Source organism: Miniopterus natalensis, chromosome 7 (assembly GCF_054644295.1).
Source record: "Miniopterus natalensis isolate mMinNat1 chromosome 7, mMinNat1.hap1, whole genome shotgun sequence".
Classification (NCBI taxonomy): Eukaryota; Metazoa; Chordata; class Mammalia; order Chiroptera; family Miniopteridae; genus Miniopterus; species Miniopterus natalensis.
This window is the reverse complement of record NC_142087.1, coordinates 40,988,378-41,122,624: the sequence shown is the minus strand read 5'-3', so window position 1 is coordinate 41,122,624 and position 134,247 is coordinate 40,988,378. Positions and strand designations below refer to the sequence as shown.

At 42.2% G+C, this 134,247-nt stretch overlaps 2 protein-coding genes across 2 annotated transcripts; one reads left to right on the top strand and one right to left on the bottom strand.

Annotated features, from left to right (window-relative positions):
- Window positions 1-12,945: 12,945 nt before the first annotated feature.
- Window positions 12,946-55,127, top strand: EMILIN2 (elastin microfibril interfacer 2). The gene is made up of 8 exons (XM_087818977.1): window positions 12,946-13,079; window positions 13,583-13,705; window positions 34,227-34,417; window positions 38,374-40,290; window positions 48,828-49,241; window positions 50,556-50,588; window positions 51,296-51,424; window positions 53,918-55,127. Exons 1-8 carry the CDS (start codon window positions 12,946-12,948, stop codon window positions 54,253-54,255), a joined length of 3,279 nt encoding a protein of 1,092 aa, XP_087675103.1. The 3' UTR covers window positions 54,256-55,127.
- A 4,402-nt stretch (window positions 55,128-59,529) lies between these two features.
- On the bottom strand, window positions 59,530-128,691 carry LPIN2 (lipin 2). The gene is made up of 20 exons (XM_087818979.1): window positions 128,611-128,691; window positions 88,557-88,757; window positions 84,839-84,934; window positions 82,043-82,344; window positions 80,023-80,130; window positions 79,217-79,340; window positions 77,521-77,863; window positions 74,741-74,840; window positions 70,794-70,981; window positions 68,875-68,968; window positions 68,311-68,380; window positions 67,468-67,557; window positions 66,666-66,748; window positions 65,309-65,453; window positions 64,262-64,410; window positions 63,666-63,752; window positions 62,616-62,768; window positions 61,847-61,961; window positions 61,044-61,147; window positions 59,530-60,709 (listed from the first exon to the last, which is right to left on the bottom strand). Exons 2-20 carry the CDS (start codon window positions 88,746-88,748, stop codon window positions 60,565-60,567), a joined length of 2,688 nt encoding a protein of 895 aa, XP_087675105.1. The 5' UTR covers window positions 88,749-88,757; window positions 128,611-128,691; the 3' UTR covers window positions 59,530-60,564.
- Window positions 128,692-134,247: the final 5,556 nt, after the last annotated feature.

Genomic DNA, 134,247 nt, shown 5'->3' with positions numbered 1-134,247 from the left:
TCTCATATCTGATAGCATCAAAAAGAATAAAATACTTAGGAATAAATTTAAAGAAGTACAATACTTCTACTCTAAAAATTACAAAACGTTGAAAGAAACCAAAGATCAAAATAAGTGGGGAAATCTCATTCATGGTTTGGAAGACTTGACATTTGTAAAGACGTCAATACTCTTCAGTCTACAGATTCAATACAGTCCCTATCAGAATCCAGCTGACTTCTTTGTCTGAAGTAAGTGATTCTACAGTTCATGTGGAATTACAAGCGATACAGAATAGCTGAAACAATACTGGAATAGCTGAAACAATACTGGAAAAGAAAAACAAAGGAGGACTCACACTTCAGTTTCACAACTTACTAGAAAGCAATGGTAAGGCAATGTGATACTGGCACAAAGGCATATCAATGAATAGAAGAGAATTGTGAGTTCAGAAATAAATCCATGCTTCTGTGGTCAGTTGATTTTCAACAAGGGTCTCAGGACCAACCAAAGGGGAAACTAGACTTTTTGATAAATGATGTGGAGACAACTGTTTAGTCACATACAAAAGTATTAAGTTGGACCAGTTACCTCACACCATCTACAAAAATAAACTCAAAATGGACCAAAGGCCTAAATATAAGAACAAAAATTATAAACTCCTAGAAGAACACATAGGGGTAAATCTTAATGATCTTGGATATGACACCAAAAGCAAGAGCAACAAATGAAATGAGACAAATTGGACTATCAAAAGTAGACACATTTTTTGCCTCAAAAGATAGTATCAAAATGAAGTGACAACTAACAGAATGAGAGAAAATATTTACAAATCATATATCTGATAAGGGACTTGACTGTAGAATATATAAAGAACCCTTCCAACTCACGAATAACAATTCAAATCAAGCCCAGGTGGTGTGGCTCAGTGGTTGAGTGTGGACCTATGGACCAGGAGGTCATGGTTTGATTCCCAGTCAGGGCACATGCCTGAGTTTTGAGCTCGATTCCCAGTAGGGGGTGTGCAGGAGGCAGCTGATCAATGACTCATCATTGATGTTTCCATCTCTCCCTCTCTCTGAAATCAATAAAAACATTTTAAAAACAAAACAAAAAACACCTTTTTAGAAAAAATTCAAATCAAGACAGTATGTTATTGGCATAAACACAGAGCTATAAATCAACGGAACAAAATAGGCTAGAAATAAACCCACACAAATATGGTTAATTAGTTTATGACATAGACACCAATAATATTCAATGGGGAAAAGACTGTTCAATAAATGGTACTGGGAAAACTGGACAACCACTTGGAAGAGAAACTGGACAATTATCTTACACAACACACAAAAATAACTCAAATGCATTAACAACTTGAACCTAAGACCTGAAATCATAAAACTAGAAAACACAAACTTGGTGTTGATTTCATCGGTCTTGGTGATGATTGGTTGGATCTGCCTCCAAAATCAAAGGCTACAAAGCTAAATGAACAAGTGGGACTACATCAAGCTAAAGCTTCTGCCTGGCAGAGGATAACATCAACCAGCAAAGGATAACATCAACAATATGAAAAGACTGGGTACCAAGTGGGAGGAAATATTTGCAAATCATATATTTGATAAGGGGTTAGTACTCAAAATATATAAATAAATCATGATTCAATAGAAATAAAGAGAAAAAGAAAGTATCTGATTTAAAAATGGGCAGAGCCCTGGTTGGTGTCACTCAGTGGTTAGAGTTGGCCTGTGCACTGAAGGGTTGAGGGTTTGATTCCCAGGCAAGGGCATGTATCTGGGTTGCAGGTTCAATCCCTAGCCCCAGTCAGGGCCCATGCAGGAGGCAACAGATCAATGTCTCTCTCACATCCATCTTTCTCCCTCTCCCTCCCTCCCTCCCTCCCTCCCTCCCTCCCTCCCTCCTATATATATATAAATATATATATATGTGTGTGTGTGTGTGTATGTATATATATACATGTGTGTGTGTGTGTGTGTGTGTATATATATGTAATCCTCCCCTCAGGTGAGGATTAACCAAAAATAATGGGCAGAGCCTTTTTTTCCTTAAAGCCTCAGAGGTCTGCTAGCCCCAGGCATGTGACAGCTGGCCTCAGTATGTGCTGTGCTTTTTGCTGTGTGGTCCCAGGCTCAGCACTGGCACCAAATTGGAATCTGCATTAACCTGGTGAACACCACTTGCTCTACCCTGGTAACTTCCTTAGACCCTGTCTCACCCAACCCAAGGCTCACTCTGGCTGAGCCTTATGAGGAGCCAGTAGGCAACAGCAGGCCTCAGGGTGCCCTATACCTTTTGCAGAGCTGCCTCAGACTCAGTATTGGTATGACTGGCCTCAGTTCACAGTGTGGCCTCTTCCACACACCTCCAGGTCCAGCACAGGGAGCTACCAAACATGGATTGCTTTGTAACTCCTACCAGGTAGCCCCGGGCTGGTCACAGGTAGCTGCTGACCTTGGCCTGCACTGAAGTTCCTCCCAAGAGGCCCCAGAACCAACACACCTGGTTGCCAGCTTCAGACCACAAGAGAGCAGCACCCAATTAGCACCATGGGCAGCCATTCCAAAGTGTGGTCTCACCAGGCACCAGAGCCTGCTGGGGAGATTACTGCTCCATGGGGTCAGTCCCACAGGGCAGCTCATACTCTGGTCCTGGCCAGTCCTCAGAGCCAGTCAGCATGAGGGTCAGTCCCATGCCAACAGCAGTCAAGGCTCAACTGCAACGATAGGGCTCACGCAACCCACACAAGGGATACTCCTGGAGCACCTGGCTCAGGCGATCAGAGAGGCTGCACAGCTGGGCCCCACAGGGCACCTTCTATATAAGGCTATCCTGCCAAGACTGGGTACATAGCAGATCTACCTAATACATAGAAACAAAAACAGGCAGCCAAAATGAGGAGACAGAGAAACATGTCTCAAATGAAAAAACAGGAGAAAACTCCAGAAAAAGAACTAAATGAAATGGAGACAAGCAATGGGTCAGAGTTTAAAACACTGGTTATAAGGATGCTTGAGGAATTTAGTGGGTGCTTCAACAAAAAGGTAGTAAGCATGAAAAAGAACATTGAAACCATAAAAAAGAGCCAGTCAGAAGTGAAGACTATAATAACTAAAATGAAGAACACACGAGAAGGAATCAGCAGCAGATTAGATGAAGTAGAACATAGAATCAGCATTTTGGAAGATGGTAGCAGAAAACACCCACTCAGAACAGGAGAAAGAAAAAAATGTTAGTTTAAGGGACACTGGGACAAAAACGTAAAAAACTTACATCGTAGGTGTACCAGAAGGCGAGAGAGAGCAAGGGATTGAGAACCTACTTGAAGAAATAATGACTGAAAACTTCCCTAACCTGGCAAAGGAGAATAAACCCAAAAAGGCCCACACCAAGATGCATCATAATTAAAATGGCAAAGGTTAAAGACAGAATCCTAAGAACAGCAAGAAAGCTCTGGCTGGGTGGCTCAGTTGGTTGGAGTGTCGTCCCGTACACCAAAAAGGTTGCAGGTTTGATTCCTGGTTAGGGCACATACCTAGGTTCAGTCCCCAATTGAGGTGAGTACCGGAGGCAACCATTTGATGTTTCTCTCTCACATCTCTCCCTCCCTCCCTCCCCCCCCCCCCCCCCGATCAATTAAAAATATTCTTGGGTAAGAATTTTAAAATAAATAAATTTAAAATCTAATCCAAAAAAAAAATTTTTAAATCAAATAGTCCTCAAAAAAGAAGCAGAAAATCTAATTTTTTTATTGATCTGAATAACTAATAGGGGGAAATGAAGAGGAAAAATTCTGAGCAATAAGAGAAGGGATAAGGTGGTTTAATGACATTTTGGTCAGGAATCCTGAGGTCATAAAGGCCATTCCCTGCTCTCAGAGCCAAGCCCTGCCCACATGATTGGTTTTCTAACTCTGAATAACACTCAGAAAATGATTTGAGCCTCAGTATGAGTAAAGAATGGAATCAGGCTTATAGAGCTTTCTAGACACATACAAATGCATCATAATTTCACTAAAATGTTATTTTTGTGTTTCAAAGCAGTACCCAAAACTTTTTTCAGGAGGGGATAAGGGGTACAGATCCACATTTTGCCAAGAATTCTGTTTTTAAAATTAATATTTAGAAAGAGGAAGGGGGGGGAGAGAGAGAGAGAGAGAGAGAAACATCGATTTATTGTTCCACTTATGCATTCATTGGTTGATTCTTATATGTACCCTGACCAGGGATTGAACCCGAAACCTTGGTGTATATCAGGATGATGCTCTAACAAACTGAGCTACCTGGCCAGGGCAAGAATGCTTTTAAAGGATTCTTTCTTATTGTGAAATATATATTATTTGTGTTAATAATATATATAAAATATGAAACAACCATTTAATAACTAAATAACTTCAAGGTCAAGAGCAAGAATAAGGTCCTAGAGGCACCCATGTTTCCTTCAGATCTCTCACCCCTCCTTCTCCTCTGGAAGTGACCACTATCCTGCCTTATTTCTCTCTTGCCTGTCTTTCCGTTTTACCACCTAGTATACATCCCTAAAGAGCATAGTTTAGTTTTGGCATTTCTAAACTTACATAAATTTAGAAATCATACTTTAACCGAATAGCCTCCCCTAACTCCTCACACTTAACATGCTTGTAAGATTCATCCAGGTTTATGTGTATATCTGTAGTTCATTCATGTTCATTGTGATATAGGATTCTATTGTGTGAATGTGCCACAATTTATCCACTTTATGAGCATGTATTTGCCTGTTAGAAACAATGCTGCTGATACATTGTAACAGAGGTCTCCCAGGGCACATGTGCAAAGTCTTCTCTAGGTTCTCCATCTAGGGGTGTGATTGATGGGTTTTAGGGTGACTGTGTAAATGAAAAAAATGAAGCAGAACTCCTTTCCAAAGCCGTTGTGCCAATTTAAATCTGGTAGTGTGTACTAGTATGTATTTATCATAGATATTAATTAGTCTGCGCTTTCATGAGGTTGAGCTTTTTTTTATTATTTGCCATTGAACTTTCTTCTTTTGTGGAGTGCAGATTCCAGTCTTTTGTCCTTTTTTCTATTGGATTGTCTTTTTCTTGTTGATTTATTATTGATTCATTAAGTCCCTCTATCAATTCTTTATCAGCTCCATGTTAGGAATATGTGAGAGGGCCTGGAGGAGGGAAAGCTTCAGAGAATGAATGAGGACTGCCACGGTCTGCAGGGTGGAGCTGAAGTTCCCCAGGCATGAAGAAAGTTCCACACACAGGAACAGTTTATGCAAAGATTTTATTTGCTTAAGGGCCTTCAATCAGACATAACTGGAAAAAGATGAAAAGAGGCAAGAACCCTTTTCCCCCCTCAGCCCTCCCCAGGCAAATTAGATTTGTGTCTGGGTTTCACATTCTTAGTTTTACAGACTCGTTTTGATGTGGATGACTCTGCTTTGCGCGCTTCTGCAGGTGGGCCTTGGGTCTGCCCTGCGCCTTTGAAGACGCACCTCGGATGAAGTGCAGGCATCTCTAGGCAAGGGGGGCAAACTGGAGGAAACCATCCTCCGACAAAAATTGTTTTCATTGTCCAGACTTGCTCCCTTTCAAATTTTGAAGTACCTTAAAGAAGCATTTCAGTCCCCAACCTAATGAGATTATTCGTAATGAATTTATCCTTCAGAAGACATAATTTATTTTTACTACCCTGGCAATCATTTAGAAACAGCAGTTCAAAGCTTAAAATGGATTTTCCTTTTATTTATTATCTCTACAGTTGACAGATCTTTCTGGCTAAGCAGTGATTTGGCAATGGTTGGTTCTTAATTCCAGCTTTTAAAAGTAAAATTAAGGAAAAGTGTAATTCTAAGGCAACATACGTTTGAGACCTTATTTGGCCCCTCATTACCTCATCCCTGAGAGTGGGAAGCACTGGCTGGAGAGCGCATGCTTTGGCCTAGGGAGAGGGTGGCTCTTATTTTGTTCCCTGAGTGGGGTGGGGAAGGGCTGAAATAGTCATTTCTTGGCTGGTGGGTCAGGTGGGAGGGCCTCTCTAATACGGATCCGTTTACAAGCAAGAAAGAGAAACAAGCCTCTGGAGGTTGGCCTCACCGGTTACAGTGACTATGATGTGAGCAGAGCTGATAAAGGCCCAAGGAAAACTTAATGGAGGTTTTAGATTTATTCAAGTTGTTCGCATTTGTTAAAAGATAAAGCTGAACTATACTCTTCTGTTCAAAGTTTGAGCTTTCTATTTGTTTCCAAGTTAGCACCCCCTTATCCCAGTTCTCATCCAAATTTAATGCCACTTTTCCACCTACATATTAGGTATGTTAACTTGGCCAACTGTCTTGTAAAAGTCAGATACCTTTCCGCTTTCTTTCACTCCTTTAACCAATGTTATTAAACAACTAATAAGTGCCAGGCACTGTGCCAGGTGTAGGGCGAAAGTGTGAATATGGTGGATAAGAAATAGTTTGTCTTCAGAAGACCTGCCCTGAAGACTGACCCATGGTGTTGGAGGCCAGAGTCGATGTGGCTTTCGGAAAGGATTGCTGATTGGAAGGAGCCAAGGGGGCCCTGGGGTGCAGGTCATGACTTGCTTCCTGATCTGGGTGCTGGTTATGGATTTCATGTTGTGAAAATTCATTCACATGTCACTCATGATTTATGCACTTCTTTGTAAGAATGCTGTATGTTGATAAAATTTACATTAGAAAACCATAATCTACAAACATTTATTTTTTAAAAACTTTTGTGAAATTGGAATCCCTATACTAAAGGGAAAGGTTGTTTTAGGATTGAAACATATTGGAGCTGAGTTCTGGTGCATGTTTTTCTAATGTTCTTCCTATTTCTCCCAGGAGGCCTGGCACCCCCCCCCCCCCAACCATTTGGAAAGCATAACCTCAGGATAGTCAGGGAATAAAATATCCTGTTTTTATATTTTAAAAGTTAGGGAAAACATGTAAGAGTGTAATAGAAAACAAAGGTACTTTCCTCCTTGAGCCCTCAACAGTCTCTGAATGTGAAACTCTTGTCTCACCTGCGTTTTCCATTAGTCAAAAGATATTAGCAACTTGTATCTGCCCATGGCTTGTTATCTATGTTGTCTTTTAACCAATAACTGTTCAAAGATGTCAATGGGGCTGAGATGGTGAGCCGCAGCTGAACATGTCCTTCCCTGCTCTGCGCTATTTAAATATGCTATGACCAGGCCAGAGCATTTATATATTATGTGACACCGTGGTGCTGTGTTCTTTCCTAGCTCCTCAGGATGCATTTAAGAGTGATTAAGTCTGGCCCTGGCCATCGTCTGTGCACCAAATGTAGCTGGTTTAATTCCCCGGTTCAATTCCCTGTCAGGGCACGTACCCAGGTTGCATATTCGATCCCCAGTATCGCATCAATGTTCCTCTCTCTCTCTCTCTCTCTCTCTCTCTCCCCCCACCTCAAAAACAATAAAAACATTTTTAAAAAGTGACTAAGTTTGAGAAGACTGAGCCAAGGAAATCTCATGCAAATATCCTGCTTCATTGACAAGTTTCCAGTGCTTAATGAACTTTTTTTTTTTTAATAATATAAACTTCAAAACATTACTAAAATACATGAGGCAATAGCAGAACAGGAGAACTTTCCTTGAGTAAAGTTATGACTTATAGCAGCTCAAATCTTTCTCATTTTCTGATTTTATTATTTCCGTTGACATTTATTAGTCTTTTAGCCTTTATAAATACTAAGTTTGTGTTACACAAACACAGTGTGGCTTTCAGTTCATTTTAGGTCTCTTAGAGTGACCATATAATTTATTGTCCAAACCCAGGGCACTTTTGAAGATGAAAGGAGACACTAAAAATAATTAGCAGTGTTAACTGATTCACAACAGGAGTAACCTAGGACTGGCCCGGGCAAATCAGGATATCTGGTCACTCTACCTATCTTCAGATAAGGGGAAAAAACCAAAACAAAAACAAACTAGTTTGTTTTTTTCCACCAGCCTATACTGTCCCCTTTAACCGTGAAATGCCCCGCACCCTTCCCCGTGTTCATTACTCCTCAGTTCTGCCTGGTCCTCTGCCTCACCTACCTCCTGGGTCCTTCTGACACCGCACACTTTAGCTAATCTACCAGCCAGCCCCTGCCTCTGTTTATTAAAAACATACAATGTACAGGTCACAGTGGCAATCACTTCCTCTCCTGCAATCACATTCATTTTTCCTATCAGCTGATTTTAAGCAAAACAAAACAAGAATAAAAACACTTCTCCACTGCCTTTCCCAATTAATATTCAACTTTTCTGAATGCCTCACTCTCTGTATCTTCATCATCACTGAGGTGCACTGTTTTTACAATGCTATATTCTTTCTTTTGACTTTATTTTATTGTTGACACTATTACAGATGTCCCCATTTCCCCCCTTTGCCCGCCTGGCCCGCCCCCCTTCCCTCCGGCCATCGCCACACCATCGTCTGTGTCTGTGGGTCATGCCTGTATGTCCTTTGGCCAATCCCTTCACCATCTCTCATCCAGTGCCTGCCCTGACAGCTGTCAGTCTGTTTCATGTACAACGCTATATTCTATTTATTAAATGTAACTTTGTACATGTTCTGAAGTCATTTCAAACATGTCTGTCTTGCTTCCCCGTCATTTAAGGCAATAAAGAGCTGAATCTGTTTTTCCCTGGCTTCCATGTTGCCTGGCATAGCGTTCAATGTGCGAAGCTTCCTCACTGTGCTTCCCGACTGTGCAAATCTTTGGATGGCCATGAAACATCAAGAACTACTTCTTATCCCCTCAAATATAACATTCTCTTATTGTTCCCGGACTTAAGTTGAAATACAGTTGGTTCTCATTATTTACAGACTGTATTTGTGAACTAGTTATTTGTAACTCCAAAGGCAATCCTGTAGCCCTTTCATGGTCATTTTGTGGACTTGTGCAGAGAGGTGAGAAACCCGACTCGCCCAATGCACAAGTTCCCAGCTGAGGTCCGGCAACGCGAGGCTCTGCCGTCTTGTTTCAGCTCCCATACTACAAACAAGTGTCCTTTTCATAATAAATATAGTGCCACTTTTTTTGGGGGGGGGGCATTTTTGTGCTTTTTGTGGGTCATTTCACTGTTTAAAATGGCCTTCAGACATAGTGCTGAAGTGTGAAGTGCTGGCTAGTGCTGCTAAGCACAAGAAGGCTTATGGAGAAAATATATCTGTTAGCTAAGACATGAGTTACAGTGGGATTAGCCGTGAGTTCAATGTTAGTGAATCAATAATATACATTAAATAAGGTGTCTTTAATAGGCACACAGATAAAACAGGATTATGTGTTGATTGGTTGACAAAAACATTGTGACTGGAGGTTTGAAGGAACCTGCCCTGTATTTCCCCTAGAAGCAATATGTAGTATTCACTAATTCAGTGTTTGTAGCAACGTTATAGAACGTACTGCGCTAAATAATGAGAATCGACTGTATTCAAGTACTGAAACCATTGTTTAGAACTGCACACCCTGAAATCCTGGAGACAGTTAATTTGCTCATGAATGCCGTTCTAATGAGTATGGACCAAGATTGTGCTAAAATTGAATAACTCATAATCAGCAAACTCATTCTGGAAACATTTTGCTGATTCCAGAACAATCAACTCTCATTCCATAAACACATGATGAGCTACAACATAGTTTGATGTGGCTCATAATAATGAAGACCTTGTGGCCTAAGCCATTATAGGTCTCTTGGAAAGAAACAAACAAATATTCTAAAAGCCTGGGTTTTTTGTCAATTATTTCTTATAATGAAAAAAATGTGTTCAAAACCATACCATAAATGTGACAGCAATAAACTCTCAAAGGTAATATTTGGCTTAGAGTTAGATATAGGGAACATTCTTAGAACAAAGGAACTTCTGGAAGAAACATCCCTTATTCCATTAAGGGATATGGAATCAGTAACTAATTTCACCTTTTTGAGGAAGAAGATGTTTGTGATTGAATTACCCAATGATCTGCATTTATTTTTGTGGAGTTAATACTCCTGAACAATGAGTTGAGCTATGTGTTTTCTCTTGGGGAGCAGGAGGAAGAAAACTGGGCTAGAAAACATCCACCGCACCAGAGCGCCAAACCACAGAACCCCTCACTGTTACCTTGTTCCCTGAATACCATCTCCGTGTGCCGTAAATGTTAATTAACTATCCTCCACCACTAACATAAAAGAAGTATGTGTTTCTCCATCTTATTTTTTATCCAGTCCCAGAGACCTTCCCGCTTTGCTTTCTCACCCGCCTTAATCTACTGCCGATGGGTTTCACGTAGCCCTCCTTACGCCTGCTCCTTTGATTGTAACGTGTAAAATGAACTGCAGAACTGCCATTCTCCAGAGCATTTTCTCAATTCATTGAGATTTTGCTTCTCAGTAATTATCATCAGTTTGACTCAAATAAACTCATAAAAATTCTCTACAGGTTTGGACATTTCTTACATCGATAAAGCAAAGATGAGGAGAGAGAGGGTGGGACACCCAGGCAAGTCTTATGATGCTTGAGCACATCCTAGATGCAAAATCGGTTCATCTTGATCAAACGTCTTGTGCCCACATGCCCGAGCATGGTGATGGGGAAACGTACCCGCCTGCTGTCTCTGTAACGATCACCTTCCCTTCCAGCTGGGTGTCCTGGGGCCCAGCAGGCCCCCTGCCTCATGAGAAGTACCCCCAAGTGCAGAGCCCGCTGAGCATCTTTTATCATGACCAGCAGTGAGGGAACGGCTGTTAGGAGTAGTTCTCCCTTATGGGCCACGCAATCAAGAGTGTAAGTCACAAAGGGGCACTTTTTGTTTAAAAGCAGAAGAAATTTGTTCAGATTGTTATAGGAAACTGAGTTTTCAAGTGCTTAAGGTAGTTGGCGGCTTATAAAAGAATTTACACTTCTAGCATTCTGCCAGTTAAGTCCACGCTATTGCTTCTGGCTGGGACCAGGTGACCTGCCCAAATGAGTCTGTTTCCTAACGTGCTTAAGCTCCTGTCCTCAGGGAGCTCCCGGAGGGCTCTCTGGTCCCGGAGTTTGATGTGTCCCTTCCTCTGGCTGGAGGAGAGGAAGGGAAGAAAGTCTCTTGGAGTCTTGGCCTCAAGTCTTCCTGAGAGCCAAGAGTCTTCTTCCATCTCCCCAGAGCAGCCCCACACCAGGTCCACACGGGATTGTGTCTAGGGAAACACATGTGACAGGTAGTATCTCACTTAACTGACTGCCCATCAGGAACTTTATATCCTTCGTTGCACAGGGGTGTCTGGAAGCTCTGTAAACACAGAGCCCGTGCCAGTTTGGGCAAATCCTCAGCATTTTTGCCCAATGCCCAGCATGGAACAGATGCTCAGAATAAAAATGTACTTACTGATAGGTGCCATTTATGGCTGTTTAAACATAGCGATGAGGTCATCTCAATGAGAGGTTGGTCCTCAAATTCTGGGACTAGACTGTAGCTTCTTAGCATAACTTTGAGTCAATGGAAAAAAATAGATTTGGCTTGATCAATTCAACCTCGCTCTCAAGTTTGAGAATTACCTGTATGGAAGGGAAGCTGTGATTGTTAGCTGTTAGTGTTAGATGTACACACACCTGTGTGTTTCCTCCATCCCCCCCCCCTCCCGTCACTCTCCTTCATTTCTGGGCTGTTTCTTCCCTATGGCATGTTGTGACCAAAAATGGTGTTAGGATGGGGAGGGCAGTGAAGTCACAGAGAAAGAGACAGACGGGTTATGCAGGGCGGCAGCGTCTCATTCCTTGTCGTTACTTTCCCCTCAGGGTGGCTCTTTGGAAGGCTGGGGTGACCTCGGTCCATTACTGGCATGACCTGCCATTTGGAGAGGTCACAGACAGACTGTGTCCTTACGTGGTATAATTTTCTGCTTGGATCTTGCAAAGTTTCTACTTAGGGAACTTTCTTTCATTTGCAAATCAAAAGGCTCAACATCCCCCATCAAAGCATCTTCAAAATGAAGCAGCCCAGGGCCTTCCTTTAGCGGAGCGGGGAGCGCAGCGCAGCCTCGTTACTGCCACGTGGCAGCGCGGGCCGGGTGCCGCTGGCTCACCTGTTATCCCTGAGCCTCTGCGAACCGCCTGACGCCCGTGCGCCTCAGGTGCGCCAGGAAAACTCAATGCAAGGACACAGCCGTCTGCGCTGGACTTGATTCCAAGGCGCAGAGGGAGCCCCGGCGGCAGCAGGCTGGGCGCCCGCGGCCGGTCAGTGCTGCGCTTCGGAAGCTTTGGGGAAGCGGCGGGGCCGCGGCCGCCTCTGTCCCCGGCTGCCCCGCGCGTGGACTTGGAAACTGGTCAGTGGACGGATCAGGCGGAGCTGGGCGGAGAAACGGCAGAGGCCCCGCTCAGGGCCCCCCCACTCCCCTAAACCCGAAGGTGGGGGACGGCCGCGCCTTGCCAGGGGAGGAAACCCGAGTCGCGCCTGATGGAGGACTGATAAAGATGTCCCTCCTTCACCCCGGGGCGCCGGCACCCAAGCTCGACGTGAGGACCGCGACGCGCCGGCTGGGCCGCCTCCCGAGGGCCGGGGCGCCTGCGGGAAGGTGGGAGGCGGCGTGGCCGGGCCGCTGGGCAGAGACCAAAGGAATGAGTAATTGGAAGTCCTGTCGCGGAGACCCCGCTCCCCTGCGCTGTGGCCCTTTCACCCCCGCCCCCCGCCGAGAGGCGCGGCGGCTGGAGACGCGGAGTCGAGGCGGAGGGAGAGTCACGTTTCGGAGAGGGAAGTGAAATAGAGGGCGGCACCGGGGGGACCCGTGCGTCACCGAGGGGCCGAGGAGACGCGGCCCGCGGCGCGGAAAAGGAGAAGTGGCCGCGGGAAGCGGGCGGGGCGGCGCGCGCTGGGGGCGCCGCGAAGCGCCCGAGCCGCCTCCTCCCTCCGGCCGCGCCCCGCCGCCCGCACCCGCGCGCTCGCCGCGACCCGCCGCGCTCCGATCCCGCCCCGCGCGCAGAATGTGGCCTCGGACGCGGCCCCGGCCGCGAGCGTCCTGGCGCTGGGCGCTGGCCCTGCTGGCCCTGGGCGGCGCGGGACTGTGCCAAGCCGGCCCGCAGCCCGTGCACCCCGCGCGGCCCGGTGCCAGGAACAAGTAAGTGCGGGGCCCCTCTTCTCGCCTTCTCTTCTTCCCACAGCCCTGGGTCCCCGCCTTCACCCCCGCGGCCGGGCCCCGAAGCTGCCCTGCCGGAGGTGATGAGCCGCAGCCGGGGGTCCCCTCGGGCGGCCCCTGGAGGGCGCCTCCTCCGGGCTGGCCGCGCGCTCCACGGTCCGCGGGGTCCCAGTGACCTGGCCCGCGCCTGAGCAGTTCTGCCCCCCGGGCGGGGGCGCGGTGGGGTCCCGCGGGCAGAGCGGGCAGAACACTCCTCCCAGGGGTTCCTGGAGTCCCTGGGGCCGGGGTGCTTTTCCCTGTACCCGCGGGCTCTCCAAGGGCGCACCCGCGCACCTTCGGGACCTGGGCTTTGGTGCGCCCCCGCCCTCGCGGGGGCCGTGCCCTCGCTGGCCCGGCTCCCTCGGCGGCAGTGTCAGCTCGTCCCGTCCCCCGGCCTCCCGGGGCTGACACCGTGCCCTTCTCCCTCCCTCCCTCCGTCACCCCAGGAACTGGTGCGCCTACATCGTGAACAAGAACGTGAGCTGCTCGGTGCTGGAGGGAAGCGAGAGTTTCATCCAGGCTCAGTACAACTGCGCCTGGAGCCAGAGGCCCTGCCCGTCGGCGCTGGTGTGAGTCCCGGGCGGAGCCGCGGGGCGGGGCGGGGTCCGAGCGCTGGGCGGCGGGGGCCGGGGGTAAATCTCTCCCAGAGCCGGGGAGAGCTCCGCCGCCCCGAAGTGAGCGCGCCGAGCGGGTCCCGGGGCGCCGGGCGTTCAGGGGGCGCGGGTTGCCTGGGTGAGCGCTGAGGGTGCGCACGACTTGCTCGTGACACCGGGGCACAGGAGGGGTGAACAGAGCCCGCACCCCACTTATCTCTCTGTCTCTTTGTCTCTCTCTGTGTCTGTCTCTGTCTCTCTCTCTCTCCCATTTTATTGCTAACATAAGGCAGCTGGACCTAATTAGATCCATATTGTGTGTTCTGGGGCACACAGAAATTTCAGAATGTATACTGCTAAAAATGTGTAAATGTAGGCTTAGCCGAGTGTCCCAAAACAGACGAGTTTCATTCAAATGTCCCCGTGAAACGGACCCCTCTCTTCCAGTGTTGTAGATCTCTCAAGTCCCAGGAACAACTTGCTTCAAATTGTGTCTTGTTGTTATTGAAGTTAGATTTGGGGATTGGCTAAGAGGTTGTCATGAGAGAATTGTTAAAGACAAGGGGAAGAATTAATCATCTTTTTGCTTATCAAGATTTCACCATCTTTAAAAAAAAAAAAAAAGACAGCTAAAGAGGAAGCAATGCGGTAGAGTACAGATTCCGTTAGGTACACCACTCATTCGGTGTCATCCGGCGAGTGTTTTTGTTTCTGTGTAAGTCAGATATCAGAGGATGAGCCCATGTGAATAAATGGCTGTTGGGAACACATGTGATGGGTGAAGGTAATTGTTTTCCCCTAAGAATAAGTTGTTTGTCTTAGAGCACAGTTGTCATTACAGCAAAGAATAATAGCCAGTAGGCGGGCTTGTCTTTGGCAGAGCAAAGGGACAGACTGAAACTTGTACTCCAAGGAAACCTCATTCCAGAGGACAGATGAACCCTCAGACGGGTGAGGTGCAAGTGGTCCCTAAATCACCCCCGTGGGCTGCTGGGGGAACTGCCAACAGGAAAGGGAGTAATTCCTCTCAGGTGAACAACTTAGAAGAGAGCCCACCTTTGAATGCAGAGAAACAGGCTGAAGCAGGTCGCTGGCTGTCACATTAAGTTGGGCAGATTGTCAGAGGGGTGTGGTACTTATGCTGTCTGCATCTCTAGTGGGTAAGATGCAGACCCACAGCCTGTTGTTAGCAGTCGGTGAATTCAGAACCAAATGAGAGTTTTACATTGTGGTAGACACATGAAGTATTCAATGCAATTTGAATTGATTTCTATAAAATTAAATTTGTTAATCAGGAATATTTCATTCATCTTACATAAAAATAGAATTTTGTGGTTTGTTATAACCTTAATATTTACTTGTGACAACTCAGAAATAAATAAATTTTCCATTTGGGGAGGTAATGCTTTTAATTTAATGATTTTTAAAAAAAAAAAATTCTTATTTTAGTGCTTGGAAAATCCAGTGGCAATTTAATTGTTGTATTTGACCAAAAATCAGTGAAACAAATTTCCTCTCTTCGTTGAGGGGGTGGGGGGTGAATCACGTCCAGATCAGCAGGTTAATGAAAGGCAGTTGGAGCATGTTTTTGCCATTCAATGGGAAGGACAACAAAAATTGCTATGAAAATGACAGATGTTTCTATTTTATTAAACAAGACCTAAATAAGTGACCTCGGTATTTTTCTTCAGTAATAACCAGGTAAACAATTCAAGTATGTTTTTACATTTCAAGTGCTGCATTGAAAGTGAAATTTTAAAAATAAAAACATACTGTTTTAGCTGATCAGGCTGAAAATCTTGAAATTAAGCAGCTAATTCAGTCTTGTTCTTTTTCTTTGTTTCGTTAGAGACGGGAAAAGAATGGTTTACCTTATTTTTCAACTACTAAATGTTTCCTAAATTTTGAGGATTAGTAGATGAATGTGAAGACAAAAAGAGAAACTTGCTTTTATACTTAAAAGAGAAAGAATGGCTGTTTGACATGGAATTTTCTAGGTTTTCTGATGAGTCCAGGAGCCTAGTAACTTCTCTCAATCCACAGGTACTGTTAGGTGAGGCCTTCATTATTTGAGCCGTATGCCCTGAGCCTGTGGAAGTGAAGATTCCTGAGGGCTACTTTCTGGATGGTGTCAGAAGCACAGATGTGCCTTGTTTCATTGTATTTCACAGGGGTTGCGTTTTTTACAAACTAAGGGCAAGACCTTCCACCAGCAAAAAGATTATGTCTCGCTTTATTGCATTGCTCGATTTATTACTGTGGTCTGGAACCCAACCCACTGTCTCCAAGGTTTGCCTTCGTAGGACTGGAGGTTGGCCGAGATCTGGAGCTAGAAATGCTCAAGTTTAGCACCTGGTAACAGTTGAGAGGCTGGGAGTGGCAGGTGTGAGCCAGCGAGGCCTTGATCCAGTTGGAGCAGGCCTGGGTTGTTCAGGGCAGTGGGGGGAAAGGAGGAAGAGAGGCCAGGTCGGGGGAGTGAGCAAAGCCAAGATTTTGGAGGAGGAAACTACATCTTAGAGACCCCAGGAGGAGAGGCCCAGGAGGCTGAGGGGTCCAGAGGGCCAGAGATATTAGGTAGCAGGAAGATTGGCTTATGTAGAAAGAGGGAGTTTCAGGTCAGTTTCAGGGGTCCAGGCATTGTGGCTCCTGTGAGATTAGGGGAGGACATGAGGAGACCTTGTTATCCAAGAATCAAATGTGTTTCAAAGGCTTTGGTGGAGAAGGGAGTTGATAGCTGGCAAGCGGGTAAAGAATTATAAAGAGAGAACTCTGCATGCTTCAGGAGAGAAGTGAGGAAGCCAAAGGGAGAGACTGAATATGTTCCGACATGGAGGTGGGAACTGGCTAGGAGACAAGGGGTTTGATGGGCAAGTTCACACAAATAAGAGGAAAACATCTGTGGATGACCCCATCGTTGGCGTGAAGCCTCCACGGGCATTTCCAGAAAGTTCAGACAATGCTCCGTTTGCATGTATGAAGAGCCTTACATCCCAGATTGCAAATTTCATAGCGATATGTGAAACTAGGAGCAGAGGGGGGTTTTTATATGATATGTGGGCATTTTGAGCAATTATTTTTCTGAAACTGTAAAGAACCTTCTGAGTGTCAGGCACTGTTAGGACTTTTCATGCTATATATTAAATTCTTGCAACAACCCTTCAGGATGAATTATCTCCATTTACCAACGAGGAAACAGGAGATGTTCCCTGACTTGCCTGTGGTCACATGATAGTAGGTGGCTGAGCTGCCCCCAAACCCAGGGCTGCTGGCCTTGGGGACTGGCCTCGTTTTAGTGTGTGCCTTCAGTAGACTGCGCAGTACTCAACTATAAAGAACATTTACACCCTCTTTCATGCAAGGCAGTTCCCACATAAAAGTGACTGAGAACTGTTTGGAAGGCTTAATACAGTATCCCAGGCCTGACTTGGTGAGAAAATCTCTCTGGGGTGCATCACTGTAACATGATGAGCCCCCTCTTCATTGCCTTCCATCTTTACAGCCACCCCTGACAGGGCTGTAATCCCCATTTTGCAGGAGGGCATGTAGTTAGAAAGCAGAGCCTGGGTTCAAGTCTAGGTCTGTTATTTCCAAGCCTTAGGCTCTTCCCACTGCACATTCCCGCAGTCCCTTGCTGTCTAAACCCCACCCTAGGACGAGCACCCCAAGGATGTGTGTGTGTGACGCAGGCTTGCCCAGCGCTGCGATGCTGGCACCTCTGGTGAATGGGAGGGGAGGAGGTAAGGGCCTGAAGCTTCTTAGAGCCCCTCTACGTGGGTTGGTGGTGTTTGGATGTACCAGTGGTAGAAACAGCGCTATCTTTCTTCTCCTTCTTGGATTAGGCATTGTTTCCTTTCATGCATCATTCATGCCTCATGGCAGTAATTCTGGAGAGTTACATAACCTCCCACTCAGCTTGCGGTGGTCCAGGCGGCTGATGCTAGTATTGGAGACGTTTGGGGGCGTCCTGTGTGCGGAGCAGCTGCTTTGCTGTTGGATCTGAGGATCCAGATGTAAGGCAGGATTATTCCCCTGTACTCACTTCCCTTCCAACTCAAGGCTGAGGCTCTGCCTGTCTCGCTGCAGTTTCCTGCTCTCTGACACCACAAACTGACTAGGGCTTATCAGCATCTACCCAAACCCGCCCCCACCCCCGTCTTGGGTGTGTTGCATCTTAGTGAAATTTTTCCTCTGAGCTCTTTTAGGACAAAATATCAGTCGGGGGAGGGATCGGGATGAGGCCAGCTGAAGAAACCTGTGCTGCTGTGATAACACAGACTGAGAAGTTGGGGATTTGCAGCAGGTGTGGGTTCTAAATGCTGAGTTTCCAGAACTCCTGTAATCCTCTGATTCCAATGGGAGCAGATGGTCATTCAGTTGGAAGAAAAGTTGTCGGTTAAGGAGTAATCTCAGCCAGGAAAAGCTTTAAAAACACACACACACACAAACAAACCTAAGAACACTTAAGACTTGGGAAAAATATAAGGGCTTACGTTTTCTAGAGACAATGCTATGTTTTCTGCATTTCTAGGAACAATTCCAAACGAGCCTCTTGTGTGTATAGCTTTGGGGTATTTTTTTCCCTTCAGCTTTTAAACAAACAGCTTGCGGTCAAGGGAAACTTGAATGAATTGCAGAGGCTTGAGGGAGCGTGGGAGAACACTTGCGAGCACGTACACAGAGGCACCCAGGCCCCAGAGCCTGGCGCTGCCGCCGGTGAGGCTCCCTCCTTGGGTTTCCCACCCTTATCTGCCTTTCGGGGCTGTGTCTTGTGAGCTCCCCTAGAACCCTCAGACATTCCTTTCAAGCTCCTTTGACCTTTTGCTCTCGTCCCTTCCCAGGTTCCCAGTAGATAAGATGTAGAACCCTTCCTTCGTGTTTTCAGGACTCTTCCATGTGCATTGCTTTATTTTTTTTCTCATTGTAAGCTCGGTCAGAAGATTAGACAGGGCAGAGACTGGGGTCTTGGAAAAAGGACTTTTATGCTTATGGGCTGCCTTTTCTACCTTATCTTGGAGAAAATTTAATGGGATTCAAACAGAGGTTATGGTCTTACGAAAAACAGTGTGCCTCTTGTTAAACTCTGCTGAAGTCCCATTAACTGGTCTTTCTCCGTGATCTATTCTACCATGTTGGCACTTGGTGAATGAATTAAAATTCTGAGGTGGGCAGCAAAGTCGAGGGGAGTGGGGACAGGCATCCCCTGAGTTAGTCCCCCGAGGCTGGCTGGTGGGGCCGACATGTTCCGAAGAGGAGGTGAAAGACTTGGCTTCTGGCCTGAGCTCCACCACCACGGAGCTGTGTGACTTCAGACAAGTCCCTGAACTTCTCTGAGGCACAGTTTTCTCATCTCTGTATCACAGAGAGGCACCATAGCTGACAGAACTTTGAAAAAGCGCCCTATCACACTCTTGTAAGGCACACTTGGCAGGACTGTCTAATGAATATGCCTGTTCTCATTGATTGTTTGGAGCGGTGTTACCTCTCAGGTGGCCTTATCTTTCAGGGCTTTGCATTTGAAGTTAATGCTTTCTGATATGTTAGAGACAGGCTGGAGGGCTAAAGAATGAAATAAATTCAGCGAACTAAGATAATTACGAAACTGAAATGACTAAAATCGACTTTTCAACACGAAGTTAAACTCTCAGAGACTGCTTTGGAAGCAGAGCCAGCGGTGGAGTCTGCAGGGTGGCGTAGGTGACTCCGGCCACCGCGGGCGTTGATGGCTGGCCCGCAGGCGTTCGAGTGCTTGTGGCAGGTCAGTAGGAAGGTGAGCTGTGTGTTCCCCGCTGTCCTGAGTGGTGGGGAACTGGGCTGAGCCCAGGCCACCTTTCACCCAGACGCTCACACAGCCTCCGCTTACCTTCAGGACAGATGCTGTTCCTCATGTTGGAAATAGGAAGATGTCACTCACTGGTGGTTACCGAGTGTGTATAGGGCGGTAGGCACTGCCTACGGCAGTTAGTTTTCTAGAACCTGAAACTGACAGACTGTGCCAGTGTTCAGATTACTTCCAGACTGTCGCCCAAATGTTTTGATTTATTGTTGGTTACAAGAATTTTTTACTACCAAGAATTACTACCAGGAATTAACTGCTCCTGTCCTTAATGAAGCAGTCTTTCTGGACTTAAAAATAACAATGAACCGATTGATAAAATGATGCGAGTGTGACTTCTCCTTACGAAGGCTCGTTTTCCTGGAAGGGTCAGGACAGCAACGTAATAGTTTTCATCGTGGGAGTCGTTCACATTGGAGGAGGAATGATGAACTGATTAAAATGAAACTCACCAGTAAATCATCTTCTTTCCTTCCTGTTTTAAAGTGGTGATGGGTGTTGAAAAAAGTGGGGAGGGTTCAAACCAACCCAATTCCTGCTTTGAAAATGCTGCAGAAGCAAACTTTTCTGGGTGTGTCAGGGCCCAGCTGTACTTTTTTTCCCTCACCTAAGGAAATATTAGATGATTAGGGAATATGCCTAAAAGTTATTCTGTGCAGTGTCAGCCTTTCAGGACAGTGTATTTGACTGCGCATATGGTTCAAATAAATTTGGTTAAGAGACAGATGGTTTAGGTGAAGGCTTCTCAAACTGGTCATTTTGATTAAAGGAAATTTGCTGTGAGGCATCTCAGTTTTTTTCTAACCTTTGCCTTCTTCATATCTGTTTGTGATTGTGCAGCATCGGCTGAGTGTGTGGGTGTAATTAGGTGATCTTTTACAGAGACTTGCTCATAATCCACTATCAAACAAGGTACCAGAAATTTCCCTCTTGCTTCAGGTTTCCAGCATCTCAACAGGGAGGCTGTTAAAGGATCATGACATAAGGGCCTATAATTTTTCTAAAGCGTAGCGGTGAAAATGCCTCTTGTTTCTCTGCCGAGGCTTTTCCACAGATCTTGAAAACGTAGCCCAAAAGCTGTGGCAGTGATTGCGACAGAACTCAGGGAGGGGTGAGTTTCACAATCCAGTCCTTCACAGGGAGATCTTTTCACCATTAAAGCGTTTCTCTGGCTCAGTCCATTTCAACCCAAGAGCTCTCACATGCTGGTGGAATGAGGGCCTCGGGTGGGGAGGTATAGTCTGGCCTTTCTGGGGATCCTGAATGTTCCAGAATCTCCAGTCTGTCCTGCTGTCCTGACAGTGCTCAGGCCTGGTCTGTGTGTCAGGTGGCCCATGCTGGAGAGCCTTCAGCTGCTTTCGGCTGGGGCAGCAACTTTCCAGGACAACACCAGGTCAGGGCCCCAGCTTGGTCGTGATAAATGATGTGCCCTTTTCCCGTCCCAACATTTTGCATCATCTTCTGGCCACTCTCGAGATATTTGGGGGTCATTGTGTTTATCAATGTAAAAAACAACTGGAAAGATATAACACAGATTCCCTGCTTACCAACGGTGCAGGAGGGGAAGCAGAAATACCTTTTATGGCTTGTTTCCTGAACCAAACAGCAAGGCATCCTCTACACCTTATCAGAAGTGTCACTGGGAAAATAGCAATCCCAATGAGGGGACCATCTGATTTTCAATATGCTAATTTATGTCTTTGATGCTTTGTGTTATTTTACACAAAATGGCAATTTGAAGGTGGTTATTTAAAAAAATCCTGTTTTGACTGTCTTTCTTTAATCATTAATCCATACCTTTAAAAGTACAAAAATAAATCTAAGTCTGAGTTCCCAATAGATGAAACAATTGGTTGTGTGTCTGAAGAGTAATCCAATACATAAAAAACAAACCAATTTCAGTTAAATTCTCCTTTTGAAACCCTGAAAAAGACTCAATGATGCTGGATTTGGTTTCTACTTAACAGAGGTATATTTTGGATAGTCCAGACAGGACTGTCTAGCACTTCACTTTCACGGTCCTGAAGAGTTTTAAAACACCCCAATGCAAAAATAGTTGTATTTTTAAAAATAGCTTTATTGAGATACAATTTAGATAAGCTGCAATGTAGATAAATTGACACCACATGAAATCCACACCACAAGTGAGATATTGAACATTTCCATCACCCAAATTTTCCTCATTCTCATTGGTAACCCTCCCCTCCAGTTTCTCCCCACACCCCCTCCCCAGGCTGCTGTGCATCCATCATTGTAGATGAGTCTGCAATTTCTGAAGCTGTATGGAGAGTTGCACAGTACGTACTGTTTTTATGTTAGGCTTTTTTCGTTCAGCATAATTGCTTTGAGGTACATCCATTTTGTACTATGTCTCAATAGTCGATCAGTTCTTATTGCTGACTAGTATTCCTTTGTGTGCATGCACCACAATTTCTATAGAGTAGTTTTGCAGCTGAGGACTGGTGACATACAGAGTGTAGAAAATCATTTATAATGATAGTAAGGTTACTTACCTGATTTTTCTGAAGTCCAATTGAGATGGTAAACACATAACAAATGTAGAACATTAGATAAAGCCATAATGGAGTAAAAAAAATACATTTCACATTTATAGTCCTGGGAAATGTTGGATTAAAGTTACATATTAGGATAAGCCATTTTGAACTGGCAGAAAGCTCAGTAGGGTTAAAGAAGACTTATTTTTTTTAAGTCTGTTGGTTACTCAGTTTCATTAAACAAATATTTTTGTGCAGGGCCTATGCCTGGCACTAGCAAGGAGCCCAACCTCTCTCTTGCCCTCCAGAAGTTCATGTCCTGTAGGTGAAATGAGACACAAACAAATCATTACAAAATAAAAGGTAGAAATGAGAATTGCTATAAGAGAAGCAAAAATAGCAGCGGATGTTCAGAGGTGGAAGAAATTGTTTGCAGACAAGAGAAATGTGAGAACTTGTTTGTGAGGGTGACGTATTAGTAGGGCTTTGAAGGAAGGTTCTAGAGGAATACTTGCAGATGTGAGAGGATGCCAGCATAAGACAAGAAAGAACATGAGTGAGGGCCTGAAGGTGGGAAGTGAAGGGATGTCCACAAGTAAATCCAGGTGTTGGCACTGCCGATTTCTTCCGAGGGCTGTGAGGGAAGGATCTGTACCAGCCCCTCTCCTTGGTGTGTGGATGGCCTGCTTTGCCCTCTCTTTACAATGTCTTCCCTCTATATGGGTCTCTCTCTAAATTTCCTATTTGTATCAGGATACTACTCATCCTGGATTTACAGCCCATCCTAACCACCTCATTTTAACTTGATTACCTCTGTAAAGACCCCATTTCCAAATAAGGTCACATTCTGAGGCACTGGGGGTGAGGATCCCAACATGTCTATTTGAGCCCAGATACAGTTCAACCCAGAACAACTATGGTTGGGAGTCTGGGCTTTATCGTTCAGACCAAGGGGAGTCATGGGGGGTTTTTGATCTGGGACACCGGCAGAGGTACGCTTCCAGATGTTGATCTGGGAATGCATGAAAAATGGATTTGAGAGGGGAGAGAACAGAGTGCGCCCGAGGGGGGGGGGGGCCCTGTTGGGAGATGGGCCACAGTCCATGCCAGACCCGAGGTGGGTGCGACGGGAGAAGCAGACTTGGCTGCGGAGAAGGTAACACGCAGTGACCCAGCTTGGATGGCTGGGCGACTGCCTCCGCGCTTCATGCGTGATTAGCACTGTGTGGGTTTTGTGGGCATGTGAAGCTCTGTCACTGAGCAGTCTGTGTAGGCTGTTGTCAAGAGTATTGATAAAAAGGGCCACACATAGCAAAGGAAGGCAAATTACTAGTTCATGAACCGTCATTTGGAGATCATGGCCGGATTGCTTTTGCCCATGGGACAATCAGGACCTCGTTGTTCATCACCTTTGGTGATCAGGAATGAACTGTCATCTTTCTTGAAGGCAATTGAGTCCATTATTATAGAAGGAACCCATATGTTTAGTCTTACTGCAAATTTTTTACTTATGGCGTCTGTATATATATACACACACATACTGTTTATAAACTGCATTTATATAAACTTTCACAGTTTTCACAGCTATTGTCTAATTTTATTCTTTCACTCTCTGGGAGGTAGCAGGGGGCAAATATTATAAATCCAAATTTATATTTGAGGAAACTGAGGATTAGAGAAGTTTTCAGGTCTTGTTTGACCTAACTGGTCTTTGACTGAGTTGAGACTTTAATGGTGACTCTTGTTATGGAAAATAGAATTAGATGTTATTCCCTGTATGTTCTCCATATAATTGTTCCATGTTGGATACTGGTGGCTGGAGGAAAGCCATAGTGTGGTGCCTGGTACCACGTGGTAGGCACCCAAAGGGTGTTTGCTGAATGAATGAATGAAAGAGAGAGCATGTGGGTTGTTTATTTTTTTATCAAGGCTATGTTTTTTTAAAGAACAGTTTAAGGTTCACAGCAAAATTGAGGGGAAGGTGAAGAGAGTTCCCATCCACTCCCTCTAGACATGCACAGCCTCCCCCATTATCAGCATCCTCCACCAGAGTGGTACATTTGTCACAACTGATGAACCTACATTGACGCATCATTATCACCCAAAGTCCATAGTTTATATTAGAGTTTATTTTGTCTCCCTTCCCATTGTTAGGACTCATGTGGCTGAATTTGGTTTTCAGTCATGGAGACCATAAATTTAAACAATTGCCCATGGCTTGTGATTTCAGAATGGAAATTGTGACATACATATATAGTCTTTGGAAATAATTGTTAATAATGAATGAAAACACAGCAGCTTGCAGCTCAAATAAGGACATGGGATATGGCAGATTCCAATTAAATCAACCAAAGTAATGGTATAAATTATAATTCAGATTTCTGAACTGGCCATCTTGGTGTGACTTTTACAAGTGTGCATTGATTCTCTACGATGTGGAAGAGCTTTATTTTATGAGAGTTCACGTTCTGCAACTATGAAGAATGGTTTGATGTTATTTGGAGGAGAAGGTGACCAGAGAGAGAACTGCATTTTGAAAAAGTTAGATACTAGAAATATAAGAAATTATTTTAAAGATTAATTTGGGGGCTTCTTTGAAAATACCATGCTTGCTTGCATATTTTATTTGCAAAAATTGATTGAAGGCAATTTTGGTGAAGCCTTTGGGTAGTGGGCCAACTTAGGATCCAGCTTATTAGGAGAAGAACCACGCCTTACACCACAGATTTAATTGTTTTATTTACTTAAAGAAAACAAAATAATACATTTTTCTTTGAAAACACACACACACACATAATTTTAAAGAAATGGAAAGCAAGCCACGTATTTTCAATTTAACGGATGTCTGTTGGTCCCTTCTTCATCCAGTGTCTACATATTTGTCTCCCCTCCGATTATATAATTTAGTAACAAGTTTGTCCTTTATTCAAGGGAAAATGACTCATTTAAGGGAAAAGAAGTATAGTGCTTCACAAGCAATGGAGCAGTTTTTCTGAGGGATCTTGGGCACGTTTGACCTTAAACAAATAGAGGGCCAGCAAAATAGGTTAATTCGGGAACAGTATAGAATGGCAATTTTGGGACGTGTGTAAAGACAGCCACCAGCAGGTCCAGAGAAACAGAGGAGAGGTACACTCTTTTATAGACATGGGAGGGGCCATTGTAAACCAAGGGTTCATTGGAGGAAACTGAGATCTAGAAGTATAGTGACTTTTCATTGGCTGAGTTATGCAGTCTCCCACTGGCTGAACTGTTACTGGGCCTAGGAGGAAGCTTTTCTTCCTCCTATTGAGTTCATAAGTAGTTCACTGTCAGAGAGGTAAGGCACATTTCTTCGTGTTGGGGTCAATAGTGACACCTGTGTAAGTGTCCTCTCTTCTAGTCTCCTCACTCCATTTTATTTATTTTTTAAGATGCAGTTTCTGTTTATTTTCACAGGCAAGAGTGAGTTTTATAGAGCATTAGAATAGGCATCACTGAAACAGGGCATGATTGGCTCTGGTTGAATATCTTACCTTATTTAGAAAGATCAAGGAACAATGAAATAGGTATATAGCCCAGAGTTGGCTTGGCATTTGGGGATTGGCTGGCGGGAGATACTGTGTTTCTGGTCAAGTTGAACATTTATATGAACATGAAAGTTTGGTTTGCTGATGTGGCACCCTGGGCAGGAGCAGCTCCATCTGGGTCTAGAAATTCCTTTCAACACCTCTCAATTTACAGGAACTGTGGATGTCCAAAAGCTTCCCTCTAACCTGGGGCAATTCCCCAGACTTACTGTCCCATAGCCCTTGCATACCTGGGTTCTGTGGTGATTCTCTTAAAACCACAGGGGGTTGGCCAAGGTAGAGAATGCCATACCCTCAAGTTCCCTAAGAGAAATCCAGTCCCACAAGTCTGCATGAGCAGTGAGGACTGTATTGAAGATTGTTAGCGATATAGACAGCTTTAAGGACATCTCGGGTGTCACCAACCTTGAAAGTCCATTGGCCTCCACAAGTTTTATTGGAGGAAAGTTTCTCTTCCTTGGCCTACTGCAATATTACCAACTCCCATTTAAAAGCAAATAAGCAAAATTCTTATTTTTGTCTTGCTGAATAGCCCCCTCCCCCACTCCCTACTTGTCCACACCTTAAGGTCTTGGGGTAGGGTGGGTTGTGGCAGCAGCTTTCAAAGAAAAAGTATGCGCCTCCTAAGCAGAGTGCAGGCGAATGAAATGTCTCCACATCATTGTGTTAAGTGTGGATTTAAAAACCATTAATACTGGGTTAACCTGGATAATGTGAGAAATGTGAAACTACGTTACAGCGTTTTGGTCCTTTCCCCCCACTGTGGTCATAAATTACAAAAGAAATATAAGTGTTCCTGTGTTTTCAATTCCCAGATCTTTTTTTAAACTGAGAATGAATTGGCCCAAAGGAAGAAAATGTTTTTAGATCTGCAGAGAAACTCATACTGTCTCATGATTTTCTAAGCTTCTAAGTGACTTCCACCAAGTCACAGGTGTGGACTGTGTAAGAGTTTGCCAGCATCCATAGACTTTCCTCAAAGGTCTGAAATAAATACAGATGGGATGTCATAGCCAATTCCTTTTTAATATCAAAAAGCAATACGAAGAACAATAGATGGGTAGCTGCAGGTTGAAGAGAGGCTGGAGGATATGGAATTGAGGAAGAAGAGAAGCAGAGGCTGACTGAGAGCCTTGAGAGAGAGGGGTGGATGTTGCAAACCAAAATCAAGAGAGACACAGGAAAAAGGATTTCGAAATTATTGTGACTTTGCAGGAGAATTTGAGAAAACAATTTTTCCACTTAAAAAAAGAGAAATAATATTCAAAATAGAGTTAGTTTGTGGCTCTGAAAAGAAAGGTTTGGATCCCCATATCATGGAGAGTCATATTTGAGGTGAGCATCGTGCGGAAGGCTGAGGCCAGCAGACTTTCTCATGGCCCGCACTGTGGGAACAGAGTATGAGAATAGGGCAGTGACGAGGAGGAGAGCCTTCTGTGACTCTGACTCCAGGAATGAAGGACCATGACAGAAGTTGGAGAAATGGAATAGCATAGAATTTATTTGGGGGAAACGGCCTACAGCAGCCATGGCCCTTCCCAAAAGAATTCTTCAAGAGAATGTGGTCCCTCATCAATCTGGATTATTCAACTCTCCAGAAAGTCATCACAGTTAGCTGGGGCCCTGGGGGATGCCCCACACTCGCTGGCACTCCTCCCTACTGTCAGAGCATAGACTTGAGTCTTGTCATGTATTTCCCAAAGTGAGGAAGTTGAAACTAAGAATGTGGACTCATTGGAACTCATGAATAAGCTGTATTTCATGGTCTGGACACACCCTGCTCTTGGAGATGATGTCATTTTTAGCAATGCAATTTTGTCAGATGGTCCTGATTGCTCTTATAGTAAATGTAAGTATAACAACTTCACTCTTTATGCAGCCGAGTTGGACTGAGCCTCACAGCTGAGCCACTGTGGGTTTTTTTAATCACCTTTCTTTGGAATTGTAGAATTACTCTGTCCTCAGGGTTAAGGGGAGGGGTGATACACTGTGGGAAATTCTGGAGGAAAATTTCTACTTATTCTGAGAAGTAAAGAGAATTTTATGTTTTGAAATCTAACTTGCCACACTCTAAGTACATAAGGAAATGAATCCGGAGGAAACAGAAAAATAAGCAGCTTACAATTGTGGTTTCTCCAGCAAATCTCTCCTTTGTACTGGGTAACAGTCTCCTATGCGTACATTTTCATTTTAAACACATTGCTTTGGTGTAGGATCTGTTATTTTAAAAATGTGTACAAAGCTCTATTGTAATCTGATTTTAAATCAGGGCTCATCAATCTGACTTTTAGATTCACTAGATACATTTTGTATTTCAGAAATATATTTGCCCAAGCATTCTGGCTTTTAAAACTTAGGTGGATTTTCCTAAAAAGTCAAGAAAAATATTTTACATTTTTTTCATGTTATTAACTTCTCTATTCAGAGGTCTAATTAAAAATGTGTAATGTAGCAGAAAACATAAGACAAAAATTCTGATTTTTGTGTTTGGTGTGCTTTAACCTGGAAGAAGGCCCTTTGGTTCCTACACTTGATCTCCTTGGGGAGACTTTTTCAGACTGTGGAAGTTTGCATTGGAAAGGTCCACATGACTCAGTCACCTCCTCAGATTGCAGAAATTGTCTTTGTGGATGATTCAAATGGTCCATTTTTTCTTATCAGTAGGACATGGTGGGTTCAAATGGCAAGTTCTCTTCTGCTGGTGCAGAGCTTCTCTTCCATCAACACAGTTCTGAAATCACTTCTAATTTTAAACTTTATAGCCTCTACTGCCCGACTGCATTTACTTTTGGCAAACAGTTACTTTGTTAAAAAAATCATGTATTTATTCATTGATTGATAGAAAAACAAACAAAAAGAACAGGGAAAACACCCATCTGTCACATGTTGTTCCTAGAAAATCAGTCCAGTGTTTTGTCAATTCTAAATTGGAACATGGAGACCAAACTTTTTAGAAGTAAATTACCATATTGAAAGGAAGGACATTTTGACACATGCTACAACACGGATCAACCTTGAGGATGGAGGAGGGGATCAGGATATGCCATCCTATATTGATTTTTTTGAGCTGAAGGCATTGAGAAATGGCAGACAAAAAGAACTCTCTGCCCTCCTCCTTTCTGCCTAAAAAGCAGTGTATAAATTTCCCATCACTCTTGTACCAGAATGAGGAGAGCAACCTTGTCACAGAAGACAAAGAGCTGGCACTGGCATGAGTCTGCATAAACAAATTTACTGAAACAGCCCTTATCTTGTTAGTTCCCCCCATATATTTCCTAGTGACCTCCCATATCACCCCTTGAAGCCCAAAGCCCCTTTCCTTCGTCTAATCACATCTCTACAATTTATCACCCATTGTTAAAATGGTACAGAAGCCCTGAGTCTAACCACTTCTTTGGATTTTTCACTTTTCTGTGAAGCCCCTGTGCACGTAAAATTATTAACATCAGTAAAATTTGTGTGTCTTTTTTCTTATTAGTCTGTCTTTTGTCAGTTTAATTCATAGGCCCCAGAACAAAACTAAGAGGATAGAGGAAAAATTTTTTCCTTCCCCACAAGGACATTATGCTAAGTGAAATAAGCCAGTCACAAAAAAGACAAATACTCTATGAATCTACTTATATGAGGTATTTAGAGTGGTCAAATTAATACAGACAGAAAGTAGAATGGTGGTTGCCAGGGGCTGGGGGAGGGGTAATGGAAGTTAGTGTTTAGTGGGTACAGACTTTTAGTTGGGATGATAACGTTCTGGAGATGGATGTGGGTGACAGTTGCACAACAATGTGAAAGTACTTAAAGCAACTGTACTCTTAAAAAATGGTTAAGTGGCAACTTTAATGTGCTGTGTATTTTACCACAGTTTTTAAAAATTGAATTACTGTGGCTAGCGTGAACTGCTGCTCTGTGGAAAACTTGGAGTAACAGCTGAATGCCAGATAACCATGCCTGCCCTGGCGAGCACTCTGAAACTCGATCAAATGACTTCTCACCTTTACGTGCTAATTTTCATTGTGCCAGGGAGGTGGTTGGTTCTCCAGGCCCAGGGTGCTGCCCACCAGAGAGAGGGAAGCACCTTTTCCTTCTGGCTTCCTTTTCCATCCTCTCAGTCCCATTCCAGGCAATACTGTGCAGAACCACATGTGCAAAATGAAGCAAGATGAGTTGGCTCCAGATTTTTTGGGGCAAGCCAGTGACAGGAAGAAGGAGAAGAGTTTACTAGAAAGTCTGTTCTTGGGAGAAACCCCAGTCAAATGAGTGTCCCCAATGGGGCCCTGGGCTTTCAATTTGTGCAGTTTTAGTGGCTGGCGTTAAAATGAAATTCAGGTAAATACTAAGTACAAGGCAGAGATTCTTACCTTGTGGAACAGCTGTCTAGATGATCCTCTGCCAATGATGTGTGGTTACTTTTCAGAGAAATGTTCTGCCAATGATTCTAGGATGTGGGAGGAGATAGATAATGGGTGGATGTGAGATAGAAACCCGGAGATGTACAGATAGACGTGTGCCCGTTAGAGTTCCTCTGACAATCTTGTGACTCTCTAGGATAGTCCTGTCAATGAAACTTTCTGCAGTGATGGAGATGTACTAGCCGCTGACCACGTGAAGTGTGGCTAGTGTGACTGAGGAACTAAATGTTTAATTCTATTTAATTTTAATTAGTTTAAATGTAAATAGCCACACATGGTTAATGGCTAGTTATTGGACAGCCCAGCTCTAGATCACCTGGTGTGTGATTCTTACCCAATTCATCATGACATGAGACCCTGAAGCTTGGTTTGGTTTTGGGAAGACTGAGGAATTCATGTCTGCTTAGGGTTAGACCTGAGGATAATTCTGGAATTTTTAATTAGGACATTGGACTCCCCAAAACCTTGTCAAAAGTAGACCTACTATCATTAATTAATTATTTGATTAATTATTAATTGAATAATGTTTATTGAGCACCTACTATAGGATAGACACTGTTTTTAAAGGGGTTCTTGTAGAGAACAAAGCCCACAGGTATTCTTGCCCTTATGGGGCTTAGGGTCTGCAGGAAAGTCAGACATTGAACACGCAAACTCAAGTGTGAACTGAAGCATGTCCAGGAAGAGGTCTCACCTCACATCAGTAGGAGGAGTCATTGTGGTGCAGAGGTCAGATGAAGGCATGGTCATTTTGTCACATTCTGTTTTAACAGGGACACTTCCAGTCCTGTGGTCCCTGATTCAATCTTTTCAGTTCTTTTCTTGCTACTTTCCTTCTCGTTACAGTTTCCTTGGGCTGGGCTGGTGCCTTTAACCCAGAGGCTGAAGTTGTAAAAATGGCAAACCTTTGTTTCACCCCAAAAAGAGTTTCAGAGGGAGAAGAGAGTTGGGGACAGTGGGCATGGCTGAGGCAGGGATCTGGGGCAGGCACAGGCCACAGGTCATTGCCACAGTCCCCAGGGTCCCCCAGGATGCCGAGGCAGCTGGGGACAGTGCTTCCCAAGGCACCTGAGACTGGGATGGTGGCCAAGGCTACAGCCTGAGTCAGCCCTCCAGCTCTCCCAGTACCTCCTGACTGTCCCCGTGGCTGTCAGCTCCTCGGTTGGTGCCCCCAGGCTGGGTCCAGCTGGTTGGCTGATTCCGTAAATGTTCACTGAGCATCTTTGTGTGCTCACAGTCCAGGGGCCCCTGCTAACACTTGGGCTGCTTTTGCTTTAGTCACTCCCCTGCTGGTCATCCAGCCCTGGCTGCCTTAGAGGGCGGAGGTGTTCCCTAGGTCTGGGGCTGCTTCTCAACTCTGGCTGTGCTTGACAATGACTTAGGGAGTTTTTGAAAGTTACAGAGACCTGGGTGCCCCTGCCCCCAAGCCAATTAAAATGAGAACTTGAGGGGTAAGGCCCAGGCTTTTTGGTAAGGCTCCCTGGCCAGAGTATTGTCCTGCAGTGCTCCAGCTGATTGGGGTAGGGAGCTTGGAAATCCGATCGGTTCTCCCCCATCCTCTGTGCAACCTCCCAGCTGGCTGCTGTGGAAGCAGGAACCCCGTTTCTGTGAAGAAGATCCCAGTATGGCTGTGGGGATGGACAGCCCCTACCTCCTTCCCTCACAGCCCCACACTGAGGCCTGAGGACCTAAGGCCACCGCTGGGGTCCATGTTGTCCTGCCCTGAGAAGTGGGAGTGGGAGCTTTCCCACGGTTAGAGGTGGCTGCCTGATCATTTCCAGCTGTCACTGGGAAGGCCAGACCCGAAGACTGTTAGAGATGCTGTCAACCTCGACTGCATTGCCTGAAATGGAAACCCTGCCTCCACCACTGAGGGGAGGGCGTGTGAGGGTGGAGAGGAAGGTGGGAGCTCCAGGGAGCTTTTCTAAGTTATGAACTGGCTCCAAAGTAATACTGACTTCACAGAAAAGAATGAAGTGTGTTGGAAAAGCCAAAACTTCCTTACACCCGGCTCAGCACTGAGGGGTTAAGGCCCCCGGCTGGGGTGAGAGGTCGTACCCCTTCCCAGGGCACCCAAGCCTCCTGTTCTGCTCTCCTGTTCTGCTCAGCCTCACCCAAGAGGCTTTAACATGGGCTGTCATCTCCTGGCACATTAACAGAACGCAGAGCAAGCACATTTTCACATTCAATCTTAAATGCTCAGAGGAACCAAGTTTTTCTGAGATTACACATTTTTCTAGCATTATGCTGTACTCGAGCGTGCAAAACAAGGACGTGGAATTTTTCTTTTTATATAGTTTCTAGGACCACACAGGATTGTTTTGGTAGGTGGGTGGGAGGGCCAGGGGCTCATGTGTACCTGGACCAAACTAGGCACTCAGGTGAATGTTTGCTGAGTGGGGACAGGGGCTACCTTCTTTAGACATCTCTGGGTGGGTGCAGCCGTTCTGAATTTAGGGCAAGTGTCAGAGAGACTCACAGCTTCTACGTGCCAGGAGACTGCGGGGTGCAGAGGAGAACGCGGGTTTCAAGCCCAGCCCTGGCTGCCTAACCATCGGAGCTTGGACAAGTCACTTAGCCTCTCTGAGCCTCTGTTTGCTCAGCGTGAAAAGGGGAAAATCTGAATTGTGGGGACGTGATGGGGGTGTGGTGGGAATGAGAACGAAGAGCCTAGAAGGGAGGCCTTGCCCCCTCCTTACCCCTCACTCCTTGAGCAGCCCTTTTCTGTTTATTGGGCTTTCTCTTCAGTTTTTCTTGAAAGAGGCTTCCTCCCGACCTTCTCAAAATCTGCACACCAGGCCCCACCCCAGACCAATTAAATCAGCACCTCTGAAGGTGAGACCCAGGCATCGGTAGTTTTTCACAGTTCCCTGGTGACTCTCATGGCCACGGTGAGAACCGAGGCCCTAAAACACCAGCTGAAGCAGGGACAGTGAAAGGGGAGGGACCCTAGCCCTGGGGCAGCGCTGTCAGCAGGGCCCTCTTGGAATTCTGCAAGGACACCTGGCCCGGCCTGGCCTGGCGGGGGAGTGGACCCTTGCATTGGAGGTTTGGGTGACATGGTTTGGGCTCTCCTGGAAGACGCTGAAGTCCATTACCTGGAGGAGTCTATAATTCTCTCTGGAGCATAACTGAACAGCACCCGCCGCCAGGCTGGCGCCCGAGGTGGGGTCGCTTGGCTGGCACGAGGGCCGCAGGCCACCTGGCAGCTGGTCGACACGAACCCCACCCCTGAGCAGCACACAGCAACCCCTGGGGAATGATACAAAGACTCTTTCTTTCTGGGAATTGGCCCTAAAAAGGCGACCAGCTGCTAGTGCTGGTGTTCAAGACAAAGAGAACCGGATGAGGTTCGAGAGTCATGGTTCGGAGCCAGAAATAGAAGTTGGGGTAAATTAAGGAGCCGCTTACATCTGAGCTGTGAGCTGGGCCCTGGGGGTGCTGCAGCCCTGGGGCCGTCCCTCGGAGCCCGGTGGCTGCTGGACGGCTACTGTCCGGCCTAGGCCCAGGCCTCCTGGGTCTGGAGACTTTACAACTTCTCACAAGGGCCCGTGTGATGCTCAAATGCATCAGGGGACATGCACTTTTAAAGGGGACTTTTTAATGGTTCTACCTGCTTCCTTTTGTCTCTCATTAGCTGTATCGGTCAAGGCATCTTTTTAAAAAATCTGAACACAAATAGCATGAGATGCTGTCTCCGAAGGCTCGTGGCCCCCCACCTTCGTTAGTATCAGGGAGAGAAGGCGCTGAGATAACCTGGATACTATGGGAGACAAGGGTGCCAGGGACGCTTCTTTAAAATAAAACAAATGACCCTGAGTTACACTGAAAAATTGTCCACAAAGCAGCAAACTCTGGAACTGAAGTTTGTTGGTGAAACAGAAGGTCAGTTTGTGAAAAATGGCCACATCCAGCGGGAACCGCGGGGCCAAGTTTTTCTGTGTTGTGTGTTTCCCCGCCTTCAGTGGGAGGGCAGCTGGGTGCTGGTGGGGTGCTATGGAACCTAAGAGGCGGAGGAAGGAGGCCAAAGGACTTGGGCCGGACCCCAGGGGTCACTGCTGGATTAAGAAGACCTGGAGAAAGCGGGCGGGGCACTGAGTGACCCGGGCCCTCTTCATCCGAGTCTAACTCTGCAGGGACAGAGTGCTTGTGACAGCAGCCGGTAAAGAGAGATGCCACCCTTTTCCGCCGCAGGTACCGTGTGAACTTCAGACCCAGATATGTCACCAGGTACAAGATGGTGACGCAGCTGGAATGGAGGTGCTGCCCCGGCTTCAGAGGGGCAGACTGCCAGGAGGGTCCCAGGGACCCCGTGAAGACGCCGCGTCCTACGCCCGCTCGGCCCCCGCCCGCGCGGCCTCGCAACAGCTTCAAGAAGCCCACAGGTAACTGGCATTTCCGGCGCTGCTGTGGTCTGCGCCGCTGGGCTGTCCGGGGGCTTCAGAGGGCAGGTGTCTGCCTGTGGTGGGCGCAGGTGGCACCCACATCTATTTGCAGAAGCAGCAGCAGTTGGAAGACGGACTTTTTGCAAGTAAATGGCTTCTTAGGGCCAACTTGCCGTGGGAGCCGAGGCCTTAGAGATCAGGGCAGGAGATGCTGAGAGTTTCAGGCTTGGAGAGCCTGAGGCGGACGTGAGGGGAGATTCAAAAGCAGTGGGGCTTTGTTTTTACTTTGCTTTCATCTACAAGCTCCCACAAACCCGAATTTAAAGGCGTTAAAATAGTTTTTTAAAAAAATAGGTAAATAGAATCATTCTCATTCTGTCTCGGGTGAGATGTGTGCAAAGCTAAGCCCCACATTGCAAGCCTCCAGTGAGGTTGTTCCTCAATTTGTTTTTGAATTTTTTGAAGTGAAGTAGCAGAAACTCAATGAATTGATAAGAAAGAAATGATCATTTTCACCAAAGTACACCTTTGCTTTTATTTTTATTTTTCTTACCCAAAGATATACAGAGAGGAAGAGGGGCAGAGAGAGAGAGACATCGATCGGTTGCCTCCCGTATGCACCCTGACTGGGAATCGAACCCGCAACCTTTCAGTGTACAGAATGACGCTCCAGCCAACTGAGCCACACCAGCCAGGGCAAACACAGGACAATATTTAAGTACAAATATTCTCACCACTAAGTGATAACTACCATTAACATTTTGTTATAAAACACTACTCTCTTTCCCGTGTTGGCATACGCATTGTTGTGAAAGAAAAATCCGTCCATCCCACGAATATTTATTGAGCTTCTGCTTCTACACTAGGCAGCTGGGAAATGGGAGAAACAAGGCAGACACAGTCCCTGACCTCATCAAAGGCAAACATTAGACAAGTAATTACAATAAGTCATGATAGGTACTATGATGGGCACAAGTGATCTTGGATCATAGTAGTTTATTTCTGTTCAGTTTAATTTCAGAAAAGTTTAAGCATACATGTAGCTTAATGAGTCGAATGGCTTTATAAGGACTGTTAGGAGAAGCACTTTCCCTTCCCAGGGGTAATTACTTTAAATGCTTCAGGTCCCTTTTGTGATTTACTTTTCTATCTATTGACTTCTCATATGGAAGGTGAGGATGTGACTGCCTTTCATTTATTTGCCAACACACTGCTCCTGTGCCCCCGTCTTTTCCATCTAGTTATACCATGTTTTTATTTACTCAGTGTAGTAACTATGTAGAGAGTGTTTGCAGCAGCCGTGTGCTATGAATCTGTTGCATGTCCTACGCAGCTTTTTTATTTCTGTGGTGTTAATAATGATCTTATAGTTTTCTTTGCTTGGTTTTCTATGTTTTTATTCCTATTTCAACCCAAACTCTCCTCTGGTTATCTAAATGTGCTCTCATTATATTCAATACATCAGTTTTATCTTCCTTAAGAAACGTCTCCTGGAACCCTCTTGCTGGCCCACGTGGACTGTTCACAGCTGCTGCCCTGGGGTCTTAACTGGCCCCTTTCCTGTCGATTCCATGTTTCCTGTACCCCCCGTTTGCTCCTTAATTCATTCCCTTGCTTTGGTGGAGCACACCTTCTGGTAGTTCCATGAGAAAACTGCACGAGAGAGAAACTTTTTGATATTTTATAATTTAAAAATATTTTTACTCTAGTTTCAGAATTCTAGGTTGGAAATAATTTTTCTTTAGGTTTGAAAGTATTTTTCAATTTTCTCCTAGCTTCCACTACAGCTGTTAAAAAGTCCAAAACCATTCTAATTCCCATTTTTTTTATGTGTGACTTGGCTGTTTTTGGTGTGTGTTCATTTTATGGGATTTCAAAAGGGAATGAAAGGAAATGCTTATCCTCAATCCACTGTTATTATTAAGAACATACTATTTTTGGAACTTATCTTTTAACTTAACCTATAATGAACAACCTTTTATGTCATTAAATATTCTACAATATCATGTAATGGCTTCAGAGAGTGTGATTATTTGAACACAATCCCCTACTGATGGTCACTTAGGCTGTCTGCAAGTTTTTATTATTATAGGTAATATTTGAAAAAACATTTTTTCCTGTAAAATCTTTAGATTCCTCCCTGGTTACTAGAATAAATTTCTAGAACTGTGAAATTACAGGGTCAAAAGGATCCTGAGCATTTGGATACACATTCCCAAATTATCCTTCCAGAGAGTTGTAGCAGTTCCCACAGTCACCAGCAGGATATGAAAGAAGCATTTTCCTACATCCTGATCATCTCCGGTCTCCTGCCCTTTGTTTTCATTTCCTTTGCTCAGAATAGCATTTCATTTGTATGTGATTCAATAACTTGTTTTCTTCTTCTAGTGTTTTGAGATAAAATATGTTTTTCAGCATGAAAATATGGTGTTCTTTACAGTTCTCCACTTGGGAGTTTGACCATCTGGACTCCAGTCTTGGTTTTACCACTAAAATGATTTTAATAAATAATAGTTGTTGTTATGATGTGCAAAAGTTTAGAGGAGGTAAAAAACAATGAACAGCCCTAGCCGGTTTTGCTCAGTGGTTAGAGCGTCAGCCTGCGGACTGAAGGGTCCCGAGTTCGATTCTGGTCAAGGGCACGTACCACGGTTTCAGGCTTGATCCCCGGCCCTGGTCAGGGCGCGTGAGGGAGGCAACCGGTCGATGTGTCTCTCTCACATCGATGTCTCTGTCTGTCTCTGTCTCTCTCTCTCTCTGTCTCTCTCTCTCTGGCCCCCCTTCCACTCTCTCTGAAAAGCAATGGAAAAATATCCTCGGGTTGGTGAGGATTAAAAAAATAAACAAAAAACCCCAAAGAAACACAATGACCATTAAACTCAAATATCTACAACATTCTAAATTTGTTTCTAGTGTTTTCAGCGCTCGCTAACCCATTGATTTCATTGTAACCTGTTGTGCGCTGGCCTGTTCTCACTGTGCGTGCAGGCTTGTCGATGCTAAGCCTTTCCTGTATTCCTTGTATCCTGCTCTGCATTCAAGGACATGGCTTGCTTCTTAGTCTCCTATTGCCTCAGGTTTTAATCATCTCCTTTTAGTTTAATTTATCTTTCTCTATATCTATCAGTTTATTTCTACTTTATGACTCATCACAATCATCTTTATAATATTTTTTCTCTCTCTTGGACTATTTCCTTGGAGTTATATTTCTCAAAGTAGGATTATCAAAAATTCAAAGTTTATGTTCTTTGACTTAGTGAACCTTCCTACATATGGCCGTATGGCTCCATTACTGGGAGATGCCAAGAGAATCAGTTGCTTGATCTCTCTTGCTTTTAGTTTTTCCAACTGCATAACAGCGCTGAACGGTGGCTCTGAGACTCCTTTAGCATAGGGATGCTAATAAAAAGAAGAGAACATTTAGGAGTTACATGGAGGGTAACTTGCTGCTTGAAATGATATCATACAACCCAACAGCTAATGGGTGGATCTTGCTAAAGTGGCTTCTTGTGGTTTTATAGTATGCAGTCAACCATTGGTGCGTGACCGCAGTTCACTAATGTGGGGGATGATATTTTTGTATGATAAAGTAGATAAAGAATATTTCCCTTCAGGGTGAAAGAAACCATTGAGTATCATATACCATGTACATATTCTCTTAACACCCTAGGAGAGAAGATAGTATCTCTGCTCCATGGTTGAGGGGATTATAGTTCACAGAAGTTAATTAACTTGCTCGAGGGCAGACAGTAAACTGCAGAGGCAAAATGCAAGTGGAGATCTGTTGACTCAAAGCCCATAGTCTTTTCCACTCTACTCTAATAATTACCTGTGGTGAGAGTGGATCTGGAAGTGAAGGTTTACGTGTACTCCGTAAGTACCTTGTTTATTGTCTTTGCAGAAACAAGGTAAAAGTAGAAAATGTTAAGTCATGTCCAACTCTTTCTTTGTAACAGACGATGAACCAAGCCATGTCTCGGAGCCCAAGAAGACTTTGTCACCAACTCGTGCAGTGGAACCAAGTCGGGCAGTAGATCCAGAACTGGGGCCCCAAGAACTTCAGGATAAGAAAATCCAGGTGCTTGAGGAGAAGGTTCTCCGGCTCACAAGGACGGTTCTTGATCTCCAGTCTTCCATTGCTGGAGTGAATGAAAACCTCAAACATACAGTTCAGGATGATGCCAGCAAAATGCTCAGTAATCTGCATCCCCAGCCAGTGCCTGACAGTGCTGTTGGTAAAGACACTAAAACAGACCAGCTTCCTGGTGTCCTCAACAAAAAGGAATCTGGCATGAAGGACATCAAATCTGAATTGGCTGAAGTCAAGGATGCTCTGAAGACCAAGAGTGACAAGCTGGAAGAGCTGGATGGGAAAGTGAAGGGCTATGAAGGGCAGCTTAAACAGCTCCAGGAGGCTGCCCAGGGCCCTACGGTGACCATGACGACCAATGAACTCTACCAAGCCTATGTCGATAGTAAGATTGATGCCCTGAGAGAGGAGCTCATGGAGGGAATGGACAGAAAGCTGGCTGATCTGAAGAACTCATGTGAGTACAAACTGATTGGTCTACAACAGCAGTGTGATGACTATGGGAGCAGCTACCTGGGAGTGATTGAGCTTATAGGAGAGAAGGAAACAAACCTGAAAAAAGAAATAAATGACCTTCGAGCCCAGGTACAAGGTACTTCAGCCAAGTCAAATTGCTGTGATGGTGAAAAGACTGGTGACTTTGGGCAACAGATCAAGGTATTAGACCAGAAAATTGAAAGAGTTGCTGAAGCCACCAGAATGCTAAATGCGAGACTGGACAATGAGTTTGACCGACTCATAGTACCAGAACCAGATGTGGACTTTGATGCAAGATGGAATGAACTAGATGCAAGGATCAATGTGACAGAGAAGAATGCAGAAGAACATTGCTTTTACATTGAAGAAACCCTTCGGGGGACCATTAATGGAGAGGTAGATGACTTGAAGCAACTTCTGGATCAGAAAATACAGTGGCTGGAAGAGCGTCTGGGGAGCGTTCTCCTAGAGATGGCCAACAACACCGATGCAGAACTCACTCCCCCAGCATCAGCCCTACCAGGTGTTTCAGGGGCTGGGCATGAACAGGTCATGACAGAATTAAACAACCTGAAGAACAAAGTTCAAGTTGTTGAGGATACTTGCCTGCAGAACTTCCATGGAGAGCTTCATGGGATAGAAGATACTTTACCAAATGGAGAAGACCACACAGTGGGTGATAGTTTGAGTCTTTTGAAATCTCTAAATGACACAATGCATAGGAAATTTCAAGAAACTGAACGTAGCATCCAGAAACTTCAACAAGATTTTAGTTTTCTTTATTCTCAACTAAACCACACAGACAATGATATGAAGCATCTTCAGAATGAGCTGAGCAAGTGTAGAGAAGGTAAAAACACTGGAGTGGATGGGTTTTCTAAGGGGGGTGAGCAAGAAAGGACGATGGAGCCCCTCCCATCTCCCCCAGACACCATGGCTCCTTGCTGCAGCGAGCTGGAGGAGAGATGGCAGAGGCTGCAGAGCCAGGTTCTCTCTGAGCTGGACACTTGTAAGGAAAATACACACGGGGTCCAGAGGGAGGTCTCTGTGGTTGAGGACAGGGTGTCTCAGATGGAGAAAACTTGCAGCAAACTGGACTCCATCTCAGGAAGTCTTCAGAGGATCAAGGACGGGCTCAACAAGCATGTCAGCAGCCTGTGGAGTTGTGTCAGGCAGATGAACGGGACGCTCCGGTCACATTCCAGAGACATTTCTGGCCTGAAGAATTCTGTGCAGCAGTTCTATAGCCATGTTTTCCAGATTTCTACTGACTTGCAAGATCTGATCAAATTTCAGCCATCAGCAAGTAAGTTGACCTTTACAATGTCATTCTTGTATGTGTTTGCAACATGCATTGTGCTAGATTTTCGACAGTCTGTGGAATCACATCAGTGCTACTCAAAGTGTGCTTCATAGATTGGCGCATTTGTGAATCATTTTGTGTTGGGTAGCAATGACATAAATACCAACATTGAGAGTAAGTAGTTAGAAACGTTTTAAATAATTTGACATCACTGTAGCATTCAAGCACATGTGTGTGGGCTGCATCCAAGAACTGTTGGCTTCTGGTCCACAGCACATTTCCTTTGTGTCTCCCAGAGTTGAACACCGACTTACTGGGCCCATAAGGAACTTACTTAGGGCCAGCTGTGTGCCCCAAAGGACCCCTCACTTCCTGATCTGTCCTCTCGCTGTTTTCTCTCCTCCTCTTTGGGCCTTTATCACCTTTTCGACCTTGCTCAGCTCCAAGTGACAAAGGCCCTTATGCATTGAGCTGAGATTTTGTGGCCTGGTATGAGCCTATATGATTTTATGATCAAGCCCCAGCTGAGACATAAAACTGGGGGAGAGGGAGGCTGGAGCATGAGAGGTAGATGAGCCCTGGTCTGATTGGGGAGAGCCAGGGCCGGGTCCTCAGGAGGCATGGGGAGGGTCCGAGGTAGTGAGTGATAAGGAGTTTGTAGATAAGTAGTTACCATGTCAACCAGGAGCAGGAAGCTGGCCTGGCCTCTGCCCAGTGCTGGGCCCACCACACTACACTATTTATAACCCCCCCCTCTTCAGGCCCAGGAACTCCTGTATCTCTGGAATGTTGAGTAACAGTCACAAGACTACGTGTGTGTTCGTAGAATGATTGTCCCTGGTGGTGACAGTGCTGTCTGGACAGTGCTTTATAATAACAGATTGAACCAGATATTTTTGATTTGCAACTCCCAGGGAAGCTGTGTGGACTCTTTCACGTTTGTCTGTTGAAGTAGGAGTTGGAGCTGGAGCTGTGGCTTCCAAAAGATTATCCTTTTGCGATGAACTCAGTGTTGCAAACGTACAATGCATGGACTTTCAGAAATTTCAGAGCCAAAAATAACCAAACAGAGCTTTATCGGCCCATGTATAGCACCCAGGGCTGGGAAACCTGTGACCTGAGTACCAGAGGCCCATGGGTGAATTAGGAGTTAGATCACAGTGAAAGTCATACAGCCACTAGTGAAAAGTCAACAGAACATTTATTGAGCGCCTACTACGTGCAAGGCTCTGTGAGTGACGTAGATGAGTAGCACAGTCTTCACCTTTAAGCATTTTCAGTCACAGTGGTGAAGACACACAGGTGTGCGGGGAGAATGGATGAGACTGTATGTAGAGGTCCTGTGGATAGTGGGGGATGTTCTTTTAGTTCATAGGATCTTCCTGAACCCTTATTGTGTGGCCGGTAATGAGCTATATGTGTGGAGTATGTAGATGACTATAGATGTGACAGTGACAGTCTGAGGGGAAGCAAGTGGGCAGAGGTGGTCACAGGAATGGGGTGTTCATGGGCGCACTGGCTGTGTGGAGCAGCACCCACGGCTGCTGTGTAAGTCGAGGAGGGCTTCTCAGAGGAGAGAGTGCCAGAACTAGGCTTTCAAGGTCGAGTAGGTTGAGAGTTGAGGTTGGTGGGTTGAGCAGTGAGGAAGCATGATAAGAGAAACTTCTGGAAGGAGGTTACTGGAGCTAATAGTTGAGGGATGGGTAGGGTTCAGAAAAGCGGGAGGAGGGGAGGTGTACGTGGTGAGGCGCTGTTGTGAATGAATCAGTTACTTATTGCCACGGAACAATCCACCCCAAATCTTGGTGGCTTAAAACAACAAAGGCTATTATTTTCCACTATTCTGCGGGTTAGTGCAGATGGTTGGTTATTTTATGGGACGTAAGGTCCATGACTTTCATATGGTACTTGGACAGATGCCTAACTTTCAAAAGGTGAAGAATCACTGTAGTTTCATCACTGCCTCACCTTCAGCTCAGCGGCCCCCATGCACTCCCACCCGTTCATTCATTCAACAGATACTTACTCAGTCGTGTCTTAGTGCTGAAGTTTGAGCCCTCACAGATCTTACACTGTAGTTGGGAAGACAGACAATGCACAGTCAAGCAAATAAAGATCTGATTTCACCTAGCAATCAGCGTCTGAGGAAAGATACAACAGAGTAAGGCGATAGAGGCTGGGGGACAATACATTTTAAGTGAGTGATCAGGGAGGGTTCCTCAGTGGAGATAACATTTGAGCAGATATATGAATCAAATGAGGGGGCAAGCGCTGCAGAGACTGGTTGAGGGAACAGCATGTTCAAAGGCCCTGAGGCAGGAATGAGTTTGCCCTGTTTGAAAATTCAGAATGCCAGTTTGATTAAGTCTGTGAGCAAGGGGGAGGGTGCTAGGCAGTGAGATCAAAGAGGGTAGGAAGCAGATCACGTAGAATTTTATAGGCTATGGTAGGACTTGGATTATAAATACAATGAGAAGCTATCAGAGGACTCTGAGCCAGGACGTGATTAGTATTTCCCAGGTTTGCAATCCCATCTAACCCCGTACTTACTCTGTAACTTTGGGCAAGTTATTTATCTACCTAATGCTTCTCTTTCCACATCTATTAATTAGAAATAATAATAATACTTCAAAAAGTTGTTATGAGGATTAATACTCCTAAGCAGTGGAGTATTAAACAGTCCTTGGTGATCACTCAATGAATATTACCCATTATTTTAACCCTCTGTTCCCTCTAATGGATGTTCAGCCTGCTCCTGGCTGAACTTGTCTCCCTTTGTCTGCCTACAGACCCGCAGGCCGCCAGCCTCAGAGGAGTGAGTGGGCCTGTCCATTCCTTGGATGTGGGGTGAGAGCTCTTGGCTGCTCTGCAGAGTGCTCTAGATAGCCAGAGGGCATTTTCTCCTTTTATAAATGGTGGATCAGGTAGAAAATGTAAAAAGCCTAAACATCTCTCCTCGCTAGCATTCAGGATTCACATTCAAATATGTTTATTGCTGAGAAGCTTGGCCCTCAGGGACCCGTTAGGTTCTAAAGGACAAGGAGGCTCCTTCAGCCTTTGCTCTTCTGTCCGACAGGCCTGTAGGGGTTTGGTGCTCTGCCTGGACACACTCACTCCCGTTTTCACAGATAGGTGGGCACACTGGTCCTTCACACCCCACCAGCACCCTCTCCCTTTCCTTCAGTGGCGTCTTGTCCCCAAGCTGCCCAGTTTCACCCTCACTGAAGTCAGTCAGGGAGGGAGTCCCCCTGCCTCCAGTAGCTCGGTGTCTGCCCCCGGGCGGGGGTGGAAGGCAGAGTCTGTTTCCTGCCTGGGCCCCAGGACCCTGCTGCAGGCATCGGCAAGTCCCAGACTGGCTGCAGCCTGGACGGCCAGCCCCTCCAGCCTCCTGGTCTCACGGAGATACTGAGCCCAGCTGAGTCCACATTTGTGCTGTTCCGCGTGCAGTTGGGGGAGAAGGGGAGTTCCTGGTATTGAGAAACCTGGGGCTCCCCTGGGCAGAGCTGGTGGGCAGAGGAGTATTCCTGTGCATCAGGGAAGTTCTCTTCCCCTGCGTCACGGTTCCAAGAAGGGACAGGCCTGCCTAGAACCCACAATGTAGTTTCAACATCCTTACCGACAACGGCATTACTTCCTTTCCCGTCGCCCACCTTTGTCTTCTGCTCGTGTCTTAGGGGAATTTCTCATAGTGCTTTAATTACATTGACAAAGTTTCATTTAGGAGTGTTTCAGATTTAAGAATCTCATCAGTATCAAGATGCTTAATGTAATGTGTGCTGTAAGAATGGATTTTTCAAATAAGTATCTAACAATGAAGCCTGGCTAGGGAGAGTGGCCTGATGCAAGTATTATGATGGCTTTGCTCTCAACTTGAAATTGGCCAAGTTTGGGGCCAGTTTAGGTCTAAGACAGCATGATGCACTTGGGGTGTTATGAACATATAAAGGCCACGTAAACTGCACCCACTCGGACCGCGCTGACTCCAGACCTCAAGCAGCCCTTGACCCTGTAGGCATTTGGGTTTTTGTTTGTTTAATTTCCACCTGAGGATATGTTTTTATACTGATTTTAATTTTTTTTGTTATTTTTTAAAATATATCTTTATTGATTTCAGAGCGAGGAAAGGAGAGGGAGAGAGAGAGAAACATCAGTGATGTTACTGACCTGTCGGTTGCCTCCTAAGCCTTCCGTGCACCGGCGTGGCCTCCGTTTAGGGGGTGTGCTCCCTCCTGCTCTCACCTCAGCCTTCCTGCAGGGAAGGCCAGCGCTGTTTCCTCTAGGAGCCCTTTCTCGTGGCCCACCCTGTGCGGTTCAGCCCCAGCCACATCTTGTGAGCTCCCTGATGAGCAGGCACTTGTCTCACCGTGGGTGGTGGTGTGAGCCTATTCCCAGGAACCGTGCTTTTGCTGCTCAGTGTAGTAATCGACTCTGAGAACATCTTATGCCCATCCAGTTAGCGCCTTACATCAGCATTTTGATGGATTTTTTTTAAAGCCAGATGTCTTGATGGACATCTTTAGAATACATCGATAGTTGCTGCATTTGGTCTGCAGACACATCCGAGGATCCAGGCAGATGAGACTTCACCTGGAGCAGACTTCTGACGAATTGCTTTTCATTCTTGCACAGTGTTTTCCAGTTAGGAAAGTGTGCCTGCACCCATCGCTCCATTTGAGTAGCACTGGATTCTGCCTGGTGACAGGAGGCATCTCAGGGTTAGCCTGTGAGTCGCGGAGGTCAGTGACTCAGGAGGTCTCAGTGGCTTTCCCACAGACAGGCCTCAGACACAGACGCTAACACCCAAGGCCTGTGTCTGTCTGTCCCCACACAGCCTCGTGTTCTGTGCCAAGGCACCACCGAGGTGCAAGGAACATGCTAAGGAGCCTTAATTTTTGCAACTCAGATTCACATTGCAGCTGCCTGCCTCCAGGGTTCCCAAGCAGCTGCAGGAGGAGACAGACAACCCAGGCATTAATCAGCTGGAAGACACGTGTTCCTAGCACATCAGCCTGATGGATTTTGGGGGGATTTTTAAAGGCAGGTCTTTGTTTTAATAAAGTTGAAACTGGCTTTTAATAAGAACTTTTAAGGAGAGGGAGTGGCTTTTATTAACTGAGTTTCAAGTCCATCCATGGGAATGCTGTGTCCTGCCTGACCTGCTGCCGGTGGCACGAGACCACATGTTGGCATCAGGCCAGTGCCATGGGGGCAGGTTCCAGAACAAGAGCCAGGACATGTGTGGCTGACCCATTCCTTAACACTCCTCAAGCAGTAAACACACAGGCAGCAACACTTGGCTCGTATGAACTCAATTCAAATGGTCACTGTCTCCATTAGAAACATATGTCCAGTTCAGTTGACTGCTAGAGAGTTATCTTTCCAGAATGAGCAAAACACTAGTCTAGTCTTGGTTTCAGTTTTGTAATAAGCCTATACATCGGGAACCACGCGATGCTGGGGCGGGAGCCAGAGCTGGAGAGGCCAGGGCTGGGGCTCCGTCCAGGTCCAGTGCAGCTTTCTTGTTACGTCTTTGCTGGGATGTGACGGGAGGCTTGGAGCATCCAGCTCCCCACAGCACTTGTGGACGGACTCCCCAAGGAGATTAGTGGAGAATATTTGGCCCACGCAGTGTATTTGTTCATTGTTTCGCCTCTGCCTTCCACTGGATATGCCGGGCCTGGGTGTAGAGGGAGAGATGACTATGAAAGACAGAACTATCGCTGTCTCTGTGTACCAGCATTGTCCTAATAGGACCCCAGAGTGGCAGTTATTGGCAAAATTAGGGTGCCAACTTAATGACTGGCAGGGATTCGGGTGTGGACCATAGTATGTGCCTTTCTTCCAACCTCCTTTCATTCACCAAACACTTACCTGTGCCGGGCCCAGGGGATGAAAGATCATCAAAATGTGTCCTCAAGGCCTCATCACCCAGCAAGAGAGGACAGGTAAGAAATTGAAAGAGGTCCTAGAGGCCCAAAGAGCTTCATGGTTCAGAGACAGGATTGTTCAAGACCTACTGGGCAGATCCAGGACGGCTTCATGGAGGAAGTGGTATCTGAGCTGCGACTTCAGGGACAGGTTGTGTTTCAGTGAGGGAGTGCAAACAACAGCAAAGGCACAAAGGAACGAAGCTCAAATGAGAGCCAGGCACCACTGATGTACTGAAGCTGGCAGGTGGCAGGGACTCGGGATGTCAGAGATCTGATTTGATTTGGTGAGCACTGGGAAACAACTGAAGATTTTTGAGCAGGGAAAAGATGGCTGGAATGCTTTCTAAAGAGCATTGTGCAAAAGGTGTGGCAGGAGGAGCCAAAATATTTCAGAATTAGAATTGCCTGGATTTAACAACAGCTATGTGTGTGTGTGTGTGTGTGTTAGTGTTAGTCTGTTAAAGGAGCTGGAGGAGGAAAATATGACTCTGAGCGCCTGGGTGAGGTGACCAGGAGAATGACAGTGAATTTCAGAGAGAGACAGTGTTTTGAAGGGCTGGTGGGGAGAGGTAAGAAAAGAAGGACCAGTTTGAGGAGCTGGACTTTGCTATTTTAAGGTACTTTGCTGCCTGTAATTCATTGAGGGTTGTGGGACTGAGGAAACGTATTTTTTTAAAAATTTCGGATGGAGACACCTAAACCTGGGCTTGAAGGAAGAACTTGTTGGGGAGGAAGGAAAGAGATGAGCAGAAAGGAGTGATGTTGGCTGAGCTGCTCCCGGAAGACAGGGGAGGTGGGCGCTGGGGGCTCAGGCGGAGCGGGCCGGAGGGGGCACAGCGACGGGGAGAGAAGGTGGGGGAGAGGCTGGCCTGCCCGAGGGGAGGGGCAGCCACAGGCCCTTGGTGAGTGTCCCCTACAGCTGCGTCTTGTGAAAACAAGAAAAATAGTACTGAGCGGCTTATAATGAGAATCAGCATCACTGCCCCATGTCCCCCATCGCCCTCGTGGGCTCCACTGTGGCTGGTGTCCCCATGTCTGGATTCCCTCTGCCCATGCCTCTGTCTAGCCCAGCCCTTCTCAGCTAAGATCCTGAAGAGAATTAGGCTAATCCATTCTACTGCGCCCATGGAGCACTCGTCAGGAAGGGCTGTTTGGGAAATAACCTCCCTTTGGGACGGAGGTGGATGAGCAGCCTGGCTCTGGGTGGAGGGGAGCGCGTGTTTGACGTGTGGTGGTTCCCTTAGTGAGGTCTAACATCAAACTAGACAGTGAGTCAAAATGCAGTCACTGATTTTGCCAGGGCATAATTTTATAGTTTTGGAACCTGGGCATTGCAGGCCCCATGGGGGCCTGAGGAGGTGGGGTGTAGTGGCTTTTGGGGGTGGTATCCAGCCAGTCCTGGTTATTTTTAGATGCCTTTTGGGCCTCTAAGAGGAAGGCTAGTTCCAGGAGCGTATTCATGGAGGAGAGGGCGGCAGCTTCCTGGCTGAGTCACAGCACCATCCAAGAGGGTAGGAAAGTGTGAATCAGGAGGAACCTCTGGTGGAAGTCCCCTCTGCTGGTGATCTTTTTAAAAAAATCCTCACCCAAGCCTAGCCGGGCGTGGCTCAGCGGTTGAGCGTCGACCTAGGATCCAGGAGATCGGGGTTCGATTCCCGGTCAGGGCACATGCCCGGGTTGCGGGCTGCAGCCGATCAAGGACTCTCTCATCATTGATGTTTCTTTCTCTCTCTCTCCCTCCCTCTCCTTTCCTCTCTCTGAAATCAATAAAAATATATTAAAAAAAAAAAAAAATCCTCACCCAAGGATATTTTTTCCATTGCTTTTCAGAGAGAGAGGAAGGGAGGGAGGGGGAGAGAGAGGGAGAGACATAGATTGGTTGCCTCCTGTACATGTCCCACCCCCTGGGGTGAGGATTGAGCCTGCCACCCAGGTATGTGCCCTTGGCTGGAATCGAACCTGGGATCCTTCAGTCCTCAGGCTGATGCTGTAAACACTGAGCCAAACCGTCTAGGGCTCTACCGGTGACCTTAAGGCTGTGGTGAGAGGCAAGGGGAGCTGTTGCTTCTGTGAGGCCTGCTCCTGCTGCAGACGTGGCCCCCGGGCACCTCAACAGCTGGTTGGGTCACCTTGGCATCTGTACCCAGGCCCTCAGCTTGTGAAGCCATCCGTCCACAGTGACCCCAAGACTAGCTTGTCTGAATGTAAGGTCATCTGTGGCAGCAGGTTCCTTTCAGGAATCTGTGGTACAGCCCTGGTATCTCCCCAGTGAACTCAGGAAGTTTGGGAGCTGGAGCCAGGAGTAGCGCTGTCTGGAGAGTGCAGGCATGTAGGGTGGCTGAAAGTGTCCCTCTCTGGGCAGGGCACCTTCCACTGGCTTCTCAATGACTCCCAAGCCACTCAGGGCAGCTTGACACACAGCCCCTTCTGAAGTTGTGAGTCAGGCTGTCCCCACGTGTGGTGGCTACTCTTCAGCTCCTGGCGCAGGGCCCATGACTACACTGATGCTACTATAGGGACAGCCACCTGAGCGCACACCTTTATATTCACAGAGGAGCAGTAAAGCCTGACATTTTTAACTCTGTTTCTTTCCACCTTCCAAATGCTCAGCGGAGGAGCCCTCAGAAGCACCCCCGCCTCCACCCGGAGGGAAGGCCCCGCAGGCCCCCGAGAAGCCACCGCAGCTGGCAGAGGTGCCCACGGAGCCATCTCATCCAGAGCTGACCCCTCCGCCACTGCCAAGGCCCAGTGCTCCCCCACTTCCCAAGGACCCTGGACAGCAGCTGCGCACAGACCAGCAGCCTGCTCTGCCCAAGAGACCCCAACAGCCACTGCCCTGGCCAGTGTGGCCTGGCTGGACAGGGCTGCCGTTTTTGCCTGGCTCCACTGGGGTCACTACGGAGACTGGAGAGGCTGGGCCTCCGGGGAGGATGGGCATGTCGGGGAGGGGCCTGCCTCAGGGGGTGGACGGCCAGACTGGGCAAGTGCCCATCCCCAGCACAGAAGGCTTCGCAGGAGCACCAGGTAAGGCTCACAGGGGCTGGGCATATCTGATCTGCAGAGGGCGAGGCTACATGGAGGGGCAGTCTGAGCCTCAAGGGTGTGCTGCAAGGGCTTTGTGGGTTCAGGGTTCAGCCTTCAGGATACAAGGTCCAAAACTTAGCTCTCCAAAGGTGCTGAGGTCCTAAGGAACCAGTTCATGCTAATCGACCCCCCAGAACCCGGGGCACCCTGGGACAGTGCAATAAATTATACTTAGAATTGTCCCATGGGCTGGAATCCCTAGGCCATAGGGAAGCTTGTTGATATTCCTGCAGGCAGTGTACCTGGGAAACCAACTGTGTACTGGGAGCTTGTGTGGCAGCAGACAGCCCATGTTAGAGTGGGTGCGCTGGAAGGCTCTGGCTCAGATCCCAGCTGTGTCATCAAGAGCTTTGGGATCTGGGCCAGCTTCCTAACCTGAGGGCCAACTCCTTTACCTGCAGAGTGAGAATCACAGGAACTCGGGGGGAGTCTGGGAGGAGGAGGGAAGAACCCTAGTTCAGTGCTTGGCTCGTAAGCGCTCTGTGCGAGTGTCTCAGCACCACCGGGGGCAGGTGGTAGCAGGGCTGATGCTGTTGGGTGAAGGCAGGCGGGAGAAGGGAGCACGCACTTGTGGGGTCCCCGCCACGTGCCAGCAGCTGAACCAGGCACTTCATTTCTTGTAGCTCTCTGGACAGTGCTGAAGTTATTAGTTGTATTTACAGATGAGGCTGAGGCTCAGGGCTATGACATGTAAACAAATGTTTTCTAAGCAGTTTGTTTTCTATTAGTTTCATGTGTCATGGATGCTTATGTAGTGTTGGGCTCTTGTCCATCCACCCATCCACCCACGCATCCACACATCCATGCACCCATCCACCCACCCACCCACGCATCCACACATCCACCCATCCATCCATCCGTGCACCCATGTATCAGACTCTGCATCCAGCCCAGCTGGAGGCTGAAGCCTGTGAACAGACAAGCCCCCTGCAGGGCAAGCATGGTAGTTTGCATATGTGACTGATTCAGTCTGTGAACTTCTACCTGGCTTGAGAAGCCCCAGCACCTCTTTTTCCTCATATTCCCTCATCCAGCTCACCTGCAGGTATTCTTCCCTGTCCAGGGATAAGTGGGCTAGTGAGGAAGCAGGTACGGCAGGTGCAACTGTTTCTAGGAAGGCTGCTTGCAGTGGGTGCCCTTGTCCTATGTCCTATGTTTAAAGAAGTAATGTGAGGAACAGGGAAAGAGGGGCTCTGAAAAATGAGGTGCTGCTTAGGATTTTGTTTGATATTCCTTTCCCATTTTGTTTTTCAGGATACCCCAAGTCACCTCCTATAGCCTCCCCAGGTATGTCCGCCAGGAGGCCAGGGCAGGCGGCCAGGGCAGGTGGCTGGTTCTCCGAGGCAGCATCTGCCCTGTGTGTCCTTCCTTCTGCTCTCGGGCTATTAGTGTGGGTGGAGACGGGTCTAGCCCTTCCCTGCCTGCCAGCTGTGGGATGGGGCCTCTGCTGACTGCAGTGGGCTGAGCCCCTGCAAGTTCTCCCCAGAGAGGGTCAGAGTCATGCCGGAGACAGGAATTCTCCCTCATGCATGATCCCAGCTCATGGGGTTTCCTGAGAGGACCACTGGGTGGACCTAGGCCCAGCATGGCCCTGACCAGCTTCCTGGGGGTCCAGGTGTTACTGGTTCTTCAAAAAGCAAGCAGCTCCCTGGGTTATTCCCATTATCCACTCCCTGCCCCACCAACACACACACAGAGCACATGTATGATGCACAGAGCATAAATTTGCTCACTGAGAAATCCTAACACAGCCTCAGTCCCTAACAGTCTCTCTCTCTCACACTCACTCACAGTGTCACACACATTGTCTCTCTCACACACATGGTCTCATACACGTATATTCCCCACCAGTGCCTGTCCCGCCGCCCAGCTCTGCCGTCCTCACTGCCCATCTGACAAGGCGGGCCGGCTGGCTCTCAGATGGTTTGTGTCCCTGGGTGCTTTACCACTTGAAAGCAAAATAAAACAGAACACTCCCGTCTGCTCTGTTCCAGGGGTTCCAGCGCCTTCTCTGGTGTCTTTCTCTGCGGGGCTCACCCAGAAGCCTTTCCCCAGTGATGGGGGTGTTGTTCTCTTTAACAAAGTGCTGGTCAACGACGGGGATGTGTATGACCCCAGCACCGGTAAGTCCAGAGGGGAGTGCTCTCTGGGGTCCCGGGTGGGGAGCTGCACTGGAGGAGACGTCCCGGCAGCTGCGGCCCTTGAGGGGCAGTTGTGGGTTTTTGTGGAGGTTTCCAGCGTGCAGGCTGCAGGGCGGTGCGTGTGCAGTGACATTTCCCAGTCATGATGTCAGCACACCAGCCCCAGCCTGGGAATCGTTCATGTGACTGGAGATTGTTGGAGAGGCTCTTTCTGTTTGTCATCCTCACACCCTGGGACAGGAAGGCAGAGACTGCCCCGCCCTGCCTCTCAGAAGCTCGTGGTTTATGCTAAACAGAGCCAGAAAGGGGCAGTGTTCCTCCAGGAAAGTGGCCCTACGTGTACAGTTTCCTGCTCTGAAACCACCACTTTAGCTGCCTAAATCTGCTTGTGGCACCCGTGTTGTCCCCCAGCCCAGGAGAAAGTTGGGGCAGAGGTCACCCTTGGATCCTGCCGCTTAGACTTTCTCCTTCCCACAGGCCCACCACCTGAGCCCGGGCTTCTGTCCCCGGGGACTGGAGGCAGAGCCCTTCCCACCAGGCCAGACATGGCATCTGGTCTCCAGTGTAAAGGGAAGGCAAGTCAGGCTTCCTGGGCCGGTTCCCAGGGAACATGCTTCCCTGCTGGCTCGTTGGGGGAAGAAGAGCTCCAGGTGTGCCTGGGGCAAATCAGGGCAGGGCCCGAGGCAGCTTCTGAGGGCTCAAGTGGCCTGGGGGTTCTTCCCTGAGGAGCTCGGAGACCTCTGAGAGGAGGCCAGTCTGTCAAGTGCCAGCCGACTGAGGTGCCCACATGAGTCCTCCCAGGGGCTGTGTGTAATGGCTGGTGGATTTCTGGGAGACTATTGGGAGATGGAATCGAGTTCCTTCTGGGCAGTGCTTAGCCATCACCCTCATGTTTGCCCTGCATGGCCATCAGGCTAAATCCCTCCTGCGCTTAGGACAGTGGTTCTTACGTGTTAGTGAGCATAAGTCACATGCAGAACTTGCGTAAATGGAGCTCTGGGTCCCCCTGGCTGACTGGAAGGAAGCTCAGGACCCTGCGTTTCTAACCCGCTCCTGAGGCTTGGAGGCAGGCAGGCCCAGGTGTGAGAAGTGCCCTTTGCTTTCAGCTCCAGTACAGCTTCCTCCAGGGCCCTTACCCCATGCTGCCCTGGTGGTGGGGACAGCTTGTCCACTCTGACAGGTCAGGGGATCTTTGCACGTAGGGATAGTGACCCACATTTCTCCCACGATCCCAGGATGTCCTGCCCAGAACCCCTCTTGTGGAACAGGTCCTCACTACATTCTGGGTGACCCTGAGGGAGGCCTCACCCCAGGCAGATTCTGAGTGAACACAAAGGCCAAGTGCCCAGAGTGCTGGGGCCGGGTCTGTCCTCAGGGCCCCAGGGCCTCAGGAAAGACCCCTGGAGCTTTAACTTACTATTAAAAGCTGGGGCCAGTGGCCTGTCATTTTTCAGGGCAAAGACCCAGGCTCCTAGATTCCTTTTCAGCTCCAGGACCTCCATTCTGTGAGCTCTTGGCCTATGGCCCATGTTCTAAGTCTAGTCTTCTCCCTGGAGTCCAGGGGGACTGCTCCTGGTGGCATTTTGTGTGGGCTCTGAGTCATCTATCTAGCTGTGGGGTCACCTACAGCTTATTTGCAACCGGTACATCTACAAAACCCTATTTCCTCTTCCTCACACCACCTCCTCACTTCCAGTGACCACTTCCCCTGCCCCTCCAGGCCCAGAACCTGTGGAGGGACAGAATCTGTGGCTAAGGGGCAACCAACTGATTCTGGCCATGAATTGATGCCACCTGTCTACTGGTCCAGTGCAGGGAAACTGGCTCCTCCACAGGGGAGAGCTGGTTGTGGTTTTCCCCTGGGTGACAAGCTTCATGAGGTTTTGGGGGAAAGCAGCTCAGGCCTTTGTGGACATTGTGCCTAGCAGCCAAGCTGTGAGGCTGATTCCAAGTTGGCTTTGGGGTACAGTGATGGAGAAAACTCTCAAGAGGCAGCCAGGATTTGGGTGGTGCTGTTCTCTACTGTACCCCAGGTGGTGGTAGAGGGGAGTAGGCCATGGGCTGGGCCTCAGCCCTGTGTCTTCACCAAGCACGGGCGGTGCACATGGCATTGCAAAGGCTGGGGGACCAGTTGCCAGATATGTTAGGACTGAGTGTTCCTTGAGCAAGGCCAGATAGCGCTCTTCCTGCACTGTGCACAGCACTGAGGGGAAGGTTTCCCCTAGGGCTGCTCTGGGCATAGGTGAGCTGTATTAGTTATACCCAGTGCTGGGGGTTTTGCAATATTTGTCATCTGGGTATGACAAGCATTAGACAGTGGGTCTTGGAATGAGGACTGGTCCAGTGGAAGATTGGTGCCTGCTAATGGGGCCTGTCATTGGGTGGGTATAGGTGGGCTACCTCTCCCACAAAACTGACCTGTTGCAAAGTGCTGTGATGTCACATGAGCACAGGTGTCTGCCTTCTTTCTCCCAGGTATCTTCACAGCTCCATACGATGGGCGCTACCTGATCACAGCCACCCTCACTCCTGAGAGGGATGCGTACGTGGAAGCTGTCCTGTCGGTCTCCAATGCCAGCGTGGCCCAGCTGCACACAGCTGGCTACAAGAGAGAATTCCTGGAATACCACCGACCCCAAGGGGCTTTGCACACTTGTGGGGGCCCGGGAGCGTTCCACCTTATTGTGCACCTGAAGGCAGGAGATGGCGTCAACATCGTCGTGACTGGGGGCAAGTTGGCTCACACAGACTTTGATGAAATGTACTCCACATTTAGTGGGGTTTTCTTATATCCTTCCCTTTCCCACCTCTAGGGCACCAGGGAAAGATAAGGAAAGAAAGTTGTAAGAACTGGAAAGCTTTAATATATTCACACTTCATGTATGTAACTGGAGCACTGGTCTAGTTTTGTCGACATCCCACCACCTCTCTCCAGATAAAGGCCTTACCTGGCTTTGGAGGCCACCACCTTAGAGATCCCCAGCAGGCAGCAAGGAGTGAAACACGTGGCCACCGATTTCGTCACTCCTGCTGGCCAGCTGAAGAGTTGGACATGCCCTTACCCATCCTCCAGGTCCTCCCCCATCTCTGGCTTTACCTCAAGAGGCCAGGGATGGGCCTACAAGGTGCTGCCCTGCAGGGCAAACATAGGATCACGTCCTGCTGATGGAGAAGAGCTGCTGGAGGCAGGTCTGAAGGGGCAGGCTGGCCAAAATTGGTACCTGTGGCTCCAACCTTTGCCAGAGAGCACAACCGGTCACCACCTGTTTTTGTGTTTATTTATACTGCATGCAGAAGTTTAAACACTGAAGTGGCACATGCCGCCACAGAGAGGCCTGGGTTTACAGCCTGGGCTGCCCCAGGTCTGGTTTACCACTGCACATCCCGGGCCTCTGCCCAGCTGTGAAGGGATCCAAGACGCTGTTGTGCAGCTTGTTGGGCTCCTTGAATGACATGTACAATTTAAGTGCAAAGACAGGGAGTGTCAATAAAGATGTAAAACCACTAAATCACTTCAAGTTACTTAAATCTGGTGCTTTATGGATTGAGAGTTGTTGCTAAAAGCAAACTGTAGAAAGGTAATTGACTTTTCCTGATGGCAATAGAAAGTTAAGGTTTAATAAATTAACCTCAACCATTTAACTTATTCCTCAGCATCCAAGATGTACACTTGGTTCTGTTTTGCTTGTGAAGACAGTCCAGATGTGCTTGGAGGTCAAGGTCCCCATGTGAGCCTGCAGCTGGAGGGGCTCCTCCAGGGGATGTTGAGAATTCACATCTAATTAGCAGCTGCCCAAGCAAATGAGGTTGTTCGCTGCCCAGATCACAGATGTGGCTTTAAAAACTCTGGGTTCCCAGGCAACAAGAGGCCCAACATAAAGCTGAGCACACACTGAAAGCTGAGATCATCTGAGAAAAGCAGGCATCTTCTCCTGGACAGCACACTCTGTTCCAGGGAAGCCCAGACACATTACTCCCTTACCAGCAGCCACAGAAACCTCTAGGCACACCAGGCTCTTCACTCCAGGTGGTCTCTGCTCATCTGATTGGTAAAATCTGTTGGTCAGTCAAGTGCCACTGGGGAGGCAAGTCCCCTAGAGCCCTAGGGAAAGATGTGGACCATAGACAAATTTCCTTGGCCTGAATCAAGCCACCAGATACTCTAATGCTGTAAAAATTGTAAAAACTCCAGGACTGCTTGCCAGTGAGATCACACGGTGGCCACTGGCCACGGCAGAGAGGAGCCTCCTTTCTCACCCCACCCCCAGGCAAGGGAGGAATGACCAGGAGCTTGAAGGTTTGCTGTTTTAGTATTTTAAAGTCTGGGCCTCTCTGTCCAGAGTATGGGGGAGAGGCGTATTCTCACCCCATTTCTCCAGCTGGGGAATTGGCTAAAGGTGGCTGTCAGAGTATTGCTGGCTTCCTGGAAATGACTCATGGGGGAAAAAAAACCCTGTGCAATTGAGCATTTTCAGGAAAATCCAGTTGGCGCACACACATTTTTGCCCTCTCTCCCTCACAGCTCCTTGTAAAGACCTTACCTCGGTGCCAAAGGGGATAAGTGCGCAATGGTCAGAAAGACAAGAACCACAGGTGGTTCTCTAGAGCACCAAGTAACACTTAGCCTGCACTGAGAGGAGGGATGACTCATTTACTGAAAAAAGGTGATTTCAGTTCTGTGTGGCCAAGATAGGCAAAGGAGGAGACTAAGTCTAATTACAGCAGGCCCTGGTTCACTTCAAGATGAAATAGGAGGAAAGCCAAATCATGTCCATTTAGGGGAAAGCATCTTTCAAAAGGGAAACACCAAGAGAAAATGCGAGGTCACCTGACTGGAGGATGCAGAGCTCTGGAGCAGCCCCTTCAGAAAGCAACAGCTCTAAACTGTGTGCCTGAACTGAATCAGGAGCAGGGTTGTAACTTCTGAAATAAAGTAGGTGTTGCCAAGGAAAGGCCAGCATACCTCCTAAGGTAAGCATAGACAGGACTGGACATTTTTTCTCCCCACACAAACAATTACGAATGGCCACAGTTAAATGATTGCAGACAACAAAATGATCCCAGCAATAATGCAAATCAATGCAAACTGCATTTGAAGTCATTTCTACGTTAGCACATTACTCTAGCTTTCTCAGTGACCCTATCATCTCTCCAACTGTTTTTCACATTTGTAGTTTGAAAGGATAGAGGTATTTGTGATCAGAGACACACCCAAGTCCATGCTTGTATATCTGAAACATGGCTTTGCATATATCCACATCCACTTTCTAAACATAGATATGTGTCTTCCCTGTACTGTCCTATCAAAGGGGAAGAAAAGGATACACACACACAAACTTCTAAGAGCACTGAGTACAGCAGAAGGAAGCTACAGTAGAGAGAGGCCTTCTGAGAGCACAGGAATGGCACCCATGCTGCTCCTCCCCGAAGCACTGGAAGCCACTCGGGGTAAAAGCCATTCCCTTTATAATCAACCTCCCAGTCTGAGCTCTTCCTCTCTCTTCCCAAAGTACCCCCCCCCCCCCGCCCCAGCTCCAGTTCCCTTTCCCCTGACCTCTCACCCAACCATGGCAAAGCAGCATGAAATGAGAACTTCCCACACTTGGAGGCACACTCTCAAGGGCTTTTGGGATTGAGCACGTTCCACATATACTGCATCTGGCAGGGCCCCAAGATCCGAGGGGATAAAAAGATGCTCACTTAAATAGTATGTGGGATGTGGGTTTTGATCCAAGTTCACTCTGACTCTCCTAAGCCTATGAAAACATCAGGATTGCTAAGTAGTATTCACCCTGAGGAAGGGTTTAATGGAAGGTGGGGTGGCTGTGAGCGTGACTCTCAGGGGACCCCTGAAGGGCTGAGGGGTGGAACGGAAACATAGCCTAGAGGATTCCAGTGAGAACACACCAGAAATCACATATGTATGAATGAATCATTCCCTGGCAGAACCTACAAAGCAAGAGGTTAGTTCCTGAGGGTGTAGCCTCACTTTTGGAGTCAGATTTTATAAAAATAAGCACCAAAAAGAAGTCCTTTCTGTACACAAATTTAAGTGTCAGCAAAGATCAAAATGCTAATGTATGGAAATTAACAATTTCTGGCAAGAGTACAGAGAAGATGGTTTAAATGTCCTCTGAAGGAAAGAGTCAAATGCATTCAGTTTACGCCTGTTTATTGTTGTAACGTTTTGTTTTGAACATCAAACACTGCACCAAAATAGGAGCCATTTATCTTAAGACAATGGTCTTTGCCATAACTGAGTACTGGACTGATGTTTACAATTAATTTCTGACAACTTAAAACTTATTAGTGGCACTGCTGTCTAAAAATCAAATACTTCATCATAAAGTGTAATTATTAAAAGAACAAAGTTTCCCCCTGCCCTTTCTTACCTTCAAACCAAAGACATAGTTTTCATCTGGAAAGAGCACTTACTGGAACAAAAACTCAATTTTAAACTAGTTACATTAAACCCAGCATGCTCTAAAACAGGAAAACAAGGCTTCCTAGAGTAAACATGATGATACTGAAAAGATGTTAAAATTCCCTGGAAAAGTCTGTTTTCACCAACATGCGAAGAGGAAGAGCTGACTTCTTACCTACCTTTAAAAGGTCCTGCCTGCACCTTCAGGAACACACTGTGGAAGGGCCATGTGCGGTCTCATGGAGCACAAGTACTTCCAGTCATTTACTAGCTGTTGTTCCTCAGCTGTTCTCCCTGTGGCTGTTAGCAGCTTTCATCTTAGGACAATTTTTTTTTTTCCAGTTGAAAACTATGGGGATGTATTAAGCACAGCAAACACAGGACTCACACGCAGGCTACCGGGCATGCTGCGGGCCCACACATGCACTTCCTAACCCTGGAAGATGCAGATGTCGACGTCACAGCCCTATAAGCTTCAATACGCGCACATCAAGGCAGATACTCAAGTCAGGCTGAATTGGAAAGAGGAAGAGGGGTGATGGCTGTTTCACAAGTGAAGCAACTGAAAGAATCACTTAGAAGAGCCCAATCTGCCTGCAATCACCCCGAGATACCATCCATCACTGAAAGCAGTGCAAGGCTAATGCTTCTTCATTCACTCACCATTGTAAGGGTCTGTGTAGAAACACACTCGAGGGCATCTCTCTTTCACAGAAAGAACACACGTCATTTGTACCAAATGGCAATGGGTTTTCAGCACAAACTTAATACTTTCATCACACTATAGTCATAGTAATCATCTACTTTTCAGCAAGAGGGACTCCTTCCCTTAAGGAAAAAGACTCATGTTAATTAGTGTATGTATCCACTGGATCAATCTACAGCAACAAAGTCTAGTGCTTATGGACACCAGGACAGAGGGATCAGCTGCCCTCAACACAGGGTGGGAGACCCGGGTTCCCACGTTGAACCTTGTAGAAGGCCCATGTGTCCAGAGAGAAAGAAACTATCTAGTTAAAAACTCTTTAAAGGACAACCTAAAAAGGACTACAGAAGATGTATATTAAGATTTTTTATACTGCACATACGCAAAGAGGCCCAACTAGGTTCAGGTTAAGTGCATAAAGCTCATGTTCTTCTAAAGCAAACACAGTCGAGGACACACTGATGGCATCTATGAGATCAAGTAACTGCATGGCCACTCTACTAGGAATTTAATTCACTAACTGGGCAGATCTTCATATAAACATAACCTAGTTTTCCTAACCTACTGTACATAAAGAAATTCATTAAACAATTAGACCTTGACCTATTTAAGTGGGAAGGTTTGTACTGGAGGAAGTGTGTGCTATTTCCCCTCTGGGAACATTTGCCTCCAGGTTCTGCCACTGAGAAACGCGTTCAAGGGCCTTGACCATCGTCTCTGTATCCAACCGCATTAGGAAAAATGAGCTACATCAGGGACTTTCAACTCTCCAATCTGGAAAAATAACCTCCCCCATTTTTCCATCTTTACATCAGCATTATTTTGGGGTGGAGTAATAAAACAAGGAGAACCCCCCCAATACAAGCACAGGGGAAAGCAGAGGTGGAAATGGAAACCATCCTGAGAGGGGTGGTGCCTATACCTGAAGCTCCCACTCTGCTCTATAACTTGGCTCACTGCGAGGCTCTGGCCATCTTTGGTCCCTGATGGCCTCCTCTTCAACAGTTCTCTTGATTTTAGTAGTGAGTTGATTGTCAACACCCAACCTGATCTCTCCAGGCTCTCAGCTTCCTGGGACAGGAGCCTTCCCGATGCTGTCTGCTCGGATTCTGACATGAGCTCATTACAACCAGGCTGAGAAAGTGAGGGGCAGGCAGGACGGAGAGAAGGGCCCTTTTCCCAGGAGCCATTGCAAGTGCACATCTGCATTTCCAAGGCCTCCCTGGAAACAGAGCTGTTCTTTGCTGTTTAACCAACTTCCACTGTTAGTCCTGTTCTTACAGACATCAAATATATCCTGCAAAAATGTTTCTTCTGGCTAGGTTCAAGGCATCACTTAGGGGTTTCCCATCATGGAGCAGTCACAGATGAGAAAGCGATGATCTAAGGGGTTTTTCCTCCCCAGGAGCCCATGTCTGTGAGGTGGGATGAGTGGTCCTGGGCCCCTGCCCCAATAGCTGTCCCGTTTCAGTGTAGCAGGGCATGAGGAGCCCACAGAAGAAATGGGACCTGTAGCAGTTCAGTGGACCCAGATCCCCTTAATAAAGCCCTGGTTTTACACAGAAACGCTTTGAACTACCTAGTGGAAATTTTAACTTTACTTTGTGCAATAGTTTGGTCCACTCTTATTTAGCTTCTGTTTTCTTCCTTTTAAATTATGCAATTAAAGGAGCACCCAGCATACAACTTGACATTCTGTATGTGTGAGAAGCAACCAGTGACAGGAACCCAGGTCTCTGACCCCGGGTCTGAGCTGCCCTCACTTCTCCTGCTGGGGCACTGAGCTGTAACCCTGCCAAGCCCAGGAGGGTGAAGGAGATGGCACTTCCTGCTCCAGGAGCTCTCCTTGTCCCTGCTGGTGCCTAGCTTTCAACATGAGTCTTGCTCCACATCTGTGGCTGGGAGGAGCCCAGTGTCCTCTGTCCAGCAGAAGTGCCGGTCACCTTCCCTAGCAGCGAGGCGAGAGACTGAGGACCTCCCGGAGGGGCTGTCTCAGGCCAGGTCATCCAGGTCCACTTCGGGGATTGGATCTCGCCAGTAGCAGAAAGAGCTGAACTCTGGGCATGGAAAGGCAGAATTCTGTTCCTTATTGAGAAGTGGGAACACGTGCTCCACAAGCTCACTCAGTCTGTGATACCTAGAAGGGATTGGAGAAGAAAAGCACAAACTGTTACTGTGAAGTTCATCTAAGAGCACAAGACTGCAGGCTGTAAAGCTAGTTATTCAGATTCCTCAGATGGGTAGGATCCGAGACAGGTCTCCATACCTTCCCCAGGAACAAATTTCCTCTTCAAAGTCTAGGAGAATCAATAATCCCATAAATAGAGGGTAAAATAAACAGGCAAAGAGGAAAGCATTCAAAGGCAGGTGTAGCTCTAATACTTTGAGCGAGGCCCGATCCTTAGTATCTGTCTGTCCCCAGTGTCACTCTAGCCGCAGGGCACTAGGCTGAGAAATGGGAACACACTTACGATGACTTGTTTCCTTTGGTCCTTTCTTGTATTAATTCACCCTTGGGGTTCACGGTGAATATTCTGCAGTCTGGAACTCCAACTTGTGTGTAAGCATAGACATCCTGGAGAAGAAAACATTAAGCAGGGTGATTATATGGAGAAGAAATCAGGCACTGCTTCTCCAGTTCCTTGTGAACCAGAATTGCACAAACAGAAGACTGTCTATGGAAAACATGCAGAGTTGGGCACCATGTAGCCTTGCCACTGAAACTGAGCTTTAGACAAACCCAAACAAAAAGTGGAGCCAAACCCAGAGGGTGCTAGGGGATTCAGGAAGTGTGGGCGCCAAGGAGACGTCAAGGGCGCCCTGGAGCAAGAGGGGCCCCACTGCCTGTGAGAAGGCAGGAAGCAACCCCTTTTGCATGCCTGGGATCTGAGGGCCCCCCTCTAAGGGGAGGCAGGTCCAGGAAGTGTCAATTAAGGGTGAGCACTCATGTCGTGGTTCTGGGGTGGATCCAAGGATACCACTTAGAACAAGAGTCAGAACTGCCTGAGGAAACAGGAACTGAAGCCACAGAACAAAAAGAAAGTGCCCTTCATCATATACCAAAATTCTGGGACAGATCTCCATCTACAGGATCTCCCCAATTAACGTAAGAAATTTGGAAAATTTGGATAAAGTGAAAACCTATTTACCAGAACAAACATTCATTTTGCCAATAAAATTCATTTGAGAATTATGACATGGCTACACCGTAAAAGTATACGCCTCTCAGTTTTACCCACCACATCAGAATGTGCAGCCGGAAAGGGACACTTACATTTGGACGGTTTCCAAAGGCAGCATAGAAGGGCTGCTTAGATGGGGCAAACAGATTCTTGATATCATTTAGACACTCAATTTTAAATTTCTCTGGTTTCTTTTCTATCACTTCCCTAGGCGAAAAAAAATTCAAATATAGTTACCAAATTCAAAATGGCAGTATTCCCTGGTGTATGGTCCTAAAAAATTTTAGTGCTCACAACTACCCGTTTTTTAAAATCCTTTGTAACTGGTATCTTTCTTTCTCCTCTGCTAGTCAATCTGATACTTAAGAAAATTTGAAGGGGTTTGGGGAAAGAGAAAACGGCCAATCTCAGAACTTGACTTTCCTTGACCATGGCTTGACAGGGACCAGGTGAGCTGTGATGTAAAATGCTATGGGGGAGCCCTGGCCGGTGCTACTCAGTGGTTGAGTCTTGTCCCATGCACCAACAGGGCACTGGTTTGATTCCTGGTCAGGCACATACCTAGGTTGCGGGTTTGATCCCCAGTCAGATCACATATGGGAGGCAACCAATAGAAGTTTCTCTCTCACATCAGTTTCCCTTTCTCTCCCTTTCCCTTCCTCCTTCTCTAAAATCAATAAAAATATTAAAAAAAAAAGAAAAAAAGAATGCTATGGGGGAGCCAAAGAACTAAGATAAGCACAGAAGCTCTGAAACAGATACAAACCCTTTCAATGAACCTGACACCCATCCTCACACACAGTCCATTCAGCCTCAGTACCCCCTCCCATGCACTCAGAGGGGCTGCCTGCTTGGAGGTACCTGTGAAAGGCGGAGAATAAGCTGCTGGGGGACAGCATCAGAGGGCCCCGAGGCAAGATCGTGCCCTTGTCATTGACCCAGTGCAGGTAGCCACGGGTCATGTCAGCCATGCCGATGGCACGAGCAGAGCAGTACAGAAACTTGTAGCCATTCCTGAAAGAGAATGTGTCTTATTTAGTCCATTGTGCTTTGGCTAAAGGTGGAAAAAAGAAAAAAAAAGTACTTCTCTGGTAAAAGATCCAAGTAAAGATTCTCTCATTTATTGTGAAAATCAAATTCTTTAATTTAACAGGATTATGACGATATCACCTTTCCATGGAAAGCAGCATGGGGAAAAATGGGGCATATGCCACTAGGGATTATGCTAAATTTATGAGTACTGATGTATCTTTAGCATCTAGTCCAATGAAAGGCAGATTACAGAAGAGACAAAAGTCTTAGACTATCTTCAAATTATCTGCTATAAAGGAAAGATATAAAAGATCTTATTTATAAAACAAATTGTAGAAGGCAAACCATTCTGTAAGCCAAGGAGCAAAATTATATCTGAGTGACTGACATAATTTTCATATTAAGGCATTCTCAACTAGTGTTTAAGACACTGTAATTTTTCAAGTAATTTCAACTCAGATGGGGTCCCACAAAGGCCATGACACTGTGTTCTCTGCTGCACTGGCATACAAGACTCCAAGGGTGAAATGTCTCCCCCATGCATGCATGACCTCCTTGAAAAAATACCCAATTTAAAAGTACCCAAGTACCCAATTAATAAACCAAAAATGAAAATCAGCTTGTTAAATTACAGCTAAAACCCATACAGTTATAACTATAAATGTAGGTAGTGCCTAAAGTTCCTAGCATAGTGAATGAAACAATATATGTTGGCTGCCACTTTTCTTTGTGTGAGGCTATAGGAAAGGAGTGGGAAAGAAGACTGGAAATAGTTGAATCATGAACACACATGATTTCCATGTACGCTATTTTTCAATAGTTCTTAAAGCAAAATTCTGGCTCACTAGAGCACACTAGCAGGTGGGGCAGGAGACCTACTCATTGATGGCGTGGTAGAGCTTTGCGATACCCTGATGAGTCCAGTCTTTACCCAGCTGTGGAAGAATCTGTCCCAAAGCATCAGACCTAATAGGGTAGAAGAGGAAAAGGTATCAGGAATCAAGCATATAAAAGCCAAGTGTTTTCCTTTTTAGTTATGTACAGGCTGCCAAAAAACACTGGGCGGGGGGGGGGGGCAATCTACAGGGCAATTTGTAGTGAGGCAGTCTCCTGCAAATACACCACTTAGGAGCTTCTGAGTAGAATCAGACATGAGAGCCAGCTGCTCACTTTCAGAGATAATTTACAACTACACACCCTTATTCTCCTTCTTAATCTCAGTATCTTCTTAGTGGTTTTTTTTTAATGCCAAAATTTGGGAACCAAATAACTAAATCTTTCCAAGAGTTTTTTCAACATTACATTTGTATGGCTCCACCCATCTCCTCCATCCATAAAATGACCCGTGTGGACTGCACTCAGGATGTCTCAGTGTAAATAATGGCTGAGAGCTCGGTGCTTGGTGAGGAACCCCCGCCCTCCGCACAGTGTCCTGCGCCTCCTCTCCCTGCCACCCATCAGGAGCTCCTGCTTACTTGGTTATTGTTCCATCTATATCAGAAATGATGATCTTGTCATTCCAGTTCCACAAGTAAATGGTCCCTGCACAGCGGCAGGTACCTTGATACTGGGTTGTAATACTAAACACGACATCATTTGGGCCATCTTGGAGCTTCAGTTTTGCCTTTTATAAAAGTAGCATAAAGAAAACCACAGAGGCAGAATTTTAAAAATTGATGGAATTACATGCAACAATCAAAAGTCACACTTTCCAATAATATGTAGTTACTGAGAGACTGCCTAAGATATAATGTTAAGTGAAAAGGAACCTAATCTCCAAAATATATAAACGTACATATGTATGTATAAATACATAAAAAATGGGAAAGAATACATTAACAAGATAACTGAAATAAAAATTCAGCTCAAAACACAGTTTGGCAGAGTCTAAATGTTTACAAAACAGGATGGTGTCTGTAGCATTACCACATACCTGGCCCAGTGCTGAACACATGGCTCACTCAATGAGCTGGGCTTAGGGAGCCACTGCCTGAACAGTGTTTGGGATTCCAAGAGACTCCTCTAATTCCCCAAACAAAAAACCTCTCCACTCCTCCTCCATACCTAAGACTGGGGGCATAGCAAAATCATTTCACACTGAAAATAGGTGAAAAGCCAGGGAGTAAAAACAAATGGGAAAGGGGAAATTGTGTCTAACTAAGAAAACATGATTTCTCTATTGTTGTGGCTCTCGAAAGATAGTGGGTGACTCAGTGATGAGCTAGCTATTTAAAATTCACAGGAAAACAAATTAAAAATACAGATTTCTCAGTTCACTCTCAGAAAATGAGGTGGGAGGGTCAGGTAGTGGTGGTGGAAAAAGTATGTCCCAGGTTCCCCAGGTGATCCTGGCAGTCCCTGGAGGTGGGCATTTCTGTGAGCATTTATATGTAAGCATCTATACAACCACACAGTGTTGTGTGTGTAAGGTTTGGGATCAAATGGACAGAACAGGAAGCAGATCAACTTAAACAGTTACTAAGATAATCTAACTAGATCCACATGGATCACACACTACTCACAATCTGGTCCGAGGACAGGCGAAGAGACTTCTTATACGAGGTTGTGGTGCTATGGCTGAGTGGCTCCGTGGGGACGGGGTCCATTTTGATTGATTCTTCAAGCTCCTGTGACCCCTCATCACTGGATGAGTGATCCTCTGCTGGCCTATTCAACATCAACCCAGTTACTGAGGAGGCTGTTTTACTGATAAGAGCTTTTCATTTAGGATCAAAAGAAAAAAATCCCAAATCCATTCTAGAAATGGGAACAGTTTTTCCCTCTGCCACTCTCCCACATCCTGCTTCCATGACTGAATATTCATTTCATGAAGTGATAAGGACACCTTCCTCCTCCCTCTCATAACTGGCCAGAGTTTACTTTGTGGCTATGACTGGGCATTTCCTGTTGTGACCAGTGAATGCAACTTGTTGAGGGAGGTAGGAAGGTAGGTTTCAGAAGGTACAAAGTAAAGAAAATTGCTTATGTTGATTTAAAAAACTAACAAGAAAGATTTTCTACACCCTAACAGAAGAGGGTAAGGAGTAAGAATATACTATCACAGACTGCTGAACTAAAGAGTTAGGGACTGGAAGAAGAATTTGACTGGGGAAAGCACACAGATGGCAGAAAGAAGAATGGGGTATATGGTGCTATTTCCTCTAAGGGCCAGCCAATCTGAATGTCCAAAGGGGAGCTACTTCTTCCAAGAAATGAATCAGACCCACAATCTCTGAAATTCTCTTTTATATCTCCCTTTTGTGCATGACAGGAAGCCAGGGAGCAGGGGAACCAGGGACAGCCCATCTTAGGACTCCTCAATATTACCCCTTCCCAAAGGCCTACACTTTTATAGGCATCCAATGCAATGGCTCCAGTATGGGAGGGGCAAGGTATTTAGGAAGCAGTGATGAGTATATTTACTCTTCTAAGTGAATAATTATATATATATTTTAATCATCACCTGAGGACATGTTCACTGATTTTAGAGACAGGAAGGGGGGGGAGAGGGAGGGGGAGAGAGACTGGAACAGAGAGAGAAACACTGATATGAGAAACATCGAATGGCTGCCTCCCATATCCACCCAACTGGGGATCAAACCCTGGAACAGGAATTAAGCCTGCCACCTTCTGGTATACAGGATTACACTCGAACCAACTGAGCCACCCAGCCAGGACCTACGCAAGTAATATTTTTAGAAAAGCAGAAGTTATCACTTGCTAGCTAACTGAATGGCACAAACAAACCACTTATTCACGTATGTCCACAGGAGAAAGATTTTCTGACTAAGAAAATTGCCAAAATCAACTTGAATGCAATAACCAAAGCAGGGGTGGCCCAAGAGCGGTGAGCCTGGAGGAAGGACAGGGTGCCCCCACCTGTCACTGGCTGGCTCCTTTGTACTGGGTGGCAGGTCACTTGTGGGTGGCATCTCGGATTTCCCTTCCTTAGCCTCTGGCAGCTAAAAAAGCAAGATAATAACAGTTAAGTGCAGCTTTCCTCTCTTCCAACAAACAAAAATTCATCAGCAGTCTTCACCAGGAATGAGCAAAACTGCTTTCTGAATCCACAACTTAAAAATGCTCAAGAAAACAGACTTTCTCTAGTTTGAGCCAAAGGACAGAAACTGAAATAGAAGTCACATGCTGCTACACAAAAACTGTCACTACAAAGCCAGAAAAAAATTTAAAAGAGCACCATTTCAAGTCACAAAATATAATACAAGTGGTCCACACTCATTAGGTCCACAGTAGACACACCGGGAATGCAGAGAAGTGACAGATGCCACCTCCTCCTGTGTAGGAGGGCAACAAGCTCTTGCTCCATCTAGAAGGGGATGCAGCAAAGTGGAAAGAGCACAGGCCCTGGAGCTGGACTCAAGGTCAAGCCCTAGCTCCATCTTTTGCCAGTCAAGGCACTTCACCTCTTTGTGTCCAGTTTCCTTACCTGAACACAATGGGAACTCAAACTTCTATACTTTGGGGCTGTGGTAAAGGTGAGGGGTAACATGTAAAACACCCAGGATAGCACATGCACATAGCAACTGTTCAAAATGATGACTATTATTGTAAAGAAGTATTGTATAACCCAAATGGACTTGTTTTGTGCTTGGCAAAGTTTTCTGAATAACTGCAAGATTCACTTTTCAACTTATGGAAAGAACACCTCCAGGCTGGTTACCTGTTTGGTCATGCTTTCTCTCTTACGCCAAAACCACCAGCGACCAGATTTCTTTGGCATCTTATCTTTGACCCAGGACTCGACTGTGGCCTGGAAACAATCAACTTGGGTTAGTCTAGCAATCTGTCGGTCACAAAACACCTGACTACTTTCTACCACACCACTAGCCTGAAGGATGGTGCAATAATCTCCACATCTCCCAAACTCTAGAGATTTTAACACCTGAAAGATGGATAGTGTCCTCTTTCATGGCAGCCTGGCTTCATGGCAGTTCTGTGTTCTGAGACTAGTGGTGAGGCCACACAGGAGCAGCCCCCTTAGGGGCTGGGCAGGTGGGCTGCTCTCATGTCTCTACTCTTGGAAAATGTAACTCTCCTAAATTATGAGGACCAATTAGGCCGATGATGTCTTCTTGCAGGACAGATTCAAAGCAACCTTCAGGTTCTACATAAGTTTATTAGCCACAATCTGACCTAATCACACTGATGTCATGCTTCTGGTGGCCACATCACCCTTTTCTTGCTGCTTCTTTCAATATTAATGAGAGGAAATTTTTTCCATTCATTCTGTACTTAACAATTAGCAAAATCTCTCAATGTTTACACACAATCAGAAACTGATATAAATATCTAGTAAAAATAATAAAGATACGGCAACCTAGCTAACTTCCCAGATTTGGGGCATGAGATCATTTGAGCGGACACGTAGAACTCCTTGGGTCTTTTATATTATTAAATAAATTTTTGGAAAGTACAGAGTTTAGAAATATGCACATATGGATTTTTCTAAGTACTATATGCTATAGATACTTTTGAAAAAACAACAAACGGCAGACCATCTCACCTTAGGCAAACTCTTCTGGAACACTTGCAAGCTAAGGATCATGGGAGCAGCCAAAGCCCAGTTGTAGTAACTGTAAGAAATAAAAATTGTGTAAAACTATTACAGAATGAGGAGTGAGAGAGAAAGGGGTAGAGAGGGAAAAGGGGGGGAGAAGGGGGGGAGAAGGGGGGGAGAGGAAGAGGAGGGAGAGGGAGAGGAGGGAGAGTGAGAGGAGGGAGAGTGAGAAGAGGGAGAGGGAGAGGAGGGAGAGGGGATAGAAATAACATAAAATTCCTTATTCTTTTCAGTTAAAAGATGATCAGCTAAATTTTTTGTCACATAAATAATCTTTGCTTCAGGCCAAACTTCTTTGAAAAGTGGTAAAGTCTACCAAACAAACTAACATTTTAATACTTCACTTAAAAATGAAGCTGAAACTTCACTGTAATTGCAAAGTCATTGCCCATTAGCTCATTTATACAAACTGACATATTTTATAGCAAGAAGAATGGTAATAGTTAAAAAGAACACTTGGAAAAAAACCCTGCAAGAGTATTAAACAATTACAAAAGCAAGAATATTTACCGATTATATATTCGTATTACAAGGTTAGGATTATCTATAAGTCCAGGGTTTTCTGCAAACTCATGATAAGTAATGATATGCTCCATGAATTTTTCTGCAATGTAAAATAATAACAATTTGGTTAGTGAGTATATAAATTTTCAAATGAGATTATCATAATACTCTATGCATTGAAAAGACTATAGCATAAAATAAAATGTCCTTTTTTAAAAAAAACACTTTTATATCCATCAAAAGTTTTTCCCCAGAACAAGAAAGAACACTTCTATCCTCTCCCTTTTCCACCACTACTACCCCAGTTAGAAAAACAAAAACAAAAACAGGAGAAAGAGATATACCAGAGACTTGTAGGAAAATAGATTAGAGATGTGGCCAGAGAGAGAGGGCGCGCGCACACACACACACACACTATAAAAAACAAAAACAGGAGAAAGAGATATACCAGAGACTTGTAGGAAAATAGATTAGAGATGTGGCCAGAGAGGACACACACACACACACACACACACACACTATAACTAATGAAAACTGTAAGTTCCATTCTTATCAAAGGGAGAAACTACTGGCAGGCAACTGCATAACTGAGGAATATTCATGGTGGTCTTAGAACTTGTAGTGCATGCTACATCAGAAAAAACAAAATATTTTACAACTGCTTGGAGAAAAAAAAGGAACCCAAAATTTGGCTTTGGGTCTGTCAAGAAACAAATCCCAAGTTCTTGAAAAATGAATGAGGCTGTTGCATGAATTTTTGCACCCTGTTCCTTAACCTGCATTCTAGCACACCTAGGCTAACAGAGAAATTTTCCTTGCAGCACTATGTATATTATTTACTTTTACTTGCCATTTCTGCCTCCTTCAAGATAACAAAATCTACCTTTTAAAAAGTGTAAACTTTATAGTTTATATAAAATGTAAATTTTCCATTCCCCATCCCCTATATTTTTAAAGTGAAAGCTTATAAGAATTATAAGAATGTGACCTATTTAATTTTGTCCCTGGAAGAAACCACTGGCCATAATGCACTCTTAATTTCTTACAAAAAATAAAACAAATAGAATTAAGAGATGGAGAAGAAAGAGGCATAATGAGCACCCTGTGACCCTAAAAAGAAAAATATTTAGGCCAACATAGTTGTAAGTCTCAGGGGCACCTAGTCTGCCACATGCAAGCCTTCAGTTGCTCTGAGGATAGGAGAAGACAAAAGATGATGCTAGTCATGGAAAGCAAATCCTTTCTTAGAGGAGAATCAATCAAGAGCCACTAGACAAATTGAGAAAATATTAAGAACAGTTTAGTTTACAAAGGTAAAACAAAAAGGCTAAAGAACATGGGACAGATGCACTTGGGTGCTCAACCCACATCAGACATCTGAACTACCTCTATTAAGCTCCTCCCTTTTTCTTGAGCAACTTTACTCTTCCAGGCCAACTCTCAAGACTGAGAAAGAAATCCCTTCAACCTTTTGTCAAAAAGACCACTGATTCAGTGAACAATCAGTTTTTGAAAACTTCAAGCCCTACTCTTATATCTAAGGGTCAGGGCTTTCCAGGAGGGAAGCTCAGCCCCAGTCCCACAGATACTTCAACAACTTTACAGATGAGAAAACTGACACAGCCTGAACTGACCCTGGCAGATCAGCAAACAGAGCAGCCCAAGACCTCTCAGCCTCTTAATATGAGGTGAGAGCCTTCATTCAAGGCACACTTCCTCATCCAAGCTGACATATATGTAATGTCACCCCATATGAGGTACCTTAAGTGAGGGGCTAAGGGCCTTACATTAAAAGGAGACAACTGTTACCTGTACAAGTTCATTAAAAAATTCAATACCCTGAAATGACTCAATAGCAGGTTTTCAATCAAGTGATGATCAGGCTGCTTTCTCAAGTGAAGACAGGGTGTGACTGCCCAGTGTACCTTTAGAAATTTCTCCATTCTCACTGAGGCCCCCACATAGGGAGAGGGTGACATCGGGCAAGTCCATGGCAGAATCTGAGAGGCACTCAGTGCCGCTATCAGCGGCGGCACTTCCCACAGACTGTGGGGACTGGGAGCCAGAGAGCGTATCAGACTCCGGCCACTGCCTTGAGCCAGGGTCTGATTCACTGTGGGAAGAGAACAGGGAGAAAATAATTTGTTTTATTACAACTTCTTTTATTTCTAGCTTACTATATGGTTCTCTGAGGGCTCAAATCAAATAACAAATCTCCTTTAAAAAGCAACAGATTGACCCTGGCTGGTGTGTCAGTGGTTAGAGCATCAGCCTGCACACCAAAGGTCAAGTGGTTCAATTCCTGGTCAGCATGTACCTGGTTGCTGGTTTGATCCCCAGCCCCAGTTGGGGTACGTTCCGGCAGCAACTGATCAATGTGTATATGTCTCTCTTTCTCTCCCTCCGTTCCATCCCTCCTTTTCTTCTACTCTCTCTTAAAAAAAAAAAAAATGGGAAAAAAGTATCCTCGGGTGAAGATTAACAACAACAATAAAAAAGCAACAGGTTGATCTAGATTGATCTATAATCAGACATAGCTTTTCTTAGGTAGTGTGCAGAGTTATGTCATAATGACATTAAAAATAACCTATCAGCACTACTGAGGAATTAACTGTGAATACAGTAAATGCCATAAAAATCATTAAAAGTTATTCACAGTAACACAAAAATTTCAACTACAACCTTTCTGATTTTAATTAAAGGAGTAAAAGAGTTTTAAGCATTTATTTCTATTTCCATGATGAAAATGACAGTGCAATTAAGAAAAATCTGATGTTTGGAAACCTTTTGATCCTAACTTCTAGAAAAAGCTATGGTACTATATACATCCTGTAGAAAACTACTGTAGTCCAAGGTTGTATTATTTTTAAAAACAAGACTTTTCTAAGTTCATCTATTACTCCACAAAATAGAACAAAGAAATTAAGCAAAAGAAAAGTCTCAGGAGGCTAGACCCACCATGAAAAGAAATGTATTAAGAAATAAACTAAAAACAAACCGTTCTTTCACTAGTGTGAGGGCCAAAAATAAATATGAGGCTATGCAGTATTTTCATTTTTCTAGATAAGGTACAGAAACCAGGTTTCAGAAGGTGATTCTACGGGAAATTGTAATGGAGCATAAATTTGAGAGAGAAAAAAAGCAAGGAATTGACAACTTAAGTTTCTTAGTCATGAATGTTTAATTGCTCTTCACCCGTTGAATGGATATCACATTTACTGTTCTAGAATTTTCAAATTCTTTTCTTTTATTCAGAAAGCCAATATATTTAATGTATGTGACCAATATATACAATCCAGTGTAGTTATAAGGTATTCAGAAAAAATCTCAAATTTGAGCAGCAGATGGCAGCAGAATAACAGGTAAGTCATAGCTATAAAGCAGTTTCAAACACTACAGTTTTGCATTTGAACCAACAAAAGATTTAGGTTTTTGGAAATGTTCTGTCTTAATAGCAATGCACAATATTACAATACTGAAATTAACTCAGAATGTTCTCTTCACTGGAAATGGTGAAAAAGCCAAAGCCAATATAAGGCAGCAAAACCTACTGCTATGCTGAAGCTGAGGGGAAAGGCTGACCCCATGGGTAAAACACAAACAGAAGGATGCTATGTATTCACAAATACCCATTTCCTCTTAATCCTGGGCACACAGCTAGGTCCCATGTCCCATTACAGTTAGGTGTGGTCATGTGACCAGATGACTGAGTTGTTGATGTGGACAGAAGGGGTGGGCTGTGCCCTTCCCAAGCCTGGTCCCTGAAAACCACCCCATGAGATCCTCTCTCCTTTCCCTCCTGAGGCCCTAAGGGGATGGTGGAACCTCAAGGTGGAAGAAGTTTGTGTTCCTGAATCTCTGTGTGTAAGGCCTCCAACCAAACACCAGCATTGGAATACTGCAGATACTCTTATATGTGATCTTTTCCAATAGATATAGTATAGCCAGTCCTCCATATCCCTGGGTTTCACATCCATGAATTAAAAACAGTATTTTCTGGGAATGCGGAGAGCTGACTGTATGAATTGTTCTACACCACTTTATTTAAGGGACTTGAGCATCTACAGATTTTGGTATCCATGGTAAGTCTTGGAACCAATCCCTGTGGAGGGATGACTGTAAAAGTTTTTGGGGAGTCAAAAGTTACATGTGAATTTTCAACTGCATGTGAGGGAAGATTTGGCAACCTAACCCCTGCATTGTTCAAGAGTCAACTATATTATCACATGAGCAAAAAACAAATTTCTATTGTGGTAAGCCACTAAGGTCTTGAGTTTTATCAGAGCAGCTAGTGTCCCTCTTAACCAGTACAGGGAAGATGCCAGCTGACTCAACATGTCACCAAGTCCACAAGAGTGATGTGATTTAAATTTTACTTATAAATACTAAATATTTAGTCAAGATAACAATGAACACAATCATAACAAAACACATGCTTATAAGCATTACAACAGTGATTTCAGTATCTTTAATTATGTATGAAATGTCTCAAATAATAATTAGTTGATGAGGGAAGCAGCTTACCTGGTGAATGGCAACGATCCTAAACAGTAAAATTATAATAAAGCACAATAGGAGTCCTATTGCTTATTTCCCCATTTTATAAAACAGCATTTTTCAATGACTTTTAGAGAGGGAGGAAGAGGGAGGGGGAGAGAGAGAAACATCTATATGAGAGTGAAACATGGACTGGCTGCCTCCTGCATTCCCCCTACTAGGAACTGAGCCCGCAACCCAGGCATGTGCCATGACAGAATCGAACTGGCAACCTTTCGGTGCATGGAACGACGCCCAAGTCACACTGGCCAGGGCACTTTTTCCATCCCATTTTAAAAAAAGAAACTAAGAAATCTATCTTAGGAATTTTGATGTAAGTAAATGATTAAGGACTGAGAAATTGGAAAGAAATAATTCTAAGACAGCTTATATTTTAACTTTCTTATTGAAAAAAAATGGAGCAGTTTCAGTTCTCTCACCCTAAAAACCCAACTATTACTTCAAATGAATATATCTGTAAAAATATCTGTAAAAATATCTGTAAAATATCTGTAAAAATAAAAATATCTGTAAAAATTTTTAAATACTCTTCATATCAATCCCATCTTTCTATTTAATAAAAACTTAATGTTTTCCAATAATTTATTTAAAAGTGTTTAATTATGTCTGCCTGTGGTTCAGTACATTCAAGCCATAGTTTTCATGGGGAAAATTTTATTTTTTTAAATCATAGTGTATATTGGAATGGAATTCCCCTAAGAATGAAAATGAACTTGGGAAACAGTACAAGTATATCCTGCCTGAGGTTTTAGAGTTATATAAGGGGAAAATTGTGAGGGTGAGGGAGAGGGAGGAAGAGTGGCAGGAGGTGAGAGCTCTAGGGAAGGTGGGGAGCACAGGCCAGCTGAATAGTGCCTCACCAGACCCAGGCTCAAATTCAGAAAAAGCCTAGGAGCTCAGACTCATTGAGGGAGTGAAGGCATTCTTTGCAAAATGTTTTTCAATAAAGATATATTACCTTTAAAACACATAAGAAATGAGACAAATGCTAAGCAATTTTCTTAAGCATGCTGATTTGCATTAATGATTGTAATAGTGCTAATCTGAAGTCATACCCTTATGTAGGTTCAACTAGTGCACTTCTTCTTGTTGCATTGAAAATGTCTTCATAAACAGGTAAGTTATTAGTTTCAAATCACTACAGTCAAATCAAAACATGTACAATTTCTGAATCTTTTAAGTGTGAAGCAATCATCTAACTTAGCTAAAGGATATCATCAATCTTGCTCCTTTTTATCAGATTAAATGTTTTGCTCTAGAAACAGCTAGACTATGTCAGAGTTGTTCACCCTTCAATATACAATGAATACACTACCTTTTAGGGAAATAGAGAGCTGCAACTTCAGGTTCTAGAGCCTTTAAGTCATCGAGGTAAATATCATCAGGTCCCTGGTGTTGGCTTCTCTTGTGGACACCTGTTTTTATAAGAAAAACACAGTAGATAAAGAAGTTAGTTATTCTTCATTTACAACTCTACAAGAAAACAACAGTTTGCAAACAATAAAACTGACCATGATTTGAATTGGGCTTTATATTTAAAAGTGTCAAATAACATTTTCATTTGTGTTGGTTCTCAACCACCCATGCCAATGGAAGTGAAATTCAGTGTTACACTAACAGTTGCTCAATAAACATGCTAATTTACTCATTTTTTCATTTGCTGACATGAATAATCCTAAGCCCTAAAAATAATTTATATTTGACAATAAAGTTTATTAAGCATGACCAAACTTAACGAAATCACTGGCATCAAAAAGGAAGCCATTATTCTAAAACCAAGAAGGAAAGGTTTTTGGTGAATAGGATATTCACATAGTGCCAAAGTACTACCTTCTAATCGCAAAAATCCTTTACAACAAATAAATCTGGCAGGCAATACCTTAAACAAGTGATCATATTTAACATTACTAACAGTGAGACATTATGAGCTGCAATATGAAGTACCCAATATATCCCATAAAGTAATCTTCAATTCAAAAATAAAAAAATAAAAAACCAAATCTAATTAAGCCTCTAGATCTATACTGCCCACTATAGTAGTCACCAGCCACATGTGGCTACTGAGAACTGTCCTAGTCTGGTGTAAGATATATAAAAAGTATTTAAAAATGCATGACACACACACCAGATTTCCAAGACTTACTTTATAAAAAATGCAAAATTTCAAAAATTTTTATACTGATTTAACATGTTAAAATTATAATAGTTTGGCTTTACTGGCTTAAATAGAATATATTACTAAACTTAATTTCACTTGTTGATTTTTTACTCTTTGAATTTGTGAAAAGACTTAAAATTATATATGCAATTCACATTGTATTTCTATTGGACAGAGCTAACTTCCAGTTGAAGGAACTATGGGGATGTCACCTTGAAAACAACAACAATCAGATACTATACCAGACAACTGGAATTGGCTGGTCACTATCTTGAGTTCAGAGGAGGAAAAAGGTGTAGCAGTGTGCTTACGTATGCGGGAGAGTGTGTGTGTGTGTGGGGGGGGGGGTGCTAGTCTAAATAAAAAATGCAACGTGTGAACTTCGATGAGATCTTGGTTTGGAAAAAAACAACTAAAAAGCTATTCTTGGTATGTTTAGGAAAATATGAATATAGATTCCTCAACATGACAATAGTACTGTGGTTAGGTAGAGAATGTCCTTATTCTTAGAAGGTGTATCTTCTTGGGGTGGTGAACACACTACAATATACAGTTGATGTATTAGAGAAACCTATATAATTTCATTAACCAATGTCACCCCAATAAGTTCCATTAAAAAAAGTGTATCCTGGAGTATTTAAAGGTGAAATGACATAATTCCTGCAACTTGTTTCCAAATGGCTTAAGCCAATAAAAACTTTGTGTGAGTGGAGAGACAGAGATACAGCGAGAGTGAGAGAGAAAGCACAAAAGCAAGCAAATATGCATAAAACTTTTCACAATAAAAGGCTGGGGAGAGGGAAGAATGAGGCCATATGAATGGTAGAAACCACTTGGTGTCCCTAATTCAAGTCAGTTCCTACCCTATGTGCTAACAATAGAGGAATCAGTATTTCCTAGACTAAAAACATACACCCTGAAAACTGGACTTACCTCCTTTAGCATTTCTTAGAGTATAACATATGGTTATGGGCTTTTGGTATGAGAAGCGCTGATCTGTGAAAGAGCAAGGTGGCAAACTAAGCTGGATTATCAGCTGGATGATCACACTTGGCTACAAATACTCTTGACAGTTAAATCCTCTTATTTTAAATAAGTTGTTTCTGAGTGACCCTGAAGGTTCATACTTGTAGTGCATATTTATTAAGTCAATTTGTGATTACCTATCCTTTTGTGTTAAAGAATTTTAAAAAATGGAAGTAGATATTTGGCTATATGTGACAATGATATTTTTAGGTAAGGTTTTAGTTCCCTAAAAATAGGGTCCATGGCTAGTGTTCAGATAGTGAGTGTGTTTTGGCTCTTACTGTACCAAGTATCAATGAATAACTTTATATTTTTAAATAGGAAGAATGTTATAATTTATTAAACTTGTATTCCAAAAGTGAGATAGAGCTGTTGAGCCAAGAGTTAGACCCTATCTTCTGTTTCAGAGGAAAACAGTCAATGAAAAAGAAACACATGCTAATAATTAGTGTATATTATATATGTATCTCATTATTAAAAAAAAAAAAGTACTTAATTTGGCCTCAACAAACCAGAGGTTTTACGTGGAAATATTTTTCTCTAATTTTTTGTTTAAACCTAATTTTTTAGGATTCTACTTCACTTTACTGACATACCTCATCAATACAGTGGTTAATTTCACTCATTAATTTATTTAAATATATTCTTTTTTTTTTTTTTTTTTTCAGTAAATGCTTCTCAAGAGCCTACTGAGTAGTAACAGTTGGGAAGGGCAGGAAGGAAGTCAGAGTTCTGCTCCAGTGGATCCTGTAGTGCGATGGGGAAGCCATATAAAACAAATAATCGTAATAGTAACAGGTTCTGATCAGGGAGTACAGATACAATGGTAACCATCAAATATTATTTGAAACACCGAAATAATTTACTGTCTAAATTTAGAGTACCTGATCCCAAATTAAACAAATGATTACCTTTCTTCTTTGATGGCGAGTCTACTTTAGCAGCTGGCTTTGATTCTGAGAGAGCCTCCACTAACGACGGGTTAGGAAGTTGGTCTGCATCTAACATAGATGAAATCTGAGGCTCAAGGGGAGGCTCAAGAAGTTCTGTAGCACAAGTTGCATCGCTCATCTGCTTACACAGGGCTCTGGGTTTGGGTTTCACTATGGTACAGACCGTTTCTCCCATAGATGCATCCTTCTCAACTTCACTTATAAAGTGGTCCTCACTGGGAATTACCCGAAAATGGGTATTCTCTGATGGTGTAATTGTAGCTGTCCTAGGATGACGGTCAGATCTCTCTCTTTTGCTGACCTAAAAGAGTTGAATTGTTTAAAATTAAACTACTTTAGAAAATATTTGTTCTAGTCTATTTCTTAAGCTAGATGCAAGTAAACATGCTCATTTAAACAAGACATTCAGTAAATACATTATTTTCTATGTGTGAAATATTTCATAATTAAAAAATGGGAAAACTAGTAACTGCATTTTGTTCAATATCATATTTATAAAAGTTATATTTATAACTGTTCAACTCTGAAGAGTTCAATACTAGAGAAGACTGAGGAAATAGATGACAAATTTTAGATACTAAGAGGGAGAATACTCATTTTCAGGGAGAAAACTTGAGTGCTACAGGGAAATTTAACCCTGCTTGGACTATTTCCAGGCTCTGTTAAAACAACGTAAGACGTCGAATTATAATGTTGTATGCCTGAAACTTACATATTATAAACCAATGTTGCCTCAATTAAAAAAAAAAAGTAAAAGTGGGCAGTGAAGTCTCAAATGCAATCACACATATAAGCAAAATGTGTATCTTAAAAAACTAGAGGTTTAAACATTTCTTCCAAGAGACAAAGACAAACACCTTATGACTGCACTTATATGTGGAAACTAAAAAATAAAACAAAGAAAAGAAACAGAAACAAACTCATAAATACAGAAAACAAAATGATGGTTGTTAAAGGGGAAGAGGATGGGAGATTGGGCAGAAAAGGGAAAAGGAATTAAGTACAAACTTCTAGTTATAAAAAAGTCACGGGGATGTAATGTACAGCACAGGGAATAGAATCAGCAATATCATAATAACTAGGTATGGCAACAGATGGTTACTAGAGTTATTGTGGTGGTCCCTTTGTAAGGTATATAAATGCTGAATCACTATGTTGTACACCTGAAACTAATAGAATATTGTATGTCAACTACAAAGTAAATTAAAAAGAAAAAAGAAAAAAAAAAGTTGGGCTAATTCACACACAAAGAATAAAATAAAAGCAGTCTCTCTCATTGAATGAATGAATGAATGAATGAATGAATGAATGAGAAAGAAACGTATCTTTCCAATTCTTTCTTCTTTCACTGAGTTGGCAAAAAAGCTTTCACAATCAATTTCCTGTTTAAAATTTCAGGGTGAAAATTCCTTTAGGTACGTTTTAAATTTAATGTTAATTAACAATCAACATTATTTACTAAATAGAAACAGAAAACAATGCTAGATTTCTTTTGTTGTAAACACAGTGCAAACATGAAAAATGTTAACTTTGAATTTATTTATGTGACCCCATGAGGGCACTACCATCATTTATGTTCATATGAGCTCAGTCAGGTATCACCCCTTTACTCATGAACGACAAACACACTCTGTAGGCAAGTAAACCCTAGTACCTTTGTGGACTCTGGGAACCCGCCCCACGTCCACTCCATGTGGGACTCGGATCTGAGCAGGCTCTCGGCAGGTTTCACCTCCAGCTCTGAATCGCTCTTCGGACATGCTGCCGGGGAATATGGGCTGCAAACACAGTACAAAGAAATGTAATGACTTTAAAGTCAGCAACTTCAGTGTTGCTGAGCTCGACAGATTAAAAGAAATGTAAGTTTGAATATATCAACTGTATCCTGCTGATATAAGGATTCTATTAAAGAAAATGTCAATTATTTCTTCCTCTTGAGTTTTTTAGTAATAATAAAAACAGTGCCCACTAGTATTTATGGTGGATTTGCTGGGTCCTCTGTAAACATTTTCTATGCATCATCCCATTTGATTCTCACAAGAAATCAATAAGGAAGGTAATTTTACAGGAGAGGAAATGCATGGAGAAATGGATTAAATTAACATTACTACATGAGAGAAACTGGGTTTTTAAAGAGAACAAAGTATGACTGCTCATTTCTTCACAATGTTATGCACAGTACAGTTAGTGGTTGACACTAAAAGATTAGAACTTAAGAAGTGTAGAGGGCCAAATTCTATGCTGATTCTACAGCTGTACAGTGGCCAACACAGTGAAAGTTAAATCAAGATTAGGAACAAAATAATTATTGAGAGAAAAGGTCCATATTCATGTTAAAAGTACACATTTAGAGCCCCTACTGTATGAGAGAACTGGGAAATACCATTACTGTCCAGTAATAGAAAAGGCTATTTAATATATCTTTCCTATAAGAAACAGAGAAATTTTGAAAGTACTTACTTGTCCAAAGGGGACCAATCTCCGTCAGATAAGGGGTAGTGATCTCCAGAATGGAAGAGCAGAGGCTCCTTATATTCTTCTTCCTTTAAGGAAGCATTTGAAGATCCTCTGTGAAGGGGGGGGGGAAACAAGGAAAGGCAGGAACAAGATGTCAGTTTAAAAATATTCCCCAAATCTACTGACACATCATCTAAACAATACAAACGAAAAAGGCCAAGTGATTCATAATTAACCCTCTTAAAAGGGAAATATGAAGAAAAAGGGGACTGATAGCTGTCACCCAACATACCCTATTACAACCACTATTTAAACATGGGATCAACAGGAGGAGGAAAGAAAAGAAGATGTTATTAAAAATTAATTTTTACCTCCCTTAGGGATAACTGATTCGAAGGCTAGAAGAAAACTGAAGCTTTATGTATACTTCACTCAATCCTTATAAATCTGAGGTAATAATATCCTATTTTAGATATTAGGTAATGAATCCAGAGGAGTTTAGTAACTTGCTCAAAGTAAAAAAGCTAGTAAGTTGCTGGATTCAAAACACGCAAGCCCTTGTTCTTTCCACTACCCTCTCCTGTGTATTACAAAAAAATAAGAATACCAGTGAAGAGCTATGGCTCAAACATTTTAAAATACCCTAAAAACTCTTAAAAACCAGAATTTATTTTCTCTTTGTTTGGCCCAAGCATTACTTGAGAACTTTCTCTTTACTGAGAATCTACATGATCTGGAGATGTGAGGAAGATGATATAAAAACATGATAAAAGTTTTTAAAATTCATATTCAGACCTTGAAACCATAGGCGGTTGAACTAATGCTAATAAGGTTTTAATTTACCCTCTGGGTTTCTTGAAATTACAGAGTTAATGCAACTAATTTGCAGCAGCTTCTTGTTCAATGGTTATCAATGAAGATAAGTACAACACTGACACACCTATGATCCTTCCTGTGCCAGCCCAACCACTGAGTATAACAGGTGAGAGAGAATCTTTAAAAATCAAATCTTGAATGAAAAAATACATATTCTCCTCCAAATTGTTACCTCTCAACCCAGACAGTGCTGACTTGAAAAGTGGCATCTATTTTGAGCTCTTCTACAGAGCTAGTAAATAAGTAGCGATCAAAATTTCTCACTTCAAATCAAACCAAACCAAAACGCTCCTTTCCTCTTTAATTTACTAGGGTGTTTTTTTTTGTTTTGAATTTAAATCATTTTCTATTTTTCAATTACAGTTGATACAGGTGTACACCCTAGTGACTAGACATTGTATAACTTACTAAGTGATCATCCTGGTAAGTCTAGTACCCATCTGACGCCATGTGGTTATTAGAGTATTATTGACTATATGCCCTATGTGGTACTTTACATCCCCATGACTATTCTGTTAACCACCAATCTGTACTTGTTAATCTCTTGACCTTTTTCATCCATCCCCCCAAACCCCTCTCATCTGGCAAACTGTCAAAATGTTTTCTGTATCTATGAGTCGTTTCTGTCCTGCTTAGTTGGGTTTTTTTAATTCATTTGCTGATAGGTATGTATTTATTGCTATTTTATTGTTCATATTTTTTATCTTTTTTCCCCCTTCTTCTTTTTAACAATTCTCAGGACTAGGTGAGATACCAAGCATAAGACCACTGGGTTGGGAAACAGTCCTGATGTTTATATCTGCATACACAGGGGCGAGTCACTAGTTCAGATCTTCCTTGAGACTTAACAATTTGGCTGTTGGAGACTTACTGGATGAAAAGACACACAATGCCAGTCAGTTTCAAATGATATCTGAGCACCACAGCAGGATGTCTAGCGGCAAATTTTGTACAGTTTCAGAAAGAAAAAAAAGAAAATGTTTCTCCTACTTGATTCTACAACAAACTGTCAAGGGGAAAAACAAGTCCAAACCTCACACTGTAGACGCATAAAAGAAACAGCTTCTCACTTTACCTGTGCTCTGTTCACAGCATGCATGGACACCTGGCACCTGCACTAAGAGCCCTCCCAGACGGAGAGTCCTACCTTGCTGACTGGGCCCCCTTGTCATCATCAGAGCTCAGATCCACATCCATAGTGTCTTCTGCAGCAGGGGAAGCTGCCTGGTCTTCCTTCTTACTGTCCTGTTTGCATTTCTTTCTCCTTCGTTTTTTCTTTTTCACAGAACTTGGGGTAAAAACTGTCTCTGTTTCCAAGATGTGTGAGATGTTGGAGCTCTGAGATGGCCTTTCATTTCCACCTGATTTTATCAAAGGGGAGTCAGTATCTTTGAAGAACTGATCTTCGGTCGGAATTGGTGACGTGGCAAGGTAAGCAGGAAGTTTTTCCTTAAAGAGAACACGAAGAAAGCAAAGTTGTCCACAGCAAACCGGACAGTGAATCAAAATAATAATAAATTCTTTCCGTATCTAAATTGTTACAGTACTAGAAAGAACACAGTCCCTGAAGGTAAGAAAGTCACACTGAACTAGGGCACTGCTTGCCCTAAATAGGTCTTTACTCTAATGCACACAGCTAAGTGTTAGCTCGTTTTGGTCACATAACTGAATACGTTTGGAGGAACCAGTATGCCGAGTTAGCATGAAACATGAAAACTATAATTAAGTTCAAAGCAGCAACAGCAGCATTCCAAGGAGGCATTACAAAGCCTTCTGTAAAGAACTTACCAAGAACACTAAGAACAGGACAAAGTAGAAGACAAGGACAGGGCAAACAGGACAGGTCAAGTGAAGTGAGGAACTATGGTAAAATTTATAGTTAATGTTTGTGTTTGCCAAATTAATTGAGGGTGGAGGAAGGTGATTATAACAAACAATACTCTGTGCATCTTTAAATCATAAAATATTTAAGATATCCCTTTAGGAATTCAAAAGAAAATAAATCCCAACAGTTAGAAATAATTAGACTCTTATTTTAATATTAAATATATGATCAAGTCTGGTGTTCAGGAAATTAACTTCTTAATCATTCCCTTCATTCCTTCATTATCATAGGGGAAATGGAAGGTAGGTAACAGAGATACAAATTAATCTCAGATAATTCAGAACACTCAAGATTTTATGTAATAGTCCTGAAAATAAGTGGGTTTCCATAATTGTTTTAAATTAAATTTTTGAATTTGGCATTGGTAAACATATTACCCCAAATCCAAAGTTTTGTTTACCCAAGCAAAATTTGTGTTCACCAGCAACACATACTTAGGAAAAACTGTAATGACAGGATATTATTCTGCAAGCCCCCATAGCTCCAAGGTGACAGACCATGGTCTCTGACACCTAGCGTCTTTATTTTATTTTTTTTTTAACCCTCACTGGAGGATATTTTTTTCCATTGCTTTTCAGAGAGTATGGAAGGGGGGAGAGAAAGAGAAAAATCAATGTGAGAGCGACACACTGATTGGCTGCCTCCTGCACATGCCCTGACTGGGGCCAGGGATTGAGCCTGCAACCGAAGTATGTGCCCTTGACCAGAACTGAACCCAAGACCCTTCAGTTCTAGGGCCCATGCTCTAACCACTGAGCCAAACCAGCTAGGGTGACACCCATGGTCTTTTAATTTAATGGTCTTTGAAATAAAGTGTACTTGTACTTTTCTTTTTAAACACGAGAATTTTTTTTTTTTTTTTTTAGTGATTTCAGAGAGAGGAAGGGAAAGGGAGGGAGAGATAGAAACATCGATGATGAGAGTATCACCGATCAGCTGCTTCTTGCACACCTCCCACCAGGGACTGAGCCCACAACCCGGGTATGTGCCCAGACTGAGAACTAAACCTGCGACCTTTGGGTGCATGGGACACATTCAGCCACATGGGCCAGGGCAAGCTGAGATTTTATTCTTTATGTTTAAAGATATAACAATGCATTCTAAGAATTTTTTAAAAGATCCTCAGTGAATCCATTAAGAACAGTTTACCACCATTCAAATTAGTGGATACAAAGTAGAGGGCGAGAGGAGGAGGGGGGAGGGGAGAGAGGGGGAAAAGGGGGAGAAGGGAGAGGGGAAGGAAAGTGTGTTGGTAACAACAAATTATGCTCTCTTGCTTAAGGAAGCCAAAGATGCAATAATTGTTTATAAGGGGTATAGGCCAATTAATTTAAATACGTTGAGACCATAATGAACCACTTCCCTGTGACTCTTCAAGGTTTGAGATGAAATGTCCCAAATCAAAATGGTAAACTTATTTTCCAAGTTTAAAAGTCACATGTGTATGCCCGGCTGGGCATGGCTCAGTGGCTGAGCATCGCCTATGATCTGGGAGATCAGGGTTTGACTCTGATCAAGGTATATGCCCGGGTTGCAGGCTCGATCCCCAGTAGGGGGGTATGCAGGAGGCAGCCAATCAATGACTCTCTTATCATTGATGTTTCTATCTCTCCCTCCCTCTCTCTGAAATCAATAAAGATTTTTTTTTTTAAATTATTAAAAAAAAGTCACATGTGTATGAACACACAGCCTGAAGAGATACACCTTAATTACTTAGGCAAAACAAATGTATTCAAGTCAAGGTGTAAACTGTAACAGACACTAAAGAAAGTTCATTAAAGTTAGAGAAAAAAAAGATGTGCCTTTCCTTATTTAAAAAAGCAAGAACGAAGGCTTTCTGCATTCTCTCGGTACCCTGAAATCTGGCATGGAGAAAAAGTTCTTTTCCACTCCTCCAGCTCCTTTCTGACAGCTTAGTTCTTCAAACTAAAACTAAAGCTTGCCTAACTAGCAACAATCATCTGCACAACTAACCATGAAAACTGCATATTTGATTTGGGATACTCACCAGAGGCCAGAAAACAATGAATAAAGTGGACATGACCCATTAGAACTTACATATTCTTCTTCAGTCTCCTCCACAAAGAAAGCTTCTCCATTGTCACCCAATTTCATATGAAGATCCACAGCATCACCATTGATTTCTATATCAATCTAAGAGGAGAAACAAAGTGCAATTTAGCATTAACAGTCTTTCATTCAAGCTAAACTAAGCCTAAATTCTGGGTTCTCAAGCCAAACTTAATATTGAGGTTCCTGGAGTGACAGCCCCAGGGAAACACTAACTGCCCCATATTCCACCCCTAAAATAAACAAACAAACTTTGGGAGGCAGAGTGTGGAGGGGATGGTAATCACGGATTGAAAGAAAATGTTTTATCATCTATTTTTATAACATATAAACATCTTGAATTATTTAATTCCCAAATGTCATAAAATAGGGGAAACGTCATTGTTGATAAACATCTGAGCACTTTCAGAGTTAAAGCACAGGTAGATTTCCCCTTGCACAGTTCAGATAAACACAAATTTCAGTTACCAAGGTACGGTAAATGTAACTACAGAGAGTACAAACTTCACTGCCAGCTTTTCTGTCCACAAATCACTACAAAAATAACAGATGCCCATCATGAGCAATAACCTATCTTGTCACTTTCTCAAAGTCTGATGGTGATTGGTCCTGTTACTACTACTCAGTTCAGAGAGCAAAGCATGGAGTTGTGTTGCTTCCTTTTCTCCCAGTGATAAACCCCTGTAACATTTCATAAAAATGGATAATTAAAAGAGGAAATTGGCCAAGATCAAAGTGCCATACAGAAAAAAAAAGTAATAATACTGGAAGTAAAATTCAAATGGAATGTAAACAGTAACAGAGTGGCTCAGTTGGTTGAGCGTTGTCCCGTGCACTGAAAGGTTGCTGGTTCAATTCCAGGTCAGGGCACATACCAGAGTTTTGGGTTTGATCTCCAGTAGGGGAGCATACAGAAGGCAACCGATAGATGTTTCTCACACAGATGTTTCTTTCTCTCTCCCACTTCCTCTCTCTAAGCACTGATAAAATTACCTGTTAAGTTTTTACAAAGAAATAACACTTTAGTTCTCAATGTTTCTAATGTTTTAAATTGCAATGTACTAAATACTATTTTACTATTTTTCATTTTCCTATATATTTATAACTGACTGAGAATTTTTAAAGTTGTGACAAATATTTGTAAAGGTTATGGAAGAATCCTAGTTTTTCTTGTTGATTATAAAAATCTGCTCTGCACAGTTTCAGCTTGCCCAGTAATTTTTACAGGAATGTACTACCATGCAAAGTGAGGACTGTTTATATATATTAACTACTATTATATCATTTAAAAGTAATGTAGTTGTTTATCTCTAGGCTGTAAATCAATTCTTTTAAGTACGATACAGTAATAAACAAATACCAACTTTCAAAACTTTTATGAATAACCTGGTAAACCCCAGTTTTAGACTGTTAAAGGAATATAAAGGCAAATATACAGGATGGGACAAAAAGTATGTTTACAGTTGTTCCTATGGAAAATAATACAATAAATAATAATACAAGAATAAACTGTTTTCACATACTTACATCTGTAAACCTACTTTTGCCCCACCCTGTATATAAAGACATAATATAAATAGAACAGTCCATAATCTAAGTGTACTTAACTCTGCCTGGCTCTATGGTGGGAACAACCGCATGGCTTACTGCATTTTTCCCAGTGAGGACCAATTACCCTTCTGACCAGAGACTGAATGCTGGTTTAGACACTGAAGGCAGCTCCACCTTCCCATTACATTCACAGTAAAGAAATCTAGTAGACACCATTAAAGAAATGATCAAAGTTACCATCACCAGGAATGAGATAGCAACACAACGGGCCTCCTGAGATGATGGGCTGAGAAGGGTGCACCATTACTGTGTTATTCTCACCAAAATATGAAAACAACAGACCAATTCAAACTGAGGAACAATCTACATAAGTAACTGTTGTGTAATCGTTAAAAGTCAAGGTCATAAGGAGACTGAGAACTGTGAGAGAATACAGGATAAAAGCAATGTGTGATGATCCTGGATAGGATCCTGGAACAGAAAGACACACACAATGGGAAAACTGGTGAAACCTGAATAAGGTCTTTAGTTAATAGCATTATATCAAGGTTAACTGCCTGGTGCTGATAATTGTATTGTGGTCATATAAAAGGTTAACAATAGGGAAAGAGGTTGGGTGAAGGATATACAGAAACTTTTAAACTACATTTGCAACTGTCTGTAAATCTAAAATTAAGAAGTTAAAATATATGAAAATATATGTATATATGTTAATGTCATAAAAAAAACAAAGACTGAGGCCTTGGACAGGTAGCTCAGTTGGTTAGAGCATTGTCCTGATACACCAAGGTTGTGGGTTTGACCCCTGGTCAGGACACATACAAGAAACAACAAATGAATGCATAAATAAATGAAACAACAAATTGATGTTTCTCTCCCTTCCTCTCTCTCTAAAAATCAATAAAAACAAACAAAAAGGACTACTAAATACTCTGTATCTTGATTGTGGAGCTGGTTTCACGGGTGCATACATAAGTTAATACATCATACTGTATCCTTTAAATATGTGTAGTTTATTGTGTTATTTATAAAACAATAAGGCTCTAGAAAAAAATAACATTAAAAAAGAAAATGGGAAATATAGGCAACTAAGAATTAAATATAAAATAAGAAAAAGCTATGTATGTAATTTAAGAAATATTAATAAAATAATTATTTTACACAAAAACTCATTTGTCTTTTACTCTTTAATTGAAAGGATTGCATAAAATAGTTTCCATAGGATAAACATTAACCCTAACTCATTTTCTTCCAGCTAGCTTTCTTAATGTTTTATATTACTGTGAATATTTACTGCTAAAAAAAATATTTGGGTATGACATGAAATCTAACTCTTCTAAAACAAAGTTGATCTTTCATTGTGCTTTAAAACCCTGCCAGAATCTCCCTACATCGTTTAGGTAGATACTGCAGGCCAAGAGTAGAAAGGTGAATACTATGTACCTGCAAAGTTTTATTACTAGCTCAGTTTTCTGACTAGATTAACACCAATTGTACTAACAAACCGTCCAGTTGTTCCATTATCTAAAGGCAAGAGAATGTAAGAGAAAGAAAAGCCAACACAAATATCATCTTTTAAAACGAATCTTCCCTAAAATAAATAAAAGTCAACCAGCCTATGGTCTGGGGATTTGCATTTCAGTCAGATTTGGAGATAAGTCCTGGTATCAACACAATTTAGATTACAAATAAGATTTTACAGCTTTGTCAAAACAAACAAATAAATTTGGCATTGTTTCAACAAATGTACCGATATGTATTCTTGACTCTATCAATCTATTCCATTCAAAACTGTTATGAAGGCATTACCCTAAATATTTTAAAATGTTGTCTAAGGTAAAGGAGATTTTTCTAAATACACCTAACATCTCCATTTATAACTCCAATTTCTCTGTTTTGCTCTTTTGAGCCGTAACACATAGGAGTATCAAAATAATTGTCAGTCTAAATAACACAGGAAGATTTCCCTTGGAGAGACTTCCTGTAGTAGGGCTTTTTGAATTTAGAAGCAACTTCAAAAAGCAATTAAGGTTGACTTCTCCTACAATCATCTTTAACATCATACAGATTCAAAATAAAAGGCGGCGAGAGCTCACAATAATGGTTTAAGCACTACTGTCATCTAACTTTTCAACTTCCTGTGCCCTGCACTCACCACTTTCTCTTTGGATCTCAGGACTCCCAGCTTCCCAAACCGAACATGAAAAGGTGAACACTGATAGGTGCCATCCTGCTGCCGCACCACAATGACATCGATGCACCCAGACAAGGTGGCTTGGTTAATACCCTTGTAGAGCTCCTTCACAGTGACAATCACCTGCCCAGCCAGCTGTCCCACATAATTCATGGTTTGAGACTACAAAAGACAAGAAAAAAAAATTAGATGCAATGTTAACACTGAATTTGTGAATCCAATGAAAATGACAAAGAAAAAAATTAAGTGACTAAAATTACATTGTTCATTTGTACACCAGATTATGTACCATTAGTAACCTTGATGATTTTGAACCCATCATGCTACCACTGTTTCTACACATTTCCACACATGGACCATCCAAGACTGCCTTCTTTTGTATCTGAGGCATGCATAAGTTCCTTTTCCTTTTCATCATCCAGGATAGTGCCAGATGCCATTGGAGATTTTTCTGCAAAGTAAAGAAGCTGCACAGAACCACCAAATAACCCAGACCACAACCACTGCCCTCCTGCCCAAGACTCTTGGGCACTCGTGGCTATTGCATCCACTCTGGCCATAGCAGACAAACAGGAAAAAAAAAAAAAAGACCAAATATCATCCCTAGGAGAAACCTGCTGAAAGATAAATAAGTGAGAGCTGCATTTTCTATGGGACTATTAATAGAATATTATGGTTCAGATAGATGCTAGATTAAATAAACTCTAGTGAGCTAGACTGGGTCTAACCTAATTTATAACATTACTTCTAGGGAAAATCCTTTCAATGCACAACTCACTGGCACATACATTCCATGTTCCACAAAGTTCAAAACCAAAAAAAGGGTTTAATCTTGTTCTTCAACTGCAATTCACTATTCGAATCAGGATCACCAAGTTATAAGGAATCCCCCAGAAAGGGTCAAAAGAGGTGAGTACACCTGACTAGGTCTACAGGGCAAACAGGAAATGCTTTCTGTCTCTGTGCCCCACGCCTGCTGTGGCTGCAGTTAGGGATGGCTTTATCTGACCACAAAATAGGGCACCCATGATATGCTATGCTGTGAGGGCAAGTGGGGAAGTCTCCCTGGCAACCCCCTCAACTCTCCACTAATTAGGAAAAAAAACAGTCCCCTTCTAGTCCTAAGTTTGTCAAATTTCATTTCCAGTTAGAATATCCCATTTCATTCATTAGACACTGACACCCCTGGTACTATGTCAAAGCACAATTCAGCAAAAAGCATTCTCTTGGGGATGGGAGGGTTGCAGACCAAACAAGAGAGCCTTCCACAGCTCTGGCTAATCTAGAAACTGACTTCCACCAAACCAGAAAACTGAGATATGATTCTCTAGGTTATCCATAAGCACAGTTGTCTCTCTAAACCCAGCTTTTGAGGTGCCTAGAGCTCAAAGTTACATGCTCAGAAAAGTTCCCAGATCACATTCTATGATGTCAGATAAGTCCAAAGCTGAATTAGGAGAAAGAATTCCATCCCTTGGGAAAACATGAGCGTCTGTCAGGACATCTGCCTGTAGAGAAACTCACCCCACTCTTTAAAGGTAAGCAAGTGCCTGCTGGCAGTGTCTGATTATTTTTTTCTGCTCTTGTACACAGATGAATGTGTAATCAAGGCCCATGAGTTTTACACCAAGAAGCACAGCCACAGTACTTTTACCCTGAAAAACTTTTTAAATATTTTATAGTTAATGTTACCAAGGCTCCCAAGTACACCTACAGAAGGTGCATTTAAGTGATATAAACTAGATGCAAAACTTATTACTAAATAACCAAATGAAGTAGTGTCTTCTATGTGCTAAATTCTAAAACTGTTACAAGTTGGTGAGGACAATGGTTTTAAAATAATTATATTTGGAATGAAAAAAAGAATGATCAAATGAACCATCAATAAATGAAACTAAAAAAAATAAACATGCGTGGGGAGGAAACAATGTTTCATCAGAATATTCATATTATAACTCATTATATTTTTTAAAATTAATCTTTTTGAGAGAATTGTAGATTCACATGCATGTAGTTGTAAGAAATAATACAGAGCAATCCTATGTACCCTTTACCAGTTTCCCCCAATGATAACATCTTGCAAAATTCTAGTGCAATGTCACAATCGGGATACCAGCAATGATTAAGTTAAGATTCAGAACATTTCCATCATCACAAAGATCCATTCTATTGGCCTTTCATAGCCACACACACCTACTTCCTTCCCAGTCTCACTCCGCTCTTAATCTCTGCCAACCACTAATCTGTTCATTTCTGTGATTTTTGTCATTTTTAAGAAAGTTACATAAATGGAATCATATAGTATATAACCTTTTGAGATTGCCTTTTTCCACTCACATGTCCATGGACATTCATCCAGGTTGTTGCATGTATGAACAGTTTCTTTTTATTGTGAAATAGTATTCCATAGTATAGATGTACCATATTTTGTTCAACCATTCACCTGTTGAGGAACAGCTAAGCTATTTTAATTTTTGGCTATTACAAACTGCTATAAGCATTCCTGTATAGGTTTTCAAGTGAAAATAAGTTAACTTACTACTAAATAACCAAATAAAGTAGTGACTGGAGTAAACACCCAGTCATGTGGCTGCTGGGATGAATGGGAATTGAATGCTTAATTTTTAAAAAACACTGCCATTGAAGTTATGAGAGATGCAGTTTATCTGCATCCTTGGCCAGCAATTGACACTGTTACTATTTTAGCCATAATGACAGGTGTGTAGTGATACTGGTTTAAATTTGCATACCTCTAATGGCTAATGATGCTGAACATCTTTTCAGGTGACTAGCCATATAAATATATCATTACATTTTGCTTCATAAAAGAGCACAACTAATATAGAAGGAAAGGGGAATAAACAAACACCATTTGTGCCTTATTTTGGGGGGCATGGTGTACAACTTTTATATGTTAAGAATGTCTTCAAAAACAGAAGTGAAATAAAATCGTCACGTGTAGTTCATTTTTTCACTTTTACCAGAAATATTTTTCAGCAACCTAGGAGAGTCCATCAGAATTTTCATATTCTGTAAATAATATGTTTATATCATGCTTTTTGCCTTTCCTGGCACACACATTACTCAAACAAACAGCACCCAAGTAGTCAATCTTTATATTATTGCTTGATGATGGTGGCAATTTTAAAATGAGTTTTGTTACAAATTTTTTTTTTTTAATTCCTAACTAATTAAATACGCCTTTTCTTAAAAGAAACTGGAAATTTTAACTTCTATGCATCTTCATTCAGTCATAAAGTCTTATAAACTAAATATATAATAAGCTTACATCAACTAGAGCACAGAATCCATAATTAAGTGTAACTACATCTACTCAAGATGATTTTACTTACCATGGGTGAAGGATGTGTTGTTATATAAGAAAAGTCTATTGTGTAAAATGCCAGTTGCTAAAGTAGAAAAATACAGTCTGTTGAATGACTGATTTTCTCTTAACAGATATAAAACAATTCTGTTTATGTTACAAAGGCTGGGAAAACAAAAATAAAGGAAGGCCTGATGCCTTAACATTCTACTATACCCTGGGAATGAAGGGCACAACAGTGCTAGGAGGAAAACCCAAAAAGGCTTAGAGTAGGTGGATTTCCTCATGGTTATGTCTGGGGGAAAAGCACTTGGTCACTGTATGCATGATACCTTAAACAGCTTCTTCTTTAAACATAACCTAGCACCATAAAACTTTATTCCTACATGCCCAGCCCAGCACTAGCAATAATAAAGGCCAGTGAGGACAAAGTCAGGTCTCTGACACTAGCCTGTCCTGGTCATAGTCTGGGAAAGCAGACTCTGTGTAGAGGCAAAAAAGACAGATTAGGTAACTTAATAAAATAAACTTTTGAAATAAAACTAACATTAAAAAATATAGCAAAGTAAGCTACACTGTAAACTATTCATCATATTTTATAGTTAATGATGAGAAAAAGAAGTGGAAGAGAAGTTAACATGAATTCAAGAACAGTGAGTGACAGAGACCCAGGGATGCAGAATGAGACAGATAAAAATTCAGAGAAAAAGCAAAGACATTACATAATCATTACATAAAGATGCCCACACAGAAAGAGCACTGTGGAACTGAAGGATGTTCACAGAACAGCATCCCTATCTTCGGGCTCATAAGCACTAAGAAAAACATTAAAATGCATTTATTGATTCTTAGAACTGAAGAATTTATCCAGCACAGTCTTGCAACAAATACCAAAAATGCTTCTAGCACATCTCTGAAATATGATAAAGTTAACAATCATCACAGTAGCAGCCACTACTTTTTTTTTGAGAACTTACTATGTACCGAATTCTTAAACTTCTATGAGCATTATCATCTCAGAACCACCTTGTAGGCAAGTATAATTTCTATTTTTAAAGATAATAAAATTAAGGCTTACAAAGGTGAACTGAATGTTTCTCCCCCTAACCCCCAAATTCATGTTGAAGTCCTAGCCTTGGAGGTAAAGTCTTTGGGAGGTAATTAGGTTTATATTAGGTCAGGAGGACATTGATCCCCCCATGATGGGATCAATATCTTTACAAGGAGAAGACAATACCAGGGCTCGCTCTCTCTCCCCCCCACCATGTGAGAACACAGTGAGAAAGTAGCAGTCTGCAGCCAGGAAGAGGACCCTCACTAGAAACTGAATCTGCTAGTACCTTGAGACTTTGGACTTCCCAGCCTCCGAAACTGTGAGAAATAAATGTCTGTTGTTTAAACCACATAGTCCGTAGTATTTTGTCATAGCAGCCTGAGCTAAGACAACTATTTTTTTTTTTTTTAATTACAAGATTTCCATTGTGTTTTTTTTGTTTGTTTTTGTTTTTTTAATGTATCTTTATTGATTTCAGAGAGAGGAAAGGAGAGGGAGAGAGAGCTAGAAACATCAATGATGAGAGTCATTGATCGGCTGCAGCCCGCAACCCGGGCATGTGCCCTGACCAGGAATCGAACCCTGATCGCCTGGATCCTAGGTTGACACAACCGCTGAGCCACGCCCGGCCGGGCGACAACTATCTTTTTTAACATCATATGCTACACTGCTTTTCAATTTAGGGACACTTCCAGTTGACAGAGAGACACTCCTCTCATCAAGAAGTTCACAACAGCATCAGACAGCCCTAGTTATTATGTCCACTAGAAATCACACTGAATTATGTCCTACTCTCTTCTAAATGGCACTACTACACACCAAAGAGTTTATTATACAACCACAACTAGGTCTCATCTATTTTGGGCTAAGCATTCTTATTCCTTAAAATATCTGAAATGACTGTGTTTACTTTCACTTTAATGACAAACTACGTGTTTCTTTGGGAGATCCAAAGCTGGGCAAAATGGCAGAGACAGGCCTGGGAGGCACTTATTGATCACTTAACTAAAAATGAAAAATCAGTAGGTGGTAATCAACTGAAATACTTATTAGAGTCCAAATGGCCCTTCATGCATAAAATTCAATAAACCAAATAGTCCTTCATATATGAAATTCAATGTGCTCACCATCAGATTTTTCTTATCAAATACTTTAAACATACACTAGTGCCTGGAATAGATGGGTAGTTTTCAAGATGCAATTATTTACCAAAAGTTTAAAGACTGCTTAGCAACTTTACCTGAGCATCAGAGAAATTAAAGTAAATCATCATGATATAGAGATTTACCAATGGAATGCATTAGTAAATAAGTTCAAATACAGGTCTCCCTCCTACGAAAACTGCCCAGAATTATTTAAAGGTGATATGTTCAATCAAAAATAAAATAATGTTTGTTAGAGAAAAGAGTAACTACAAAGATATAGGTAGCTATTAAAATATTACAATTTTTAAATTATCAGTACAAAATGGATATATTGTAAACTGCCCTTTTACACATATCATTAAAATGTGTTCCCTAAGTTTTAAGTTTACCTTCATATATCTATTTTATACTAGTATTACTAGTTACCAGTACTACTAACAAACACAACTATAGTTGTTACAAGTCCATTATGTATCAATTGCTATGTTAACCTAAACATTATTTCATGTAATGTTCACAACTACCTGTAAATTTGGTATTAGTATTCCCATTTACATAAGACTGAGGTTCAGAAGTGTCCAAGGTGACCACACTAAATGATAAGGCTGATATTTGAACTCAAGTCTGATTTTAGAGCCTATGTCCTTCCCCAAATCTCTAAGTGACAGAATGCTCTAAGCAATGACAAAACCCCTAGATCCCCTGCTGCAAGTGAAATCTAAGAGAGAAAACAAAGACAGAATACATGACCAGAAAAGCAGACTGACATAAAGATGCCCACACAGACAGAGTACTGTGGAACTGAAGGACTTCATAGAACAGCATCCCTCCCTATCTTCAGGCTCACAAGCACAAATCACACACATACAAAAAACCCAGATATTTTTAGGAACTGATTATTTTTACTTAATACTACCTGGACACACAAACATGATTAGAAAGAGTCCGAAGAAGCCATGCCTATCCTCCAAGTTTCCTTCACATTCCATTATGAGAGTTGGCATTGACTACTAACCCTTCTGCTACCCAAGGTTCAATGTTAGGAAGTGAACTTCCTGGAAGTCCCATGTGATCAGGACTCGTGGACAGCTTTTATCGAAGAACTTGCCCTCAACATTCCACCTAACCTTCTGCTTACAGATATGAAGAAATGTGCTATAAGGGAATAGAAACTTCTAGATACTTCAGGAAACAAACACCAGAACACTGTTACCTCATATACATTCCAACTTACACCTATGCTCTGAGACCAAACTTCTCCAGGCACCTAAGCTACATTCTGTGTTTGAGTAGCACTTATTATTTTTTAAGAACTTTCTCAAACATACCTCATTTGATCTTCAAAAGAAGAATTTACATTATGCAAGGCAGACATTATTCATTTCACTCTGAATTTACACTGAGACAAGGTGTTTACTTTCCACCACTATTCACTAGAATGCAGCTCCACTGTGACTCAGGGTCTCCCAACCTCCCTGCTACTTCCCATCTATGGCTTACATCTTTGGACTGGTGTCCCTGAAGACAAGAGATCTGAGGTCTGAACTCAAAATCTATAAACCAAAACCAAACCAAAACTCCAGGCAAACTTCTTGAGTACACCAAATTCTCCTTCAGTCTTTTTGTCACAGGAAAGGTCTTTTAATGTAATACCTCTGCAGATTTAATTTAGAAACAATCATATAAAGACTGTGTAATTCCTTCAAGATACACAGCAGAGAATTTGTAATCCACCTATCAAAATGCCCACTATACTGACCTGTGTCTGACAGAATTTTCATATAGTTACACAAAATTGAGCAACTGCCTCATGCCAGGTAGCACAGTAAGTCCTTATAATATGAAGATACAGTAAATAAAATCCTGCTATCCTTCTCTCAGAGGTCTCTGGGTCTAACAAAGAAAGAGACATGAATACTGTCTTAACTTACATAATGCCTACGGTAATGCTATTTTGGTGACTTTTAGGAAGACTAGAGAAAGGGAAAAAAAGCTGCATGGGAAAGTCAAGGAAGGCTTCAGGAAGCAGCAAATATTTGTTCTAGCGTGTAAATGTGTGTGAGAAGTCTATTAGGCCAAGAAAAGAATGTTCCAGTGGGCAGTCTCAGACGGAGAGAAGAATACATGGAAAGGGTATGCTGAGTATGAGGCAAAGGTGAGACATGATGCAAGATCTTAGGCCTGTGCCACAAGTGTACATCATGGGCAATGGGCGCCAGCAGTGGTTGTGGGGAAGATGAACTGGAGAGGAGGCTAAAAGCAGAGACCACTTCAGAAGCTACTACAGCCAATTCAAGCAAGAGATGGCAGAACTGTAAAGGCAGAAGAGGTACAGAGGGGACTGAGGATCCGTAAGACCTGATGACCAACCCAAGGTGGATGCTAATGGAAAGAAAGCAGTTGGTTAGGATCATGTCACAGTTTCTAGACAGAGCTAGAAATACATCTGGCACATAGTTGGGATTCAGTAAATACTGTTGAATGAACAAAGCAACTCAGACATGAAAATAAAAAGGGCAGATTTGGTGGGGAACATTCTACCAAGGTTAAACTTAAAAAATATTATTCCATTGGTTCAAAATTTTGTATACATGAAAATCATACTGGACAGTTTTAAAAATGCAAATTTCCTTGGATCTTTTTAAAAGTTTAATAACTGATAATAATGATGAGTCAGGTTAGGAAAGCATAGCTCCAGGTAAAAGCAAGAGACTGCCCAGCGGGCGCTGCTCAGTTTTCTATGATCCAGGAGACTGCAGTTCGATTCCTGATCAGGGCACAAGCCTGGGTGTAGGCTCGATCCCCAGTAGGGGGCGTGCAGGAGGCAGCTGATCAATGACTCTCTCATCATTGATGTTTCTGTCTCTCTCCCTCTCCCTTCCTCTCTCTGAAATCAATAAAGACATATTTAAACAAAAATAAATACAATAAATAAAAAATAAAAACAAGAGACCCTCTGATAAAATTCTATGCCTAGTCTTGTTAGTTCCAAAATCAGTCTGTCATAAAATGGACTACAAGGAGGGGTGAGCCTTGGGTACTTACTCTCCTCTATCTTTCTTCAGAGAAGATGTACAGAGGAGTTCTAGAAATTCCTTCTGAGCTAGCACTTGGACTCAGAAGATTCCTCCCTGAGAGACTAATGGTTAGCCAGGATGAGGTATTCTTTGGAGGATTTGGGGTTCTGATCAATTCCCTGTAGATTATAATCTGTCTTTCTAAAAAGCAACCCCATCACTTCCACTGTCTGAAGGCACGGTCATGGAGTGTTCTATGTCTAACCAACCTCTTTTTTTCCTGTTAAGTGAAAAAAACTGGCACGGACTACACTCCAGGTCCTTGGATCATCTGCAGCAGAATCAAGTTTGGGTGGTTAAGAATGTAGATTTCTGGGCCTCAGTCCAGCCATAAAAAACTGGAAGTAGAGTCTTGAGGATCTGTTATCCACTGATTCTGATGTACATCCAGGTCTGAGAACTACCTCCAGTCTCCACTGCACAAACCTGATCCTCCCAATCCTGATTAAGCTTGTTGAGAAAACCAAGTTGTTATGGGCTGAAGTACGTATCCCAGTCTCTAAGGCATATCTATTACTTCAACATCTGATCCAAACTTAACAGGCTTTGAATTTTATACATTTTACTGAACAAATAGCTGACCTAATCATTTTATAAGATTAATTCTAGGACTGGCAGCAATTCTGTCAAAAACTCATTTATAAAAATTCTGGTCTGGGAAGATTGCTTTCCTAGGGGTTCCTTTCCTAATTACACCCAATACTATCAACATCAACCTTTTGAATGTATTATTTAAAAGAGGAAATTTTCTGACTCAATATTCCTGTTTTGGAATTTGAACAGCTATACGATGCAATGGCTAATTCAGAAGGTATTATTAATAGGGTTCCCTGTATCACAATGATTTCCTCTCTGAGACCCCCAAACACAGGGGTAAACCCCAGTAGCCATGACTATAATATGAAACTCAGGTCTTGGCATCAGCTGGTTGATGGGGTGTGGAAACATCTGACCCAAACTGGGCCGAATAGATACTCTTGAAGTGTGTATGGAGAGTCAAAGTAATCTGAAACCAGCAAGGCTGAGTCACCTGAGTGCTGATCCAGGAGACTCACTAGCTCAAGACACCCAGATGCCAAGCAGCCCTAGCTCTTGCCCTCTTATCATCTCTCTGAGTGATAAATAATCAAAAGTTTGTTTGCTTGGCTTGTTCAGAGTCCATTTCTGATGTCTGTCAACAAAGGACGTAGATACAAACATGCTGATACTGATTCTAACTAGATAAAGTCCCCTCAAAAAACATCCTGGAAAATTTAGCAAGAAAATAACCCAATGGAACCCAGTGAGTCTCCTTGTACTGAACTCAGGCTTTTGTTTTTTGTTGTTTAATGAGGGGACATGAGGCTGGCCTTAAGCTTACCTGTCAAAGCTAGTAAGCTGATAAATTCAAATTTAAAGCCTGTCAAAATATACTTTCAGGGAGCTTGGAAGCACAGATTTCTGCTCACTGGGCTCACTTCTCTGTGATTTCACCTCACTATCTACAAAGTAAACAATTATTTTGGACTGAGTAAGGTTCAAAAAAAGGAAGACATTTTGCCACTACAGAAATATACATTCTTTCCCGAGTGATGGCCCCAAGTTTTACTCAACTATTTGCTTCGCTTTTCAGCAGTACAACTAAGGAAAGACTGTGTCACCTGTTTCATCTTCAAATACCATCAACTCCCCACCCTCCACCTTAGTCACTGGTCCAGTAATTTTCAAAATCCAACACTAGTTTTCTTCTCAATCTATCATTGTTGACTGTTGATCTAATATTTTATAAGAAGAGCAAGGATGCTTTAGGCTTCCTGGATGAGGAAATGGGAACAAATACAGTATGTCCACAAGAGATTGTGAATACACACAGCATAATGGAAAAGATCAGAAAGAGATGGGGCAAAGCAGCGTGGGCTCAATGATGAGAAGAAAGCAGAAGGCAGTAACAGAGGGTCTGTGGCTGTGTGCGCTGATGGCACCTTGCCCTCTTCCTAATACATCATATAAGCACTCACCACACTGCACTAATTTGTTTATCCCACCACCACACTCTAACTTCTGGCAAAGAAAGGAGAAGTATTATATGCTTCACCAATTCCCCAAAGTATGCCAGGCACAATGATTAGCAATAGCAGGTTCTTAATGGGTATTTTTGGATCAATGAATGTATGAATTAACAAATGGATGAATGCAAGATCTAGTGAACAGAATCAGCAAGAAGAGGGAGGAATATTATATACAATGTTCTATATTGTAACCTGAATAAGAAAAATTTAAGAGAGAGATAAATATATATCTGTATACACACACACATACATACAGCACCACACATTAAAAAAATGCAAATAACAGTGGAGGACAACCCAATGTTCAAAAAGCAAAGCTCAGATATTCAGAAACCAATGATTTTCTCCGGATGCTGGTGAAAACCTCAGAGAAAAAACTTGCATAAATCTAGTCTATGTGAGTATCAATTAAAATGACACCCACATCAAATGGGTAAATCTAAAAATATCCCTGTGAGAACAAATGACATCCCTGCAGATCGCTCTGAAGAACACTGAGCAGCCAGTCCCACAGTGACTTGTGGCGGAAGAGAGACTGTTGGTCTGTGAGGGGAAGTCAGTGTGGGGAAGTCAGCTGAGGCATTGGCAAGGCTAAATGTGACAATGGTCATACCATGACCAAGATTATTACAGAAAACAGAGAGTGAAAGAAAACAAACTTACAGTTATTTCCTACTAGTCAATCTACTTACATGAAAATTCCCAACATAACAATTCTATAGGGCACAGCCTTCAAGGTAAATGGCAGGTAGCAATAGTTCCATTTTCCTAATGCTCAGCAAGTACTAGAATATTCATTTTCTTCAGCAATAGAACTGCTACAGAGCAAGGAAAACTAAATGTTCAATTTTACACATATCTTTAGATTTCACTACACATAAAATTTTTGTTTCTTGAGTAGAAAGCAACACACTACGGGTACTAACTAGTTGGGCCCCAACTACTTTCATCAACCTCCACATTGTTCCTGTGACCAAACTTGTTTTGAACTACCACAGCTCTAAAAAATTTAATGGTTCTCATTCCTTCATTTCTCTTCACTGCTTCTCCATTTATTATTTCAAACTGCAGAAAATGCCTTGTAATGAAGCTTTCTGAAATCTTTTCCTGTCATGACTATAATATGCCCAGTTCTAATCTACTTGTACATGAGGTAACAGATCATAAATGTTACAGGGAACATTTAACCTGACTGGAGACTAGAAAGAAACACAGAAGTAAAATCACTTAAAAACACAATTAATCATGAAAGATATTAAGCAATTACTTAGTCAACCTTTGTGTAATGGTTATACCTATCGGTATATAAAACTTCTGGCTGAATGTTCATGCCAACACTATGAAATGCAATTAAGATTTAAAGTAACTTATAATTGTACCTTGAACTATTCAAAACAGACTGTCTTAAAAAAAAAATTAAGGTATACTTTACATAGAGTAAAACTGACCCTTAAGATATAGAACTACATCACCTCCCAAAACACCCCTAATGCCCCACTGTGGTCAATATTTTTCCCCATCCCCTGCCAACTACGTATCTGTTTTCTGTCTCTTAGTCTTGCCTTCTCCAGAATGTCATATAAATAGAGCCATACAGTATGTAGCTTTTTGAAGATGGCTTCTTCCACTCAGCATAATACACTTGAGATTAATTAATATTGTTCCAGCATCCTGTGAGACCTGCAACCAGGGGAGCTGTGGGTGGCTCAACCCTTGATCCTGTCTGCAGGAACCCGTGTTCTAGCCTCTTTTCTCAACCCAAATAAAGCTTATTTTTGCTCAAAAAAAAAAAATCAATATTGTTGTAAGTATCAATAGTTTGTTCCTGGATGGATGTACCAAAGTCTATTTATCCATCTTCTAGTTGAAAGGTGTCTGGGTTGTTTCCAGTACAGGGCAATTACAAATCAAGGTATACTAAAAACATTTGTATACAGGCTTTTGTGTGAAAAAAAACTTCATTTCACTTTGTTAAATATTTAGGAGTGGGACTGCTTAGAAGTAGTTTCACAAGGATGATTTTGCAGCTATTGTTTTTAAGCTATCTTCAGTGCACTAGGAGGAATATACTATTAAAATAAATCCCTCCTTAAATTATTTTACAAAGTAGTGATAATTAAACTGTTTCATAAATTTGGATTTTCATATATGGGAGTTACATTCACTTACACTGGTGAAAATTCAAACTCTTCACTTACTCACACTGTAACATTTTAAACTATGCATATCCTTGATAAACCACGTACAACCTAAACTACAATTCAGATGTTTTACTCAGTATTCCACCTAATGTTAGCCATGAGGAAGTGATGGGGGAAAAAGAGGAAAGGGCAGTAACATTTATCCCTTCCAAATGCCATTTTACATACCTCATCTCATTTAATCCACATGATCAGGTGAGGTATATGTTATATCATTGTACTAGCAAGAAAATTGGGGTTCAGAGAAGATAGGCAAGCAAGTGAACCTGAACAGTTACACAGTGACAGGCACAGACAAAAGCTCAGGTCTGTCTCATATGCCCAGACTCTCTTTATTGTATCTTGGAATCACAAGTTCCTAAAAACATTAATGCTAAGTTTATGCAGTTTTCAGGGCTATGTGTAAGTCAAAATTTCCTAAGTGGCATTTAGAAGGTACTGATGATTCTTCCACATGCTATCACACATGAAAATGTTAAGCTTTTTATTATGAGTAGCCTTAAAGGTATGATTACATTATAGTCCTAAATATATTTTAAGGAACATGTTCTCATCCTAAATTTTCTAGGATAAAAGAATTGTGTGGGTAACCTATTTTGGTGACGATCATTGATAACCATAGCAACTCTAAAATAAAACAAGAAATCTGATCATTTGGCTCAGTTTCACATATGAAAGCACGCAATCTTAACAGATTTCCATGGAAACCATACATAGTATTTTCAGTGATGACTATCACTTTAGTCTAGACACCAGTAGAATATAATTTTCTTTGAAACATTCTGACTTTATTTGATGTTCTTTCTATCTACTCACTGACCTAGAAGTCAGAAATTGAAATCATGACTCTTTTACAGTCAAAATTACAGCCATGAGACTGGGAACAAATGGAACACATTCCTATAGTTTGGAGGTCTAGGAAAAGACATGTTAATCTTCACTCATCTTCCTCTTATCCTCGCAAAAGAATGTCAGTATCAGAGATGAATTAAGTTGAAATTTAAATTTGTACCAACTGTGTTAATTCCCTGGGTTGAAAGTCCTTTAACCTGCATCATATTACCTAGTTAAGTTCAGGTAGGAACATGCCAGATAAATTACATCTGTAGGATTTGAAGGGCACTGCACTTAAATTTAGCAGCTGCTAACTTAACAAGCGCCTGCAGGCCTAAAGTTCACCATCCAAGCACCCTCAATAACCCAAGACTGAAGGGTTTATCATCAAGAAGTCTGATAAAGTACCTGTTTTAGAAAGAAAGCTGCACTTTAGGAAAAGAATGCAGACTGCCTTATCCAAAAAAGAAAAAAAAAAAAAAAAGATAATTCAAGGATTAAAATAAATTTGGTTTTAGTGAAATTCTGCAACTTTTGTCATTTGTTTGAGCGGGTTGTGTGCATATTAATATACAGAGGGGTTAAAAGTAGGTTTACAGTTGTTTGTATGGGAAATAATACAATTACTAACAATACAGTGCTAAACTGTGTTTCCTGTACTCACAACTGTAAACCTACTTTTGACCCACCCTGTACACACAGTCTCCCTGTGCACTCAAACCACTAAACATTCTCTCAAGTGTACTCAATTTCTCCTCACAAATTTTTGTAAGAATGCTGGCCACAAAAACTAGACCAGTTTCCATCCACTCCACTACAAGAAACGGAACATTTTTTCCTAGAAGAGTTACATAAAAATTCTTTCAGTATAAGAAGAAATAATGATTAACTCAAGTATGGAAAACGATTCTAAGAAAGAGACAGTTCATCAATGACAAGTACTTAACAAAGCAACAAGAGCCTTTGCCTTTGGGTCCACCATGCACCTAACAGATATATACCCAAAAGTCATTGTTCCCCAAATGTGAGTAATCATAAGCTCCTAGGAAATGTCTAAAAACACAATTTTCTACAGGGGAGGCTTAAAGGAACCCTGTGGTATTGGCCTGGAATTGAAAGTGTCCATGGACACAGATGCACAAATATAGATCTGCTTATGACTGGGCTAAAATACATATTTAATATCTGGCCTCTCTCTCTAGATCTAGGCGGATCTAGAATCATGAATACTCTAGAAGGCCTGGTTGGGTGGCTTAGTTGGTTGCAGCATCGTCCTGTACACCAAAAAAGGTTGCAGGTTTGATTCCTGGAGAGGGCACATACCTAGGTTGCAGGTTCATTTCCTGGTCAGAGGCAACCGATCCATGTTTCTCTCTCACATTGATACTTATTTCTCTCTCTCTCTCTCTCTCCCTTCGTTCCTCCCTCTCCCTCTTCCTCTCTCTTTAAAATCAATAAAACATAACTGCAAGTGAGGATTGAAAAAAAAAAAAGAATACTCTAGAAGCAGTAAACACACCTAGAAACCAGATCTTGGTTTCTAAATACTATTTTCCAATAAAAAGAGCCAGGATTACTTGGAGAAGTGGTTGATCCCAGGGCTGGGGACAGGAACATTCAAGATGATGCTAGTGTATCTAATAGTGCCAGAAAGTAGGAAAGCACTCAAAATCAAAAGAATAGGAGCATGTTAAATAAACACAGGAGCCAATGTGAAATAGTCCCCAATGGTGAAAGCTAGAGCAATGTGAGCAACAAAATAATGATAGCCTACAGACTAAAATATTCGCGAGTCCACAATTATATAAATTAAATTAATAAATAAGTAGAGAGAAGAGACAGCTTTCTCTTAAAAGATCAATTCTAATTAATAAGTAAAGAATGATGGAAAGAGAACATCACAGTAATAATTGTGGCAAGCACTGGATGTTAAAAATAAAGGATTAAAGTTTGAGGAGAAATAGGATGCTTGCATATTCTCAAAGTATCTTTCCCAAGATATACATTCATTACAAAAAGACAAATAGTAACTTAACAGTAAAAAAACCTACAAATACCATCTGCATTAAGTGATCTCGGGAAACCTCACCAGTAATGAGACACATCGACATCAGGAACCCCCCAATGATTCACTGGAAAGGGCACACCATGCCTCTGATTTTCTTGCCAAAAACACATGACCTCCACCTAATTAGGAGACATCAGACAAACTCAATCTGGGGGAAATTCTACAAAATAACTGGCCAGTACTCAATGAAAGTATTAAGATCATGAAAGACACGGAAAGAATGAGGTACTGTCACTGATCTGAAGACTACAGTGACATGACAACTAAATGCAAGGTGGGATTCTGAAACAGAAAAAGGACTTCAGTAGAAAATATATTAATATATCTGAATAAAGTCTGTAATTTAGTTTTAAAAACAAAGCAAAATAATTCCTGAGCTCCACTACCCCCTTCAATTCTGATTCAGTCTCTCTAGAAAATCTATGTTTTCTATTTAAAGCTCAGCAAGGGTTCCACTGATCAGAGTTGGAAATCAATGTCCTTGGGAATCACCATCCTTGGCTTCCACCAGAATCACTGAGGTGCTCTGAGGAATCCCAGTGCCCAGGCCACTCTCCAGATTACAGGTACCAATATTTTTTAAAGCCCCCAAAAGGCCCCAAAATAGCATATTATCAAGCTGTGTCTGATGACAACAGGAAGTGGATCAATTCCCAGTCCCCTCTTGAAAATAGTGCACGGGGAGTAGAGAGAACTGAAGGGTGTATCCTGCTTCACATCCCCTCAGTGAATTACTTTTCCAATTTGAATCTTATGACTGAATATCAGTCTGTAATGGTTATGACTTCATGCTCTATTCAAATATAAAAGGGAGATGACAAATGATTTTTATAATCTCAGCTACTGCCCCTTGACCTAACTGAAGATAGCATTCAAGTGAAATTTAGGTAAGTCTCAGAGAATGCAACAATGTTTTAGAGATTACACAGCTCTCCCTACAGGTTTTCCTGGGATTTAGGCAAATTTCTGATGAAGGCCTTTTCTATAGATAGGGGCCAGGGTTAAGATGGTACACAAGTGCACTAAAAGTTGTAAGTATGACTTCATCACAGTAAAAACAATACTGTTAACAAAACAAGATCAATCAGGATACTGTTATTTCTACCCTTTGAAAAATATCTTTCCCCCAAACGGCTTAAGAAAATAAGAGAACTTAGACAATCGTTTTAAGGTTATGTAATAGGCTTCAAAGAAGAGATAACTAAAAAAAAATTGTTTTTCTGGCCCGGGCAGGTGTGCTCCGTGGTTAGAGCATCGACCTGTGAGCCAAATGGTCTTGGGTTCAATTCCAGGTCAAGGGCACGTACCTGGGTTGCAGGATCCATGTATCTCTCTCATGTTGATATTTCTCTCCCCAGCCCCTTCTACTCTCTCTAAAAAAAAAAAAAAAAAAAAAAAAAAATCAATGGAAAAAATATCCTCAGGTGAGGATTAACAAAAATATATAATTTTTTCTGGAACAAGCAGCAAAATAGTAAAAAAAAAAAAAAAAAAAAACTATTTTTTCTACTTTCAATTAGATAAGTAACATATAACACATGCAAAAATTATCTACTCTAGGATTGGTGTCTGTAATTTCTTCAGAACTGGGTTGTCTTGAATATTTAATGCCTAAAGTATGATTGTAAAACAAATTATATAAAAAATAAGTGTTTTTCCAAGAGCAGTAACATTTTTATTTAGATCCTTTCAGATAGCTACCTCCAATTCCTCTAGACTAGACCTACAGCTGACTTTTTGAGATGCCTAAAGACATTGATGGGATTACAACTTTTATTTCCTATGCACAAAACTGACTGACCAGCACCTGGATTAGATCTATATACTGGGATTTTCCCAGTATATAGATGAATGGAATAGCTCAGCTATCTAAGAGTATATAATTAGGACCAAGTATGTGGGCAAACTAAAAGAGGTAGTATTTATATAGCCATCTGCTGAATTATCTGTCCAGTTATGTTACTCACAAAAATCAAAGCAGCAAACAATTCAGGCATTCTAGTAAATGAAAAGGAAAAAATGTGTGAGCATCCAGGAGACTTAGTGTGGCAAATAACTATTTACTGAAATAAAGAGAATTTTGTTTTCTTTAAATTTTTTAGTCATGCACTCTACAGTATTGTGGAGCAGTTGTATATGCATCTGCTTTAATTGTAAGCTATCTCCAAGTCTTTCTTTCTGAAAACAGATGAGGGCATAAATATAAAAATGGATAATGCCTGGCCAGTGTGGCTCAGGGGTTGAGCGTCGACTAGGATTCAGGCGATCAGGGTTCGATTCTCGGTCAGGGCACATGCCAGGGTTGAGGGCTTGATCAATGACTCCCTCATCATTGATGTTTCTATCTCTCTCTCTCCCTCTTCTTTCCTCTCTCTGAAATCAATAAAGATATATTTTAAAAAATAAATAAATAAATAAAATAAAAATGGATAATAGTTTCCAAACAGCCTAGACACAATTCTACCCAAGGTCTCTAAGTTACTCTCCCACAAATACCTGAGCTCATCTGTGGCATGAGGATTAAAAGAGGCAAACAATTTGTGAAAACAGATAGATTCTAACAGAATTTATTCCCCCAAACTACTTAACTAGTAACACTACCACATTTCTGTGAGGAAATAAAATTCTATGTCACTAAATATTTAATCACCTTTGTGAACATTTCCATGCTGGATTATAATGTTTGGTTTTGGACACACTCACCTAGTGCTGTTTTAGGATTTCTGGCAGCAGGGAGTAATGACAAATGTGCTGGGAAAGGGGGATGGAGGGTGGAATGGCAACTTCTCCACCCTTACTGAGGGTTTCCTAACTCTCAGGATAATACACACTACCCCAAGCCACACATTCCACCTACAAGGTAACTTACCCTCTACCACTGTTCAAGTTACTAAATCTTGCTGTAAATAATTTAAAAATACAAAATTCTCTCTGAAAAAAAGTGAGCTTTTGGGACTCAACCATACAGGTGCTCAGGTCCTTTGATGAAGAGAGCAGAGGACAAGGATGGAGAAGCACTGTCCCCTCAGGGCTTCCTGGAGTCCCCTGTAGCTGATGAAAACAGGAAGATCCAAGCAAGGTCAAGTCTCACTTCTGCCTCATGAACAGAGGTTCTCATCTTTAACAAGAATGGCCAGATGCCCCCTAGAGTCTCTTCCAGCTCTCAACCACAGAAAGACTGAATTCTAGCAGCATTTCTTGGGATTACAAGTTTAGCTAAGAACTCCAGTCTGCCGCAATTTTATAAAAATGCAATCAAGGTAATTTAAAATAAGTGGGGGTATATAATCCAACAGATTATTTTGCAAGTTCAGAATATGTGAATACGAAAACAATTTTGGCCTTTTCCTTGCCAAATAAAGGAATTATTTTCACTTGTTTAGAAATTATGGAAACATGATTTTTAAGAAATTCCCAATTTCTAACAAAGCTTGTTATGTTTTAAGTTATTAGATTTATACATTTACATTCCAAACACACAAAATCATCTTCTTTAAAATGAAGACTTTCACCTTCCAACAAGAGGTATGCCCAGACAGCATATGACTAGTAGGGAGCATGAAGGTCACTGAGGGCCTGGACCCTGAAAACCAGGATTTGCCCTCTCCCCCTTCCCCCCCCCCTCACGTTATAAAGTCACACACACACACACACACACATAGGTTATAAAGTCTAACTCCTATATAATCAGCGCAAGCTTATTAAGCAGATATCAAATCCAGTGTTGAACACTACCTATTCAGAAAATCCAAGTTTCTCTTGGGGCAGGGAGGTACGGAATCAATGTTCAAACATTACGATAAAAGGGAACTGATAATAAAATGCAACCTAATCAAATACCCATTGCCCTCCCTTCCCCTTTAGAAAGCAGGAAGCATAAGAACTTCTTCCTATGATGGGTGGTTTGTGTTAGTGCTACTCACTAAATGAAATTTTTAAAATATTTCATATCAGCCATGTTCACTATTCTCCTTTCTGACCTTTACAACAAACGTGTATGAATCCACATATACATATACTCTATACTATTAAAATGGAAATTTCAAAAGTAAAGTGCCTCTCAGTAGCACCTAACTTCCATTCATACTCAAATGATATCCATATTCAAACAATGTCCAGTTCCATTAATTCCTGGGAACCATGAAAAAGTACTTTTACCAACAGATCCAAAAGCAAAAATACACAAAATGGGGTAGTTTTAAAAAGGTGATAAAAAAATTTTTAAAATCAACCTGATTATGAGCCAGATTTTTAGAAACCAATTTCTAACCTATTTATTTTATACTTCTTTTCATAAAAACATATACCCTTAATTTTCTAAAAAATACCTTTACCTCATTGCAATTACTTCAGATTATTTTTAAAGGAGAAGGTTCCATAGGGAGAATTAAATAATATTGTCCTTAATTCACCTGGTTTTGTTTCCTTAATGAGGACTTCTAGAACTTAACACTAAGTTTATATGAATGACTTGTTATATATTTTGTAAGAGAGAAAACTCTAGACAAAAAAACTCAAACATAAAAATAAAAAATATATATATTTTTTTAAAAACTCAGACAATATGCATTTTCCCCACAATGTCAGGCTTACAGAAATTTTTTGTTTGCAATCATAGGAGAAAAAAAGATTGCAGTCACACTTCTCTATCATATATCAGAATAAAATGCCACTTTCAAAATATTGGTTTAGTTTACAATAAATTTTGGCTAGAACAATAAAAACTGTAAAACTTTTAAATGTTTTTTATTCCTCAACTACTGCAGTTAGATGCAAAGAGAATGTGAAACCAGGTACATTTAGTTTGAAACCAGTTTTTTAAAAAATTCTCAGTTTCAATCATCAACTTCATTTTTTTCTAGGCACAAAGTTACTGTTAACTAATAAATGGAAAAAGGTAGAAAGATGGCGTAGAGTGAATTATGGAGACAGGTGGGCAAAGATTTCTGTTGAAACTAACATTTAAAAATTAATAAAATCCCTTACAACACTACATTTTCCAAAGAAAAGGCATTAGTCATTTTTTGGGGGGTGGAGGTATTCTCCCTTCTTCTTTCAGTATTACCCCAGACTGAGCAAACAAAGTGACCAGGACATAAGTGGATGTAACTCACCAGGATACCAGCAGAGGCCTTTCCGTGGTAAACATCTTCAGTTTTCCTTAATGAGCCTTCATGAACCTTCTCCTCCTCATCTTCACTATCATCTTCTAAGTAAAACATCTTAAAACCTGAACTAGCTTATCAAGCATGTCTTTTTTCAAAGATGAAGGTACAACTCTAAATTATCAAAACGGAAAGCTGCTCTGCTGACAAACTGTTTGTTTGCAGGCACTGTAATATGGTTAAAACTGAAAGGAAATGGTTCTTTCAAAAAAAAAAAAAAAAAAGCAATACATACATGACTTTACCAATAAGATTTGCTCAGAACGCCTCAACCCCTTCCCTCTTAAGGAGATAAGAAAGGGCATGGGACAGGCTGTGCCATGTGTTTACACTGATAGGTACCAAGTCCTGCCCAATCACATGACAGTCATTGCAACTTCCATCACACAGGACAGGGATTGAGTTAATGATTCTCTAAATCAATCACATCCTCGTTTTTAGAAATAAAAACAACTATACATATGGAGAAGTAATCTTATATACATTAATCAGGGAAGGGAAAATAGTTTATGTTTATATCAATGAGCTGCCCAAAGACAGCTCAAATACCCCAAACTTTTTACTTTATCATATTGGCATGTCCGAGCATATTTTCACAATTCTGGATGAGAAATAGCCTGCTCAGCATTGTAAATAAAGAAAAAAATAATAAAAGTGTTAAGATATTAATTATATTAAATTATTATAATTATATTACATAATAATATAAATAATGAACCATTTATTTAACTTCAAGATTATGACAATGCAACATTATAAAATTCAGACATTCTTGGAATTTGCTTTCCAGGTCTCAGTAAGTCAACATATAGTAGTAACTTCAATGAATTGTTTAAAAAAACCTAAAACACATTTAACACACAGACAAAATGTATTAATTTTTAAATTAAAATATACTACTTTATTCATCAGTGTCTAGGACTGTGCTGTTCATTACAAATAGCCACTAGCCACATATGGTTATATTTGCAACGTGGCTAGTACCAATCAAGATGTGCTGTCAGTACAAAATACAGACTTCAAATTAAAAAAATGTGAAATAATCTCATAAATTTTTACATACTGTATAGGTTACATGTTAAAATAACATTTTGGATATACTGAGTTAAATAAGATATACTCCTAAAATTAATTTTACCTGCTTTTTTACTTTTTAATATTACTAGAAATTTTAAAATTACTTATGTCGCTCCCATTATATTCCATTGGACAATACTACTTCAGAGCCCTGAGACAATCTTGAAAGCAAGGGAGGTAAAAAAGCGATATTCAGTGAAACTTCTACAAATGCATAACTAAAGATGAAAGAATTTTCATCCATTTCATAAAAGTAGTTAATTCATCAACAATATACTAGCTGATCCTCATAGAGTTAATGATGTTCACATTATTAAACCTTTTTTTCCTACCTCTAAACATCACAAAAAGATAAAATTTCAGTATGTTTGACCAAATAAACAGGGGTTGGTAATGTTTACTGCAGCAATGTATCACTAAGATACAAATAATAAAACAAATTTCACTAAAATGAGAAGTGGGAAATTTTACCAAACATTCAATATGTTACACTGCTTGCTGCCCAGCCTATCAGATATTAATTTGAGCCTAAAGTACATGAAGTGCCCACAGGCACTTGTAATCTAATATGCATCCTGTACACAAATTCCTTTCACAAGAAGTGATTTTGGGGGGATCTAAATACCATGCAATGTATAAAAATTTAAACCTCTTTCTCCATGTCCTACTGCAGTTCCAGATCCCTAGCATCAGGTGGTAGTAAGAAAAAATTGATATTGGGGTGCTGCCAGTGGGGGAAAAAATGGAAGGAGAATAAGAGGTGGAAGAGAAAGGAGATTTAAAGAGAAACTACATAAGAAGGTGAGGAAGGGGGAGGGAAGGAAAACCAAAAGAAATAAAACTTGGAAGAGATAAGAAAACATGCAGGGGAAAACTGTAAGTAGGAGGGTAGATGGAGGGATGAAGACATGGGGAAAGAGAAAAATGGAGGAAAACCTCACTCATTTTATTACTGATTTTAGAGACAGAGAAAGGGAGGGAGGGAGAGAGATACATTGATGTTAGGAACACTGATTGACTGCCTCCTGACTTCTTGGTGCCTGGGACGGCCCTCAACCAACTTGAGCTGCACTGGCCAGGGCAAAACCTCATCCATTTTTTTTTTTTTAAATTTTATTATTGTTTAAAATATTAACCTCATCCATTTTAAACGTGAGGAAACTGAGGCCAAGTAAGAAGTCAGGCAATTATCCCCAGGTCACCTACTTAGTTGATACCAGATTATTGGTTCAGTGCTTTTTTCCCACAACGCCAGGTTAAGGCAAGAGAAGGTGCTAGGGGAAAAAGAGATGGAGATTAACAGGAAAGAAGAAAGGCCTAACAAAAGAGATGAAATCCAGGAGGGAAGAGATTGGTGGGTGTGACCTCTGTTTTGACAACCTTTGCCCTCAAATGCCTTTTACACAACAAGCAGGTCCCAGGCCAGCCACTTCAGTTTCCTGCTAGTATTGGAATTGTTTCAGTGTTTGGATTAATGACTCACAAAATGTTCTGAGGGCAAGGCAGCATGCACCATGAACCAATGGAGGGTGAGCTCATCTTCCAAACATCTGTTTAGTCAAGAGGCTCATGCCTCCAGCTTCCTCCTGTGGTGACTTATGATCACCTAACCTCCAGGCTGGTACCCAACATGCTATTTTCAGCCTGTCACTTGAGTGGTGGCTTTTTGGACTTGGTAAGTAAAACTTAAAAACCAAACCAACATCCGGTTTCACTCAGTGGTTAGAGCGTTGCCTGTGGACTGAAGGGTTCCAGGTTCGATTCCAGACAAGGGCATGTACCTCGGTTGCAGGCTCAATTCCCGGCCCTGGTAGGGGCTTGGATGGGAGGCAATGAGACATCTCTCTCTATCTCTCCCTCCCTCCCTTCCACTCTCTTTGAAAAGCAATGGAAAAATATCCTCAGGTGAGGATTAAAAAAACAAAACAAAACAAAACAACAATTCTTAATCTCACATGTGATCTTTCAAAGAAAAACACTACTGTATATTGTCAAACTTTTTCTTTATAGGCTAAGATAAGAATAATAGTTAAATATCGAGAAAAATTATTTTTTACTTTTGCATAGCATCTTCATTATAATTTTTTTTTTAAAAGGTGGGTAGAAGTTGGATTTTTTTTCCCCCAAGACTTAAATCTTTCCAAAGGCTAGAGAAACAAAACCAAAATGTTAGTCGAGTGTGTCAGAATTTTGTTTAGATTCCACAGCTAGTGACACTAGTAAAATATATACCTTTGTGTGTGTGTGTGTGTTTACTACTAATCCCATTAGTATACGAGACTAGGTATAAAACACTTTTTTAAGAAGATACAAGAATTTATTTAAAACTTCCTAACTTGAAATTTGCTTATTTGAAGTTGGGCTAAATTGGTTCAAATTATATTCTGATTTTAACACAAAACATGAAAATAAACTACTCCCCCCCAGTGGTGATACTATGAATAGCAACTTATTTCTACTGAATTACCAATAAAGTAGTGAGAAAACTAAAGTTTTGAGTAGTAAAAAAAAATTATGATTAAAATATTTTTAAAGCCTCAATTACAAAGAATTCATAATCTCCACCATAATTACTCTATAGTGAAAGAATTAACTCAAGTGCCTTTCTGCATTTTCAAGGCCACTCATGTATGAAAAGAGACCCATGCACAAAAGGACCAAAGCCCACATGAAACAGAGTTTCTTGAGCCAGATGACTCTTACCATCTACACTAATGCATATGAAGTTTTTCTTCCCACATCTAGACCTACTTAAAATTTACTGTTTACCTATTAAAACAATCCAAAAGTGACTGAAGTGACTAATATGCTTCCTTCAAAACCAAAAGAAAATTCCTCTTCATTTATAGTTTAACTACATTTGTAGTTTAACTGTTTATTAGAAATAGCTATCTAGTTTACTCAAGTTCAAGTGTTTCATTATATCCTCCCACAATCCCAGAACTTTAAAAAGGATAGCTAGTGACTGCTTTATTTGGGCTGTGAGTGAATGATCAAATGCAAACAAGTCTTTCCAGGAACGGGGGGGGGGGGGGGGGGGGGGGGGGGGGGGAGGGTCTCCTGAGGTCAGAAGGCCTAGCTTAAAGTGACACTCCCAAAGATAATCTTCTTGGAGACTTATATTTTACCTTTAAAATTCAACATATTTTGCATTCTGCCCTACGCGTCCATTTCTTAATATGAAAAAAATAATGACTAACTGGCTAAAGTTCAAGGGTTAATGTACAACATTTACTATATGGGCCTAGAATATCCTCAGTGTATATATTCCAGTCTAAGGAGTTTGGGACTAAACATCCTCTGAGATCTAACCCTTCTGACCCTAATGTTCTAGGTCAAATTTTCACCCAACATTTTGAGACCAGAAAGAAAAAACTGAGAGCTGTCCAGCTGTAGCAGGTAAGCCTACCTGTTTGATCATTAAGAGAGTAAAGCTAAGCAGCCCAATCAAGGATCAGAAGAATCATGGCTTGATTCGTCACAAATTCTGGATATTTCTGATAAAATAAAACCAAAACAAGTGGGAAACCCTTTTCCCTGCTCAGAACTACCATGGTGGCTGCCTCACTGGGTGTGTGTGTATGAATGTCCATGGCCTGTTAATGACATCTGTTTCTTTTTAAATGTTTGTCTCTTCCTTCTATCATTTCACCCTCTGAACAGCAGTTTGCAATGGCCCTGTTCCCAAAGTAACACTCAGGGGTGACATACTAAGTTATAAGCAATTTTATGTACTAGAGCTTTAATCACTCCATTTTGTTCACTCTCAAGAAATCCTGTTAAAACACAAGTCATATTAGTATGAAATCTAAAAATAGTAAATAGAAACAGATATTTTTGCTATAAACTCACAACTAGCAGGAGTGAACCAGTGTATCACAACACTGAGTGAGTAAAGGTACTTCAGGAAGCATAGTGTTGGGTTTTTCTACTCCAAGTCAGAAGTGAGATGGCTTAAAATAGCCAAAGAAAACTATAACAAATAACAATAAAGCGAGCAAAAGTTGATATTAACACAACCAAAGAAAAGTAAGTGAAAATTACCACAAATTATGAGATCATATTCTTTGATTCTTAAGAGGAATTTCCCCATTCTAAGCTGGTTCTACATAACATTTCTAATTAAAAATTTTCCGAACCATTTGAAAAACTAGTGATGGCTGTTTTAATTATTTTGTTGCTGTAATTTTACCTCTTTCAAACAATTATTTACAGTTTTTTATTTTAAAAATATTGGTAATTAGCTGGTACTCTCCCCTTCCTGTTGTCTTCTTTCATTTATACAAATGAACTATGGCTGTAATGTTGGGTAAGTACTTAAAACCCAGGAAATCAGCATTCCATTGGATGTAGTTTCTTGGGGAAAATGTAAAAATTCTATCATATATAAAATTCATACAAATAATAAGAAATACAGTAGGATCTCAAGAGATAAGAGTACAAAGGACATACACAATTGACATCCCATATATATAACTCTCATCAACAGTGAGAAACTATTCATGTCCTACAGCTGCTATGTGGAGAAGCCAGGATATAAACCAAGGTCTGAGTTCAAGAGCTTTTGCTTTTAACCATATTATTGATGCTGAATTTACAGTTTGCTTGCTATCATATTAGTAGGTTAAAGAAAATACCACCCAAGAAATTGAGATTATCATTTTAATGAAGAATCATCATAAGCGCTAAGAGTCATCCAGGTAGGACAGATGGGTGAGAGTATAAATTATTGATCTGTAGCCTTAAACGGATCAATGGAACCTAGCAACTCTGCAATGTTTCTGTGGTGAGCTTGCTCTCCCAATTGTTTCTTTTTCAAACTTCTATGTTTCTCAACCTAACTACATCCCCATCAGAATATGCAGCATTTCATATTCTTGTATGCAGATTTATTTACATTATTCCTAAAATGAACAGCAAAATGGCTAGAAATACACTGCTATGAGAATAACTTAAGAAACTTACTTTTTCAGTATTTTAAAAATTCTAATGTTACATCTAAGTCTGATACCTGGTAAATTTAACTTAAAAAGAATCAGAATTCTTAGATTATTGTCTTTCAGAAAATGATTGTCTACTTCCACTTAAAGTTCTCCTAAAAGAAAAACTATAGCATTGGTACACAGATTTATACATGACACGAGTTACATTACACACCTATAGATGAACACAATTCCAGATGGCAATAATAGTTGCATTCTCCATCAAGGGGTAAAGCCTTAAGTCAGCTTTTCTACTCTTAGAGGTTAAATGTTGGTAATGTCTAAAATTTAACCTTGCAAGGCAAGGACAAAATATAGAATCTAAGAAAGCAAAGAAACACCTGAAAGCAGCAACATCAGAAGAAAGGTTCCCCACTTCTCAGAACACAGTACCAATGAAACACAGAACGGGTGTGTTACAATTTATTACGACAATTTATTTTTTCCCAGAGTTGTCTTTTAAGTTAATCACCTCTGAAAGCTACAATAAACTGATCCCACTGATATGCCACTGTTCAGTATATTATTAGTACTCCTCTGTTTTTCTGGAAGAACTCTTTAAATTTTTGATAAAAATCACAGAATAAAAATCAGTATCATTACTATAAGGTCACAACTCTGAAACAGTACAAAAGTAGGTATTATTCTTCTCTCTGACATGCATGATCCATTAGATGGTGCTCTGGGTATTTCCAAAAACCTGAAGGGTAATGATCTCCCACCACTAAGTACAAAAGGATAAACACAGTGGGGTAAAAGTAGGTTTACAGTTGTTTGTATGGAAAATACAATAATTATAAATAATAATACAAGACTAAACTGTGTTAGGCGTATTCACAACTGTAAACATATTTTTGTCCCACCTTGTATTTCAAGACTCTGAATGCAATTTTAAATGAAAGTGGTATTCTAAAATGTTTCTGAGAATATCTACATCATTTTTTTTTAAATGTATCTTTATTGATTTCAGAGAGAGGAAAGGAGAGGGAGAGAGAGAGAGAGAAACATCTCATCAATGATGAGTCATTGATCGGCTGCCTCCTGCACGCCCCCGACTGGGGATCAAGCCCGGGCATGTGCCCCGAACAGGAATCAAACCCCAATCGCCTGGATCCTAGGTCAATGCTCAACCGCTGAGCCACGCCCGGCGGGGCTCTGCATCATTGAAATGCACATATTGCCACTAATGTGGGAAATGTACATTTGACTTGATTGAATATGACTTATCCAATCATATTACTTCACAGTTACATTTTTTAAAATGGTTAAGATTTATCCAATGGTCTTAGAGTTTGCAAACTGGGAACACAGGCAAAAACCCAGGAGTGTTCTGAAGAAAGAAAAGTTAAGAGTTCTCTTAGTAAAAAGTACATTCTTGAGAATTATCAGTCCTGCATTCTTAGCCCTAGGATTGGTCTAGGAGTCATGGTAATGAATGCCAGCTGGTCCACAAGATGGGTGCCAGGAAGTCTGGTCATGTCTGGTGGTCTGGATAATGGATGTCAGGGGATACCAAGGGGTCTGGATATATGAGGTAATCAAAGGGTTTACTGGGACTTGGTATATGTCCATATGTATATCCAGACATTGATGCAGGACTGGAAAGTTAAAAAATTTTAAGTTTCAGGGCTAGTAAGAACAAGAATAAAGTCTTCCTCATACTTCAACCTTCATAATGTTAATAATTTTAGCAACTTGGCTAAAGTGACTACATTTTATATATTTCCTGCCTTCATTTTTTCCTCAATATCATGGCTGTAGCACAAGTGACAACATTTGGCCCTGTAGTTTTCTCTTTACCACCACATATAAATCTTGTAATAAAAAAATACCCAGCTGGCATGGCTCAGCGGCTGAGCATCAACCTATGATCCAGGAGATCACAGTTTGATTCCCAGACAGGGCACATGCCCAGGTTGGGGCCTCGATCCCCAGTAGGGGGGTGTGCAGGAGGCAGCCAATCAACGACTCAGTTATTGATGTTTCTATCTCTCCCCCCCTCCCTTCTTCTCTCTGAAATCAATAAAGACATATTTAAATAAATAAAAATACTACAACTAAAGTGAAAAGGAAACAATAAAATCTATGTCGCTCTTACGTCTTTTACCTCTCTTTTTCCTTATAATCTTTCCTCCTGAAAATTACTTTGGTGGAATGCAGCTTTATGGACGAACTGTTCAGCAAAATAGTTTTAAACTGAACTTACTGAGGTAACATAATAGCATTATATAATTTTCAGGTGTACAAGATTATAATTTGACATTGTGTTTCCTACCATCGCCATATATTTGACCCCCTTTATCCACTTCACCATCCCCCAGCCCTCTTTTCCCTCTGGTAACCCCCATTCTGTTGTCTATATTTGTTGTCTATATCTTTATCCAGTGCACAATTATATTTTTTAATAGGAAGACCAACAGTTTCCTTATTATCCATGTGTAATGGAGCACAAAACTGAAGAACTTGAGGTAATTAGGTCTTATGGGTAAACTTTAGATTTATTAACAACATGTTGCACTTGTTTTTTAAATAGTAATATTTTTCATCATGAATAATGCCCATCAATTATCATCCATTACCCCAACTCAGTAAGTACTGTGAGGCCACAGGAAAGAACTAGTTGCTCAAATCCTGTGACAGTATGTTTGTCTGTATGTATGTACCTACTGAATATCATATATATATATCCCAGAACAACAGAATCACAACTCATTCCCCTCTCCTCACCATCACACAGAAAAATCATTTGGTTTTACAGAGACCTTGCCATAGACACCAAATTCTCTAAATCTGCTACAAACTCTAAAGCTGACTGTAAACTTTGCATAAGAGGTGCCAGATTCAACACTTCGTGAATATGTACACTTCATTCTTGGAAGCTTGTATTTTTCTAAATCTAACTGAAATTCAAAGAAGTATTAGTGAGATTAAAACTATAGCAATCACCTTTGGGACAACCTCAGAATGCCAAGCCATTGTGCCTGTAGCCTTTCCGTGTGCTTGGATGAAATTAAGACAGTACCATGATTTTACATAAACAATCTGACCAACCACATACTGTATCAATCATCTTATAATACCTCCTGTAGGTGAAGAGGATCTTCCCCAATTAATTTTTTAAAAGAAGAACCAAGAAAAAAACAAGTAGCAATCCATCAGCTTACTGAACAGATGTCATAAAAGTGACCAGGAGAAGTCTCAGTGCCCATAACACACTCAGTTTTTTCAAACACCTCCAATGTCTCTTTGGAATGCAGTTCCCTAGTTTCCCAGAGGGAAGTCTTTTAGATCAGGAAGCACAAATTCACCACTTCTTCACTGCTCTTTGGAACTTCCTGGGTCCATCTGTCACAGTTAAGTCGAAGGTAACAACCATGAGGCCAAGAAGCAGGGATGTGTACTCCTATACACCAATGCAGAGATACAACTCACAACTACAGGCATCCTGTGCAGGTGTCTGCAGATGGTCCTGGGGAAATGGAGAGAGGCTGTGGAGATGGGTGAGAGTCTTCTACCAATGCCAATTAAAATACAGCTCAAATTTCATGCCCTGCTTTATGTTGTACAGTGCCTACTGGGATCCCAGTAGAAGTTTTCAGAAATATTGGAGTAGGGGCCTACCTTTCCTGGCTCTGGGAGAACATATGGGTGGATAAAGAGAGAGGCTGTGGAGATGGAGGCCAACTGTACCACTGCTATCAGCATCACCCATAATTCTAGTGTGAGCTGTGTTCCTGTTTTATGTAGCTTTGAAAAAAAAAAGCCAAGTAAGGCTGTGCCTGTGCATTATCACAAGCTGACTTGCACACCTAACTACTTGAACAAGAGAAAAGGACTTCTAAGAACAATAACAGGTCAGTGATATAACATTTGGAATGCCAGAAAAGAAAGCCTGTTTCACTCATTGATCTGTTTAAAAGTAGAGTCTACTTTGATGTGCCAGGCACTATTCTATTCTAAGCTGGGATCAAGCAATGAACTTGCCTGATGAGTTACCTGCTCTCATAGCAGTTAGACTCTAATAGAGAGAAAAAAACAAAAAATAAAATTCTAGACTGGGATAACTATTATGAAGGAAATTAAAAAGAGTGATGCTCTCAAAAAGCAAGGAAGGGCAGGAGAAGGCTACTTTAGGTAAAGGGCTTGGGGGAGCCAAAAACAAGAAAATATATGATAAAATTTTTAAAAACCAACAAACTCCAGGGAGGCTCACATTTGAAAGAGAAATAGGGTATAATTAACATGGGAGATAGAGCATCAGAACCTGGCCGATCATGTTCACCCATACTTAGGATTAGGATTTACTTTCTCACAAGACACTGCTGCTATTCTCTCTTTAGTCATTTTTACAACCTTCAAATTACTTCAGAAACCAAGCAAGGGTAGAAAATGAGATGACTCAGATACTAAGTTAAACATTTGGGAAATGAGCAGAAATTTTTACAGTAGCACAGAAGTCTGAACAAAAATCTCCAGCTGTAATCTAAAAAGTACTTCCCAAGAGTTGCTTTCTGATATTCTGTGTAGATGTGACTAAATCATCTCTGAAAATACTACTATAACTAGACATTATATTAAACACAGAGGATGTCACACGCTTCTCTAGAAACTCTGATATGAACTGAACTGTGTACCCAAAAGAGATATAAGTTGAAGTTCTAACCCTCAATACCTGAAAATGAAACCTGATTTAGAAATAGGATCTTTACAGAGATAATAAAGCTAAAATGAGGTCATTAGGGTGGGCCCTAAACCAATGACTGGCTTCCTTATAAAAGGAGAAATTTGGAGAAAGAGACACACACACAGGAAGAAAGCCATGTGAACATGAAGGTAGAGATAGGGTACTGCATCTACAAGCCAAGACACACTGAAGACTGCCAGCAAACAGTAAGAAGCTAGGAGAGAGGCACACAGATTGTCCCTCACAGCCCTCAGAAGGAACCAACCCTTCTAGCACCTTGATCACAGACTTCCAGCTACCGGAACTGTGACAATTTCTGTTGTTTAAGCCACTTGGTCTATGGTACTTTGTTATGACGGCTCTAGCAAACTAATACAGTCATTAACATAACAGCAAAGAAATATAAAAGGGTTAATGAAAGAGGTCAAGTTTTTGAAAGACAAAAAATGATGGAGGAAAAAAATAAAAAGGAAGACCAGAAAGTAAGGAAGTGCTCAAACAAAGCCCATGTTAATGGAGGTATGCAAAAAAATTTAAAAAAACAAACAAGAAAAACAAACCCTGAGAACTACCAGAACATTTCCCAGAGTCAAAGACATGATTTTCCAACTTGAAAGTTCCCATCAAGTGTCCAGCACAAAGGATGGAGAGATACTGCATTTTTGTGGGCTCCACCCAAAGGCTCCAGGACAGAAAGATGCCAAAAGACAATGTTAAAGGCTCTGAGATTTCTTTAAAGGCAAAGGATCAAGAAACCTTCCATGGGCAGGGCTATACAAAGCAGATGCACATCATGCTCTCAATCAGAGGTGCAACATGCCAGTGCTGGTCACTTCCCAAACAGTTCATGAGAACACACAGCTGCAGATGATTCTGCTTGTGCAGTGAAGCTTCACCAGGCATGAGAAGCACCCACTGTGTGTGTTTATGCCCTTTTGACCTTTTGAGACTGGTGACATACCTGCCCTCTAGCCAGGAGCAAGTGTATAAAACAAGCCAAGGACAGCAGGTTCACCATGAAGCCAGGTGAGGAGGGCACTTCCCAGGTGTTCTAGTCACTCCCTGACCATGAATGGTCCAAGGACCAATATTGAAAATCACTAATGAAGGCAATTCATCAAGACATGAGAAAGGAGGAATTTTTTAAAAAGATACAGTAAATGTGCTAAAAACAAACAAACAAATACCTCAAGAGAATGGGAAAGGATAGGACAACAGGGAGGTAGAGGGGGAGAGAAACAAATTCAAAAGCTTGAAACTTCAAACTATTTTCATTCTATAGCCAGCCTACCAATCAAGTATTAGGCCAAAATACATTTCCATACATGTAAGGTGTCTCACAGGCATGACCTCCTGTAATCCCCTTCTCAAAAAGCTACAGGAGGATGTACCCACCAAAATGAGGAAGCAGGCTGAGAGGAATATCTAGAAAACAGCACTCAACAACAGGAGAAATTAATGGAATTCAGGTGAGGTATTGACTGCACTGAGAAGTTTTGTAGTTCTGTCAGAAATTGGGGGCCTGAACTGAGAAGCATAAGCCAACAAAACAATGAAGTCCAGAGAAAACAAAAATTTGAACTGGAAAAGAAATGAAATCATTGCACATGGTTGTTTTGAACAATATTTAGTCATGAAAATATAAACACTTAATATCGAGAAAATAAAAAATTATAATACAATTGTATTGGAAAGATAGCAGGAAATGTGTAAGGAGGGTTACAGAAGAGATGAACCCTCATCTTGCATAGTAGAAAATGCATAGACAATGTCTAAAATTCAAAAAACCAAACTATAGTAGTATAGGCATACAATACAAACATGGATTTAAATCCCATAAAGAACAGGTAAGAATTGAAAGAAGTTGCTTCTAATAAGCAGTATCAGCAGTGAGGAAGAGATTGGTATTTTTCATAATATACCTCAAAGTACTGTTTGAATTTTTAAGCTACACATAAAAATAATAAACATTTTAAAGATAAATAGAACTATTATGTGATGCAAAAAATCATATTTACAGGAATGAAAACTACTATGGAAAAGAAAAAATAAACACCAAGCAAATATAAGCACTGTGGGTTGGGTTTGATTTTGCTTTTAATTATGAAAAGCTCTTTTCCAATTCTTGGTATCAGCATCTGTGGTCCATCTGAGCTTTAGGTATGTCTCATTAACAAGACAAAACAAATGAACCAGGAAATTAAATACAGCAAAGTTCCTATAAGTTATCTAGTTCATTCACTTGGGATAAGAAAATGTCCTAACACAAAAACCCTTTTCCATTCTATGGGAAGGACGCCAGCAAAAGATTTAGTGAGCATTCAGAAGATTAAAAATAAAATAAAATTTAAAAAAATCACCCACTGTAATACATGTATATTAGTTTTTTTCAAATAGAATAAAATTTCATGTAGTTTTATAATCTAGGGATATTTTTATAAAAATCACTTACTAGATTTTAGAGAAAAATGTTAAATTACTTAGCCATTCCATGAACTAATCAGCAACAGAATTTTTCTTCCAGTTAAACATTCACTATACAGGGTAGGGCAAAAGTGGGTTTACAGTTGTTCGTATGGAAAATAATACATACAATACTCAATAAATAATAATACAAGAATAAACTGTTTCATGTACTCACAACTGTAAACCTACTTTTGCCCCACCCTGTATTTACTAGGTATAGAAGACAGCTCTGCTTTCTAAACAAAGATAAGGCTCCACCTACAGGCCTGGACAACAGAATTCAGAGATAAATTTTGATGGCAAAATTCACAAGGCTTAAATTTATAAACATGTAGTACATAAAACTAATATACAATATTACTAACTTATAAGAGTATATTTTCTATTTTGACACTATAAAATAAAAATTCTGGGTCAGTCAAAATAGAAATTTTAAGCAAGCACATGAAGCAATCATATTTTTATTCAAGACACAAACGCCTTTCAAGCAAACATATTCTCACACTAAAAATGTAAGCACAGAAGCTGAATAGATTATGCCCAAATACCTTTTAAGGACTATTCACATTCTGTACACTCCTCTTTTAGAATGAGTTAAATACCAAGTCTCTAGTAAGCAGGACACACCTATCTTGCTAGGAGCAGTAAGTGCCACATCATAAAGCACTGAATAGATTAGAACTATTCAGACATTGTACAACTCTACTGCTTATTCAGAGGTATAAAAAAGTATCATAGGTAGATTTCTATTTCAGATTAACCAATGAACTTTTTTTTTGTAATTATGATACTTTCTATTTAAAAGAAAGCATCTTATTAAAGATTTAAAAATGTTTAAATCAATTATCATATTTCAGCAATAGGTAAATGCAGAAAGTCAGTTACTAAAAAAGTTATTTGTTACTATATGCCTAATCTTTTTTCTTGCAGTATAATCACTAGTTTCAACTTTCGAATTTCTGAAGGATGCATTCCTCATCTTCAGCTTCTCCTCCTTGCCTAATAATTATTTAGTTATAGCCACTAAATAATTTTTAAACCTAGATCACGGTACCCACCCCTTTTGAAACATTAGTTTTTAATAACCATGTTTCTTAATCTTTTCAAATCCATGTCCCTTTACACCCCCTATACTTAAAATTTCAACTAAATTAACAAGCAACCACAAAAATTAATCAAAACAACAGAAGAGAACACACCAGACCTTCAAAAAGTTTCCAGTGCACCAAATATAACAGGTCTTACAGCTCAGCTACTCCAGCTTAGTCTATTTGAGCTCTTTCTGCACAACCTACAAAGATTCATCCCTTTCTCTCTTTCCCCTTCATAACTACTTTAAAAATCAACAGGTCTGTCTGTCCCCATGGCCATATTCCAAAGGTACCCATGTTTAAACATTCTTTCCTCCCCTCCTCAAATTCTACTTTTCCTACTAGAATCAGACAAACCCTCAAGGCAAGCTTCTTCCTACCTCTATTTGATACTCTCCATCTCTCCCCTACTCTTCCATAGTTCAACCTTTACAGAAAGCAAAGACGGCAAAATTACCAGGCAAGTGCCTGAAAATGAAGGAGACAATAGTTATTTACTCTAATATTAACAGCTAGAGGAAAGCCAGAGATGACTTGAGAAAAAAGACAAAGTAATACAGAGAGCGCTAAGTAACATAATGTCAACACATGTAACGAGGTGTGACTCCTACATCGGAAAGTAATCAAGGAAAGTAAGTACTGAAGAAAATGATTAAATGTTTGGGACAGTTGGGAGATCGCAGGGAGAAAACTGAATTGAGTTGAGATGAGAAATTTAGATTTGCTTAAACCAGGTAAGAATGAATCATGTGGATTCTTGAACAGGAAAGATACAAAGATGCTAGGAACTGAAAAGAATTTAGAATTTACAAATCACTTTAAATTTATTTTGCCTGGTTGAAAAAAATCTGAGGTAGTTCAAATATACATGAGTAAACAATAAAATTAAGATAAGGGAATTGGACAAAAATAAGGATATGAAATGAAACAAAGGCAATATAGACTCAGTTACTGTTCGTAAGATTAACTAGAGAAGTAAAGACCTTCTAAACTGTTCAAATATACCAAAAAGTAAGATAAAGGCAATCCACCAGCTACCTGAACATCACAAGGTGTGTTTTTCTGTGAGCCAGCGTTTCTCCTCCAAAACAGTAGAAAAGCCTATTTTGGATGGTTCATGCTAAAAATATGACACTAAAGATAGATATAAACACCACATAATAAAGTTCTAAATTCAAAGATTACAAAAATAGGTACCACATTCTAAACTGATTTTTAAAAGATCACTTACTAGGAGCTCCTCCTCCCACTTTTCTAATGCATCAATGTAGTCTCTCAAATTATACAGTTGACTTAAATAATGTAAAAGATCCCACTTCTAATAATCATATGCTTCCTTGCCTTTCAGCCATACCCTCTTTATGCAGAGGTGAAATGAAGGTAGGGAAAGGAACTGATGCTGTAACCATTGTTATGCTTTACAAGTAAAATGATTTCTGGCTCCTTTCTTCCTCATTTCTTAGCAATAATTTTAACACCAATCTAAAATGACAAATAGGATCACTAAAATTTAGCACTGAAAGTCTTTATAATAAAAAGAATCTAAATTGTGGTCAGTGAATCAAATAAGAAAAAATGTATACTTTATAATCATTCTAATCCTAAAAATCACATTAAAGGCTTTATCTTGCACTGCTGCAGTTTCTCTCGTAACGAATTTTTTTGTTCTCCCTCCCTTTAAAAAATTTTTTTTAAATTTATTGATTGATTTGAGAGGCAGAGAGAAACAGTGACCCTGTTTTTCCACTCACTCATGCATTCATTGGTTGCTTCTTATGTTTGATCTCCTGAATGGAGATCAAACCTGCAACCTTGACTTATAGGGATGACACTCTAACCAATTGAGCGCCTTGCCAGGGCTCCTTCCCTTTTGATAGACTGAAAACTTAGAGCAGAATATTCCAGTCGCAGGATTTCAGAGCAGGGGTAGATCTCTGGGCCAAGAACTTCCTGTTGTTGGCGGTCAGGAGCAGGGCTGCCCAAGGTAAGGACTGCAGAGCTGCAGTGGCCCCACCACACACAGGAAGCCACAGACTTTGGAAGAATACCTCGCTGCTTCATCTGGATTCCATGGTGAGTAACTTTCCCTCATATTTACCTTTTGAAGTGTACAGAATTGTATTCATGTCAAGCGTTTAGTGTAATAGTATGTTACTAAAATAAAGCATCAAGACCACGGCAGGAAAGGTAGGTTCCAAAAAGCGCAACTAATTGCTAGCAAAGCCACCAAAACTTACTCAAATACCTTATCAAGACATAGCCATAAAGCTTACAGCTCCAGCCTGTAATAAATATCTTCAAAGTTTTAATAAGACAATCTATACAGGATTCTGCCAAGTGGAAGCTCTGCCTACCAACTAGTGAGCTGTTTCATCATAAAGAAGGCAAATGATAGACCAGAAGACTGAGCCTCAGAGAGGAATATGTATAATGACTTACTTAAAAAAAAAAAAAGGAATAAAACAGATAAAAACAGGCTTTCAAAATAAAGGTCCCAAGCCACTGCCTAGTGACTGGGCAAGTCCCTATACACACATGCACACATACACTGACAACCAGTGGGGTCAGAGCAAAAAGGAAAGGATTTAAATTAAAGGCAGGAAGACTTAAGTCAGACTTAAAAACTTCCTGATTAGGTTGCTAAGCACCTAAAGGAGGTAGCTGAATCTACCTCCTAATAAGATAAAGCTTCAGGCTAAGTGTTACTGTGGTGCTATACAGGATGAAATATGCATACAAAGAACCATACCCAGAGGAAAGAGTTGTTGACAAAGAGAACCAAGCTATATTTAAACTAAATATTAATATTTAAACTAAATATTGCAAAATGTTCACTGTGATGATCATCAGCTTAATTTAACCTTTACCACCACTAATGCTTGGCACTGCCAGGATTATTCATCCAAACTCACAATTCAGGAAAGTTGAGTGAACTCATTCATTCAGGAAGCGCTACCAGCTCTCAGGTCACTGGTAAGGACGCTGTCTGCTGCTTCCTACTTTTATTCAACAGATCTCTACCAAGGCTCTTCTAAAAACCGGTTCTGCCTTTGGTACCGGGCAGCAACCCGAGTCTGTCTGGCCTCCAAGGACTCCTGGTCTAATGTAGGAGACAGTCCAGTCAGAAAACCAAAAATTACAATACAGGGTGATGTAACAATAAAGGACACAAAGCCCTAGCTGACTCTATTTGCTTCTTAACAGAGGCTTTACTATAGTGTTCAATGGTTTTTCACATGTTCCCATTTCCAGTTCCTCTTAAACATACAGCTTTTCTTGGTTCTCAACTGTGCCATCAAATACTAAAACAGAACCTATCATCTCATTTGCAGAATTCTATGGCCATCTCTACCAACATTTGGGTATGGAGATACTCCAGTCTGACACACCACAATCAAATGCACATGTAGTTGGGTAAAAGAAGTCATCCATACTGCCCAGCACTCTTTCATGTGTGGTCGTGGGCCGTGGGCACTCGGGAGGCTGACCGCTCTTCAGGCAAAGTGAGGATGTTGCAACAGGGTACCAGCCCCCCGAGAGCAAAGGGCTAACCCAGCGAATCCTTCCCTTGCACCTTGCTGTGGGCTCTGCCGCCCCCCATCTCAACATCTCCTGCCACACTTTTCATTCTTAAGCCACTAAGAACAATCATTATCCTTCCATCAACAGAGAAGCCATCATGGGCCACTAAATAATTTGTAAAAATTTCAAAATATATTTCAAAGATGTGTCTTGTCAAAGCAGTATGAACTAACCAGGCCAAGTTTCAGTAATTAGTAACACGGAGCATCTGTACTAAGCAGAGCTTCAACAGGGCCTGGCTTGACACCAAGGCAAGGGGCTCTTTTCTTAATTAAAATATAAAACAGGTGTGGAGTAACAATCCCCAAGCGTGCCTTTAAAATTAGTCCAGCGGCTTGTTAAAAAATCCTTCAGAGCATTTCCAAATATTCAGAGTTCCAGCAATTTCTGAAAGGAAGGGTGATCTTCTGGTCCTGTTTTTCGTAACTATGCCTTCGAATTGTCACCCCAGATTTTCAGTGAGAATTGTCTTAACCTGTGTAGGAGAAAACGGTGATCCGCCGGGGTTCAAAGTTGGGAGAGAAGCCCTCAGGATAGGTATCTTAACAAGCTCCATTCAAATTAAGACTGGCCGAGGGGAAGGCGTTTGAGAAGAGAAAAAGGACTCACATTTCGAGTCCGGTCCACAACCTGAAGGCAGAGACGCCCGGCGGACGCGCGGCCCCAGGGCAATACCAGCAACTTCCCAGCCGCGGCCCCACCGCGGGTCACGCGCGGCGGGCGCCCCCTCCCCCAGGGCCGGGGGCGGGATGGAGACGCGGCCTCCGGCGGCGCTTTCCTCGCCCCGACTGGCGTGGCCGACCCTCACTTCGGCCTCAGTTCGAGCCTCCAGGCCAGTAACCCGCGCGGGTGAGGGGGTCTGAAGTGACCATCACCTCGGTCAGCGGCAGAAGCACCCAAATTTTTGAAAAAGTCTTCACGTCCCCCGCTCACGTTCACCCGCCGGCGGAGCCCCAGCCCATCCCGCGAGCCAGTCCGGCCGCGGCGCCGGCGGGGCCGCGTCTACGTGACGGCGGCGGCGAGGCGCCGGCAGGGTGAGGCGCGGACAGGGACCGCTCGCCTCGCGCTGCCCCCGAGGGTCCCGGCCCTCCGCAGGGCAGCCCGGCGCGAGTTGGAGCCCCCGAAGCACCCCGGGGCGCAGGGACACAACGCACGCCGCAGAGATCGACCCGTGGCGGCGCGAAGGCGCGAGGACCACGACCCCGCACCCGCTTACCTGCGGCGGGTGGGCTCCCGGCCCGCGCCGGCAACCGCGGGCAGCCGAGGGGAGGTGGCGGCTGGATGGCGACCACGGGGACCAGCTGGGCAAAATGGGCTCGCGGGCGGCTGAGGGGGCGGGGCCGGCCAGGGGCGCGCGCGGACCTACAGCGACCGCCGCCGCCGCCGCTGCCTCTGGAGCCGCCTGGGCCGCAGGCGAGCCGGACGGCCCTCATGAATGGGACCCGGCGGCAGCGGCGGCAGCGGCCGGAGGCTGGCGCGCAGGCCCCGCCCCGTCACGTGACCCCGCCCTGCGCCGGCCCCTCCCGGCCTTTCCGCGGGTCCCGCGGCCGAACGCGCTGACGCCGCTGCCCACCTCCTGCGCCGCGGGGCCGCGGCCGCGACCTCTCCGGTGCTCTGCGCCGCGCCAGCGTTACTTTTCTAAAAATAAAGTTTCTTCTGGTCTCCATGGCAACCCTGCGGTGCGTCACGTGGAACTTAGAGCCCAGTTGCCAAAAAAGAATACATATTACTAAAGTGCAAGAAAGTATAGGGCGTGAATGTTTTCCACATCTGATCACCAGTCGCGCGTCCAACTGGTTACTTTTTCCTGCCTCCTTCCCCACTCCCAAATTCTGTCACATCCCCTTTTAAATATATACTTTTTAAAGAAATGGATTATCAGTGCTGTATACTGTTGTTGAGCACTGGTTTTTATCTTTTTGCGGCCTATTCTATTGAAAATTATGAATGGAAGTGCATGTATATTACTTTCAAATGCCATTTAATTTCTCAGTATGCATCCGGTGGATGATAATTCATATAGCTTTGTGGATATTGAAAAAAAGCCCTTTATCTAAAGCTGTGTGAGGAGCCCAGCCACAGCACAGTTTCTGGCCACAGGTGGAGTGTGGGCCGGGGGAGCGGGCTCCTTGTCACAGTGCTCCGGGCTGGCTCTGCAGAAGCAACCTGGCAACCACTCCCTCACCCAGGTCCCTCGGCCTTTCTTCAGCCTTCGGCCAAGCTTTGCCTCGTCCTTAAGCAAGGTCCCGCAGAGAGACAGGTGGTTTCACCGGCCCAAGCACACCAGGAATTTTCGTCTCTGTGCCGTTCACCTGATTTCACATGCAAAATTAAAAATTTTTAAAGATGAGGACTGGAATTTTCCCTTCATATTTCAAAGCATTTTACTCGGCTAGGGAGCAGTGGAATCAGCAAGAAAAAGCTAAATCCTCAGTTTCTACATCAATAAAATGGAAACAGTGATGCCTTTCTCACAGAACCGTTTTGAGGCTTTCACACAATTCCCTCTAAAATGCCCGATTTAGTTTAGTGTCTGGAACCTGCAACGTGCTGGTAGTGTTCGATTTCTTTCATTTTTTTCTGACTTAGACTTTTCTGTTTCTCTCGGGCTTATTTTCACGACCTCCGGCCTCTGGAGGGAAATGTCCTGCCTCACTTCCTCTCTTCCTCTCATCATTCGGGAAAGCTGTAGGCATTCCCCCCTTCCTCCAACTTTGGATTTGATGCCTCGCTCTGAGCGGTTGGCTCACATTTCTAAGACTTCCTCATTCTCTGGTGCCTACCTAGGTTATGCCACCACTTAAGCAAGCTGGAGACTCATTAAATATGTGTACACGATAGCCATCTACTTCCCACCCCTGACACCTAAGGGGTATGTGTGTGGGGAGCCACCGAATTCCCACCGATCCACGGGGAAGTCAGAAGAAGGAAGCTCTTCCCTCAGCTGGCCTCTGACCCACCCTGCAGCTGCATCACTTAGGAGGGAGGGTGGAGAGGAAAGAATGAAGAGGAGGAGCAGACTTTCAGTCCCTTTATTCCCCGAGGCTATCAGCTTATCTCACAACTGCCTCCCCGGATGAGCTACCTGGACAGAGGACTCAAATTTTTCAGTTCCTTACAGTCGTACTCCTGCTCTTCCTCCCCTCCTGAAGTGGCTCAGACTCAAGTCACCCACAGCCTTCTGGTTGCCAAATAAAATGGATCTCTTTCAGGTCCTCTTTCTCATGATCTTGATGGGAGACGATATTGACCACAATTTCCTTCTTGAAACTCCTTCCTCTCTTCAGCCAGAACTCCTCTGAGAGCCACACATGCCTGTGCTCAGTGACTTTAGACAGCGCCACCAGCGTGGCTCACCATGATGTCAAATTTAGGCCCATCGTCTTTGCTTTCCTACTTGCTCCTCCAGAAAAATCTCTGATTTCAGCTACTGGCACCATCATCCGTTTAGTCATCCTAGCCAGAAATCTAGGAGGGAGTCTCATTACCCTCTATTCCCATTCCATGTCCATCAAGTTTTGTCATTTCCACTCTCTTAAGCTCTCTAGAGAATTACCCTGCTGGCCACCTTCAGGGTCCTCCACAGCTGCACAACCATGCAGCCTCACTCCCCTAGCGATCAGGCCCTCTCTCACCATGCCTCTTACGATTCATTGTAGGCATATTCAAGCTGGTCTCCCTGCCCTCCATTCTGCCACACTTCTAAGTATCCTCCACCCTCAATTACAGATCTGGCCATGGCACAAATTATTGACAATCCACTGCCTAGAGGAAAAAGTCCAAGTTTCCTAGCATGGCATCAGATGCTCTTTTTCTCTCAAATTTTCTCTCCTGTTTTTTATAGCCAATATGCCTTAGCTATTCCTTTTACAAAGGGATACTTTCCAAAATACTAACTTCTTTTTTTCTCTCCATGTATTTCCTCTTTCTTTTCCCCCTTTTAAGAATGCACCCAGGCATTCTGCTTGTCTCAAGGACCTTCTAAAAAGCAGAAGTTGCCAGCAAGGCATTTCCTTCCTGTCTTTAATTTCCAACACTCTAAGCTCATTGAGGAACCAATCTAAGTCAGGAGGGAGAGAGCCCATGAGAAGGGGTCTGTTTGAGGGAATCCAGAATGGGGAAGAATTCTCCCCAGAGTAAGAATCGAGTCGTCCCAGCCTGGAGTTGGAAGGGAGGTGGTCCTATGCCCTCCCTCCGGCAGCTCCCAGAGAGGAGATTAAGCCTTAAAGAAATATTTTTTTGTTTGTTTCCAGCTTATGCATCTCTTCTGTGAGGACAAAGACTAGTTAGCATTGTCTGAGCCATTACCATATGCTTAGCTCTTCTAGTAATTCTAACTACAAACTTCTGAGGTAGCTGCTATCTAAACACCAATTTATTGATGAAGAAACAGAGGCACAGAGAGGAGGTTGAGTGACTTCCCTCAGGTCTCACAGTCAGTAAGCAGTGACCCTGGGTTTTGTCTCCAGGCCTGCTTGACTCCCAAACCTATACTTTTCACCACCAATTCCCACCACCTTCCATTATTTGCCTCCACTGTCCTCCCCAGTCAATGTCTCTTTTTCTCATTCTACTAGTCCACCTTGTACAGATCACTATAATAACACTTATTCCGTTCATAGTAGGTGCCCAATAAATAATCTGATGAAAAATAAATGAGGACTTCCATTTCTAGTAATATGCTCGGCTAGAGTACCTGGACTAAGTTTTACCGAACACAACAACAAAAATGCTGGATAAAATATTAAAAATATATTCTGGAAGGCATCTATAAACTGGCAAGAAGAAATAGCACTAGGACAGAATAAAGGCCAGAACCCACAGAGGTAAGCGGAGCCCAAAGTGAGCTTTTGCCTGGAAAGTATTTGCTGAATCTAGTGAATTTAAATACTGGTTTTTGCAGCCTTGGGAGTCTTGTGGGCAGGAGTAAAAGCTTAGTGTCTTCTTTAAGCTGGGAGCTTAATGAAACTGGAACCCCCAAATCAATTAAGGCACATAAATAAATTTCAAAAATTTGTATTATATTCTCACAATTCAATTAAGTCAAGAATCAATTTTTTTAAAAAGATAGCTAGAAAAACCCATTTGTTGGGAAAGTCGGGATCAAAAAAACAAATCATTATGGAAATATGACGATATTTCAATTCTATGTATCAAATATTTGATACTATATGTGGAAGCTTGAGAGATGATAAAACTGAACAAGGAGTGAAAGGGAAATTTATAGACCTAAAAGCTTTTATTAAAAGAGAAAATGGTTTGAAATATAAAGAACAAAGAGTTAGAAAAAGAACAGCAAAATAAAGTCCAATAAAACAGAAAAAAGGAAATAATAAAGGTAAAATAAGAAAATTGAAAACAAACATACAATAGGAAGGACCAGCTGAGCCAAACGCTGGGTTTGTGAAAGACTAATAAATTTTATAAGCCTGACAAATGATCAAGGAAAAAAAAGAATGTACAACAACATGAAGAATAAAGAAAAAGCTATAATCACACATGATGAAGAAATTGCAGAGATAAGAGAATTTTGTGAACATTTTAAAGCTAATTAGTTTGAAAACTTAGATGACTGGGAAGATTCCAAGAAATATGTCAATAAAACTGAAAAAGAAAACCAGAACAGACTCATAAACGCTTAAGAACTTGAATCTACTATTATATATTTTCTGCAAAGAAAAATCCAGGCTGAAACACTTTTACCAGTGACTTCTATCAAACATTTAAGGAATAAATAATCTTAATCTCACACAAGCTATTTTAGAGTATAGGAAAAAGAGATTATTCCTCAACTCATTTTATGAGTGTAGCATAACCTTATACCAAAATCTGACTAGGAAAGTATGAGAAACAAAATTTCAGGCCAATCTCACCTATAAATATAGACACAAATCCTAAGCAAAACTTCAGGAATTTGAATTCAGCAAGATGATACATCATAACCAAATTTGTTTACCAAAGAATGCAGTGTTAGTTTCATCTGAGAAAAAAATTAATGTAATTTACCACATTAAAAGATTAAAGGAGAAAAATCATATAATGATCCCAGTAGATGCAAAAAAACCCCCAAAAAACAAAAAAACACACCTTTGATAAAATTCAATAGCCACCCAGAAGAAATTCATAGTAAACTAGTAAACTAGGAAAACTTTTTTTATAAAAGGTATTTATAAAAATCTATAGCAAACAAGGTAAGTAACAATTCCTTTTAAAATGAGGAGCAAGGTAAGAGTATTGTCATCTCCACTTCTATTCAGTATTGTACCAGAGGTCCTAAATAGTGGAGTAAGGCAAGAAAAAGAGATAGGAAAGGAAGAAATCACAACATAATAGTATTTGTAGGAGAGTGAAAAGAGTATGTACATAACCTATTGGAATTAATTATGAGCATTTAGCAATATAAAATCATTGGCCTTTACACATATTAACAATAAACAGAAATGAAACTTTTGGAAAGATGCTATACAATATTTACTATAATTAAATCATACTCCTTAACCCATCATATAGCTTTCTTTACAATGGCCCATTCTTCATCACACCTAGCATTAAAATACACAAGTCTAACTGTTTCTTTGGATGTTCATTTCCTTACAAAGGCTTCTGTGCCCTGTAAAACTTACATGACATAAACGTGCATGCTTTTCTTCTGTTAATCTTTGTCAGTTTAATTTTCAGACCCAGCTAGGGACGCTACGAGGGTGGAGGAAAACTTTTTTCTCCCCTACAGTATCCAAAAACAAGGTACTTAGGAATGAATCTAACAAAATACCATATATGCAAGACTTTTATATAGGGAATTATAAAACTTCGTTGAGAAGTTATGAAGAAAACCTAATTAGAGAAATACGAT

What these genes read in the sequence shown, in the direction of transcription:
- EMILIN2 (XM_087818977.1), top strand. Translation starts at nt 12,946, where the DNA reads ATGTGGCCTCGGACGCGGCCCCGGCCGCGAGCGTCCTGGCGCTGGGCG. An exon ending in CCCTGCCCGTCGGCGCTGGT is followed by an intron (nt 13,706 to 34,226) that starts GTGAGTCCCGGG and finishes TTTCCGCCGCAG; the next exon opens with GTACCGTGTGAACTTCAGAC. An exon ending in ACCTCCTATAGCCTCCCCAG is followed by an intron (nt 50,589 to 51,295) that starts GTATGTCCGCCA and finishes GCTCTGTTCCAG; the next exon opens with GGGTTCCAGCGCCTTCTCTG.
- LPIN2 (XM_087818979.1), bottom strand. Translation starts at nt 88,748, where the DNA reads ATGAATTATGTGGGACAGCTGGCTGGGCAGGTGATTGTCACTGTGAAG. An exon ending in AAGGGGGCCCAGTCAGCAAG is followed by an intron (nt 80,131 to 82,042) that starts GTAGGACTCTCC and finishes CCCCCTTCACAG; the next exon opens with AGGATCTTCAAATGCTTCCT. An exon ending in ACCAAAGGAAACAAGTCATC is followed by an intron (nt 60,710 to 61,043) that starts GTAAGTGTGTTC and finishes AATCCCTTCTAG; the next exon opens with GTATCACAGACTGAGTGAGC.